General features: G+C 38.6%; 1 protein-coding gene across 2 annotated transcripts; it reads left to right on the forward strand.

Annotated features, from left to right (window-relative positions):
• The first annotated feature begins 8,675 nt into the window (after positions 1-8,675).
• Positions 8,676-116,686, forward strand: PIP4K2A (phosphatidylinositol-5-phosphate 4-kinase type 2 alpha). 2 transcript variants are annotated; one of them, XM_058825542.1, is made up of 10 exons: positions 8,676-8,982; positions 65,816-65,913; positions 67,014-67,110; positions 83,190-83,342; positions 95,062-95,208; positions 97,843-97,881; positions 107,347-107,460; positions 110,955-111,198; positions 112,300-112,403; positions 114,126-116,686. In XM_058825542.1, exons 1-10 carry the CDS (start codon positions 8,842-8,844, stop codon positions 114,204-114,206), a joined length of 1,218 nt encoding a protein of 405 aa, XP_058681525.1. In that variant the 5' UTR covers positions 8,676-8,841; the 3' UTR covers positions 114,207-116,686. The 2 variants fall into 2 exon arrangements, with proteins under 2 accessions (XP_058681525.1, XP_058681530.1); XM_058825547.1 differs by lacking the exon at positions 8,676-8,982 and adding an exon at positions 48,197-48,282 and having other exon boundaries at positions 114,126-116,685.
• The last annotated feature ends 5,210 nt before the right edge of the window (positions 116,687-121,896 follow it).

Here is a 121,896-nt window from a genome sequence, read left to right on the forward strand (position 1 = left end):
AAAATGTTTCCCCTGTGTAGGTGGCCAAATACTGGAAATGTTGGAGATTTCAAAACTGGAATGGATCAAACTGGTCGGCGGTGCAATGGTGACCATGGGATTTCTTTCAATGTAAGTTGGGCAGATGTTTACCTGTTACTTTGTTTTATACTGTATAGATACTATTTAGATACATGGTAGACCTGATTTTCACAAGGTCTACTAGAGCTTCAGAGTCCAGTTATTGTTGTCAGCACTCTGGGTCTTGGTATCTGAGGTTTTTAATGGAGGCATTCAAAATAAAAGAATATTTCTGTAAATTGAGCTTTGAATATACTCTGTATCTTACTTTTCCAAAACTTTCAGGAGAATTTCCAGAGCTGACCTAATTGTTAGCAGTGGAGCATTTCAAGGTCTCCAGCAGAAGAATGCTAGAAAGTCCTAAAGCAACACTGAAAGAATGCACAAGCATAACCTTTTCTCAAAACAAAACCTGCAGTTCCAGGGACAACTGTCCAAATTAGAACATGTGGGAACATGTTCTAATTTGTTTCTAATTTGAACATGTTAGAACTGTAATTCTGTGACAGCTCTTCAGCTATTGTAGTTCCTGTGATTAACCACAGTAAGCACAAAATGCTAAAATGGCAGATGCTAAGGAACCTGTATTTCTGGGCTCTGAATTGAAAATTCTTCCAAAATTTTGAAAATTATATATATAACAGCTAGAGGAAAATGGAACCTACAGTATTTGGGGTTTTCTACAAAATTAGATAAACTGTGCACCAAGCATTTTTTATTAAAGGATGTGCATTTAAAGAATTAAATACTACATCTTGTTTCTCAATCCGTTATGTTTTAAGGGTTATTAAAAGCAGATAGAAGCAGCTTAAAATCTTTTTAATACAATAAATAGCATATTTTGGGGAAAAAAAAAAAAAAGGAAAGCTTTTATACTGGCATGAGAGCAATTAATAGATTTTTCAAAATTACATTTATTACCTGATGTTGAGCAAAACACCTTTCAAGTTGAAGAGTAAACAAGAAAATGTATATACAGAATGTCCTTATTAAGCTAATATTTTATGCCTTTTGTAAAATATAATTATTTTAATAGTGAAGTCTTATAAGTTTGAGGAATTTGCTGGGGGAATAAAAGGTTTATATATTGTATATACTGTCTTCTAACCCCCCAGCTGGAGTAACAATGTACAGGAACAGTTCTGCAATTTCCCACCTGATAAGACCCGATAAAGCAGGAGTTGAATCTCCAGAGTGACACTGGAAAATCTCAGTTACTCTAGAAAGCTACACACAAACAGCTCACGAGGTTGAACTGTAGGCCCTGCGAACCTAAAAAGGGTTAAAAGCCTTTTCTACAGAAAAAGGAAGAGGTTAGCCCTTAAAAACCATATAAGCTGCAAAACCTGGCAGTTGTGGCTTGTTAAACTGCTGGGAGGTGGAACTGGCAGCTGTGCTGCCAAAGTGGGGAAGTCATAAAAGGGAAGCAGAGGGCCCCAGAGGGAGCAGGACAGTTGGGTTTTGCATTTCTCTGCTTTGGAGAATTGACTTTGTTTGAATGAAAATGGACGCTGCTGCTGCTGGATGCCGATCCTAGGGACACTTGGTTTGTTTATGGAGAGCCAAACAAGGTGAAAATCAGCTGTCCTGGCTTCCACTGTTTTTAGGATTGTGAATACAGGATCTGCACCTGGCTGTACTAATTTCCCAGGCCTAGACTGAAGTGGGATGTTATTTCTTCACCCTTAAAAAAACCACAACCAAACAAAAAAGAAAAAGCATCACTTACGTTAATTGCCTGATCTCAATTTGGAGCTGATAATCTCTTTGCAGGGCTTTGGTTTTGTACTGTGCTTCCTGTTGAGGAACAAAAATAAACTGGTTACTGCTTAAAATGAAATGTCAGAATCCTTTTGGCTTAAGAAACTATTACATTTATCTTTGCAAATTAAATTTAACAAAATTGAATTTGTATTTTAAATTTTGTTCCATAGACCACTTGGAATCTTCTGTAATACTATGAAATTCTGTGAATCCTATAGCTCTTAATGGCCCATCTGAAAAGTGCAGGCAATGCTTTCTGCCTGTAAACATATGTATCCAGTAATCATTCCCCCATACAGATTGACTTGTTTTTCTGAATATGGAGCAATTAAGGAGTCTGCATTTTTATTTATCCTTTTATGTTCTACAAATAAAGGAAAGTATTTGTCTTAAAAATATTTGGTCTGGTCTTTTTGTATTTCCAAAAAAAAAAAAATGGTAACGGTTAATAATTTGACATCCTTGTAGGGTTTGTGCTCTTGTAGCATATTAACTGATTTCAGACATTATTTATTTTCATCATCTCTTTAAGACATGCTCTTTCAAAAAAGCAGCAGCATTTCAGAACTACAGGGTAGCTTTAAAGTAACCCAGCTTGGCTTGAAGTGACATGTGCCCAGACCAATTTATGGAGTAATGGAACAATTTATGAGTCTGCCTTAGCTGAAATTAGTTTCTATGGCAGTTGGCCCAGGGAAACTCTGTGAGCCTTCTGTTCTTTGCAGCTGCAGAAAATAATTGTAAAGGGGAATATTACCTTCCAGTAGCTAGGCAAAGCCTCACAAACTATGTGATATCCCTGTCCTTCAAAGTGGAGACCCTAACTCACCAGCAGAAATGCTCTGGGTGACCACTGAGAGAAAAAGCTAGTGATTCATATACTTTTTCATACTGAAATAAAGTAACAAATGAGTTTTATGTTTAAACAACCACGCTAAACAAAACTCTGTGGCAAGCACCAAAAAGAGCTAAACATAGGTTTTAGAAGCAAGCTTTCTAAATCGTGGTTAATCCCAGGCCTTTCTTAAAATGGAAGGTGAGAGCTCGCACTCCTGCTTTAGTTTATTCTAACCATTGATGAAGCCAGTCAAGAACAGCCATTCATTAGCAGAGTCTTGCTAGATTGTTTATGATTCCTCTCTCTCCCTTGTCCACCAGCTTCCAGTTGGGACTATCTTGCACCAAAAAATGGGACAAAGCAGGAATTTTAGTACTAATGGCAGAACAAATGGAGCAGACTGGACAATGCAAAATAAATAGTTTACCCCAAACCTACTTTGTTACATTTTACAAGCCCAGAGGCTCTTCCTTTTGGTCTCCATGGATGCTCCTACATACACACTGTTCTATTAAAGATAGTAAACTACTTCATGAGAGGCAGAGTACATTCTGTGCTTGCAAAAAGATCAGCTTAGTCCACTGGTGGCATCACACCTCTTTAATAAGGTTTCCAAGCATTGTGAGTTTGTTCTGGTTTTGCTCTTTTATTCAGTTCTTGTGGAGCACTAAAGCTTTACATTCAGTTATCAAAAAACTGTTCAAAGTCTCAAACATTAGTATATGTTGGGGATGGATTTCTTTAAATTTGAGTAGGAACTTCCAGTCAGGATTTGACATGCACAGTAACCCAGAGAATTAATCTCCTCCTCCATTTTCCTAAGTGCTTTACATGGGAACCAGATCATGACTAGATTTCTAAGATGCAGCTAAGGACTCATGGAAACTTCAAAAGAGGTTTACTGTCACATCTTGGCCTTTCATTTTTTTTGTTAGTGTCTGGACCATCATCACAACATTTAAGTTAGTTTGTTGACCAGTTATCTGTGAAGTGAAACAAGCAGTGTTGGCAGCAATGCAGCATGAATGCAGTTGTGGAGATATGTGATCCAAGAGATAGAATTCTAGAGTCATTTAGGTTGAAAAATGCCTCTAAGAACTAGTCTAACTATTAACCTAGCACTCCCAAGTCCATCACAAAACCAGGTTCCTAATGGACATGGGCATTACAGGCAACATGGTACCAAGTTCAGTCCTAGCTCTGAAAATTCTGACCCCAAAGGTCGTTCATCTCCCATTTCTGTATAGGCACCGTGAATGCTGACTGCAACATATACTCACCGTGTCATGCTATACAAAATTCTGTGAACGGACTGAAATACAACTTCCATGTCATAACAGGTTGTATGAATAAAACTTCCCTCCCACCTGCACAAAACTGTCCCCAAGGCATAAGAGAACAAAGAAAAGACCTGGATTGTGTGTTTGTTCTCTCTGTGCAGAGCCTGTCTCCAAGGCTTAGCTTACAGCAAGGATTAGGGTACAGTTAGTTAGAATTAGGGTCTAGGGAAGGACAGCCTGCTACTTCAGTTGGAATGGGTTTACAAAGGAGCTTCAGAAAAACACACTGCAGAGAGAATTTGGAAGGGAAAGTGCTTTGGTGTGGGTATTCTTGGGGTGTCCTAGTCTAAGGTTCACCCTGTGGTCATAGGGCTGAGAAAAAGAGAAAGCCTAGGAGAAGGCTAGACAGTTGGAAGAGGCTAGAAGAGGGGTTTCAAAGTGAAGGGTGGGCTGCAAAGAGAAATTGGCTTCAAGAACTTCTTGTTCTGGGCAGTAGCTGAGGGTCATGTCTGAAGCTCAGCCTCTAAGGTTAAAGTCAGGCTTAGGTTGAGAGGGGGAGCCACAAGCTTCTGCTGTAGTGGGACTGTGAAAGAATGAATAACTGGAAGTGTTAGCTGCAAGGAGAATTTCATTCCCAGAAGTTTTCCGTTTGACCTAGCCCAAGGTAAATGTTAGCCCAAGGCTCAGCCTTGGGTTGGGTTTATTGATATGGCTGAGATGGGTTGACCTTGGCTGGATATCAGGTGCCCATCTCAGTCCCCTCCTCAACTGGACAGGGGGAGCCTCCTAGCCAGGTTCAACTTCACTGCCAATTTTATCAATCTTTTCCCCCCAGTGGGGGAATGGGTGCCTGTGGTCAGGTCATCTCACACTGTCTTTGCTGCTCCATTCTCCTTCTTCCTCCCTTGCTCCAATGTGAGGTCCCTCCTACAGGAGACAGTTCCCCATGAACTTCTCCAACATGAGTCACTCCCACAGGCTGTAGTTCACAAACTGCTTTAGCATGGCCCATTTCTGCAGGATGCAAGTCCTTCAGGAGCAGACTGCTCCAGTGTGGGTTGGCATCTTCTCCCAGAAGCCACCCCTATAGACCCCTGCACAACCAAAACCTTGCCATGCAAATCCAATAGAGGCTAGGGTTAAAATTAGGGATGAAAGAAAGAGAAGCCAGAGCTGCAACTGAGAGCTGAGTTAGAAAGGAGGTGGGCTGCTAAGAGAACTTGGCTGGGAGACTCTTTTGGCTTGGGAATTAAAAGGGGGGTGACGGCATTTGATTATGTTTACATCAGGATTAGAGTTAAGGCTGGGAGGAAGAGACAGTCTAGAATTCCAGCAGGAGGAGAGTTAGAGAAGGGCTTTTAAGAGGAAGTCTAAGTTCAAGGAACTTGGCAGGGTTGCCTGGTCTGAGGCCCAGCCTACTTTTAAGGTTGGAGTTACAGCTGAGGTTATTTTTGACAAGAGAGTGTAGTGCTGCAGTTAGAACAGGCCTAGCACATCTGGGGTGCAGGAAGAACTTCATTGCAAGAACTTTTTGTTGTGACTGGTACTCTCCAGACCAATCCTGGTCTGAAGTCCACCATACAGCTTGTGTGAGAGTTAGGGCTGGTGCTGGGAGCAAAGAGAGCCTAGAGCTGCAGATGAAGGGAAGCTGGAGAGCAGCTGATAGTGAAAAGGTTGGGCCACAGGGATAGCTTGCCTGCAAAAGCTTGGTGGTGGAAGCAATGGCTGAGGGGCCTGGTCCAAGGCTCAACATAACTTCTAGGTGTAGGGTGAGGTTTGAGGTGATGTTTGACAGAAGGAAAGAGACAACAGCTGCAGCTGGCTCAGGGCTAGAAAGTGACTGCCCCAGGGAAGTTCTTGCTGCCAGAAGAACTTGGCAGCAAGAACTTCCTGGTGCGGGCACTGGCACCACATCCAAAGCCCAGCATATGGTTTGTTTGAGGCTTAAGGTTAGAGCTATGAGACACAGAGGACCTGGAGCTGCAGCTGGAGTGGAGCTAGAAAGTAGATCTTTTAAAAAAAAGGTGTGGGGTAGAGCAAATGTGTCAAGGAGAATACTTTATTGAGGGCATTGGCTAGGAGTCCTGGTCTGAAGATCTGTTAGTGTTAATGTGGACATTTGGACAGAGAGACCCTAGAGCTGCAGATGGAAGGAGCTTAGAAAGGGAACATGTCAAAGGGTAGATTGTGAGAAGAAAGTGCCTGTGACAACATTTTGGTGTGGTCAATCCCTGGGGACCCTGCATTGTGACTCAGCACAAAATTACATTTTCCCTCAGGGTCAGTGCTACAACTGGGGAAAAGAGAGCCCTGGAGCTCCAGCTGAAGGTGAGTTAAATGAGGTTTGAAAGAGAAGTCTAGGCTGCAAGAAGTAGACTGGGAAAATCTTTACTGTGGGCACTGGCTTGAGGGCCTCAGCCTCTGTTCTGTTTTAAGGGATAGGATTACAATTGAGGGAAAAACATCCCAAGAGGAGTGTAGGCTGCAACTGTAATCAAGTTTTGTCTCTTCAAGTGGCCCCTGTATCGTGGATTCAGTGGAAAACCTGTGCCCTCAGTGGTTCCTACAGGAAAGGCAGGCACAGGCAACCATCTTTGTTTGTGGTACTTGAAATTAAAGAGGACAAATATTTGCCTCAGACTTTGTCATATAGACAGCCCAGGCCCTTGAATTTTTTTTAGATTTTGCTGTAATTGTTATGGCCAAGATCTTTTGTTCTTCTGATAAAATAACTTTCTTTAGTGAGCGCTCATATTTGCAGGGAAGAGCTCTTTAGAATCTATGCCAAGATGACAAAAAAGTCTTCTGGAAAAAAGAGCAACTTCCTTCTTCAGCCTTCCCTATAAAAAACCTACTAAAATGTTTGCTACTTTTATTATTTATAAACCAAAATGCTTCACTATATGGATTTACTCTGGAAAGATGAAGAAAGACACATGTGGCAGATGTCAGTCATGTTGAATTGTGCAGCATTGCACAATGCTCAGATGTCATGTTCTAAGTGTAATGTAAGGGATAAAATGGGTACTGAACTCTTCCAAAAGTCTGACTTCAAATCTATATTTAGGCATATAAGTGACCTGCTTTTATTCAAAGGTGCTGACTACTCAGCTGCTTCCATTGACTGCAGCAGAATATAAGAGATTTTTTTGTTGTTGAACCTATTTTCAAGAACAAAAATTACAGTTTAGACCTTTGTAACTCCTAAGTAATTCTGCTGGGGGGAAGAAAAAAAGGACAGAAAATTAAATACATCTCTGTTTTGTCCTACTCTCCATAAGATGAAGGCAAGGGACCATAAAATAAATCCCAGTAATTGTTGCTATGCAGGAGGAGATGAAACATTACTGCTTTGGATTCCAGCAAGACAGATAACTTTGCTGTTGAGATCACAATGGCAAAAGAGAAATGGAGATGTGCAACACATTTTTAAATTTATGTAAGCCTGTGTTGGGGACCCAGACTCATGTATTGACCTTAGTTGCCCTGAACAACCACCCCTGGGAATACATTCTGCCCAGGACCTCCACTTAAGCTCAGGCAGGGCACAGTTTAGGTCTTTGCCTGAGCTATGTTGTAGGTATACCTGTCTCCAGCTCTGTGTTCTGGTTATACCTTGGACCTCTCTCTTGCTTGCCTGCACCTCTGTTTCTGGCTCTGGATGGACCCTGTGCCTACATTGTGCCCTCCTGGATGGACCTGATTCATCTCCTCAGTTTCTCTGGGACTGCTGATGTGATGTGTGCTCTTGCCAGCACCCTGCCCACTGAGTGTGGGCACATGCCTTGTCTCTGAGGCACTGGGTGCAGTGAGATGACCCTCACTTGTGGTTTGCCCACCTCATGGAGCTGCCCTTCTCTTGCTTCTCCCTAAGGATCTGGTGAAGAATGAAGAGCAATGAACAGCAAGATCTACAGCAGGCAGGTCAGTTTGTATTATACAGAAGCAGACAGACGTATGACTTCTTGTAAAGGCACAGATGTATGCTCTGTGTGACCCGTGGGTACTGACCCCGAACAGTGATGGCAGATGTCATTGTGATGTTCCTCATCATACAGCGGAGCAGAGCGTGTGTGGTGTTTGGTACTTCTGAGCTGGGCAGATGTGCCTTTGCAGGATGTCTCCTGTCACTGACCACATCCTCGGTGGTCATGGAGGCAATCAAGAAACATTCTGCTGGGGGAGTAACAGCACAGTGAGGTTACGGGGGTGCAGTACTCTCGCAGGGGACCGAGCTTTCTGTATTTGCTGCACGGCGGCTGTGAGGAGCCGCTCTGCTCAGGGAGCCGAGCTGGGGCGGCAGCAGCAGGCAAAGCCGTGCCGCAGAGATCCCTCTCGTTCCTACAGATCCCTTCACAGAGAGGGAACTGGAACCCGAGTAACTATCACACAAACGGTACGAAGTTAGGGTGTGAGCGACTGGCTAGCTAAAGAGTAGGGCGAAGGGAGGTTCGGTTTCTCAGAGGACTGGCGACGGGCGTGAGGGCCGGAGGGCAGCGGACCAACACCCCTTATCCCCCCACTCTCCCTGAGGGGCGGGCGGCGCAGACGGGCCCCCGCCTCGCTGCCTGCGGCCGCGCAGGCGCCGCGCGCGGGGCACATGCGCAGTGGGGCGGCAGAGCCGGCGCTCCGCCGTTCCCGCGGGGGCGGGGTGGGCGCGCAGTGCGTGGCGGGCGGGCGGCGGCCGCTCCCCGCGGGGGGGGCGGGGCGGGGCCGGGCCGCCGCGCCGAGCGGGGCCATTTCAGCCGCCAGGCCGGGATGCGCCCGGCGTCCCGCGGCTGCCCGCCCGCCGCCCGCTCGCCCGCGGGGCTGCGGCGCTGATCGCCCTTGCCCTTCTCTCCTGCCCGCCCACCGCTCTGCCCCCCACCAGCCCCTTCCACCTCTGCCGCCGGCAGCGCCATGGCGGCCCCCAGCAGCATCGTGCCCGTCATGGCGAGTAAAACCAAGACCAAGAAAAAGCACTTCGTGGCGCAAAAAGTGAAGTTGTTCCGGGCTAGCGACCCGCTGCTCAGCGTCCTCATGTGGGGGGTCAACCACTCGGTAAGCGCCGCCGTTCGACCCGCACGAGCCCGCCCGCCTCGCCGGGACATCGCACCCGGGGGCTGCGGGGCCGCGGGCGGGACCGGGGCGGGCGCGTCCCGCCGGGAGCCCCCGCCGGCTGCCGCCCCTCGCCCGGCGGGGCCGGCAGCGCGGTACCGAGCGCGGGCTGTGCGGCGCGGAGCGGCTGCGGTGCCCTGCCGGGCGCGGGTGATGCGCGGGGTGCCCGCGGTAGCCCGTGCCCGCCCTTTGGCCCCGCGGTTCCGCTCGGCGGCGGCGGGCGGGAGGTGCCCGGGAGGGGACGGTGCTGCCAGCGCAGCCCGAGCAGCTCCGCTCCTGCCGCCGGCCGCGCGCGGGCGGTGCGTGGATGTGCTGCAGTTGGGAAAAATCCCGGTTCTCGGTGGGAACCGGCCAAGTTCGTCCCGTGTCCGTGCAGTTCGCTTCGGCAAGTGTCCGCTGCCGGTGTGCGCGGGGGAGGGGAAGAGGAAGGGCTTGGTGTGGCAAGGCGGCAGAACTGCACCATTTGCGAAGTGCTCCATCACCCTGCGGGGACGGGCGGCCGGGCTCCGGGAGAACCCCCGGCCGGGCGCTGGTCTGCATTAAAATTAGGAGCCCGATAAAGATGTCACATGGTTTGGGCATTACGAGGTTCAGGTCGCAGCTTTGCATCTTTAAATAGCCACCATGGCAAGTTAAAAGTGTAGAGCCAAACATCGCCAAAAATCGGGTATCAGGGCAGTTGAGCAGAGAGCGTATTCCCTACTGCTGGCGAAGCGGAGCCTGTACGCCTGTGTCAGGTTTGCACGGGTTACGTCTGCTGCTGAGTAACGAGCCTGTAAGAATGTCAGTGTGCAATTTGAGATCAGACTACAAATTTTGAAACGGCCACATGAAACCGACAGAGCAGCCTGTAGTATTACTCACTATTCTTTTTGTTTCCCACACATCCATATCCCGGGAGTTTTTTACCTCTGTGGATGTTTCAGTAGTTTTTGCCCAAAGCCTGGAGTCTGTGCATCAAGACTGAGCTCTGTCAGAGCTGTTTTAAACAGCACAGTGCCTGAAGTGAGGATCATGGGGAAATGCTTTGGCTGTATGTACCAGACAGAGGAGAAGCTTCAGTGAAGTTGAATAGCCTGCTTAAGGTAGCACTGTGAGTCGGTAGGAAATGGTGACAAAGGATTTCAAGTTTTCTGTAGGTCAGTTCTGAGCAGTGACATCCTATGTCACAAACTGATAAGACAGTAGTTATTTATCTACAAAGCAGAAATATCTTTCATTGTGTAAGTGTGTGATACTCTGTTTGCCTGATTTGGGCTTAAATACACACATTTCTTGTGCTCCTTTTGTAGTGGCTAGTGTTATAGAAAATTCCCAAACAGGCCTCTTTAATGAAAGAAAGCAGGCTGGTAATTACAGGGTGAGAGACTTGTACTGAATGGCAGCATGTGCTAGCTGTTCACTGTCTCCCTGAGCAGAGAGGGAGAGGATCACCGATGGAAGCAGAGATCTTCCTGTTGCAGCAGCTCGTTGCTATGTGAGTTCACAGTGGAAATACCACTACTTTAAGAGGAAGGACCTCTTCACTACAAGTAATAACCAAGTATACAGTGACTAATGCAGCACCATATGAGATCCTCACCATCCTGCAATCATGTGCTGTAGTGTGCATAGCTGTCCCCGGTAGAAAATGTAACAAAGTGTGTTGGTTCATGCACAGAAGATGTAAAATTGTGAACTGAAATCCTCTCTTTGAAGAGGCTCAAAAAAAACAGCACCAGCAACACTACAGGCTCAGAGAAAAGAGGCTTCATGTTCGCAGGAAGGTGATGGTTGTAGGTGTGAATATCTGTTGTGTTCTGCAGATGGCATTCCGTTTCCTCATCCCTCTGCAAAATGTAGTCATGAGTAATGCTTGGAGGCCCTGTGGAAGTGAAATCCTGCTGAATGAGAGAACATGGAAAAAAAGTTAATTTGATGTGTCCAAATTAAACATCTCTTCTTGGCCAAGAATGCAGCATTGAAGTGTTGCAGGCTCCTCTGTTAGATGGTTTTCCTGTCATTTTGTAATGCTTCATGTGGCAATGTCCAGCAAATGAAAGTAAGTGTGCAGCATGGTTTAACTCTGTTATCACCGATAAGAGTTTCTCATGGGAGAAATGCAAACAATGTGTGTGGATTAATTAAGAAGAGGAATTAGGAATCCTTAGGTTTCTTAGCAGAATAAACAGAAATCCATAAGCAAAGGCTAGACTAAGAACAGAGCATACATCATAGTTCATTATGGGAGTAATTAAACTTAGAACACAGTAATCATCTGAAAAATTATATTTAAGACTGCCTGTAATGCCTGGCAATTATTGAGACAGTAGAAGTCTCGGTCTTACTAACTGTCTTGTGGAATGAGTATATATACTGAAACAGTGAAGCTGAGATGCAGTTACTATGTTTCTGACATTGCCGCCTGTTTTGGAAGGAAACACTTGGTGAAGATAAAAAAGGAAAAATATTTTGCTGCAGGTTTATTAGCTTTTTAATCTTAGGACTACACTTAATTGTTGAGTTTTGGAGGATTTTCAGAGTTTGAAATTGAATGTGAAGAAGTTAAGAAAAAAACCCCAACAAACTATTGTCTTAACTCTCCTGTCCTAGAAGGAAACATGACTCTAAAGGGAAAACCTAAACATTGATGTCACAAAGCTGAGGGCTGACAGCAGAGGTGTGAATTCTTAATGGGGGGGAAAAAAATTTGCAGAGGCATGTCTGTTACACAAGGGTCTTATCAATTTCCCACACATTCAAGAAACGGTAAGCAACTTGCTGCTGCTGTTTAGGTAGAAGTAGAGATACCTAATGTAAAATCCTGCCTGTAGTACAGTCAAATTCAGTAAACTTCAAAGGGCATGTGAGAGGAGAACACACGAACATTACCCAATGTCTTATGAAGCAAGAAAAAAATGTGTTCACATTCAGAACTGTAAATTCATTTCTCAGTGTTCTGACATATGCTGTAGAATGAAGCTTGCTGCTAAGTGAAAGGGAAAGCAACTGTGTCCCATTTTGTAGATCTGATTATAATACTGATTACTTGTAGCAGCAAAGACTAATTGTCAGTGCTTGGATCTTGCAGGCATCTGCATCATTAACAGTTGATTTTATCTTGGTCTTTTACCCTGTGTCAAAGATAATCTGGCTGTGCTACTGAAATAAATATTTAAACTCAGTGGTTAGTATGACTTACAGCTGTATTTTTAGCTAGCACCATAATTGTATTTAATTTACAACTGATGTGGTAAAAACATTCTTGCCTCTATTATTGTCACTGCTGCTGGATTTCCAATAATGTTAGGAAGGAGGAGAGGGAAGGAAGGTGGTATATAACTTGTTTTCTGTGCCTAAAAATGAAAGCCGCACATTCTGTGTTTTCTGCATCCTCTGATAATCATCCCAGGCACAATGATGGTCTGCTCTCACTAGAATTGGTTGCCTGCTTCTGTTAGGAGCTTTTTAGGAAAGCTGGGAATTTGTAGGCTTAGGTCCTTCAAAACGTCACCCTGAAAGACGGCAGAAAACTAGTACAAGTGGGTTTTTTCTTACTCATTTTGAGGTGAAGAACAGACTGCTGGAGAGCTTGCCTACTGTGTCAACCATTAAATCAAATGTATTTAGGAGAAGAGCATGGCTGCCTAATGAATTTATTGAGCATACTATACAAGCTAAAAAAAAAACCAACCAAAAACAAACCGGCCCCCCCACAACCCCAGCCCCTGGAATCTGTAATCACCATCTATTTCTTGGATGATTACAAGCTGATCCAAAAATTTAACAGTGCCTGACTTCTCAATGGCACTTGCTGCCTAATAAGCAAGTGTGGAGAAACAAGAATACATGGATAAAATTACTTCTCCCCCAGCACTTTGTGGAGTACATCAGAAGGTGTGTACTTTCTGTGGCTGAAGAATTCAACACACAGTGAACTCCATGACCTTCTTCAACTGCTCACATGAGGGTCTGTGAGCTTCATGCTACTGTTGCACTGTTCCTTGTATTCTTGCTTGATACTTTTACAGAAGTGCAACAACACCAGGATAGACTAATGCAAAGAGAGCTGTGGGACTCCAGTCTGTCAGTGTACCTCTTGGGTTCCTTCACCTTAGAGTTAGAAACTGGGAGGGGGGAAAAAAAGCATGACAAGTAAATGCATCTTTCTTCCCCTCTCATGTAGTAAGATATATTTGAGCCCTTTGAGAATGTTTCTGTATCTGCAGAAAGTTAAAAAATGTCTGTTCTAGCCAGTTTTCAGTTTGGGGGTTTTCTCAGCTAGTATACTGATCTTTCCTGTTACAAACTTCCATCCAGACAAACACACAAGTAGCTCACTTATTAATTAATACTTGTCCTTATATTTTAACATGCCACTGGAGAGCTTGTTAGGTTAAGTGGAACATCTTGGTTGTGGCATAAATCACTTTTCTTAGTCCTGACTTACCTAGCATCTCTCCTAGGAACTTTCTGTCCTGACACATGGTACACATAGGAAAATGACACTGAAAAGCTGTTATTGAGTTGTTCTGTGGGAAGATGAAACCTAAGTAATTGAAAACTAGGTGATGCCCTGTGGAATACAACCTCCATGTTTATGATTAATTTTCATTAAAGAAAGGATGAGATTGGTTGACCTAAACAAGCCCATAGCACTTACTCCTGGTGGTGTGCCTTCAGAAGTTACAGGAACTGATAACTTCTGTGTCCATATTTTTAATGTAGTCATAAATGATGATGTGACTGGTGGCACCCTGAGGATATGGAACCATGATATTGACTCATGGCACTGGCTGTCAGTACAGCAGGTTGGTTGGAAACTCTCTTAGGGTGGAGAGGGCTACTCATCACTTGTCAGGTGTGTTCTTACTATTTGTGTTTAATGCAAAACATTACTGCTGCAGCTGTGTTATAAGTGGCTTTTCAAAACTAAGGCAAAGTAAACCTAAAGGTATTAATCAAGATTTTCAACAATGAGTTTGGAAAAAAAGCATATTTTGATTTGTTTAACGAAGGTGTTGTTAGACTGGGAGAAGGCTCTTTCTAAGAAGCCGGAAGAAACAATGTATTAAAAATCATTGATTACATCAGAGCAGATAATAAAGCAATTAAAACTATTTTAAACTAGTCAGTTGGGCACTCAGCCCAGATGTTTGCATATAGAAGGAAGCAGAGCAGGAAGAGCTGTTTATTGAAAACTTGGTTCTTTTTTGGGTGTCAAGCTCTGTGTACTGAAGAAATTAATTTGATACTGCTTTTGCAACTGAGTGGATGGACTAATAAAAATAAATTGTAAATATTGTGGTTAGGTTAAGGATAGTAAACATGCCTCAGTGGAGTACAAATGGGAGTGATATTTCATGTCCTTCTGTAAACTATTGAAAGGGACACATACAATAGCTTCTGTTAAGGATGAGAGTGGGAGAGCTACGAAAGAGCTCTGATAGCAGTTTCAAAACTACTTTCTGTAGTTTCTTCCAATCTACAAGATAAGGTGCTGCAAAGGCTAGGGTCATTTTTTTTCCCCTGTGGGTTTTTGAAACTGAATTTCATTAACCCCAGCAGAAAGGGCTGGACAATGTTCCATGAAGCAAATAGGCAGCGTGAATTGGTTTTGTTGGCTCAACTTAGTTGTCTTATTTGAGTAGCCTGCACCAGATGCCTTAAGAGTCTCTAGGGTATTATTTTTTAATTCCTTGCTCATTAAAGCAGACACTTGCATTATGCCCATTGCCAGGGCCTGGTAGATGTTCATTTTCCTCCTGTAGTTTCAGGGTGGCAAGCTTTGTTTACAATAACTGACTCACCCCATTATTCAGTTCCTGTTCTACAGTCCTGTTTTCTGTTCTTCCTTGAAAACATCTTGTGCCTTAGGAATCTGTACACTGGCTGTACATTGTGCAACCTCATGACAACTTTAGAATAAGGTGAAACTACCCATTATTTACAGGTCTTTGATGTAATCTTGCCAAAACTTAGCACTTGGGAGTTTTGGCTTATGGATATCTTGACTTGTTGAGAGGTTAGTCATCTTAGTTGTTAACTGTGAGGTTTTAAAGGTTTGAAATGGGAGTGAGTGCATATTCATCTCCATACTCCAGTATGAATTCATTATTTTATCTTTACTTCCAAGGCATATTTCTGTGTGTTTCCATTTCTTTTGCTTGGTACCAACTATGCAATATCTAACACAAGTTCTGATTTCCCTTCCTCATTTTTGCTATTGTTAACTCGTGTGTTTGCACTTAGCAAAATAGTTGGAGCAGTCTAAGAAGTGGCTGCCTTGCTGTGGATGGTAATGACTGACAAACCTTGTTAGTGTTCATAGTCTGCATCCTGGTGCATGGTGAAATGGGTTAGCTTTGAATTGTTGAGATAGTGACGTCTTGCATGTGGTTTGCTACGTGGTCATCTGTCTTATGATCTTCCTGTTGAGCCTCTATAATAAGTTAATTAGTTCTGTATTGAGAAATTGCTTAATAAGGGTGTTGTGAAAATAGTTTGAAGTAACTGAATGCTGTAGTGATGGATCTCAAACCAAAAAGAAAACGCTGGCTTTATCTTCAAGGGATGGGGTTGAATAGTTTGCAGTAAAAGTACTTAATGGCCTACACCTGTTAGAGTACTTGATTTTAATCTGGTTTGGTGAACAGCTACCTTGTGTATTGAAGCAAGGTTATCAGTCTAATCCAGCTCTTTAGTGTGTGTTTAAGTTCCCAAGGCAATCCTAACATTCTTAACACAACTGTGAGTATATGCATGATACTTTTAGATTGTAAGACAAAACTGAAAAAAAAAAAAATCCATTCCCTTATGTGCCATTATTAGAAAGCCTGTGGAGCTCCTTGGTGAGATTGAGACTTAAAGAACCACCTTTCAGCTGCTTGAGCTAACTTGTTTAGTCTCACTTTTCCTCATCTCCCTCCTGATATCTTAGTCATATGCTGTCTCACAACTCGGCCATACCTGTGTTTGCATTTTATCAATCTCTGCCATTACTGTCTTCCTGGTTAACAAGTTCAGCCATATCTGCTTTCCTTATTAGTTATTACTCAGCTCCAAAGTGATAATCCAGAAAAATAATACATTTTGAGGGGTTTTTTAGATGGACCATAATTCATTGAAGTTCATGGTCCAGCTATGCAAACAGCTGTGCTAGCACAAAGAATGTGGAGTTGAATGCAAAAACAGAAGGGATGGAGGAAAGTAACTTCCTTGTAAGGAAGTGCCAGTTTAAGCTAGTGTAAGGTTAGACAAACTACAACCTCCATAATAATAAGGCCTGCTAAAGCTGGGGCTGCTGGACTGGTTCCATTCTCTCTGGTGCTGGTCTGATCCTATGGCAGGTTCATTTGGGAGATACACTAACAGAAAAAGAAATACAGAAAAGTGAATGGGGTAGGAGTTGTGTACCACAAAAGGCCATATTTTAAGTGCCAGTCCCAGCTTAAAAAAGGAATTGCCAACACTGCAGGGAGCATAAAGGGAAGAGTCTGATGTATGTATACTTAGAGGTGAGTTTTATAGCAGCTTAAGGACAGTTGGAGGGACTTGTACAGCTTTAGAGTGGGCAGTTTGGCTGACCACTTGTCTCCTGTCTATAGCTCAGTTTCATGTGTAATAACTCAAGTTAAACTGTTGTCCACAGTAAAAAAACCCACTTGAGTAGAGAACTCTCACTGGATTCTGCACTTGTAATGAGGAGACCTTTCTCAACTATTTTAGTCTCTTGAAATAGTGTATTTTGAAAAAGACAAAACTGTCTATATGGCACCCATTGGTTTCTGGTTATCTCTACAGTCTTTGTTTTTAGAACATGGTAAAACCTCTAGCTTCATAACTTGCATATCTAGAGACTGAATGTCTTCAGAAAAGTTGTAATGGTTTCCTAGGGGCTGGAGTTTTGGAGGTTGCTTTTAGAGGTGACTGCCAACATTTGGAAGAACTTCTAAACAATAGTAATTCTTGAGAATCCTACCTTTAAATAGTCTCCTGCAGCCTATCAAGTGTGTGGCTGTAGCAGTCACTGACTTTTTTTTTGGGGGGGGGGTGGGAGGGAGTATTTTGGGGTTTTCTTGGAAAGGGAGAAAAATACCCAGCTTGGTTAGCCAAAGACCAGTTAAAAGAAAGTGGCTTGTTAATAGTTTAACTGTACTGAACTGAAATTGAGAAATGTCTGATTAGCTTCTGGTGCCAAGCCTCAATAAGTATGTTGTTCAGTGTTTTGTAGACCCTTGCTAGATCATGTGGATAACAAAAGCATTTTTGGTATGCCAGGTTATGATGTCAGTGTTGCTGGCTGTGCTTTTTATTTGTTCAGTATGCTTTTCTCTCTCAGAAATGTAAGTTTTCTGTAGTTAGTGTTTATTGGTGTTGTGGTGTGGTGTGACCCTTGTGGGTTGGGTTCTGAGTGATTATAACAAAACTTTCTAGAGGAGTTAAGAGAGAAATAGTTGTTAAAGTTTGTGGTTGTTGGGGCCCTTTACAATGTGCAAATCTCATGTATTATGGTTTCCTGGAGCTGAGCAAAAGTTGGAAGATTGACATAACAAAAGCAAGGTTGCTAATCTCTGAGCTCCTGCTTTGGTATTTCTGACTTTTTGTGTTTTGAGCTAAGCATTAAGCTAGTTTTGGGAGACCAAGTTGCAAAACACCAAAAATTGAGAAAACGGTTGAGTTGAGGAATGGGATATCTATTTTTATTTCTGGAAGAGGAAGGACTTACCAACACATGCTGTCTCAGCTGGCTGTTCAAAAGAGCTGGTTTTCTCTCAGGAAAGACAGCAGTCTCAGACAAGCTGACTTTTCTGCAAAGTCCATTCCAAACCTCCGCAGTCACTGCAAACTTGCAGGTAGAGGACTTAGAAATGACTCACTCAAACTGAAATGTGGTGTCAGATGCTTGACACAGCTTCCTGTGCGGTGCCTTGGGGTTGATGCTAATTAGGGTGTCCCTGCTGCTCTCAGTGTGTGTTCCCCCTGCCCTTAGTACAGAGGAGAATTGAAAAGAAATTTTCTCGTTTAATAATTCTTTTAGGTCCTAAGCAGAATTGTCAGATCATTGCGCTTTCATCTGACTCATGATTTGCTTTGCAGTGTGTGGTATGTTAACCAGCCTTCTCCTGTGATGACACAGTGGACAGGACCAAACAAGAAAAGCTTTCTGGATATTCCTCAGGCTTAAAGGAGACAAGTGGTAAAAGTCATTTACAGAAACAAAACCACAGTGACTTGTTAACAAACCTATGTACCTGCTTGCAGGCAAAAAGCACTGCAACCACTGATTTTGGAACCTCTTGCCCATTCTGTTCCTGATATAGCAGCTTTTCCAGCTGTTATTTTGGGCTTCAGCTGATTCAACAACGCTGCTTTCTCTTTCTACCTATAGCTGCAGGCGCTTGTGGCTGGTTATTTCATTTGAGTGAGCAATGTCCTTCAGGCTATGTTGGCTCAGGGATGTTAATAGGGTTCAGATGTCGGTGAGCTCACAGAATCCTGCACCCCCTGTCGCTCTTTTGCTTGCTCTGTTGCAGAACATCAAAGCAAAACAGTATTGAAATATTGAGTATTTTGACTATTGCTAATGCAATATGCCTTTTTCTTGGTGTGAGTGTGGTGGATTTCTCTTCTTCTCCACAATATCTCCCATCTGTTAAGGTTTTTTTCCCATTTTACAACAGTAACCCAGTGTTGCTATTGGTGCTTTTATTTTTTTTTTGCACTTTCCTCTTCAGACTTTATTTTTGTACTCAATGACTCTATCAGAGAAGTATATTGCAAGTTTCTCCTTTGAAGATGCCATTCCATAGGATATTTTTAATATTCCTGTCTTGTTGAGGAAATCTCCCAGACTTTAGGTCAAGTTTTTCATTTTCCAGTGGGTGACTTGCTGAGGTTCCTGGCTGAATGTGACTTGCTTCACAATCAAAGGTTAAGCACCTAAGAAGTTACTGGAAGAGCCTGAGAGTAGTGATTGCTCCTGCATGATGTGCTGGTCACCTGAAAGATGAAGATTTATTGGGTTCTGATGGGTGATGACTCTTTTACAATGGGCTGCTTCTTGCTCACTGCTCTGGAGCAATGTGCCTGAGGTCTTCTTCAACCCATTATAAATGCCCTTCAAGGTGTAGAGACTCTTTCCTGGAAAGCCATGTTTCTTACTGTTTTACAGTAAGTTGTTAAGCCACCCTTATAGTATTTGACATGTAAAAATGCTTATTTCATCCCTGTGCCTTAAGACTTTGTAGTGTCATGAAAACACTGTTTGATTTTTGTCACTAGATAGAATACTGTTCTTGTGGCAGCACAATGCTGCAAAGTTCAGAAATGAAAAACAGATGAGGGATATAGAAATATGTCTAGCTGGCAGACAGTAATTCATGCTGTTACTATGTGCATATGATTATCTCAGTAGCAAAGCTAAAATTCACTTTAAAACTGCTTCCACAGCTTAAGAGATCCTGTGTGGGGTTTTTATGTACAAGGTGACATTGATTTAAACCATCATATTTTAATGGGTGCAACTTTATGTAGTTGAGCTGGCCAAGATGTCAGGTGGAACCTGGACACAAGGGCATAGACATCAGTGTTCTCAGGTGGTGGAAAGTAACAACTGAAGTAGCTGGCTTGCTTTTATTTGTGTTGCCATGCCCCTTTTGAATTGAAGTCATCATCCAGGAGATCTGTGTCACATACAAGCACATAACTGAGATTTCAGGATTACTTGTTTTTCAGTCAGACTTGTGTGTTGAACAATAGTGGCCTTTTGATAAGCAAAATGGAAAGGAACTTGGATCCTCTGTGTCTTACTGATAGTCTTAAAATATATCTAGCCTATTAATCAAAAAAAAGGAATAAAAAAGCAGCTGAGTGTGAAATGTTCTATGAACGTTTGACTTGCTGGTGAAAGGCTTTGAAATGAGATAATTTGGGGCACACTGATTTCTCTGTATTTAAATAATAAAAACCTAGGCCTTCATTAAAGGAAGAACATAGATTTGGTTGTGTGGAGTTCTCAGGATCAAGTTATATAGCTACTTGTAAAGACAAAGTTTTACTGCAAAGGTTTCCCTGATTTTTGTCACCTGCTATTGCAAACAGGCTCAAATAGTGGTGTGGGCTGGCATGGATCATTTGGATGATGAAATCTAACACTATGGCTTCAAGTAGGTGCAAGAAGCAACTGAGAGCCAAGGTAGTAAAGCATGATCCTTGAGCTACATTTTCTCTGCTACTTATTTACCTTTGCTTCACTAGCTAGCAAGTATGAGCTCAGAATTGGTTTGTCAGATTTGTGCTTGCTGTGTTTTTCCCCTTACTTGAATATAAGTTTTTCACAGAAGTTGCTGTGTTACCTCCCATGCTAGGCAGCTCTGCTGAGGGATACAGAATCTTTCTGGGTACTGTATGTGGAGCCTTGCTCCATGGTTTTGATGCATCCTGCTTTTCCACACCGTGCAATATGGACTAATAGTAGTTGTTGGGGTAGTAGTGTTTGTCTCTCTCCTCAAGTGAGAAATACTCCTTGAGTATGTCAACTACTTGAAATACAATTCTGTGGGCTGTAACCATGTAGGGTACTTAGTTTGTGGAAATGTTCTCTCAGTTGTTGAAGTTTGTTTTGTCCAGGAATGCTAAACTTTGTTACAGCATAGTTGTTGATGTAGTTATGCCATATAGCAATCTCTACAATTTGTGCTAGGCTTCATGACCACTCTTTAAAAAATATGCAGTTTTATTTAAGTTTTCAGATATATCTAATATCTCAGAGCTTGAGGTAGGGTGGATAAAAGGGACCAGACAAACCAGGAGTGAAAATGCTCAGCTTTTGGACTCTTTGCACATAAAATAAACAGTGTGCAGTCAGTCACAGGGCTGCTGCTAAATAACTGAGGGGAGCTTGCAAGTTATAATTTTTTTTTCTTTTTAATGGACTGTCCAAAGGACTGGTATTGTTGAATTTTACTGTATCTTCCAGGACAGATAAGCTGCTTTCCTGCCTAATTAACTTACTGCTTTCTGAAATGTTTCCTAAAGCTTTGAGATCCTGTGCACTTACATGTATTTGCATAAGTAATGCACAAAGGAAAGTGCTCAGGAGAATCTGACTGGGGCTTCTGGTGGAGTTGGCAGCGCTCACTGTTGCACAAGGTACCTGTTTCACAGCTCCCCCAGCGAGCAGACAGCTTTGCAGCCACCTTGGAGGGGCATGGTAAATGGAACAGTGACAGAAGTGCAGTCAAACAAATCCAGCCTGCAGCTCTGCCTTTGGGCCAGTCAAGCTGGCACAGGTCATGGACACAGAAATCTGCTCTTAAAGCATCTGGGGTGACTGATCAGAGAGAGGTGCCCATGCTGTGGATGTCTTAAGTTTTGGAATGGTAATCACCACCAAAAATTAGGATGAAATAACTTGGTTTTGAAGTAATCGTGCACAATTTTTTAAGCTAAACACCAATGAAAACTCCACAACATTGTTAGTCATCTTCAGTTATCCAGGCCATGACGGCAAAATTGTTGCATGACTTTCTGTTGTAAATATGAAATATATCCTGTGTTAGTATAAAAATCTTCTGCCTAAGTGACACTTTCCTTGTCACTTAGCTTCAGCAATATGAAACTGAAGACATTTAATCTTGTTAATTTTCCATGGTGATTTACTAATGAACTATTTCAATTATTTATTGGCTTCCCCCCCACCCCCTTCCAAGGTGTACTTAAGGTCAGGAAGTATGAAATAACCTAACCTGCCACCAGGAATACTGCAGTTTAATACCTTCACTCCTGAAGATTTCCAAAGCTCTAAAGCTGGCATTGCACTTTCACTCTCCACAAGTGGAAGAGGAAGGGTGTTTTGCAGACTAGAGGGGAATTTTGTTTGGGGATTTACGTGGCTTTCAGTTGTCTTTCTCTGATTTCTGGCCAAGTTGTTATATAAAAGCATGGCTTCATGGTGAGTGTGGGCCTCCCTGAAACCTGTCCTTTGCAGGGGTGAGCTCAGCTGCCAGCAGTGTGTGTGTCTGGTCAGCTGGGTCAGCTGCCTGCCTGCTGGAAACTAACTCTGTGTGAAGGCAGGCAGGGGAGAGCAGAAGGGACAGGAATGGGATGCAAGCACTGCTGGGAACAGTGGGCAGGAGGGCACACTGGGAGCTGAGCTGTGTGATGCCTTGCTGCAGAGATAAGGCTGAGCCTTGATCTGTGCCAGCTGTGAACTGGCATAGTTCACATACTTCCTTTTTGGGACTCTGTTGGTTTCTCTCCCTGCATGGAGTGTAGTGATTTTGAAACTTGGAAAGTTTAATGGTGATCCTCAAGAGGAGGAGCAATAGATGAGAAAGTGAAATCTGTCAGCTGCTGCTTGAAGTTACTGCTTCCATAGGCTTTACCAGCAGCCTTATTCTAATAAGCCTCTTTATTCTTGAGCTTGTTGTCCTCTAACAACAGATACCAAGTCTCTTAACACTTAATCAATTTTTGCTTTCTGTGTCAAGAAAAGAAGCACTAAAATCTGACAACTTTGATATTGCCAGTTTCAATATCAGTCTTTTAGGGGAGATGTTTTTAGATGTATGTACAAGAAATGCTAGGCAACTAAAATGCAAAGGAAATGAAAGTGTAATGAAAGTCTCTGGTGTGTGATTTTGTAAAAATCCCTTTGGAATACAGATAGTCCATATCCATGGTAGCTTGTGGTATCTTGGAAGTGCTTCTGCTTGTCCCAGTGGGAGGCACTGACACCAGTTTTAGTCTACAGCTGAACCTAAAAATGAATGTGTTGGACTTCATCCATCACAAAGGTAGTATTCTGTCTTTAATGTTGTAGGTTTTGGAGTAAATGATAAGGAAACCTGAACAAACCTTTCTCCTGCCTCTTTGCCAAGAAATGGAAAAGTCATTCTTCTTTCAGTTAGTCCTCTGATGAGACTCCTTCCTGGCATTATATGAGACTATTGGAAATCTTCACAGAAATTATATCCTTTTTTCCATGCCTAGAGTCTCTTCCTGTCTATTTTTGAATGTACATCATTCCATTGCTGTGTCCCTTCCAGTTTAGGGTTGTGTCTCTAGTAAATCTTTCCCCTGAGAAACAATTTATGCTTACTCTGAATAACCATTTGCCAGATAGGTAAAGCTGTATTAGCTTGCTTGCATCTCTGTGTCCTTAGGGACCCTGACTGTATGCTGGTAGGAGGCTTGGAAGTGATAGCTTGTGGTTCATTTTCGGGTGTTGCTTTGCTTTTACTTTCTTTCAGCAACAGTTGTTGGGTTTTGGTCCTATTCTTCCCCCCACCCCCCACCCCCAACCTTGTAGCTTTGGCCAAACTGTTTTATAGAGAGGAGGAAATATTTTTAGGAAATTGAGCACTTAGTTTCTGGTGGGATCTGACAAGTACTGCAGTCATGGAAAAGGGACAGGCAGAGCTGCCTGGTGGGATGCAGGAGCAATGAGTCTGTCCCCTTGTGATAGGAGCAAACTGTCTTGGTGTCCTGCATCCCACTTTTAACTTCCCATACTGGGAGCACTTGTAGACTCTCACAGCAGTGCCACTCTATGGGTGCCTTGGCAAGCAGGTATAATATCTACATGGGTGAAAAAGGGAGAGAACTCTAATTGTAATTACATATGTTTGTGCAGCCACTGTGCACTGCCATATGTTTTACATGATGCATCTAACAGTTAACTGGCTTACTAAAAAAGACCTTCAGCATCTACTGTTGGTCCAACATACCATTTTAATTTCCCTTTGTTTAGAGACTGACATCTCCTCTCTCTGCTGCTTCAATAAGACGTGCTTCAGATTCAAGTGCTTTCTCTCCTGAGTGACCTATTTGTATTTTCTCCCGTGGTCTTTCTATTAGGCTGTGTCCCAGCAGTGTGAATTGCAGCAGAGCAGCAGTGCTACCTGTGGCTTAAGGTACAGGGATAAATAACTGATCAAGCCCTTCTCAGCTGTGGCTGTGGCTTCAATAAAAGGAGGCTGAGTTCCTACTGCTTAGTTTATGCTGGCTCTAGTATTTGCCTGATGATCCAGTAAATCAATTCAGCTTGCTAAAAGACCAGAGACTAATCTGGCAAAAAGTCTGTGTTTTGGGCTTTTATTTTGTTCTCATTTTTGTTGGGTTCATAGGCTGAATCAACTTGCCTTCTGGTTTTAGGGGTTATTGGTAGAAAGGGGAAAAGGAGGCAAGACTATTCCCACTTGCCAAGTGGCAAATCATGTAATTCAGCTTAGCTGGGAAGCAAAAGGCTGGAAAAACCACAGCCTGAGCTGGTCTTGCTGCTGGCTACTGTCTGGGTAGGTCACCAGCTGAGCTCAACAAAAGGCATGTTGAATGCCAGGGGGTGGGAGGCTGGATCTGGCTGACAAGCTGGGTCACTGCTGTGGAGCTGCACTGGAGAAGGCAGTGAGCACAGTTAGCACTCTGGGGCTGCATTGTATTGTACAGTGGGCTTGGAAGAGTCATTCTGACAATGACTGTTTTCCCTTTCTTATGCTGTTAGGTTCCATACATCAAACCTTGTACCTGGCAGTACTCAGGTGCTTGCACTGATGTGCTTTCAAGAGCAGCTTCTAGTCTGTGTGAGCTGTAATGCACACCCTTTGTGCAAATATTCTAGCTCTTCCTTTAATGATGGCAGACCCTGGTGTGGGCTTGAGGAATTCAGAGTTGAGTTGACCCCATATGCAACATGTGCATCAAATACTTCCAGAGTACTCTGGACCTGCAAGCGAACAAACACCATTGTGCTTTGTGGGTGTTTTCTGCTTCCCTTTCTATCACTATTTCTGCAAGAGCTTTTAGTCATCACTACCTGCCTTGTTTTTTATTTCTTTTCATAACCTGGATGTTCTGGTATCTTACCTAAGTAAAATACTGTACTATATGAAGGTCATTAAAGAGATTTGTGACTGCATGGCAGATGTTCTTGGGAGATATACTTGCCAGATTTCTTGGATTGTGGCCAAACTGACTTCTCATTTTGATATGAAAGACTTTCAGGTATTGTGATTAGTTTTAACACTTCCTCCTCCTTTCAGGATTCTCTGCACAACACTATTGTAAGAGCTATGTATTAGTGCATGCCATGACTAATGAGCAGCAGACGTGAATGAAGCTTTGGAGACGAGCATTTTGATGCCTGTCTCTAACATACTTGTAGACAGCTCTGGTAAATGCTTGAAAGCTTTCACTTTTTTGTCTCAATAGATTAAATTTCATACTTGAATTCAAGTCTTAGATGCTCCTTATGGTTTGTTGATGTTAGGTATCTTTAGTGCCTTTTCTACAGTTCATTTGCAAAATGTACCAGAGTTGCAATTTAGGTGGCCTTAAGAATGTCTGACTGTGTACATCTGTAGCATGCAAGTGTACTGGTGGGGAGGTTGACAGCTACTTTTTATATGTGCCACAAAAGAAAATTGTAAATACTGCACCAAGAGTGGAGAATGGCATATTCGAGTAAATCCTTGTAATTTCAGGGGACTTAAAACACAATCAGTGGTCTTGGCAGATGGCCAAGAGCACAAGCGGCCTCTGGAACTCTTCCAGCTGTTAATGGAGTGTGGGTTCTGATTAAATTTACTGTGGCCACTGAGTCTTGGTCTGCTTGTCTCTGTATGTGTTAATGTACGCTTTTCTAACAATTAATATTTAATTTTAAATCTGTTTTAATACTCAAAAACAGCTTTACAGTATCCTCACAACATAGATCTCTCCTTTATGTTAAGCACAATGAAGACTGAAACTCCAGCAGCATGAGAGAAGCCCTACCATAAAAACTAGCTGTTGTAAAAGCCTTGCAATATTTATGCTGGCAGCCTTGCAGCCTCCCAAGGAACACTGCTGCATTAGTTATGTGAAATCCATTCTATAGTTGACATAATTAACTGATTACAAAAAATAAAATCTAATATAGTAGAATTGTGGCATGGTCAATGGGGTCTTTGACAAGTCTTCAGGGTGGTAGTTTGGACATGAGCCTGCTGGATTGGCTGCTTTTCCATTTTACTGTAGCTGAAAATGTTGCAAAGAACTGGACTCGTAGGGCAGTCCCTTGTACTTCCAGATACATCAGTGAAAGGAAGAATATATTAAAGTAAGATGGCTTTAGGATGAGGTTATTCTTTTAATTTGGAAGAAATGGGAAGTATCTTAAACCAAAACCCCAAAGAGTAAATTCATAGGAATTGCCTGGCTCATGCCAAGACAAGTTCAGTTCTGCAGGAGCACTCCTGCTAAAAGGCTACAAGTGCTTTTTACATCAATACCACCAATAGTTTGAGACATGGGGAAAGTAGATTACTGTAGCATTTGTGAGTGCTGGTATGGTCCTACAGAGTAGGTGGCCATTTATTGGATTAGTTCAGCTCTCTACATAAAAGTGTGTTAGATTTTTATTTTTTTTTACCTTATGAATTTTTCAGGTCAAGGCATCAATCTAATTGAAGTCAGCAGTAAAAGGTGAAGTAATATTTTTCATGGAAAATATCTTAATGCAAGAACTGCATTAGTCTACAAAAATGAATAGCTATTCTTCAATAAAATTATTTTAAAGGATTGTTGATGAGAAACCTTCAAGGAAGGCTGTATCTGTAAGAGAAGCCACCCAGGTGAATTACTTGAGAAACTTTTTAGGTTCTTAATTAAATGATTTTTCTTCCCAGTTAATAATATATCATACTACTGTGATGTAACTGCAGTGATGTTAGATAGGTTTTAGTATATTTGAAATGCCTTTTCTTGCCTTTGGTTTTGTTAAATTCTGTAATATTTGCAATGTTTTAGGGTGCCATTACATGTGATATAGAGGTCTATGAATTTTAAATAAGTACTTTCTGGTTATGAAAAAAAACCAAACTGATTTATTGCTGTATTTCTTTCTCCAGTCTTACTTTTGTTACTTATGCTGGTTAGCTTGCAATTGTTGGAAGTGAACAGATGAAAGTGTGTAGCAAGGCTTCAAAGCTTCTGCTAAACTTCTCAAAATTTAATGAGACTCCAGCAGTACTTAACTGTGTTAAATCTTTAAGCAAGACTCCTTTGTCTTCACTATACATTTTTTTCATGCTGAAGAGGTGAACCAAGACTCTGTAGTAAGGGGAGGCATTATGTGCAGGGTAGTACCTTGATTCTTACAAAAATGGGAATGTTTATTGTGTAGAGGAGCTGGAAAAATTATTTTGAGACTAAGGCTAAATCTAAGGGAGGTGAAACTAGGGAGCTCTTCTGTCCCTCACTGAAAAAAATATAGCTAAGTGACTTGTTAGTTGCTATGATGTGGTGAGCATTAGATACTCCTATTTCAGTGTGTTCTAAAGCAAGTGTTCTACTCTGAAGGAATACTGAATATTGGGAAGTGACTGTCAGTTGGATGTTAAATATGCCAAGTACTAAAATGTTGTTTTAAACACTGTGAAATAATATTTCTGAACCTCCACCTTGTCTTGTGGGTAGATCAAGGTCCTGCCTTTGCAGTCTTGAGCTATAAGGTAAACTGTTTTGAAATGCATTAGTCTCATTCTGAACACCATTATTCTGGAAACTGATGAGAACTGATTCTATAGCTAATGCAAATTTAATGTTGTGGTGTAACTTATAGCTATTCATATCTCTTTTCTATAAGAAGTTACGCACAGTCTGCAGTCTGTGGGTGGAAAATGAACAAAATTAAGCCAGAATAATACTGTTCAGTCTTTGTAGATCTTACAGACTTTTAACTGTTGTTGTTAATTTTGTTTTATAACTTGAATGTAATGTTATAAGTGCATATGAATTACTTATATGGAAAGTGGAGTTATTCCAGTGCTAATATCTTGGAATATGAGTATAAATTGGTGAGCAAATAAAGTTCAGTTACCACTCTGTGTTTTAAACAAAACAAAAAACAATCTGGCAGCGATTTAGGAGAGCCATAAATCTAACTTTATCAAATCCATGCTTCTGTGAGTTTGGGGATTTTTTTTTTTTTTTTTTTGTATTGTACTTCCTGCCCTAGTTTGGTTTTGGTTTTTTAAGGATATTGGAGCCTTACTTGAGTCAATGGAAGTGTCTGCTTTTGTAACTGCACACACCACATGTGATGTGGCCCAGCTGTTCTTATTACACACTTATCACCACACAGCATGTTTCAAACAAATGGTAGGTGAGAACAGACTAATTTGCATTTTTAAAGGAAGATTTAAGTCATTCTAGTCTTTGATACATGTATTTGATGATGTACAAAAGTCCATCTCATTCAAAGAGATGGTATAAAAATAGGGGGAAAAGCCTTCTTAAAAAGAAAGTAACCAGACAGGTCTTAAATCTAAATCTATCAAGGTTACCTAGAGCACAGTGAAGGGGGTGTAGGTACAGTATGGAGATGGACTGTGGAACAGAGTGCCAGTGTGTGCCATCTAGCAGAATTACAAAAGAGCAGAAGAAACTTGGGTAGCATGGAGACAACTGCCTTCAAAACAAACAAACATAAGAGCAGAAGGAATGTTCAAATGTATGAAAATCATGAATCTAGTAATCTAATCTAGAAATGTACTGAGAAGTTTGTGGTTAACAAAAGGCATCAAAACCGATAATGATGCTTTCTTCTTACAGATCAGAAAGGTTCCACTGCCTGTAGGAATTCAGGATGAGGATGTAAATGAAGCATATATAGTAGATACAGCTTTTGCAGGGAAATAAATTACTTGTGTCTTAGTTCAGTGGGGAGGAAATGGAAGGTTTCAATTTTGGAACTTTGTGAGGGATTCCTCAACTGGTGTGTCAGACATGATGGAGGCAGGAGAAGAGTTAGTTGATGTAGCTGATAGCATTATCAGCAGTGCAGCACAAGGACAGGGTGGTATTCACTCTGCTTCTAAATACTCAGAGATGAAATAGCAGAATGCTGCTGATGTGGAAATTCTTTTATAAATCTGCTGTATAGCCAGTGCTATAGAGAATGGCAGGTGGGGTGCCAAAATTTAGGTAAGGGAGACTGTAGCACTTGTAAGGCTCTGGTGCAAGTGTCTGACACAGTTCAGTTAATAATGTTATTTATGCAGCTATCCACTACTTCTGTCCTTGTAGTCTCTGCCTTCTCTTACAATCAATGTGCCTTTTGTAAGGAAACCTGTCTTCTAACTTTATGGAGGCTGATGGAGGGTCATTAGGCATGTGGATAAAAGTGATTTAGGTGTCTCTAGTTTCTGAGTGAATTTTGAGAGGGTCCCGCACTAGCTTTAAAGGGAGTTAATAAGCCATAGCATAATAAGGGATGGTCTTTGTGCTGATAAATAATTCCTTAATTTGTAAAGAAAATAATGTGGAAATAAATGCTTGGCTGTATCAGCAAATTGCTGTAGGAATATAAGACTTTGCTAAATTACTTAAAAGCCCTGGTGACCAGTGGGGAAGAAATCTTGCTGCTGATATCAAATTAATGGGGATAGTAAGGGGGAGGTAGAGCTGAGAAGAACCACAGAGAAAGTAATATGACTGAATTTCCAGTGCTGTTGTTTGCCAGGAGAACAGGGAGCTGCATTGAGGAGAACAGCCCCAGTTTTACATCTAGTGGTGCATGCTAAACTGGCCATAACTGTGCAGGAGCAAGGTCTTAGTGCTGTTACTATTTAGTAGGTACAACAAGCAATTGTCAGTTACCAGAAGAGGAATATTGAGTAGAGTAGAAAAGGTTTCTGTGTTACTGTATAAATCCAGTTTGTAAATCAGCATTTGCAATGCTTTGTATGGTCTCCTTCTGCTAAAAGGTATAGTAGAGCTTAAAGCTCAGTTTAGGGTATGAAGGATGATGAAAAATACCGAAAAGCTTTGGTGTAGATGCTTGACTAAGCAGCAAGAGTTGTCAGGAAGGAGATCTGAAGTATCAAAAGTTATGAGTTAAAGTGGGGACTGGGCAGGAAGTGATTTCTACCTTTTTCCATTAAAGATGTAGAAGTCAGGTTCAAAACCACCAAGTGGTTCTTCATACAGCAAATTTGAGACTTCAGAAGATCAAAGATGAAATAAAGACTGTTGGTTTTTAACAGAAATTGTTGTGATGTACAATAGACTTGCTGTCTACATTGGAAGAGAAGGACTGAATTTTAAACTATCACAGACTTCTACTTTGTCAATGACAAGCTATTGCTGCTCCTCCAGTTCAAAAATAATGTGTATTTTCTGTGTTCATTCTTAAACATAGCACAGTAGCAACTTAACTGGATTCTAATGATTTTACTGTAATGAATTTGAAACCAATCCAAAATAAGGCTACCTTTGTTTTTAATGTTTCTTTTGCTTACTATAAGTCTTTCTTAGCTGATGAGTTGAACTTGGTTATGTTTCATATTTGTTATTAAAATCCAAAGAAAAATTACCACTGTTTGTAGTTGTGATTTGTAGTCGCTTGTACAAGTTTACATGGGAATGCTCTTCTGATCAAGCCTAATGTTCTCTTCCTCAGTTTAAGTTGTAGGAGTTTAATGAATTTTGTTAGACACTATACAAAAAGCTCATCACTGGGAGCAAGGTAGCTGATAATCAAGACCTGTGTTTAGTCTTTGCTTCACCATCTACTCTTGATGCTTTCAGTTGCACATCTGAATAATTGAACAGATGACCCTTCTAAAGGGACAGATGGAGGGAAAGCTCTGCTGAAGAGTTGATTATAAGAAGTAAATCTTGCCCTTGTCCTCAACACACCATGTCAGCTAAAATTAAAGATTGCTTTCTTTATTTAAATCGTGTAGCTGGCAGCTTGGTTAAATAGCTTTTTTAAACAAAGGATTTTTACAGTTGAAGAGTTTCAAAACTTCACCTCACTGCTGCATCATCTAGGAGCAGCAGTGCCTGCTTCCATGACCACTGGTTTCCTTTGGCATATGTGTATTTGTGCTGTGTTAGTTTCACCAGGTACCATTTTTTGTAAGCATAACTAAAATCTGGTCTTGCATGGAGTGATATCATTATTTACTTTTTGTTGAGATATGAGCTGTAATTTTAATTTTTCATACAACTTTTAGGAGATTAATAAAATAGAAAATTTTGAGAGGTGACCTTTTATCAAAGTCTGAGGTTGCCGCTTGTTCTGTTTGAGTCTTAATGAAAAAAATGTAATGATGAAGTGAAAGAGAGGAACTACAATGAGTGGTCAAAGGTGAAAACTATGCAATCTCTTTACAGTGTCTAACAAGAATAGTAAAACTGCTTTGATGCTTTTACTTTGGCTTTAACAGGATCTAAGCAGCTACTAACATGACTTTATGACAAAACATCAAAGCATTAAAGGAAATCAATTAATGACTACTTACCTACTTCTCTACATGATGTGTAGTTAAAGGCTTTCTGTTCAGTGTCCTCTTGTTAATGTGAAAAGGTTTTTTTATTATTCAGATGAATATTGTAATAAAAAAGGCTTTCATATGACAACATGAAATTTAAATGCCTTGTGTGGACTTGCATTTCTGGTGGACTTGCAGTTTCTGGATAGTTTGTGATCAGATTCACTTGCCCACTTATAAAGCAGATCTCATGTGTTCTGTAAGATTATAATTTAAATTGCTTAGACTGAGCTTACAGGAAAAGATGATTTGTAAAAAATTAATACAGCCGATAGTTAGACATAATTTGATATAAAACCTCTTAAATCTTGTTGACATGACTATATGCATCTTGGTTATAAATAATCTTGCATGTATTCTCAGTAGCCTGTCAATCTAATTGTTGTGCCTGATAGAGGCTAAAACTGTACCTAAGTTTTTCTCCATGTGATAGCTTCTCCCTTATTTGTGTTTCTCACTTGTTTTATTTGCAAGTTAAACAGTTGAATCTGCAAGCTCCTCAGCATCAGGCTTCATGGATGTGGACAGCATTGGTTCTGCTCCTTGATGAAGCAGCGTCACAATGTGTTACTGAAATATGCAAAACTGTTCCTGAAAAAATTTCATGGTCCTGAAAAATACTGTCTGCATTGTTGACTTGTAATCTGTAGTTTGATTTAAAGGGTATTTAGAGTGTGTTTTAGAGTCATTTGAGGATATTTAGTGTGTTTTAGGGTCATCAGAGTCTCATCCTTTTGTCTTGGACCTGAATGAATATTCCAAGGCAGTTCTGGTTGTACAACACCTTAGCCTCACACAGGTCTGATGTGTTATGCTGTTAGCTGGTAATGTTTCTGCTCTTTGATGTAAATTGCTGTAAGGCCTCAAAGTATATAAAAGAACTTGGACTGCAGTTCTAACTCCTGTAGTTTACTCATATGCTGATGGCATCTTGTTAGCTCCAGTAACATTAAGTCTTTATAATAATTTCCACACATAGAAGGTTGTTTGTTTTGTTTTCTGTTTGTCTCTATCTCTTGCATCCATGCAGAAAGAAAGAATAAGAAAGTAGAGTCATCTTTAAAAATAGACGTCTGGTCTCAAATTCTAGCAATACCTTTAGAAGATGCTATACTCTTAAAAATCCATAAAGTTACCAATATCTGGTAGAAGTGATACCAGTTCTGTTTTTCTGGTTAGGGACTCCTATCTTGGCAAAGTTGCTCCAGTCATTACTATCATCCCTGAAAAGTGTATTGAATTCCTGTGTTTAATTTAATTCTGCTGCTTTGAAGGAAGAGCAATCTAGTGCAGGTTTATTTATCATAATCAAGAAAAGAGAGTAATTTGTGTGTACAGTCGCATCTGATGTCTTCTCTAGAAGGAAGAAGGAGCAGGAGGCTGAATTTTATTTAACAGTGCTGGATTGAGTAGAATGCACTCACTGGGTGGTAGGAGAAGATACTGTAAGACTGATTCCTCAGCAGAACTGGCCTCAATAAGGAGCAAGTATTTCCGTACTAAGGAAAAATGTTGAGCTTAAAAGTGTAAATGTGTTTTAATTTAAGGAAAAAGAAGGCTGTTCTTGCGTTCTTCAGGATTCCATGTATGTGTTCAGCCATTAGTTACTGGTAATTGTGTGCAGGGGCCAGAGGGGATGTGGAGAAGCACACCTGTTTCAGACTGTTGTGTGTTGAAAACATCTGTTGCAGTGAGTGAGAGAGGTCAAATTAGTCCTGAATTTAATCACACCAACAAATTCTGGCAAAAACTTCAAAACTAAGTTCCTGATATTGAAGCAAGTTATCTTCCTGTCTTTTGTGTCCCTGACACAAGTACGAAGACCTGTGCAATTACAAGGTTTAAGCCTGATGTTATGTCTGCAAATATTCTCAGAAATTTTTTGATAAGTATCAAAATTGAGATTTTGTTGAATTAAAATTTCCCTGAAATGTTTTGCAGCCTGAATTAATCAGTAACAGCTGTCAGTGCCCCCCCCCAGAATTAAAAATAACTCTGCCTTGTTTAGAGGGGAAAAGCAAACAATAGACACATCAAAAACAAAAGGAAATTTAAGAGATTTGTAATGTCTTAAAACTTTCCTGAAGTGCACAGAGTCAGAACCAGGTGAGCTGAGGTGCTGATGTAAAGGAGAATCTCTTCTCTCCAAGGGTGAGCTCTGCCCTCCATGCCACAGACCTGTCAGCACTGTGCCCATTCCATTTCCCAGATGGATGAATGGCTTCTTTCAGTTTTTAGAGAGTGCATTAAATATATTTATAAACATCTAGATTCTGGTGTTCATAATGTAGGGATTTTAAACATATGTCATGGGAAAATACATTAAAAGGTCTCATCTAATCCATCCAGCAGAATGGTGGGGCAGCTCTTTTTAAAGGAGACAAGCAACAAACCACCCACTGCTGCCTTTCTCCTGCCTTTCATTTCCTCCTCCCCCTTTTTACAAAAAAACCCAACTGCCCCCCAATGCCATATTTCTAAAGGGTGATTTGGACAAATCTGACTGATAGCAGATGAAGCTGGAGAGGGGATAATATGGGACTTTTTTTTTTCTTCCTGACATCCTTTCCTCTAAAACTACAACATAGTAGTGTTGTTTTGAGGGTCAGAATTAATCCTGCTCTATCCAGCTGATTATTGAATGCACCAGGCAAAGATGGGCAGAAGCTCAGGCTTTTTCCTGGTGGAGAGACTGAGTTGTAAAAGGTAAAGGAGGCTGTTTGAAAATTAAAAGATTGGTTTTTAAGTAACTGCTCCTTTAAAATTTAGAAGGAGATTGTCCCAGAGTGTAAATTCAGTTCATGTCTCCACTACTTACAAAGCAGTGTCAACTGGCTAGCTCTGTCTAAAAAATGTGAAATGGGAAGAAATTACAAAAATTAAAACTCATTCAGTGGTCGTTTTTAGCTTCAAACTTCTGTGGGTTATATTATATACATGGGCTTCTCAAGCACTTGGACAAGATATTAACTTTGCTCTTATATAGAAACAGCCAGCAGTGATCCTAGAAACTGGAACTTTCTGATAATACTTTTTATAAATTAGCAGGAGTTACTAACTTCAAACCAATGTTGTTGCACCATAACATTCAGTAGTAATGGATTTCTGTATGTAACTTGAGCAAGTAAGGATTTTTATTTATAGTATATGAAGCTACTATGTTTTTTTCTTTAGATCTTTGGATAGTAAACACTTTTTTTTTTCCTTGCTGGGAAAGAAAAGAGTATCTTACTTTTTGAAGACAATAACTCTTTTAACCTATCGTAACTATATAATTTTAGATACCTATCAAGAGATGAATTCACAAAGCAGGTGGTAGGGGTAAGAGCTCATGGCAAAACACCAGTGGAATAAACTGCACCAACAATGGTTTTTGGTTTGCCCAGGATCTGCCATGGGTGTGTTTTGGCAGAAGGTGTATGGTCACTTGATTGCCAGGTCTTCTTCCTAGCAATGGTAACCATCAGCTTTAAAGTGTAGCAGTAGAGTCTGAGCTTTTAATATTAAAGAAATGTTCTTGAACGCATAAATAATCTCATAAAATAATTTTTGAGTAGGAGAATGAAGAATGTGATAAGAGCATAAATATGGCTTATTTTCTCTAATGCATTTATAGTCTCATTTGACATGCATTGGCCATTACTGGAGAAAAATACAGTAAGAACTGAAATTACAGAAAAAGTGATCCCTCTGAGAAGGTGTACCATGGCTTCCCAGTGGGACAACCCATGGTTTGACTGAAGCACAGTAGAAAAGCATTGTTATAAAATCAGATATCTAAGGCTTTATCTAGTTTCCAGTTTAATCAATAAGATTAACTGATCCTAATGGAGTTCTGATTCTCACTCTGTCCATTTGCTGATGGCTTTGGGGACACAAGGGACTTGATTCTCCTCCCAACTCAATGTAAAAATTATTTCTGACACTCCCTTCTCATCCCAGATCTGACTCTGCTGCCAAATGGACTGTCAGCTGCTTTGTCTGGACACAGAGTTTGGACTGAAAAGCAAAGTGTGGTTTGGATGTGTGGTGGCTTTAATTAAAGCAGAGATGTGAAGGTTCATCCCCTGTGGCTCCCATCTCCCTTGGGAAGGTGGGCTCTCCTCCTCAAGCCTAGTGCTCACCACATCTCCCCAGCTAGGAGTTTGTCCTGGTGCTTCAGGAGGTGAAAGGTATGACTGAAGAATAACAATAATAAAACAAGAGCTTTTGTCTAGGGTTTTGAAAATAACTTTACAAGGAGGTGCCAATGAAGGCATCATCTTAATGCCTTTGCACCAATAAGTTACTCGGGCAAGCAGTCATCTCTTACACAATATGGTCAAAATTGCATTTTAAATAGGGGTTTGTGTTTAATTGGTTCAATAGGCAACAATGTCAGTCATTTTCTAAAGCTGAAAGTGGTAGTGCTGTAGTGCTACAGTGGTTGAAATTTTCAAGTATTTTTTTTCAGATTTTAAAGATCTGAATGCTAAACTGGAATAAAACCTCATGTACAGCAAGTACCTTGATTAAAACTTCAGACTGCTAAAATTAGCTTTGTCTGGCAGAGGTCTATTAGTAGGTGTTAAAAGGGTTTTTTTTTTTTATTTAAACTTATTTAGCTTGGTAATTTAAAGTTTGAAGATTTTTCTTTTCTTTTCTTGCTCTACATGTGAATAAAACTGAGGTATAAGAGAGTGAAATATGCTGCCTCCAAAGTCTTGAAAGTGATTAAAAGTAACCAGGTTGGGTAGAAAAGCACAGATAACTTGTAAAAAGCAGCTTTGCTACAGTCACTAGTCAAGACTGTTCAAGCAGTTATCATGGCCTGGTTTCCACTTTAAAGCTATTTTTCAGTAAGCTATAAAAATTCTGAATTAAAAAGCTATTTTATGATAAACAGTTGCTATTTTCTAATATTCTAAAAAGCCAAGGAAGTATTTAGTTTTTCTGTGTTTTCTACAAGTTTACATGTGTGCTTGCACATACCTTACAACTCAGCAAAACATAAAAATAGACTTAATACAGTGGAAAGTATATGTAGTCACTGGTAAATTAAAATAATGGTTAAAGCCCAAGCATTAAGATTAATAGGTATTATATAAATCAAGGGGGTTTTGACATGGGTGGTGCATCCCTTCATGTTATACCCATTCTGTTCCATGCAACAGTAGTCTTCTGTTCTGAAACAAGCTTTTCCTTTGACCTCTTACTGTTTTATTGCTGAACAACAAGCTTCAAGGCTACAAGCGGTTAGTTGTGACATCCCAACCGTGTTTTTCAGCTTGAAATAATGCTAATATACTATTGGGCATCTACATGCAGAGTCAAAAGGAGAAAGAACAAGATATGTTGTGTTTTCTGTAGCAAAACTAGAGCACAGAAAAGCCTGAAGATCTCTTAGAGATCCTTTAAGGATATGTAGGCATGAACTCTGTGGTCATTTGAAAAAATTGTGGAATTGAAGTTTTGTGTAAGAAACATTAAGATTGATCCAAATGCAATATGAATAGAAGTGTGCATAGTAAAGGTCTTAGAAAACTGCAGAAAAAAGGGTTCAGAATGTGGCCCATGTTGATAACCAAGGTCACCATTCCTAGCTGTAGAATGTGAGGGGTGTGCTGTTTTTGTCAAGACCAAAAGGCTCGAAAGAAGGCCCTGAGGATGCTGTATCCTAGCACCAGGAGAGCAGTTATGAAGGAGCAGCATGCCCCATGTGCTCCCCATTCCTCTTAACTGGGAAGGAAAACCTGATAATGGACTGACAACCTGATCTAATGCTCACTGAGGCTGTCGTTTGTGATTTTGAGACAAAGAACTACCTGATATAATCAGTGACTCTTAAAGAATATGGGGAAAAAAGGCCTAAATTTTTTTTTTTTATCACCAGTTGGGGACCCCAAAAATTTTAAGACTAGTTGTTTTCCTTCTGTCAAAACTTGTAGTGAAAACAGCATCTTGGTACTTTGAATTATGTAGGAGTGAGTGAAATCTGAAAGTGTGAAGGTGTAAAATCAACTTGCTTTTTTTTCCTTTATTTTATCCTTCTTGTAGTCCTATACTGGGCTGCATGGTGTGAATTCCCCTGCAATAGCTTTCTGTAAGATAAATATTTAACTTACTGCTATTTTACTTTACTATTTTTGACCTCTGAAGTTGTTAGGGAACTTTAAGTTTGCTAAAAATGGGTTGAAAGATCCCTGGACTTAGAGAAGCAATACAGTATCAGGTATCTTTACCTATAATCCAGTTTTCTGCATGGAGGTAAGTAGATAATACAGGAGGTTAGCTAAGAACTCTGTAGAGTGTCTATTATACATAAAAAGGGAAATAATCGTAAATTTGAGATTCCTTGTCATACTGATTGTATTTACCATGGGGAAGTAGCACCTTCTCTGCCATCATTATCTAGGAATGGGCTATCCTAGTGCTCCTGGTGAATCTCCAACATTTGTCTTGAAGCACTTCTGATGAAAAACTGAGGATAAGAGCACCTAAGTTGCTGCCTGAGTATGTGGGCTCTGAAAGATTTCTGGGGAACAATTTGCAGTAAATCATTGGAGGGCTCTGTGGTGTCCTTCTGCCCTCATAGTTTCAGCCTTACATGAGGCTGCTGGAAGCAGTGAGGAATGCCAAGGGGCATCACAGAGATATGCCAGATGTACTGGCATGTGAAGCTACCACATTAAACTGTGAACCAATTAAAGTGGATACAGGAACTTGCAAAACCTCCAGCTCCAGAGAAATAAAAATGCTCTGACTTGCAGAGGAGAAGAGGTGGTTCTTGATAGACAGTGAGCAAACATTATCTGTGGATCTGCTTTTGCAAGACACTCTATGGCCACACGTAAGGACAGGGATAAAGGAAAGCTGCACCTCATTCTAGGAAATAACCTTTTTTTCTTGCTGAAAGCAAAGACTTAATAGTATTTATTCTGTGAAACCAAAGACATTCGTATTACTGTGTAAGTGTGTAAAGATGGTTTATAAGTGTAGCTAATTATTCATGGCTGATGAACATAGATAATTCTTACTTACCACCACCATGGTCAAGCAATGAGAAGAAAAAGGTAACCCAAAATTCTCCATCAAGACCATCAGCCATTGTTCTCTACCACCCAGTGAAAGTTTCACTTTTCATTTCCTCATGTTAGTAATGCATTTTTATTAAAAAGTCTGAAAGACCACAGGGCTGGTTTATCAACCTGCATCAGGCTCAAGCTGCTCCCCCAGCTGAAGGAGAGTTCCCGCTCTTGCAATGGTTGCCAGTTCCAGGTGTTTGGTGTGCAGGTGAAGCAGGGTTTGTGCTGGTGCTGCAGGAGCACTGCAGCTCAGGTCCTCATGCTGCTGCTCAAGGCAGAGTTTAACCTCTTAACCTCAGGGAAGGATCTGGTACAAAATGCTTAGTCTGGGTGGTGTCTTCACTTGCCATGAAGATTAAGCTGTACATCTTAATCCACAAGTATTAGAACCCAAAGGTGTTTCTGAATAGAAATTTTGCATCTTGACACCAGCAGCAGTCTCTTACTTTCTCAGCCAAGTTTTAATGCAAATTCTTGTCTGTGCAGGGTGGTTCTTATGATGGCATCTGATTCCAAACTGACAGGACTGGATTGTGGGGCTGGGGATGTTCTCTGTCAGTAGAAAAAGTCAGGCTGTACCATGGTTCTGCTAAGGATTGTAATCACTTTACTCTGGAATTTGCCATTTTGGACTGGAGGATTACAGTTCTGTATGGTTGCCATTAAAACATTTCAATCTAATTTTGTTACTGACTGTTCATAATGCATGCCTTTGAGCTATTAAAAGGAATTTGATCTTCACATTTTTGGTACTATTTCAATTAAAATACTATTACTAGACTTTTAAATGCATCATAAATAGCAGCTGTAGCAACTTTATCATGCCTCTCTTTTTAAATGCTTTTTGCAAGTGATGAATGTTTAGAATAACATCTTTTGTGACAGGAAAATAAGAAGAAACACAGCTTACAGACCAACACTTAAATATTTTCACAGCTAAATTAGTCTAGATCCTTCAGTTGCCTCTGTATTGACTGAGAAAAGAGCAAGAACTGGCCAAGCCTGGCAGTGTTTATGCAGCCTCAGAGCACTGTGTGACAATTAATGACACCATGTTCCTCCCGAGATGGGAATGGCTAGTACAGATCCTCCTACAGTGAAAAAACATCCTTGTATAAAGAGGCAATTGATGATTTAATGAAAGAAATCAAACTGACAGTTTCCACTGAAATCTCACTTAAAACCCTAAATATTGAGCCCCCAGAGGAAACAATAATGAGCCAGCTGTAGCATAACCTTTATCAGTAAGTTATTTGGTTTTTAGCATATAGTGCTTTGTTCACAAGTTTTTGTGGAAACTTAAAAACATAGGGAATGTGAAATTCAAAGTAACTTGTAGAGACTTGAAGTCTGATGGAAATGGAATGGAATATCAGTTACTGCTTGCTCAGAGAATTGGATACTGTATTCAGGATAACACATTTCTGAGGTAAATAGCGGGGGCTCCTGCAGTAGGAGTTGGTGCAGCTGTGACAACGTGCAGGGGATTTCAGTGGAGGATTCCAGGTTTGCACTACATGGGATCTCACTCCCTCCTTACTCCTTCAAACACCTCCAGAAAGAAAGAATGAGCTGTTACCAGCCAAGAAACTTGCTGTCAAGACTTTCCTTAATCAAAGAGTCTGTACTCATGTGATGTACCCTAGAGAGCAGGTCAGTTTGCTATCTTGGTAACAGGTTGCATTTATGCTCTCTATCCTAAATGTCTGTTATAATTTAAAAAAGGAATAAAGGGAATGTTAATTGTTCTGATATCTGGCTTTGACTACTTCTGAATTAGACGAATGATAAGGTGTTTTTAATTGGATTTTTTAAAGCATCTTGGAGATTGAGATTGGTTAGTGAGCACCTAAGAAAAACTTGGTGCCTAGCTCTCTTGGCGCTGGAAACAGCACTCAATTTCCACTTTTACTGTTTCCTTAGGATTTAAAAACATTAGCTAAGTGGTATGTCTCAGTAATGATATTTGTGCTGTTTTCTCCTTACTTATGAAGTTTTATCAGTGAAGTGTTTAATAGTTTTTCTTTTTGTGTGAAATCAGGGGGGAAAAAAATCAGTACATTAATCTTTTTTTGTGATGTTTTGCTGACAAAAAATAATGCATGTTGAAAAAGAGGGTGTAAATGACAAAAGATATTGTTCCCTTTACCAGCAGTAGATGTTTTAGGAGTGAATTTGCTTTCTGGAGAAGAACCTCCCTCGGTAGTGGTAGTCTCTGTTTCAGCAGATGTTCATTGTTTAGGACTTGATTACTTACACCTTCCTCACATTTTGAGATACAGCTGGGATAACATGGTGTTTATAATTCACTGCAGCTAGACCTCCGGGGTTTCAAGCCTCTTGTTTTTTTGTTGCTACTGCTGCTCTTCCATACACTTGTATCACTGTAAAAGTTAGTTTCTTCATGTGATACAAATAACCAGCAAAGAGATTTCTTTAGTTACCTGGTTGCAGAACGTAAGTGGAGATTCTAAGGACAAAAGGTGGAATACTGGAGCGTGTGAATGCTGCTGTAAGCTGCTACTGAGCTGTAAACTTTCAAAGAAAATTAGGCAAGGCTTCTGTAACATTCTGCATTTTTCCATGGAAGAGTTTGGAATGTGTGATGGTTTGGTCAAGCACCAGAGCAAACAAAACAGACCTCTGTATGGGCTGAAGGATGTATCAAAAATAACAAGTTCAGTAGTATCAATGAAAAAATTGTACACAAGCACCATCATCCTACTATGAAATATCAAGTCTCATTCCTGTTGTGATATCTCTCTTCTAAATTACATGCACCCTTGTCAGAGAAGCATCTACAGCTGATCTGACAACAAGTGGTTCGCAATTAAATGGATCCTTTGATTTCTGCCGTGCTGTCAGCTGATGATAGTTGGCTTGAAACAGAACAGAGATTCTTGTGGTACTGTGTGATCTCTACAGCTCAGGATTGTGCAGAAGGGAAGAAAAATACTCCTTTTCATTCTGGCATCGTACAGTAGCTGATCAGAGTTGGCATCGTCTGCTTCTCTTAGCCCACGCTCATCTCTGATGCTTTAAAAAAAAGTCACTGCATCCTTAAGGTGATTTCTGGCTACTGTCACTGTCCTTGTCATGATTCACTTTCTTCTTGTACCGAGACAAGCTGTAAGACAGTGGCAAGGCAGGTGACAGTGGTCCTGACTGTTCTAAAACAATCCCAGAAGCTTGCAGTGCCCAGTGGTGTGGGAGTTAATCTCCCAAAACTGCCCTCAGCCTCACAGGAGCTGCACAGGCCCTGCATTTTCTGTGTCATCACTACTGCAGGAGGAAAGGGCATCTTGTCTGTAGTCAGCCCAGCAGTTTGGACAGCAGTGCTTTCTCCTCTGAAATAAAAACAGATCAGACCAATAGCCCATAACTGGAGTGGCAACTGCTGCCTTGAGCTGTTGTGCTTGCAGGGAACTCAGCCAAAGAGATGGGACTGGGGGGAGCTCTGCAAAGCCTGGGATACCAAACTGCAGTGGTGATGGGCTTCAGGAAGGAGTAAAAGAATTTCCTCTCTGTAGAAGAAATTATTCATGTAATGATCAGTCAGCTTCTTACATTTGGTCTGTCTAGTTTCCTTACCAAACAGAAAGTGTGTGAGGGAGTTACAGAAGCTCTTTTTATTATATTTAACACTTACTTGGTAGGACAGGACAAAAACCAGGTCTGCAGTATTTTGTTATATTGCCTGCCTGTTATAAACTGATCTTCAAAATCAATGTATTAAAATCTGTAAGATACAGATTTTCTAGATGTTTGGTTTTCTGTTTATCAGTAATTAAAACTAGTAATTAATTTTATTTCTTCCTTCCTACCACTGAGTTTCTCTGTCCTTCATTTAGGAGAGAGATGCCTTCTACACAGCTCTTGGCTTTTCCTCCTCTTAACCTGTCAGTGTCAGTGGATATTTCCATTAAGTTACTGTTTATCAGGCACTGGTTTGGAAGTGTGCACTGAGTAAAATATAGGCAGAGTACAGACCTGCACTACTTCTTTAATCCTAACCTCTGCAAGGACAGAGGAAGAGTATTTTGTGGTGTGACTTTACTATTCCTATTTCAATTATATCTTTGTCATTTTGAAGTCTTTGGGATAATTACCAAGGCTTGGCATTTGTTCTTTTTTATGAAAAGGTCCTTAAACCTTTAGTTCAATCAGAGCACATGTTTTGCTGCAGCACCCTGTAGTTCTCAAAAGCACAGTAGGGATGAGTAAAAGTCAGGAGTTGGCAGTGTGTGTGCCAGTGTGCTCCAGTACACTTGCACAAGTGAGCTTGTTATCATCTCTGGCAATTCTGGGGGAAAAAAGCTGGTCTTGAGTTCATGCTAGCTTATTCATTGATCTTCCAATAATGTAATGTGATTTGTATAGATAAGAAACTCCTGTTAAAAAGTCAAAACAAGACTGAGACTAGAAGGGCTTGTTAGAATAGTCCACTCTAAAGTTCTTACATCTGTACTGATAAATATTTATCATGAGAACAAAATTGTGGTGTAGTTTCAAGTTCTTGAGTTGGAGGGAGTTCTACTGTTTTTTTTAATGTGCTAAAATAATGAAATAGCAATAGTTGAAGGCAGACTCAACCCTTCTATTTCTGTCCCAGTTCTTTTTACTTTGAGGTTTAACATCAGTGCTTATAGCATCCAGCTCCAAGACCTCTCCTTGCTGGGTAAGGGACTTCTAATGCTGTTACAGACACGCAGAGTGGTGTTACTTGGACTCACCTGTTGCTGCTGCAGGAGCAACAGAGATTCTGTGCTTCCCAGAAGTGCAAGCTTTATAGCTTCAGGGATGGGTTCTGTGCCCTGGGTGAGGCTCTAATGGGCAGGGTTTCACTGTTGTGCAGGTGGGGCCTATTTAAATATACACCTGTGTGAGTTCCTATTGCCCCTGTGTACACCTAGGTAAAACTGCCGGTCTCATAAGGTTGAAATCACTTACATGTGTGTTCTCAGCTTTACTGCTTGCTTTCTTAAGGGCTGCTAGAGAAAACACGAAAATCTTACCTTGTGTTTCCAAATCTTGAAGATGTGCTTTGGATTGACCTATTGGATCTCAGCCACCTGTGGGGCTTTCAATGCATGTTTATGTTTTCAAGTTGGGGCACGGTATTTTTAAACTAAATTTTAAACTTCCAGAAAGATGAGTGCTGTAATCAAATACATAATTTCTCATGAGAATCCCTGATTTAATTGGGTTTTTTCCAGAGAAATAGTGGTAGCTTACTACTGGGAAGTGCTGTTTCACACTGGTTTTAAAGCTCTCCAAATAGGCAGTGAGACATAACAGTTTAAAAAGATGTGATTTTCATAATACTAATAATTTATTATGGCTGCATGTATGTAATACAACGGGAGTTACTACATGAGTTAATATCAGCCAATAAATATGATGGTTCATAAGGATTTTTGTTGTTCAAGAAAGCAAAGGTTATCTAAAGGGGTGAAGTAAAAATCGAGTGAACTGTAGACTCCATGTGAGCACTAAATACCCCTGTTTAAGCAGGCTGTGGAGTGGATTTACTACAAACACTGGTTTTTATTGGGGGTTTGAAATTTTTTTTGTGGTTTTTTTTTTAACATTGGGGAAAAGCATCTGGATTTCTTGGTTAACTGAAGATAACTTGGAATAATCAGATGCTAGAACCTACTGCTAGCTTAGCAATGTAGGCTAATATGAGAAGAATTCGTTTTCTAATTCAGTCTTTGAAAGCTTGGAAAGCTCAACAGACTGCTGGAGCTTCAGAATATATGCTATATCATTTGCTTATTTATATCTGTGGTCCAGCAATTTAGACTGCCACAGTCATGTCCCATTGATCTCCTGGCAATGTCCCCTTCAGTCTGAGGCAAGACACCAGAGGCTTAGATCCAGCTGATAACTTGACACAAATGACTGGAAAGCCTTGATATGGACAGAACTGTCATGGGGTCATGCTGGGCACTGCTCAGGATGAAATACTGTACAACAGTATAATATTTTGCCTAATTTGCTGCTTGCCATGGTGCTGTGTCATCCTGTCCTGCTGTCTTGTGCTGGCTGTGGCACTGATGAGGTGCAATGATGAGCCACCTCAGCAGCTTGACCACTGAAGGGAGAAGGAGGAATCTCTGTAGCTGTTCCTGTGGCTCAGCAAGGGGAGAGGCACGAGATGAGATGCTCTAGAGTGTCAGGCTCTTTGTAGCTCCCCACCAAAAACTGCTTTGACATTAGGATTCATACGAAAAGTGGCTTCCAGGAAAAAAGGAAATACCATTTTGAGGGCTTTTTGCTATTTCTTCTTACTGAGGCTTTACAATTTTTGTTGTTCGGCTTATAGAAAAGCAGTTAAATTTAATTCAGGAAGCAGCTGACTTAGCTCTGCAACTTAGCTCTGCCTTGCAATAACAAGATCGGGGTCAGAAAAGGCTGGGACAAGAATAACACTGATGAACTTGCAGTGCTTTGCTTACAATGCAGAATTGCCATTTTACCCATATTATTATTCAGTCTTTTGTTTCCCTTCCAAATCACTGTGTATGAAAGGCCAGGTAACCTTCTGTTGGTTTGTTTATTTTAGAAACATGCACAACTACAAAGATGCTTGGGCAGGTGATGTGCCCAGAACAACTTGTAATTCCAAAAATAGCTGGTTTATGTTAGCGTCATGCTGATACCTTGGGAGTTGCCTGGATTCTCTTTTTTTTGTTTCTTCCTTCCTACCACTGAGTTTCTCTCTCCTTCATTTAGGAGAGAGATTCCTTCTACACAGCTCTTGGCTTTTCTTCCTCTTAACCCGTCAGTGTCAGTGGATATTTCCATTAAGTTACTGTAGTTCCAATTCTGCAGCCTAGCCCTCATTCTCTTGGATATAGGGAAGACAGGCACTGAGCGTGTGATTCACCTTTTTATTTCAGTGGTTTTAGGAGACTGTTTCACAGACCTCATCCTAGATGATTTTGATCCACAGCCTTTGGGATACAAATTCAAGCAGCAGCTTATAACATGATGTCTGTGCATAATGTTTGGTGTCAGGGGACACCAGGCTGCTACGTACTGGCTGAGACACTCATGGCAGTGGTTATGTCAAAGGCAGAAACACTGAAGGTCCCTTTAGCACTGCTTATCTGTCTGAACACTTAAGGCTCCTGTGAAAGGCACTTCAAATGTCTTGTCTTTAAGGTATCTGTCCTACCTTGGAGATTCCATACAGTACTAGTTGGTCTTGAAGCTGAATATTGCCATCAGCATTCATTCTGTTGTGCAAACAATGGTGGCTTTTTTTTCCTATTCTAGATAAAAGAATTGTTTTGTTCTTTCTGTTTTAGAGGATCTGGCTTGTTTTATCATGAATTCAGTGTTGTGGTATGGCATTTCAGAGAGAGAGGAAAGCTACCCACAAAAAACCTGCTGTGAAACTAGTTTAATCTGTTATGGGTTGTTGTTTTTTTATTGATGACTCGGCAGAAAGCAAAGATTATTTTGAAAGAGACCCTGACATGCATTTATCAAAGACACCATTGAGATGAGTCCCTGTTCCTGACTGCTGAAAAGTGTTTGAAAGGAATCTTTCTTGTGACTGTAAACTTTTATGCACTTCTCATAGTAACTTGACTTGATTATGTCTGCAGTCACAGATTCGTCACACCTGGTCTAAGGCTCCTTGTAGAGCACAGTTTGAGGGAGGGGGAGAAGGAAATGAAGATGCTTGGATTTAAATGCTGCTTTGCCCAAAGGCAGAGATCTTCACTGGAGCTGTAACACTGGGGGGTAAATGGCTACTGTGAACAGAGCATCCTCCTGGGATTGTTCTTGCTGTCAAAAAGCACATCCATCCTGTAATCAGTTAATGATTTGTAATGCATGTAGAAACTGTATTTATGACTTCTATTGTTGTTGCAGTCTTCCTTTTCTGATAAGGCAGATTACTGCTTGTGGAGGTTGAGCATGTTTTGGTTTTTCCAGAAAAAGTGGATATTTTTAGCACAAGCTTTCCAGGGTGCTGGACGTCGCCACATTGCTAAATGGCTCCTCACCAACGTGGCAGCAGGTTTTTCCCTCTGTGCTCTTGGGATAAAGGTGTGTTGCATTTTGTAAGAGCTGATCTAAGGCCTGTCAGCTCTTTCCTGAAGTATAGTTAAGCACCTGCAGTTCATTAACCATTTCTCAATGCTTTGGCTATAACTAAATGTTGTCATTTGGGCAATGACTGATAAGATGAGCATAGTTTGTCCTTGAATTGCAGCACTCTTGGCTTTTAGTAACTTTGATTTCCTACCTTAAAATCTCACAAAATCCAAGTAGATGCAATTACAGGTTAAATAGTGTACCCAGGATTTTATATTTAAAGTGTTTAGGAGTCTTTCTACAGTTGAAAATATGGGCAAATTAGTGCATGAAATAGAAAGATTCCACATGGAAATTACATATGCTAATGGTTATATACTAATCACAAAATTAGACTCACTCCATGTAAGGTGGAAAGTCTGGCCTGGTTAAGACTTCAAAAAAGAGTAAACAATTTTTGGTGGCATAAATGTGTTTGCTACTTGCTCTTTCTAGTCTAGGATTATTTTAACTAATGACTTCCTTTTTTTCCCCTCTTTTCCCTACCTGTACTTTTATTAAAAAACAGTTCATAATCTGTGACTAATTGCAAAATACAACTTAAAAACATAAGAAAAATATTCAGGAAGCATAATATACTTATTTAAAAAGAGAACAGATCTCAAACTAGTTACATGTAAATGATGGATAATTCAGACTTGGAGCCAGGAGAATATTTTCTGTCAATAACACTGCATATTTCATGTTGAAATGTGTTGACAAGACACATGCTTATAAAGTCTCATCAAATCAAGTTTAAGAAACCAAAACTAAGGCTTTGTATTTTTTTTCTTCCTTCCTTCTATTCCCCTCCTCAGCCTGCGGTGAGCATTGCTGATGGTTCAGAGCACTTGCAGAGGTCTGGTTCTTGCAAAAAGAGCAGCTGCTCACAGACCTTCTGCTTGCTGTGTGTGTGCTTTGGGTTTTTTCTCCTAGCACCTTTGCATGTCCCCCTGGCTGTTTGCTTGTGTGTATTTGTGTTCTCTGCGAGGTAAAATGTATTTTGCATAAGAGTCAACAGTCTTTATCCTTGGTCTCCAAAAGTTGTTCATACTACATCAGAGTTCCCAGTAAGTAGGTGCTTTGCAAATATTTGAATAGCAGAGCAGCAAAGGAATGATAAATGAAATCAATCCTCCATGCCTCTACAGTAGCAGATGTCTAGAGCTGTCTAGTCACTCTCAACTCCACTGGGAATTAAAGCACCTCTTTCTCTGCACTAAGGTCATTCTGTCTTATTTCCTGTTTTAAATACTTGACCATAGCCAGATCATTTTGGACCCAGTTTGCTGTTGTCTAGGTCACCATCATGATAAAGCCCAGCTGCACTTACCAACTTGTGCTTCATCTCTTGTTATTTCCATTTTCAGTTGGACTCTGCTTAATTAATAGTTGCAAAATTAATTACTTACAACTTCAATGAGTGCATTGAATCTTTAAGCAGCCTACAGTTTAATCCTTCAATCAATGTAATTTCTATCTGGAGAAGACCAAAGTTTGTTGAAGGATGATAGAGGAAGGAAAGTGAAGCAAGTGAGAAATTATGTGGGTGTTTGCTGTATTTCCTGTACATCAGGAGTTGTTAAAAGATGATTGTGGTTGGATGGGATGAAGAGAGAGGAGGTTAAGAGGCTGTTAACAATTTGGTGTGAACACTTGAGGTGCTCTTGGTCACTGTATAGCTGTGAGCTGGTAACAGGCTCTGGCAGGCTGGATCTTGGATGTGATTTACACGGGTGAATGGGAAGTGTGTCATAGCAACTGGAACAGCAACCATCTGACAGGTAAGGAGATGCTAGCGAGGTGTCGTGGGGGTTGTTTTGGGAGCAGAATGTGTGTTTGGGCTTTTTTTAGTAAAAGCGCACAACTAAACTGCTTTGGAAGTGCCTACACCTCAGCTAGTGAAAGCCAGATTTGCTTTTGGCTTTACTGCTTGCCCGAAGGCATTAATGTAAGCAGAGCACTTAAGCATACTGTTAAAAAGCACTTTGTGGCCAAATTCAGCCTGCTATTCAAATACATTAGTGGCACAAGGAAAGAAGGCAATCTCTAATTCTTATTAAGGTAAAAAGCAAGTTGCATAAACTTCTTTGTTGAAACAATTTATTTAATGTTTTGAATATTGTTTTCCTCTTTATTGCTCAAAATGCTTTCCATATACTTTTAAAGTGTTAACAATGAAGTGGATGTTTTAAGGATAAATTATACTTGTATTTTCCCCTAGGTTCTATAAAACAACAAATCTGCAGTAATTTGTGACTTCAGGAACATCTTTCCTTTAAACACCCTCTTCTCAAAGAATCTACTATAAAAAAATTCAAGTGACTAATTGTATAAAGACGGGATACATGCTATTAAAGAGTCACATAAGCATTTCAATAATTTTACTGCAAATGCATTTCTTATCTCTGAGTAGAGCCTTAAGTCCTCTGGATGTTTTGCTTCCTCCAGAGCACTCATTAAAATAGAGCTAAAATGTCTGGTGTGTGAGATGGTGTCAGGAGCTGAAAGAGAGGTTGTTACAGTGATACTGGTTTTAAAAATTGTTCCTGGTTTTTCAAAAACAAAGAAAATGTGTAGCTGGTGACAGTTTGTGAGTTAGCACTTCTGAAAGGGAAATAGGACAATAGTTGTTTTCATATCACACTCTCCAGCATTTGCTTTATCAGGAGATTCTTTCAATAGCATAATTCATACTTTCTGAAGTTAAAGTTATTCCTGTTTTATGTCACTGACCTTTTATTACTTTTAGGCTGTGAGAGCTGTATATTTTACAGAAAACATGGCTTGTATAGTACCAATAGCCGGTAGTAAACTCATAATTTAATGCTAACTTATGTCCATAGTGGATTTTTATTTTGACTGTAATTTAGAGACATTTCAATAGCAATTAATTCTACCTCAGTTTGAAACCTCTGACTTAAACCTCATCTGCAGAGATTGATTTTTCATGTTCAAACCTTATTAGAAACATCATCAAGCTAATTCTTGGAAGCCCAGACTTCCCAAAATTGAACACAAGTCAGTGGGAGCTGTTTCTGTTGTGCTCTCCTGAAAACCAGGTGAGAAGTACTCTAAAGTGGACACCCAAAAATCTGTGTAAGGTTGGATGTAAAAGACCCAGGTGCACCAGCCATGTTTTCAAAGGGAGTTGGTTTCTGACAAGCAGAGTAGATAGACAAGAGCTGTTGTGTGTTTTTGATTTGTTTGTGAAACTGCACTCCTTCCAAAACAGCTCGTACCAATGTCTCCAGCTCACGTGAGATGAAGTAAGCTATGTTGGCACAGGTGCAATTTTATGCTGGCATAAATTAGGCCTACTTTGTGGTTTTCTGGTGACACTGTCAAGTGCAGAGCTAGCTATAACTGCATTACAACCTGAATAAAACTAATTTCCAGATGGTAAACCAAAATGAAATATGAGAATATGGTATTCTGTATATATGCTTCATGTGGACTAACACTTCAAAAGAAGTAGCTCAAATGCCTTCTTGGTTGGTGCTAGTCCTTAATTCCACCTTACTGTTGAGGAAATTGGGCTGCTTTCCTTGTGGGATTCATCTGAGCTAGTTGTATTTTTTGCCATGTTTTATTTCATGAAGACAACTCTGAGAAATAAAACCTCTGCTTCTTCAGAGAGAGATAAATTGCCTTGATTGTTTGTGAATACCTGTGCAGTGGTTCCTGTAGAGCCCACTTGCACTGCAGGAGGTTCTCAGGAGCCCTTGTGTTGGAGGAAATGGAGGACCTTTTCTCTTAGGCAGTGGGCAGACATGCACAAAACCCTTGTGCTTGCTTTTAGATCTTTCAGTCCTGGGTCGGGTAAGCACAGTCACTGCTGTGGTTAGAGAGATCACAGTACGACAGCATCTGTTTATCCATCATTCAGTATTTGAAAAGATTAGTACAAGGCTATTCTTAGCACTGGCAGATAGATGGTATGTTATTTTAGAATGTGTATTTATGTAGTGTTTTCTTTAATGGTATCTGTGTTAGTATTTGAGGTCACTTGAGCTAGCCAGGCTGTATGAGTCATTTTTATCCGACTGATTTTACACATTGTAGTCCAAAACATTTCTTTTTTTTACCTTTTTTTTTTTCTTTCCTTTTTCTCTTGGGTTTTTTCCCCCTGCATTATGACCTTATAAAAACAAGATATTCCTCATGTTGTGCCAAGTGCAGCTCTGAAAATTGGCTTTACTTGATCTGTCGTGCCTTCTGGGCTTATCTACTGCTAGACAGTAGAGGTGGGAGGGAGACAATACAGGAGCCTGAAGACAGGAAGATGTCCTTACAGTGCTGGCAGCCTTCCTGTGTTTGAAGCCTGCAAAGATGTCTTCAGTCTAAGGGAAACAGAGACAAGAACTGGAAAGATAATCTTCCTAGCCAAAAGTTCAGCAGAGCTTTTGGCCTCACTGCCGTTTGAATTCAAGTTTTAGAGTTTGTGGTATAAAGTTGGTTGGCTGATAAAGATTTTATTGACATAACTGTTTCTGCAAGCCTAGGCAGAGATAGTGTGTGTCGCTATTTGTTGCTTCAAACATTAAAAGGAAAAATTTAACACTAAGTTTGTAGAACTTCAGAAATAATAGAGTAAATGGGTTTTTTCTAATATCTGGCTGTCCAAAAAAGGATATGTTTGTCTTGCATTTGACAAATATGCAAAGTCTCTACAAATCTTTTTATACTGAGAGAGCAAATTTACCTGGGAAAGATGTATAAATATTGGAAATTTGTCATACAGACTTGAATTAAAGAAGAACAATATTTTAAAACAATATTTTTCTTTCAATTTATGTATACTTTTTCAGTCTAGTTGATGTTTAGGCATGGCAGTTCTTAGCCAAGAACTGAGGATTATTGTTTTCTTGACAACTGCTTTGCAATTGTACAATTTCTTACTGTGAGTAGATTAAATTCTGTTTACTTGGGCATTAGAGAAATCTCATCCATTCGGGTTCTAAAAGATAGTATGAGACAAAAAACATGTCAAACAATGCTCTGCTCAAGTGACTCTCAGCAGACTGTAGTGAATTCTAAAGCAGAAGTTTAAATGAAGCTTAAATTGATAAGCAACTGATTGGTATTGATATGTAACTAATTTTAATTCAGTTTTGTATTTGTATTTAATGAAGTCAGTACTATCTAAATAGGAAAGTCAACTGAATGCCAGTCTCCTCTGAAGATTCTTGACAGTGGACTGGCAGGCAAGAGTTTGTTTTTTAAGAGAGATCCTTTTTTAAATCCCTTTGTCAAGCTCCATCTGATAAATTGCAAAGCAATGCACTAAACCAGCATTCTTTTTCCTAAGTTAAATAAAGCAGCCTTAAATGTCCTGGATACACAAACTGGAAAATAAGTTAATCAAACCAAGTTTTATACTTGACATCGTAATATTTTTTTTAAAACAAAGGAAGTATTATCTGAAGACTATAATCAGTTCAACTCACAAAAATGCTTTAAGATTTCAAAACTACATCTCATCTTCCACAACATTTTTTAATTAGGAGACCAGAAAAGGAAAACAAGTCTTTTTTTTGAGTCCCAGTTGGTTTCTCAACTCTGAATGACCTATCTGTTCAACTTTGCTAGCAAAAATGAAGAAAATATTCTGTCTTCACCTGAAAAAATGTTTGTTACCCAAAGTTAGTTTTGCGTTTCAGCAAACTTGGGATTTTTTAAGTACTTAAATGTTGGCAACAAAATCAAATGTCAAAATAGGTTTATGTGCAGGAGGTTAATTTTGCTTACTGTTATTTTTCATTTTGTCATATGTTGTACAAGGTATTGAAGTTAAAATTTCATTTAACTTTTAAAGTACATTTGTGGATTAATTTTTCCTCACTTTGTAATAATCATATCTCAGATTGCAAGCAGTGCTCCCAGCTTGAGGGGCTTTAGCTCATAGTCCAAACACTTTAGGGTAAGGAATTGCAGAAGGAAACATTTCTCTGCTGCCTCCACTTCCTGCAGCCTTGCAGTGAGCAGGTTTGGCAAGTCATCCAAATGAACAAAAATCCTTTTTTCACAGGTTTAGTTTGGGTTCTAGCTCTGGTTTATCACACAACTGACAACACACCCAGGCATGTCAGAAGGGGAAAAATCTTGGTGCAACAGCAGGAAAAAATGGGTCAGATTTGAAATGTTTCTTTTGTGGTGATGGTGGCAACACTGACTGGTTTGAGGCATAGGCCTTTGTGTGTTTTTCTGAGAACACCTGCGGCTCACTGAGCCTGTTTTCTTCTCAAAAGCTTTCTTGTAACTGCACAGAGGTGTTTCTTCTAGATTTCCTGTAAAGTGCCCCAGTATTAACTGAGCATTTTCAGTCGAATTTGCGCAAAATCTTAAATTTCCATAAATAATGGTGGGGTATCAAATACCAGAAATAAAAGCCTGAGCTTACAAGCTTGAAGTAGATACTTTAAATCCATCCTGGGTTTTGTATGTTACCTGATGGATTAAAAGTGACAAGCAGGATGCTTAACTTGGTGCATGTGAACTTCCCTCTGACTCCTTATGGCTTGGAGGGCCAACACATCACACCTGACCCTGCAGCCCCTTCACTTTGCTGCTGCTGTGGAAATCAGTGTCTGTGTTGTCATTAGTGCAGATTACTGTTACTTCTCATTTTACAATGTATTTTACAAAGTATGGCACCTTGTGGTCTGAGTCTTCTTGAGAAAAATGGCAGCGGCTCTTACTGTGAGTTTCTCTTTCAAAAAAAAAATCAAGTATGTTTTTCAGATCTTTAAATGAAAACTAAGGGCAGTATTTCCTTTTTAACGCTGCTTTTCAAAAAATATTTCTTACCCTGAAAATGGGAAAATGAGTCTGTGTGCTCAGAGGAACATGGAGGGCAGGAGGGTGCACATTCCAGATCGCCTGTGCTGCTGCAGTGATGCAAAGCAGCTGTGAGTCCAGTTAACCACCCCCAGTGCTGTGCAGGCTGCCTGCTCCTGCCTCTGGTCCCAAAAATATTGCTTGGTTTGATACCATGTGGCTTCAGCTCTTCAAAAATGCAATGTTGTGCTCACTGTGGGTGCATTATTCAGAACTCTTCAGTTTGCTTTTTTTTTTGTTTTTTTAATTTGCATTGGAGAATTTGCTGTGTTCAGATTAGCATTAATGGTTGAAAATGCATGTTGGCAGCTCAGGGCTTTTTTTATTAAATTATTTGTGTGTATATATAAAATATGTATGTATGTATATTAAATTCTTGCTTAAGGGATAAATTAAATCATTAAATGTTTTTAATTTGGATTTTCACATATGGAAATAATCAAAAAGTAGATTTTCTTTCTCATACTGTTCATTAGCAATACATAACCTGACTCAAATGCCAGTGATGAGAGAGAGTTTCTGTGGGGTGGTTCTGCTCCGAGTCGTGGAAATGTGATTCCTGGGTTCAGGAGAGGAAATGAGTGGCAGCTGATCAAATACTGTCACCAGCCACCTCATCATGGGAAATGCTTTTTGACTGGATTTGGAGCAGTGTTACCATGGCTAGCATAATAGAAACTTGCTGCAGAAAACTTTGTGTCATTACACTTTGGTTTTGTCTTTACAGTTGAAGTGATGTTTTGTTGTTGTCGTGCTTACTGAATAACAAAGTTTGGTCATTTCTGTTTGATCTCCTTTCAGAGGCACTGTGGCACCTGGTACATGTTCAGATTAACAGCACTAAAACCACTGGGGTTACTTTTTATTTATGGGCTATAAAAAGTATAAATAGAAAGCGGATTTGTGTCATCTTTGCCCATTGAATGTGTCCTATTGTCCCCCTAAGCTTATGGAAATCCTCTGATAGCAAAATTCTGACCTGTAAACAGAGGCAAAAGGTTGCACAATTATATTATGTTGCTTTTAAGAAATTATATTTTATTTCATATCAAGGGATAAAGAAGATGCTTGAGTCGTATAATTATCTCAACTCACAGTTTAGTTGAACTAGGAGGGTGACAGGACTTGGGAGACAATGAGCCCCTGGTGGCTCTGCTGCACCCTCCCCTTACACCCTTCTTCTGCAGGGCTGGGAAGGCTTTCTGGGGTTTGGAAATAATGTGCAGTACATGGCCTTCAGCAAAATCAACATTAGAGTTGTTATATCTGGGCAGTTAATATCTCATAAGTAATGATAATAAATTAATGAAATTTTGTATGTGGTATTACTGCCAAAATAAATTTGAGATTCTGTGAGGAGAAAGGATATCCTGAGCAATAGCAAAACCCAACTCCTTATAACCATACCTGGATACTGGTCTTTCCCAAACTCTGAAGGAGTGGCACATAAACTCATTGCTTCAGTAGCCAGAAGCTGCAGAGTTTACATCCAAATAAGTGTGTTTTACTGTCTGTGAGAAGGAGAGGTTAATGCATATTTAGAAACTATATACAGGAGAAGTCAGTGACCACAAGGTGGACAGGAAAGTGCTAAAACAACCTTTAAACAATCCCAGATGTCTGTTCTGAGCTTGCTACTCAGCTCAGGCTCTCTTTGGGTTTCCTTGGGACTTTAAGGCCTTTCATGTCTTCTTCCAGATGTCATGGTGTCTTGACCAGCAAGAGCTTCTGCTATTGCTCTGAGAGCATTTTCTTAAATGAAGCCCATACAGTGGCTTCATGCAGCAAAAACTGTCTGGATGGCATCCTGATATGAAGGAGTGTTTGAGATGGCTTAAAAAATCATTGGCAAGGGTATCAGCAAAAGCCAGATTTATATTAAGTGACACCATGACAAAGTTCATTGGCAAGATTCACTCTACTACTTACAGGACAGAAGGGACAGCGAGGAAAAACAAGCAACAACAAAACCAAACAAAATCCAGACAAAACAGAAATGAACTGTGAACTGTCTAGGGATGTGTGCATTATTGCAGTGAGAGCGAGATAAAAGAGAACACGGCCTAAAACAGCATTTAACAGCACTCAAACTTAACAGTACTTTACTTTTATCTTAAACCAAATAATGACTTAATCATGACAATTTAACAAAGGAATAACGCTTACTAGCATTTAACCTTACTTTATAACTTTGAAGTTATACTTAGCAACTCAGCGAAAGGACAACACTTAGCAGTATTTAAGTAAGGTTAAGTCATATGTCACAAGCTTACTTACAGGCCTATCTTGCTTCAATATCCAGGTATTTAAACATCTAAGAAAGCAGCATTCCTCTCAGATTTGCTGTAGTATATGCACACAGACATAAAGAGTCAGTGCAGGCAAGGCACCTGTGGAAAATTCCTGTTGGAGGGCAGTGAAAGAATTGCTTTGAATGCCCTACATCTCCTGTTGGGTGAAAGGCTGAGCCTCGAGGAGTGGAGGTGTAAGTCCAGGACTCCTGGTTCAACACTCCTCCAAGTCTGGCAAACCATGAGGGTTCTCTGGCTCTGAGAGGCCCCAGTCAGAGGGAGGTCACTGCCCACTGCAACCCAGAAGAGCTCATTTTGGACTACTGTTTATAGGGTTGCAAGAGAGTGGGCTTTAGTCATCATTTGTTTTCAAAACAAATTCATTTGTTTTGAAACTTTTTTTTTGGTCATAATTTGTTTCAGTTTCATCCTGGCCACAGTTTGGGTCAGCACTTTCTTTGAAAGTGTAAGAACAGGAACGTTGTGTCATTCAGGCAAGAAGAATTTTCCAAGGCTGTTCATAAGGGAAACAGGAGCTCGTTAGCCATTCCTGGGAGCAGATAGCCTTTCTGATAAGCTCAAGAGGAGCTGAGCCCAGGTGCTGTTTTCAAGGCTGAAGCCTAATGAGCATTTCTCAGATCACAGTGCAGCCTGACAAGGGTATGGAGGGGAACGCACCACCTCAAATAGTGATAAAACCTGGAAAGCTGATAACCCTCATAGGTGACTACAGACCTGTTAGCCCAGCATCAGGCATTACACTACTTTGAAGTGAAAGACTGTATGGTAAATGCAAGACAAATACAGTGCCACAACCAAGATGCATCAGAGAGGTGAATGGAGGAGTTCTGCTAAACCGAGGAAATGCAATTCTTACCCATTGGACCTCTAGGATAATATTTTGCATGGTGCTTACATGTAAAGTTATTACTTCTCCTGAAGGATGGGAGATTTAGGCTGAGGCTAAAAAAGGTTCGTTTAGCTGCAGGCTAAGACATGCTGGCAGAGCGAGTTCTGTCACTTGTGCTCTCCAATTATTCTGTTGGTCCATGTTACCGGGAGCAACTGCTGCATCACCTTACAGAGCACAGGAATACAGGTGGTGTGACCTTCGTGTACTTCCAGGGTCACTCTTGGTCAGTTAATTAACTTTTTAAATTAGATTTATATAATGCAAATAGCATTGCTGCTGTTTGCAGAAAATTTGCCTCACAGCTCCAGCCTTCACCTAATGCATAGTCAGAAATGGCCAGAAGGAATCATGCTTTAATGTCATCTTTTCACAAGTCAACAGTTTTCTAAATAACGTATTTGTGAGGTTGGAATATGTGAGAGGACATTAAACCCCCTTCACAACTGGTCTTCTTTAATACTGTTGCTACTACTATTACTAATAATAATGTGAAATGCATTACTTTCATTATACCAGTGTAAAAATAGGCAAAAAATTGGCTTTTCTGCATTTGTTATAACTTGTGAAAATTAATGAGGCCCATCTCATGACTTAAATTGTTGCTTCATAGCATTTGTTCTGCATACTTCCTAGGTTGTTTTTCTTAGGCAGGATGCTTTTAAAGCCTTTCTCTTCATTAAGCGGATGAGTATTATAGGCAAAATGGTTCCTTAGGTTTCTGTTCCCATTATACTTTGCCTTTCTGTATTGAAGAGAAGTTTTTCCTATTGATTTTCATTTTTCAATTACAGCATTCAGGTAAAGCTACAACATCTCCCTTTTTGTTCAACTGCATGCTGGAATTTTATGTTTAAATTCATTACCTCATTTTTCTTATTCAGAAATATATACTTGAAAAATATAATCTTAAAAGCTACTATGAGATGAGCATTATTTAATAGAATCCTTTATGTTTGTTTTCTGTTTGGTTGGCAAGTTTGTTTTTTCCCAAGATCTTAGTAACAGGATTCATGGAATATAAGTATAATTTTATTTCATTGTGTTCTTCCTTGTTGAATTTTTCTTCTAGAATCCACAATAAATAGATAATTTAGAGACTTGGCAGAACATTTGTCTGAGTTGTAATTCTGCTTTGTGTATAGAATTGATCTTGTCTTCTTCAAACCTTTCCCGATGCTGTAATAAATACCTGGTGCCTCCTATCATCTTCCTCTTTTTGGTCATTCTTTTGTGAAGCTTTTAGGACAAAGCCAAGTGAGCTAAAAGTTTATCTGTTGCCAGATAAGCATTTTGTTTTTTAATTAGAAAAATACAGACCAGATGGCTATCAGACCTTGTGACAAGTGTGTGTATTTTGAATCACTATGCCAAACAATAATTGAGGATGCCCATTGATATGAAAGATTGTCAAAGTACATCAACCTCCCAGCACAAATTTAAGTTTCAAGCAGATGACTTGATATTTTTGCTCAAAAAATAAAATGTTCTTTTATCAGATTTGTGGGAAGCTAATAGCTTGCAAATTGTTGGCTGAGCTGTGTCCCTTGTCTTGTTGTCTTCTTAACAATTGCATTTGCAAAGAAGGATGAGCTCATGTCTAAAGTGTGCCTCACAACTCATCCAAGTACAAAGAGCTTACAGTCCTTTACAATTTTCTTTTTGGTCTGAGACAGGACTTTCTTCTTGTGTGATGTTTGCTACTGGAAGTGTTTAGCTTGTCAAGAATCTCCACTACAAACAAGTTGTATTTCTATTATTCTGTTTCCCAGTTCATTAATGGGCATTAATGTATTTGTACATATTATGGCATTTGACCTAGCTTTTAGGAGAATGAGGGATTATCATGACAGACATTGTATCTGAGCTGCTTAATTTATTTTTGGCCTTTGATTATTTGGCACATTATGAAGTGTCAGTTTTTGCACTCATTGAAATGTGTAAGGGGATTCATGGGAACTTTAACCAAATCTGTAGAAATGTGACTTAATGCTTGTCTGATAGTGTACAGCAGCTGTTCTGGATATTCTAGACTGTGCAAGTGTCCAAGAAACTTGAAAGATTTAAAAGCTTGCAATCAAAATTGTTGGGAAGGAAATTAAATTTAAGTGCTTTTGTTATAGGTTCTTAAACCCTGTCATTCCAAACTCTCTGATCAGGAGTGATAACCAAGCTATAAAACCCTTTGTCTGGATTTTTGGACCCTGATACTCCAAATTTAAAAGCAAACATGAATGCTTTTTGGAAACCATTTCTTTGCTGTGTTTTAGGACTGTGTTTGGACAATATCCTGTCCAGAGCTTTCTTTGAGTATGTCACAATATCCTGTTTTCCACATGGATGCATGTACTACAGACCTACCCTGCCCAAACAGATCTTTTTCCTGTGGAAAACAGCAGCCAAGAAGTCTCATGAAAGTATCTGAGGTCTGCTGTGAATTTTTTTCTTTTGTTTTTTTTTTAATTCAAAGGCAGATCATAAGACTTAACAAAGGTCTTGCTACTCTTTTTGATAAAATATGGTAGCTGTTGTTGAGCTGTTCATTTTTTAGTATTGCTAAATATGATCCATATTTAATACTCTTGCAGAGTCTTTCAGTTATTCTGTGGTTAGTACTTCAGGAAAAGTATATGTTAAGGCAGTTTGGAATACTCTTGATTCAGTTTGTCATACTTTTCTAATAGTAAATTACTGAATTTTATTGAAAGCCAGAAATCTAATGATAGGCATCACCTGAACTGTAAAAAACACAAAACTGCTCTGGTAATTGTTGGTAGATGTTTTGAGACATGTAAAATTTAGATTCTTTTATGTAGCTGCCTGGCAGCAGGGTGGTTTAAGTTTGATTTTGGGGTTTTTTTACTTTAGAGTTTTTTTCTGTTCATGTACTTTAAATTGCAATGATTCCAAAGACTCAGAAAAAGTTAAATGTGTTACCCTGTTTTTCCTATAATTGCATTATTTAATTTTCATATAATTGCATTAATTTTGGGACATGATTCTGAATAGGTAACTGGATATTCCTTTTATAGAAGACTTCTATGCCCTTTAAAGTCTAACACATTGCAAAATTAAAAAAAAAAAAAAAAAACCTGGATATTTTTTACCTTGCAGGGTAGCAGGGAGAGGTAGGGGAAAGAGATGAATTTTTGTGTGATTGAAATGATGAAAACCTCATTTAAAACATATTAAGGTGTATTTTGCTGAACTGATTTATTTCTCTACAGCAGAACTTAATCTTTTATTTCTCTTGCAAGAATGGGTTTGAGTGTAATTTAAACTGTCAAATGACATTTATCAAATGATGGTTTTGCCCTGTAACAGGCAAATGTCTTCCACAAAATTGATTAGCTGCTGACCTCATCCACCCTTTTCAGACCCTTCAAGGTAGATTTCAAAGAGTTGTAAAATAATCACTTCACTTTGAGTTTATACTTCAGCACAAGGCATTTACTGTCCTGGTAGCAATACCTCAGTGTGTTCCACATCTGGGAAGGAGAGGATGTAAATGCTGCCTGTAGCTCTGCCTGTCACCACTCGGCCTGCTGCTTTAACCTAAACCTCTGCTCCTTACAAAATAGGGGCAGCTTAGCAAAGGGCTTTTTACAGGACAATAGAATGAATAAGTTAAAGAAACTTTCTCTTGTAGGTGCCTGTTCTAGTGAGCAGGAAAAGGCTCTGTTTGGTAAGACCTGCTGGGTGTTCAGTATCAAGAAGGTGCTGGAAGAGACCCTAAATGTGGAATTTTATACTCCAAAGAATTTCCTCTGTTGTCTTCTTGTTCTACAGCCCTGTTTTGTATGAACAATCCACCAGAAGCCCATAGGCTTGCTTTCATAAGCATTAACCTACCAGTAAATGAGTTAACTGTGCTGTTGAGGAAGTCTGTGGCCTGTTCAAAATGGTGACTTTGTGTCTGAACCAAAAAAAGGTTTGATATCTTTTTCTCTTCAGTTTTCTGTGCAAGTTTCTTTGCCAAAGTAGAAGCTGCAATGCAGAAAGTAAAACCCTGAACATAAAAATCTCAGTACTGCTGGTGGTGTTAAAAGTTCAGTTCTATTTTTACATCCCAATAATTTCTTTCTTCTGAAGTCTCCATCACTCCCACTTCTTCCAAAATCAGTGTTTAAGAATGCACAAATTTGTGAAAAATGAGCTTGACTTTCTCCTAGAGTAACAAACCAGCTGAAGCTTGTTTGTCTCAACAGATCAGACTGCTGTGAATTAGCTTTCAGTACAGAAGGAGAGCTGGGAGATAAACAGCTGAAAAGAAGTAGCACTTCCACAACTTGTGCCACATCCAGCATCAGGAGCAGCAGGGATTTTCCTGTTTGTGAAACTGCCAAGAGCTGTAACTGCAATTGAGATGTTTTATCAGGCTGTTCAGTGTGAAAACACCTCATCCCTCCATAGTTTCAGTGAGTCTGGTGGGCTGATATGTTAAAATAAAAGGAAACAGTATATATGCTGTATACTAAAGCTGCAACATTAATTAAAAAAACCGACTCCATAGGGTATGAAGGCTTTAAATAGGAAGAGAGTTTCAAAAGAAACCAGGCATTGCTAAGTAGTCTGAGTGTGATTTGTGGTCTTCTTGGGATTAAATTTTGGATGTTGTACATGGTTTATTTTTTATTTTTTTTAATGGGGTTTTTTTGGTTCGTTGGTTTGCTTGATTTGGGTTTTTAAATGAGTAATACCAGCTGTAATGTGTTACACAGGTTTCTTGCTGTAACATTGTAGCAATGGGCAACAGCTTGTGTCTGTTGGAAAACAGGATTGTTGTTCTGCCTCTTGTAGCTAAACATGCAATATATGCTGTAAATTGCCTTTATTATATGCAGTTTAAATATCTCATTGTCTGCTTTGCATACAAGCAATTTATTGCTGCTTATGTTCTGACAGAAGGAAAACTAATGCTTAATTATGCATTGCCCTAGTAATGCGGTGTTTAGGGTGAATGTATCTGAATTAAATAAGGGCCATTAATAATGCCTAACAATTTATGCTATAGTCATTGCTTGATTTGAAATCATATAAATTAGAGAAGCTTGTTTGAAATGTCACCAATATAAGATGACTTTGTGGGAACACCTCTCTGTGTGCTAATTTCAAAATCATTACCAGCTGAGTCTTACTATTTATTCAATGTCCAGTAGGCTTTTATTATTCCCTTATTTGCAGTTTAATTACAACCTCTGTTATCCTGACAGTGTGAATTCAATGCTAAACCTGCAGGAGCAAAATGAGTTGCAATCAGTAGTTTTTTGCCTGAAAACTTCTTTTTGCTTTGGCCCTCTCTCACCTCCCATGGCCAAGCCACCCCTCTGAGCCACAATTGTTTGCATCCATGTTTAAAGGGGCAATGCCAGTCTAAGACTTTTAACATTCTTCTGTCTTAAAGCTTGTAAGTTGTCTGGAGATGTTTCCAAGTGTCACAACTACCTGTGTTTATACTAATATCACAAAAGATACTGAATGAATTACTTCATGGAGGTTTCTGGGTCACTTGTTAGTATCATGTGTGCGTGAGTTTACAAATGTTGTTAATACACATGAGGTATTTATACATAATATACATGGTTACTGTGCAACTAAAATTTTAGTCATTCATATTTAAAGTAATACATTCTCTAAGGCTATTTTATTGGATTTGAATTCCTCAAAGATGCAGCAAGCATTGTCCCTTTCAAAAAAGGACAAACTGGAGCAAAATTTTGCATTGGCAACAATAATACAAGGCAATTAAAGGATGTAGGTTGCAGGACTAAAAGAATTTTCCTAATATGATGCACATGTATTTATTATAGAGATGCTGTACATGTAGATTCTCAGAAGTAATTCCAGTTAAATGAATATTTGATCCCAAACCTGCAGTCCTCTGTCCAGTGAGCTCTTTTTGTTTCATTTATGCTTTGCAATTATCTCTTGTTTACCTCAATTTCTTGGGCAATTGTTTCTTGGTTATGATTCTATTACATTCAAAAGCACTCCTTTGAGGAAAATGAGTATTTCTTATGTAATTATTACAGCTATTGTTACAGTTTCTGTTGTAATTTGGAATGCTGAACTTTCATCCTCATGCACACATCTCATTTGCTATTGCTAAGGGAGCTCGCTGTATTTAATGAAGAGATGGACATGATACTTGTCCAAGGTATCACATGCATCTTAACACATTTTCTGTTGTGCTGAACTTTCAAACAGAAAAAGAAGCAAAATATTCATCTGAGATAAGTTGGAAGACTCAAAATGTTTTCTTTGCATTTCACATTTAGTGTCTTTTAGATGTGACTGTTTCTTCACACAGTGATGGCAAAGTAGAGAATTGATCCCTCTGACCTTTCCCTTTTCTTTTAGCTTTTCAAGAGCTGTTTGGGGGGGTGTTTTGGATATTGTTTCTTCTCCCTCCCCCCACAATGTGGTTCCAGTTTCCACCAAGATCTAATGACACGAGTGTTCCATTCTCTCTTGTGCACATTTTCCAGTCTGGCCTCATCAAATCTGTCCAGAAATGTCCTATTGCAGAGAGAGCCAGACCTTATACTTCAAAAGGTTTAAGTTAATTAATGGTCTGTGCTGCTGGGATATGCCATTACTCAGCTGGTGTGCTACACCAAAGGTCACTTCTACTGTGTATTCATCACCTGCTTTTTTATTTTCCTGCTCTGCTAGAGAGGAATTCCCCAAAATATTAAAGAAATTACTTTTACTTGCCTCAGATTTGGATGAATCTTAAAAAAAAGGCAACCAACCAACCAAAAAAAAAAAAAAAAGACAAACCAAGACAAAAAGCACTCTGAAAAATTCATCCCCCCTGAAAAGAACAAAACCATCAAACCTGCTGATTGGGGAATGGGGATAGTGTACATTTATATCTTGTAGGGAACATCTTAGGAGAAGTATTTTGGAATTCTTTTTCTTAAAATCAAAAAATCCTGAGAGTATGCACATACAAAGGCTTTTTCATTCCACTGTGTAGGTGATGCTTGCAAAGCCTACAGGCACAAGTAAAACTGTGCCATTACATAGCACAAATTTAAATATTCACAGCATGAAAGCTAATCTGTAGATGTATGCAGAGAAACTTCATATCAGCAAATTAAGAAAGCAAGTACACATAAAAATTTGATCAATGCAGTTTTGATAACCTAAAATGTAATTTTGCAAGCAAACTTTGTTGTAGATAGTTGAGGATTTTTTACAGTATTCAGCAGAAGGTGTTCTTGGGATCATTTTTGTCTGTAGTGTATCTGTGTGTACATTTCTGCTACTCTTCATTCAAGTGTGAAATTTGTTGTGTGATCTGGCAGTCTGAAAGAGATGGTAATTCTGTAAAACAAATTCAGAATTTCATATCTCTATGTAATATATCTACATGTCCCTAGTTTTATTTGGACTGGTTCTGCAGACTCGTGAGCTGCCTTGTGGCTTCAGGGTGAGATTGATGTACAGCAGTATCAGCTTCAGTAAAGAGCCTGTATGTTGGGTGTAGTGATTTTTCAATCAGCATTTTGTTATTTTATATTGTATTTAATGAGGTGTCATCATGATTTATTAGGCTTGTACAGCTGTGTTTTCTAAAATTTATTGGAGTTTCTTCTTTCTCTCCCTTTGGAGTGAGAAAAGAGCATTCTCCCTACAACACCAAGGAGTGGAGCTCTTTGAGCTCATCCCCAACATCTCTCCCTTTCCTTTCCCTGCTCTGCTGAGAGCTGCCATCCTTCTATCAAAAACTTTTCAGGTCTTTCCAAAGAAGCTTTCTTTGCACTTTTCATGTGGGCTTGCAAGATCAGAATGACAAAAATGAGACATAGCAGGGAACATCACTGGGGCTTTAAAGTATTGAAAGGTAAGGAGACCACCTGACTTTCCTGCCAGAAGGAAGGTTTCTTTCTTCTGCTTAAGAGCTAGAGGACTCTTCACTCTTCTCCTGTTTTCTTTAACTTCAGCTCTTCTAAAGGTCATGCTTGCAGGGAGTGCATTTCTTTTTCTCCAGTATTTTTAACCTATAGCTGCTTCAGTGAAGGTTTCTCCAAAAGCCTCTCTTAAGCAGGGTAGCATTTACAGGCAATTAACATCTTCCTAGTTGGAAAACACTGGTGGATGAGCAGAGGAGCACACCTGTGTTGCTACCTCCAGCCCCGGTGTACATTTCCATTCTTATAGAGTGGGACTTTTCTCTAAACCCTGTGGAAAGCTGCTGAGAAAAATGGGCTCTATGTGAGCAAAAAGATTTGACCGGGTAAATTAAGATGCATGACCAGAGTGTAGAGTGCCATAAAAGCATGGATAAAACATATGTCATGGGTATTTGGTGACTGTTGTTATAATGGGTATGTCATTCCTGGTTTGGAAGGACCATTGCAAGCTTAACAATTCTGTCTTGTATTTATCATGTTCTATTTAAACTTAAGTCAAGTAAGGGTACATTAATACATGCAATACCAAAAACGTACCTACAAACTAGGTCATGGTAAAGTTGTCTACATTTTATAATGGAGATGTGGTCAGAAGTAAATTAAAAATATAAATGGAAAATTCCTAATCTGGAGAGTACTGACAATGTTAATTTCAAAGCTAGAGAGAGTAGGTGGTCCACATCAATGTAAGAAAATAAGGAAAACCTTAGGACTTAACGCGCACCTTTATTTCTAAGCCAAAATTTATCTAATTAAATAGTTTGTCTAATGTGAACAATCAAAAAAACCCTGAATACTGTGACTTACAAAAACTCATCTGAGTTTTGCACTACTGTAAGAAACAAACTTCTGCTTATGGAACTGAAAATACATACATTCACATGCATGCAAAATTTCACTTTGCTTTCTACAAACCGTTCAAGACACAGGCATATAAAATTTCTTCATAAGCTGCAGGGGTGAATAGTCATTGGAAATAAAAAGTTGAATTATCTTTGGAAGGCATAACTTGACTGGCAAAATAGGAACAATGTGTTGGTATAGGAAAGGATTTTGGTGGCATTGTCATTGACCTTCCATAAAAAGTACGCTCCAGCTGTGCTTTAAAGCACTTTTTTATTTCTGAAACAAGTCTAAATATGGAATGCTGTTTCTTCTCTTCCAAAGTGTCACTCTTGAGTGAATTTGAGACTGTGTTTGATCTGGAAAGAATAATACTGCTTCTACATTCTTCCATTACCTGCATTTACTCCTTGGATATATACACAGGAAAGAGTAGACTTTCAGGATTAAGACATATATGTAGCATTCTTTGCAAAGACAGCAGCAACTAAATATATTCTGTTTTCTCTAGATCAATGAACTGAGCCATGTTCAAATCCCTGTTATGTTGATGCCAGATGATTTCAAAGCATACTCAAAGATAAAGGTGGACAATCACCTTTTCAACAAGTAAGTACAAGTAACAGTTTTGTGCAGAAGTGGATAGTGGTAGTGATATTTTTATGAAGTACTATGAACTCTGTTATTTTTCAGTGCATGGAACTGAAGTTTTGATGATTAAGTTAATCCTGAGATAAACATAACCGTCTGTGCTGTTCTAAAAAGCAACAGCAAAGGCTGCTGGGTAGAATTTTTTCCTCCATATGGTTTATTATTGCCTTATGAGTACATTAGATACTGAAGGTGATCTTTTCTTGGTGTGATTATTTATGGCTGTATAAGAATTTGTGTATTTTAAAAATATAACTTCATGTGCTCTTTATTAAGTGTTCTATTTGAATAAGAATGAAAATCTAAAGCCTGTATCAAATGTGAATAATGTTCAGCTTTTTATTTTCCATAATACAAAATCATACCCATCATATAGATGTTTCAAAAGCATTATGGTAATTTCCTGTAGTATCTATTGTCTCTTAAAAATAAAATGCCTAATGAACAGTATGTACAGACATACAAAACTGTTAATATTGATGTGTGTATAACGTGAATTTTATTCAAGAATAGAGGTAGAAAAGAAAAATTCTGCTACTTTGGGTCTTCAGCTCAGTGACAAAGGTGAAAATAACTTTTCTATTGTATAAGTCTAAAATGAACACTAGGATATTAAAACTAGTTCTCTATTGATTGAGTGAAATTTTCTTGAAGTTTGGCACTGTTAGTATTTTTTGATGTTGCAGATGGTATAGTAGTTCTTGTAGAATCCAAGATTTCACCTTTGAAGTAAGTTTAGGACAGTGGGAAAGCATTCTTTTCTTCTTTTGAGTCCATGTTTCAGAATTGTCAAAATACAGTTTGTGTTCATTTCATCATTGCTGTAGTTCCTTAGCTATGACATAATGATGTTATAGTAAGCTAATAAACATTCATTAAGCATTGTGGAAAAAAACAAGATAACCCAATCTCAGTGAAAAAAATAAAGCATTAGAAGAGAAATTGTAAGAGGATTGTTATCCTGAGCTTTCTATGAGCAGCTTTGAGACAAAATTCTCAAATTGCTTATTGTATATGCATGAATGAAGTAATGAAGTTGAATTGGTTTTCTCTTTCAGAGAAAACATGCCAAGTCATTTCAAATTTAAAGAATATTGTCCAATGGTTTTCCGGAATCTGAGAGAGAGATTTGGAATTGATGATCAAGACTTTCAGGTAAGTTCACTTTGAAAAAGCCTAGACTGGTGAAATGCACATTTGTGTTTAACCTTTCAGCCTGCCCCAGCTTTCTTCTGATTCCTGCCCTTGTGCCATCTTTAGTCCTCTGTGTTCCTCATTAGAGTGCCTCCATATAAGCCACATTTATTGAAGCTGCAGGGTAAGACTTCTTGCAATAAGGAGGAAAAATAATGTCTGGACACCTCTGGCAAGAGATTCTGTATTCAGCCCAGTGGCTTAGATAACAGTTTCTTCAGTGCTCTGTCTGTATGAGATGTGGTTTCTGAAATGACCACAGCCTTCTTTCTTTTTTTTTTATTTTCCCTCATGCTTTTTTTGGTTACAGGACAGTGACCTATGGCCTGCCAGCTTCATCCTACTTCATCATGTCTCATTTTCCTGACGTTAAGAGGATCTGGAAACAAATTGCTTGTGTAAAGTAGATACAGCAAACCAAGAAATTGCTCTAGATTTGGCAGGGTTGTTCCATGCAGTCAGAGTTTCTTTCTGACTTTGCAGAAGAAAGTCCCTGAACTCTGCTTCAGCCTGATTTGCCAGTTCTCACTGATAGTTCCCTTTTCCATTAACAGTTCCTAATGCACAGCATTTCAGTCACAGGATAATTCCTTCTGCAGTCACACTGCAAGATGTCCTGAACTAAAGAATGCTTGCTGTGTAACTGCTTCCTCTCATACTTTTTTGCTTTTTTAAGCTATTTTGATGTGAGCTACAGTTATATTTATAATGTCACTAAGATATATTAAGAGAATTTTTAAGAAATGGTTTTAAGTAGCTAAACAAATGGTACAAAATGCATTTGTACAATAACACTCCCATTCTTGCCCATGGAGTAAACTGAATGTTGCAGCCAAAATCTATATCTGAGTCCTTCAACAATTCTTTTTACCAATTTGCCCCTTTTCAGGATCAAACAATGTGTTAGAAATGGATAGGTGGTTTAAAATGTGCAGGGGTGTAGACAGAGATTAGGTTATGAATCTCAGTTTACAGCCACTGTAGCCTTGCTAAGACACTTTGCCAGTCAGTGGAGAAGAGGATTGTTGGTTTATTTTGGAGCTGTCATGATCTTTCCATGTTCCGTGATTTTTCATTATCCTGTTTATGAAGAACTGTTTAAAAGGAAATGCACCGAGGCTGAGGCCAGCGGTTTAAATAGATGTATCAAATGGCATTCCTGGTTCAGTTCTGCTCTTGGACCAAGCAGGATCCTACTGCTTGAGAAGTTATTTGATCCCTTTATATGAAGATTTAATTTTTCTTGACAATGAAGGAAGACATGATTGCTCTTAAAATTGTGATGTCAATTCATGCTTGCTGTCTTTAGAGCATTTTGACATTACTAGACAGTGGAAGGTAGAGTTCAGTAAATGGTAGAACACTTGAGATGCTACAATGAGTTAAAACTGGCAAACTTGGCATAATCAAAAATGCTGCATTCCACAGCACTGTGAAATGCACTGCTGTTCTGCAGCAGAAATTCCTGTTGTAACTATGTTATACTACTGTTTGGATTTATTAATGATAACAATGATAAAGCAGTATTAAGTAACTGTCACTGGATAAATTGTCCATATTTTCAGATTAAACCCAAAAATACTTCTTTGTAGCTATGTGTTTTGGTAATGTAAACAATCAAAAACCCAAAATAAGAACATGTAACTACATCCTGGTTTTTGATACAACAAAATTATGTATTAGGAAAAAAAACTCATGGTTTTTAGTATTTAAAGCATATTTAGTGAAAAACAGAAGATAGTTAAAATTAACCTAAGGGAAGATAATTCACTATTGCTTTTTTCCTCTGCCCAAGCAATTTATCACTCTGAATTCTTTTTCTACTGGACTAATCTGATTAAAAAGAAAATAAATTAAATGCTTAAAATATTAATGTATTTTAAACTCAGTTTCAAAATTAAATTTTTTTACAGAACTAAACTTAAAATTTGTCTCCTCATGTGTAAGATAGGGATTATCCCTATTAAAAGTAGAAGTTGCTTTCAATTTAATGTTACAGTCTCTGTGACTTAAAAAGGGAATGTAATATATATACTTTTTTTCAGATAACGTTTATCTCCAAGGAAGTTATTCCAATTATTGTTGGTTAAAATGATTTCTTAGAATCAAACCTGGAACTAAAAAATTGTTTGCAGTGTAAAAGTAAGGGAAAGCTTATGGAAGAAATATTGAGTTACTTTCTTTGATAGTTTTTCTTATATAGTGATTCTCAGGAAGGGAGTCCTGGTCAACTGTGAACAATATCATTCCCATTATTGAGCCAGAAAGGATTGGTTTAGATAAATAAACCAATTACCTTGTTCATTAGTCAGACATCAGTCACAGTCTCAAAGAACATTCATTTTAAATGCCTTTGTTTTCAGAATGTTCTGCTGATATCCTTTATCCTTGATGAGTTGTTCCAGAGGGCAAATAGTCTTTCCTTATGAGTAAGCACTAATAAAACAAAACCTACCTTATGAAAAAAATTGGTAGCATATGTTCTAAGTAGTGGGCTATACTAATTTTAATTCTTTACATTGTGTTTCTCATTTTGTAGTAATTTTGTGGACTGTTTAACACATAGACTTAGTTCACTTAGTGAAATAATATATAGAACTTGTCTTACAGAGATCTCCTTATGTCTCTGAAGAGATATTTAAATCTCACAAAGTACGTGGCTTTTTCCTGCAAGTAGTCTGGACTTAGAAGTCAGAGGAATTCCTTAAGTTGTGTATGGTTCATGCCTTACAGGAAGCCATTTCTAGTAATGGCAATTACAGTTCCTGGAATGAACTCCCTTCCTTGACATGACACAAACCAACTCCCTTTTTTGAGATGTTTTTGGTAATCTGTCCTGCATCTGTCTATATTTCTTAGCTAGTTGGGCATCTCCAAGAGATATTTAGTACTGAACTGGGATTGAAGTTTTGTGGTTTACATGTGAAGTTTACATGTGCAGCTGCTAATACAGTGTGGACTTTTTTGTGCTTAATGATTTATAATGAACAGCAGTGTAGAAAATATAGTATGAAGTTAGTGAAATACTGAGTTTCATTCAAAGATTTCCTATACAAACTTGTTGTGATAAATGAGGTCCTTAATGTAGTTTAAGAAACTTTGTTTTATTAAAAAATTCTAAAACAGTTACTGCATTAAATTAAAAACTGGTCTGGCTGTTTTTTTCTTAAAAGGGGGAACACAACTGCTGATCAGTCAGAATCAAAATTGCATTTGAATGATGAAAAACTTCAAAACCATTTTAACCACGTAGACTAAATTATCAAAGGGAAAGAGACTATTGTTTTGTTTTGTACTGCTGGATGTTACAAGCACATGGTTCTCTGATTGAAGATTACTTTTTAAAGTGTCAATTCCAAATTATTAAGTAATGACAGATTTTGCCTTGATAGGGTAAATGATGTATTTTTGTTAGTGTTTTCTTGTTTAATTGAAAAAGAATCCTTCTACTATTCATGGGAGAATACTTGAGAGCATTAACTGTTTCTAGTAGAACAGAAAATGTGATTAGAAAACAGATATTGAGAAGTCCCTCACTAAGCACTAAATTTTAATTTCTGCATTCCCCCTCAGCTTTAGACACTGCAAAGGCTATTCTACAGAAAGATTTCTACCCCCTCTACCAACTCCCCCACCCTGTTCTCCCCCAATTAATGGGATAGCTGTTTTTCTTTGGGATTGCTTCTCAAGTCATTTGGCATACTTTGTTACCTTAGAAAATCCAAGAGTAGAGTTCTGTTAGAAGAATTAAAGGGTTAGTTTATGTGAACTTCAGAATTATGAGAGATTAACAGGCAGACAGCTCACCTAACAACCCCCAACAATCTGTAGAAAAATAGGATCTACTACTGTTACAAATGCTTCTGCTGCTGTTGCTCTGGGAAGGGAAACTTCTTTTATTGTGCTCCAACACATCTGTTTTTGCTTAAAGCTCTTGCTGAATCCTAAATCTGGGTTCTGCCAGGCAGAAGAGGAAGACTGGGTTCTTGCCCAGTAAAGTGCAATTGCTGATACCAGAGGGCAGCCATGTCCCAGGGTACCTGATGAGCCTTCTGCTGGGGATGAGGGAGGGCACAGCTCACTGCCCTGCACGTTCTGGTACTCAGGGTAGTAGGAGACAGGCTCAGAGCTGACTTTTCCTGTCTGCAGGAGCAGTTTATAGAGATTCTCTGTACAGGACAAAGAATTAATGAAGAACTTTTAGCAGATGGGTCTGTAAGTTCTTTTTCATTTACCTATGCTTGATATTTCTCTGAACATTTTTCCATATAACAGCTTGAAATCCAAAATAATTGAGAATTCCTGCTTTTAAGCAATTTTTCTAATAACAAACCATATGAACTTGTGTCCAACTTTTTCTGATAAAACTGTTAAGGATACTTTTCAGTATCTCCCAGAGCTTTCTGTGCAGAAAGATTTGTAGTCTAGGCTCATAGCAAGGCATCAGGAAAACAATGCAAATTCCAGGCTTGTTTTTTAGATGTCAGCCTTCAATATAATTTTATTTTGAGGTATCTAAACTTCAGATCCTCAATCTCTAAATATTTTTGTTCATTTTACATGACTTATCCAATCCTAAGACATCATCTTAAGAACTTTAAGTACTTTGCAATCCAAGGTGAGATGTTTCTTCACACAAACAAATACTAATCAATGCTCTCAGCTGGTGCTTCTGCGCTTAAATTCATGCTTTTATTTTTTGGCCCTTGGTGTGGGAAAGAACAAGCCACCTCCAGCATCAAACTACACACAGCAAGGTCAGCAGTAGCCATGTTAGAAGTTGGAGCTTATTCCTAAGACAATCTCTTCAATTAATTCCATAAAGTGCTTTAAAAATCATCAAAGCAAGAACTGTCTTGTAAAGAAAATACCAGTGCTAGTCATTTTATTTTAGCATGGTAAGTCTGTCAGTGCCTGAAATGTTCCTGGGCTTGTTTGTTAGATGAGATTCCTATAGCAGAATATGCAGTTTGTGGATCCCAAATGGACATTGACACCAAGACATTGCTGTCACCATTCAGAGCTGCTGACATCTTGTTTGATGTGAGTATAGGCAGTGGTGGTAGTAAAGTGTTGAACCAGCTGTAGTAACAAAACCTCTGCTGTTTGTAGTCTTTCTAGCATGTAAAAAATGAAGTTTTCAATCTAAATCTAATGTTCTAAGATGTAGTGCCTTAAGTGTCAGCCCAAATAATAATTTAGTGATGGTGGGAGTTAACCTTAGTACCTATGGCAACAGAAATTCTAATTTGTGGTTTCTCTCAATTTTCCCTAGAAAACATTTAATTTGCCTTGCTTTTGGCTGTTCCTTGCTAAACTGAGTATCATTCACGACTGGGCATTCAAACTGGAAAATAGTAATTTAGCATGTGCTGGCAACATCAAAAGAACAAACTGATAGGTACTCCTGAGTTCTTAGAGATATTGAAAGGAAGGCATTAAGCCAAGTTTTGCAGGGCTAAAGGGAAAAGGCTTCCAGAAAAAGAGCCGCAACTCTTTCCAAAGCAAGAGCACGCCTTAAGCTGACAGCTCCAAATCCAGATCTATAGTCTCAATAGGATAGCTTGATTTAGGAAAGACTCTCATGGTTTATTCATTAACTCTTATTCAAGGAAGTCAAGAAACCCATCACCTTTCTCCTGGAAGGATAGCTCAATGCAAAAAATAAGTTGTTTGTGTTTCTCTGTCAAAGTTTTTCACATCTTTCTCCATAGTAATCACTCCCTCAATACAATTTTTTATTAATGTTCATAGGTGTTTGGAGTGTGTGCATCTGCATCCAGATCATAGAAGGAGCTCTGTATTTTTGATGGGTGCAGCACATGACCAGTGGTGCCCTGTTTTCATCCTTTGGGGGTGCCATGACACTCACCATAGGCCTTTTGAGAGCCATGCGTATGAGTTGACAAGAAATCATTGTGCAAAATTGTCCATATATCTGGCAAAGGCAGGGGAGGGTACACCCCTGAATGTGCTTGTAGCATGTGACTGGTAGGTCAGGTATGCTTTTCTCCATGTCAGATTCCTTATAGACCTTCCAGTGTCAGAGATCAGTGTTGCCTGGTCATGCTTCTGCAGCAGGACTTCCAGGTAAACACCTGCTTAATGGCAAGAGCAGTGTCACCATACAAAATAGACCCACAAGTCATCCCTACCTGTCCCTGTATGACCACCCAGATATCTCTGGGCTTGGTGCTTCCGTTTTTAAAAAAAGCCTAGTGCTTTGCCTTTCTTCCCTCTACAAGTCACTGACAAAACATTGTCCTGAAAATCAGGACAATAAAACTTGTTTCAAATTACAGCACATCACTTTGGAGCATCTATGTCAGTTGTATGACACTGTCTCTCTGATGTCCTTCTTAATCAGTAATCCTTGTCTAATTTCCATATCCATGATTCCTGAAGTCTTGTAAAAAAATTTTACAAAAGGCTGGGGGAAGCTCCAGGTCTGTTTTGTTGGGGAGCTGTGCCTGGGCCAGAGAGCAGCACTGTGATTGGTGCTGCAGGAGAGCAGCCAGACAGTGTGTGCATCATCCTCCAACAGCCATGAGCCACTGTCAGGCTTTTCCACTGACCTATGATTTCAGTCATCGCAGAGCATCATCTGTGCACTTGTTTTTGCCTATTTGTTCATGCAAAGCTTGCACAGAGGCACTCTTAAATAGTCTGGGATGTCATCTGATTTGTCTTTAGGGTATGTTGAGCTTGTAAAGCTCATTTTAGTTTTCCACAGCTTTTGGATGAGATCACAGCACCAGTAACTGTTGTTTGCCTTTGTCCAGACGTCTTGAAACGGGGAAGATTTAAATCAATGAGAAGCTGTTAAGCCAGTCAGTTTGAAAGATTACTGTTCTTCTAAAGCTCTCTATGCTTTGCCACCAGAATTTTCCTATTGCCCTTTTCCTCTTTCTTAGGAAAAGGTCTGGCTCAATGGCAATTTTTATTAGGATCCCTTTTAAAATTAGTTACACAGTTTTTGTATTACATCCAACACTCAGTTCATGTGTTCAAAGTTTCTAAAATACGATCTTGTCTGCTAAAGTAGCAGTTAGAAAACAATGACATTTACATTAGGCGTGCGAGAGATTAGAATGAGCTAATTAAATTGACCTTTAAATCTCTCCACCCTCTTGGAGACTGGGGCTAATCCTTGGCCTCCCACTGTGGAGATAAAAATTCATGCTGTGAACATTTTAAGCAAAGTGGGTAGAGAAGAAGAGCCTCACCAGCAGTTTGTCTTTGAAGAGGGGAGCAATGCTTTGCCAGTTATAAATATAGCTTGCAGTTATGATGTGAGATGGGGGACAAGTTCTTCCTGTACTTCAGTGGCTTTGCTCCATGTGTTTTCTTCACAAAAATAGTTTCAATTAGATAAAATAGCTCCAAACAAGCTTAACTTGTTACTATTAGAAATAATCAAAGCCTTTCTGGAAATTAGCTTAATTTTGTTGATATCTGATATTGTGTCAGATCATTATTGTTATTGAATTACAATAGGTTGCTATTTTTATTGACCAATGTGTAAGGTAAAAATAAATTTCCAAAGGATAAAGCATTAGAAGAGTTTTGGAGGAGTTGGTGTCTAAGGACTCTTGAGGATTCTTCTTACAAACTATTTGCCGTGATATTTTGTCTTGGACTTTTAAAATGCTAATTATTGCAGAGCTTTAGAATAAAAACAAAAAAATTTATATAAATAATGGATAATTAAATAAAGTCAAAATTTAATTGTCAACAAGCAATTGACATTTCATGTAGTGAAATCTTGCAGAGGATGCAAAATCCGTTCAAATGTTGAAGCAGAATAAAGTCAAAGATTTTGTACAAAACCCACTTTGATCACCTGGCATTCTGAGCCTGTCCAAATGAGATCCTGTTAATATGGTGAGATGAATGCTTATATAATTAAAAAAGGAGTGCAGAACTACAGAGATGAGGGCTTTGTTCAGGGAGGTGGTAGCTCTGAGGGGGAACAAGAGGTCAAAGAGGATGAGAATTTAGTACTAGGAGGACCTTCAGATTAGAAGTAACTGCACCCTGGGGTGGATAAATTAGAAGGCATAAAAAGAAGATCGGAAGTGTTCTAACTTCTTTTTGATATCTGTTTGTTTTATACCTGAAGCTAATACTATATATAGTTTTGATGCTAGTAGTCTTTAAAAAAGGAAGTTGAAATTTGGATGTAGAAAAAATACCAGAAAAGTGTCAAAGGAATTTAAGAACATAGAAAATGCCATTTGGTTGGGAGTGACAGTCTGACCTGCTGCACTTGCAAAAATTAGAGTTAAGAAGTAAGTAGTGTGTGAGTATTTTTAGGTACTTCAGGAATAAATATGAATGACCAGAGAAGAAAATAATTAAAATTCAGAATTAAACTCACCTTTCCAGCAGTGCAAATATTTTCTAAATATTAGAAAAACTGTTGTGGTAGATCTCGGTCTTTTGAAGATAGAAAAAATCAGGACTGCCTTTCTGGAATTTACCTAATCCAAAAGTAGGGATTGGATTAGGAAGTGCTGGGTGAAATGAAATAGCTTCTGATTGAAGCAGTTCTGTTGGATTCTAATTTATGAAATTTTCTTGAAATCTCCAGAAGAAGCTCCTGTGAATGTCAAAGAATTGTAGATCAGCTCCTAAAAACACCTATGGAAAAAATCTTTTACCTTACCTGTTAGATATTTGTTGTAGGGAATAAAACTCTGTGCAGATTGCTAAGGGTTTGGGAAAGGAGAGTGAGTCTATAGTGAAATTAAACAACCTTTTATGTAATTTGCTGAACAATATCCTGGTTTTGGGTGAAATGATGACATGTAATTTGGGTGTACTCATTAACTTTTTTTTCTCAAGAACTCTCTGGGAAGCTAAGTGCTAGTAAATGATGTAGCTTTCAGTAATTTATATTTAAAGCTTTTTCTTTTTTTTTTACTTTTATCATTTTATCGGAAATTAATTATGTGTATGGGACAAATTCTTTGTGATTTGTAGCTTCTCAGCACTGAAGATGTTATGAATATTTCTAGTTGCCTGCTAGTCGATGCAGTATGGATGATTTTTTTTTTATATATTCATTTATGTAAGGGCACTTAAGCTTCCAGACAGTGACTTGTCAGAGGGAAACTATTTGAGAAAGAGGGGAATGTATGGAGAAATTTTTCTAGTAGAGGTATCTGTGAGTTTGGCACGTTAAATGTGTCTTCAGTTGTATAAGTAATTACACAAGTAATTTAGGTCTTTAAATGACCTCATGAAAGTATTCACACTTTAAAAGTACAAAACCTTTTCTTTCTCCTGAGACCAAAAACCAGCAGGCACAAGATTAAAACTTCACAAATGAGAAGTGGATGGGGAATTGGCACACTGAGCAGGAGACTTGCAGGGAGTTGCTAAGTGAAGCTGTTAAGTGGAACAGGGTATGCGTGGCTGACAGATGTTTTAATTGTTACAGAGATCCAAGGCACACTGTGGAAGAGTTGGAGAAGGCTGGGAAAATCTGAAGGGTACAGGGCAGTCTGACCCTTACTGCATTGAATTTTGAGCTCACTAATGCTGTTGTATAAGCAGCTGATTTTTATTAATTTGATGGGGTTAATACCTCCAACGTTGTACAGCTAGAGACATGCTCTGCTGGCTCCTGGCGCAGTAGGGAGGAGCTGTGTCCTAGAAAAGTGATGGTGCAAGGGTTGTTACAGCATCAAACCTGTGTCTCTTGGAGGGTAAGACTGGGGTATTTTTTGTGTCTCTTCATTTTTTAAAGGATATCCTCCCTGTTCTGGCTTTGTGGCTCATAGATCTGTCTGTGCTAAGTGAGGAGTGGCTCATTTCCCATCTGTTCATATTCCACTTAGACTTCCCCTAATTAAGAAGCAGAGCCAGAGGGAATTCAGTCTGGTATTTGCCATGATCTGTCTCTCTGTGTCTCTCCTTTCCCCCTCCCTCAACCCCGTTTATATTTTCCTTTTGGAAAAGGGAAATGCTTATGTTTCATTATTTATTTCCTCCCTAGTCCACTAGAGATGCCTTACTTAAGAAGGAGATATTTCTGCCAGGGACCCCAGTGGGTCTCTCTTAGCTGAATTTCCTCCAGGATTCAAGCAGAGGAAGGGGCCTACAGCTTGCTCTCTTGAGACAGGTTCAATCAACTTTGCTTCCAAGGAATTTGTGAGCAGATGTCTACAGTGCAACTTATCTTTCTTACTTTTTGTACAAGTCATCGCTGAAATTTATCTGTGTGTTCTGGCAAAAGCTGTCTGGATCCCAGAAGCTACCATTTGTATCTCAAAACTGCATTCAACAGTAAGAGAAGAGTCTATACAATGTGACCAAAAGCTGTCTGAACAACAAGGCAGTACAACTCAAATAAATGTGTGGTTTTAGTCTGTCTAATGAGCACAACTGCGTAACTTTCTTATTATTGTCTGCCTTAAGATCTCAAAAACTTGCACAAGATAACCCCCGAGTAAGTTAAAATTGTTAACTTATCTGAATATATATAAAGTCTAACTTAAAAGTGAAATTTGATACCACATGTGGTGTTTCTAATATTTCCTACTAGTTACAGGTTTTCTAATGTCTGTGCTTCAAAGTGGCTTAAGTGTAGGACCTTCTTGGCCATTTAGTGTCTTAAATATTTAAAAAAAAAAAAAAAAAAATTTTTAATGAAGAATCTCTTCAATTCCAAAACATGTCCTGTTAACTTAGTTACTATTAGTGGTGTTAATGATTATAGTGTTAATGTTAGTATTTAGCTCAGTGAGATGCCTGAACAGTCTGAGTCCAACAGGTAAGTTAGCTTCTCCTAGATCAAAAGGGAAAAATCACAGTGGATTTTAAAAGCCATAGAGTTTCCTCTTTGAGGACCCTAAAATCTCCTACTTTGATCCTTTCAGTGAAGCTGTTTCTTGATCTTACTTGTTAATGATGCTTTACCAGTGAAGCCAATTCTTGTTATCGCTCTAAAGATTCCTTGTTATCACCAGGCAACAGTAGATGTGTTTTACTGAAGACTGATTTCTATCTATAAACAAGTATAACTAGTTTAGTTGAGAGATGGAGTATTTTGCAAGGTACCTGGAAAGTTTACCTGAGAAGGAATTTGAATTTTCTCTATTCACAGAAGAGAGAATTAGCCATTGCAAATAGAATCATCTACTGACAAAACTCACCTATGTATTTATCAACACAAGAAAGGGGCAATTACTAGTAATCTGCACAATATGATATAATTAGATTTCTTTTTTCTGCTTTTTAAGCCACACTTATTTAACAAACTTGGGCAAGTATCAAAAGAAAACAGAAAATAGTAATATTAAATGCCTTCTATGTTCTATGTGCTTTTAAAGTTCCAAGTAACTGCATTCTGTACCTGAAAAGTTCATTGTATTGAGAGAGCTATCACAAGAGTGGGGAGTTAGTAAAAATAAAGCCTCAAAGACTTTAATTTAATTAAAGGTTTAAGTAGCGGTTGTTTTTTATTTAAACATGTTTAATGTTTAAACATTTGCTCTTAATTTATTAGTAGACAAAGAATTGTAGAGAGGGCACTTGGGTTATCTGTGCATGTATGGAAAGATGCTGCTTAGCATGAAGTTGGTTGGTTTATTCTGACAAATTAATATGCATGTGGTAAAATGATAGCTATGTGCATTCTTAATTAATCTTGATATAGATAACTACTAATAAAATAACCATCTACTAAAAAATAAATGCATCACTATCTGTAACCCATTAAAGCATTAATAAAAAGTAAAGTGCAGCTAAGTAATTATCCAGAGATGTATTTTCTTGTTAGAAACATTTTTGGTATGATAGTTGTATTTGCAAATTGATTTTCATTATAGTTAGCAATCAGGCAGAATAAATTTTCATTAGCGGAAGAAAAAGCTACTGCTGGAAAAACAGGGATCTGTGTAGATGAAGGCAACCTCAGGCCATTTCCTCTTGTCCTTTTGCTTATTACCTGGGAGAAGAGACTGACTCCCACCGGGCTGCACCCTCCTTCCAGGCAGTTGTTGAGAGTGATAAGGTCACCCCTGAGCTTCCTTTTCTCCAGCTAAACATCCCCAGCTCCCTCAGCTTCTCCTCAGCAGATTTGTGCTCCAGACCCTTCCCCAGCTCCATTGCCCTTCCCTGGACTCTCTCCAGCACCTCAATGTCCTTCTTGTACTGAGGAGCACAGAACTGAACCCAGATTTGAGGTGTGGCCTCACCGGTGCTGAGTGAGGATGATCAGGGGGATGATCTCTGCCCTGGCCCTGCTGCCACTCCATTGCTGAGCCAGGCCAGGATGCCATTGGCCTCTTGGCCACCTGGGCACTCTGTGGCTCATGTTCAGCTGCTGTTGAGCAGCACCCCCAGCACCTTTCCCTCCAGGCATCTTTGCAGCCACTCTGCCCAGGCTGGAGCTGCAGGGGTTGTTGTGAGCCAGGGGCAGGAGCAGGCCCAGGCCCTTGGCCTTGTTGGGCCTCAGAGCTCTGGGCTCTGCCCATCAGCGCAGCCTGTGCAGATCCCCCTGCAGAGCCTTGCTGCCCTCCAGCAGCTCAACACTCCCAGCCAGCTCAGTGTGTCTGCAGGGCCTGAGGGTGCCCCGGATCCCCTCACGTGGATCATTGCTAGAGACATTGAACAGAGCTGTGCCAGCACTGAGCCCTGGGCAGTGCTGCTGGCTGCAATTCCATTCAGCAGCAGCCTCTGGGCCCGGCCGTGCCAACAGCTTCCCACCCATGCAACAGAGCCCCAGCCAAGCCCTGAGCAGCCAGTTCCTGCAGGAGATGCTGTGGGCAGTGGTGGCAAAGGCTTTCCTGAAGTCCAGGTAGGCACATCCACAGCCTTTCACCCATCCACTGAGTGGTCATCTCATCACAGAAAAGGAGATGAGGTCAGGCAAGCAGGACCTGCCTTTCACAAACCTGTGCTGGCTGGGCCTGATCCCCTGGCTGTCCTGTGTGTGCTGTGTGATGACACTCCAGAGGATCTGCTCCATGACCTTCCCTGGCACCAAGGTCAGGCTGACAGACCTGTAGTTCTCTGGATCCTTCTTCTGGATCTTCTTGTAGGTGGGCATCACATTTTCTAATGTCCAGTCAACTAGCATCTCTTTTATACCAAGTACAACCCAGGCCTGTGTTTCACTCAAATATGAAAATCTATTCATGAAGGATATTAAAATACACCTTAAGAGTGCTTGAAACCTTGAGTTCATGTACTTCACATTTTCCTCCTTCTCCTCCTTCACATGTTTAGTGGCTGACCAGCCAATACCCTCTTTTGCAGCTTTTTATAGCTAAACAACTTAAGTCTCCTGCCAGGTTAATTGCTTTCAAGGTTTATATTATATGGATTATATTCTGAAGACTAGAGTTCTGTAGGAAAAATACATTCAGAATTCTGTAGTTACTGCTTTATTGCAATAGTTAACCTCAGAATAATGTACCCTTTTCTGCTGGGAACAATAACAAGTAATTACTCAGTAGCCTTTATTATTACTAACTGAATTATAGCTGAATAACTTAGCAGTAGTTTAATTCATTACATACACTAATGGTTACCCATGTGTTCACTTCTTTTTAAAATTAAAAATAATCATTACATTACATTATATTTTCAATTTGTGATGAAGGCAACTGAATTTGTGCTTCTTTTTTGATCTTAACTTTTATTATCAGCTCTTCATCTTGAACTATTAAATAAAGGCCTGGAAACAAAACTAATTTCTGACTGTAGAGCACAAAGAGTTTCTACCACCACCTCCACAATTCAGTCTGAAAATTAATGGAGTGCTGGTATCAAGTGTAGCATTAAGAAAATTTAATCAGTTTATAATACTTGTTTCCTTGAATAGACTTCAGTACACTAAAACTTTTCAGTAATGGAGTGGTGGGAAATCAATTTCAACAGAAAAAAATCTGAAAACAGGAAAGAAAACTGCTGTAATACTTGAATTCTCCATGATCTCAATACTGTGTGAGGTGATGCTGTATCAGGACATGTATTTGTTGAAATTCACTGTCCAAAAGCCAGTGTAGAGAAGGAGCTGTAGTGGTGTCCCTAAAGCTCTCTTCTGATTAGTCTAGAAAAAATGTTGATTTATAAACCTTAAAGAAGCACCCACATCCTTTTATTCATTACTGAGGAGAGAGCATAATAGAGAAAGGTGTCACTTTTTATCATAGACATCAGTAATTATTCTGGTTCATTGTACAAGCCTAGAAATATATAGAAAGAGGTGCAAAAGATTTATTTCTCCTACATGTCATAATTAAGGTTTTCATTCTAATAAGCCCTTGTAGAGCTGTGTGCTTTTACGTGATTTACTGTTATTCCCACCACTCATGAGTATTTCTGTTGAACTAGGTAACCTTGTGGGAAAATGGTTTTATTTCATGTTAAATTGATTTCAGAAAGCACCCCACAGTTGGGATAAATTAAACAATGCTTGAAGGCCTATTGAAATCAATGAATCTCCAAAATACAAAGACATAATTGTATGTCTTCTTAAACTGGGGCCTATGGTTACCCTAATTTCTTGGTTGGGGTTATTACTTTATAGTAATTACTGACCTTCTGTTACAGGGCTTGAATCTGCATGTCCAGCTCCTGCTGAAGTCCATAGAGCATATAAACAGATTTACCAATGGCTAAAACTTCCAAATAAAACATAAGTCCTACATAAATAAGGTTGTGTGGGTTTTGGTACCTGAATGTGGTAGATGGAGTGTATTGGTAATTACTCTCTCAGAGCATCATTGTTCTTCTAGTGCAAATCTGTTTTGTGACTTAGTTCATGGTCACAACATGAACCACACAAACATTTATTCTGTGACTTGGAGCTGAAATTTTGCTGTTTAGGAATCTGCAATGTTTGCATTTATATATAACTTTTTTTAAAATTATCTTTGAAAGTAAAATGGCTTTTCACCTAGCAGGGAGAAGATTATGCTATGTGAATGTGGAAAGAAGGGAGGTACATTTCAATTTAACAAGAGCTGTTTGTGTAGCATGGTACAATGAGGAAGCATAGCAGGAGCTGGGGTTTTCTACTACAAGTAGGGATATACCAGATGGTTACTGCAAGTTTGTTTCATAAACATAGAAGTGTTCCAGTAGTCTATCATTAACTTGTTTAATCTTTTCAGAATATGTTTGTATTTATGGAAATACACAAGGGGTCCAAAACATCATTGTTTTCTCATGTGTGTTGCTGCTGTTACTACTTTTTTTTTTTAGTGCAATTCAAGTGTATAACAATTGGCATATGTTCTTATTGGTAAAGAAAGATGTTTCCAGGCAAAAAGTTGTTATACTTATTCTAATTTTTTGGGGGGATGTTTTTATAAGTATAAAGAAATCTAACCTAGATACTACTTATTCTCTGAAAAAAGCAGAGGGCATCTCTTTCTTCTGTTGAAGCACCAGTAATTTTAAACTTCGCTCTAAAAATCGTCCTTGATCTCTCTTCTAAATGCTGTGCAGTCATTAACTAATTTTCTCCTCTTGGGATAGTATGGAGGTATTGTACAATGTTATTTGCCTAAATCTAGATATGAAATCATTGGAATAGCCCTGGTACTGGAACTCAGAAATGTAACTGTGATCTTGGTTGTGTACCAGATCACACTGTCTCAGGAGCAAATCCTGCTTATGTTAAGTGAAACTATGACTATGGATGAATTATCTCTTTATGATTATTATGGTGTAATGCAGTGTTCCTTCTGGATTTTAATTGGTGTATGTTTTCTTCCCCAAAGCTGATAATATATGTGTACCAATGTCCAATAAATTCTTATTAAATGTTGAGGATGGGTTTTGAACCACTGATGAGCAATACCTTCCTCCTCAAACATACTTTTCTTCTCATGCTTTTCTTTTTGAAGTGTTTTCTCAAGATAATGTAGTCTGTGAATACGTGCTTTTCAGAATTCATCTTGGTGCAGATGTATTGAAAAATATTTTAAAATAAGTGTAAATTGTTTATATGTGCTCTAAATAAAAGTTAAATACTTCTGTCTGACCTGATGCTTTTTTTGTTTTAAATCAATTGACAGAATTCATTGACAAGAAGCGCACCCCTTGCCAATGATTCCCAAGCACGCAGTGGTGCCCGCTTTCACACATCTTACGACAAAAGATATATCATCAAAACTATAACGAGTGAAGATGTAGCAGAAATGCACAACATACTCAAGAAGTACCATCAGGTAATAAATAAACTCTACTGAGGTGTGGGATGTCTTCTTAAATATTAGAATGCTGATCTTTTTTAGAGGCTTAAAAGTTTTAAATTAATTATTATGGAAAAAGTCACTTCAGACTTTTTCCCTTTTGCATCAGCAATTTACTGTATGTCTGTAATTCACAAGGATGGACTTTTCTAAATACCTGCATTAGCATTTCATAAAAAAGAAATGTCTACATTATAGAGGTAACTTGGAGGCTGTAAGGTCCTTACTAAAAAGGTGGCCTTTCTTTTGGCTGGTGCACTCCCAAGCTTGAAGGTATTTTATTCTGGGCTTGCTTGAAGATGTCGGTGTATAAGTGCTGCAGGTGACCTTCTATTTCTGATCTAGTTAGTGAATGTTCTGTGTTCACAACAGATTTCAAAGATTAAAGTTGTATTATATAAGAAATTAAAAACTGGATATGATTAATGTAAAAGTCCTACTCTTCAAAAAAAATGGTTTTGATAATGAGAATTTTCATACACAACTGTGAAGTTAAAAGTGAGCAGCAGAGATCCCTCCAATCATCCTTGATAGCTGCCATACTGTGCTGATGCATAGTTTGTGTGGCTGACACAGAGGGGAGCAGCACCTGGGAGTTACAAAAGGCTTTATTAAAATTAGTGCTAGATTTCTTAGCCCTACATCTGTTTAAATAAGTTCTAAAGCTACCGAACTCAGGCGAAAGCCTCTAAAAAATCACCTGAAATATGCTACGCAATAGGAAGGGGATTTTGTCCCTCTTTCCACTTCCTTCTCCTTTCTGTGGGTTGGAATTCCAGGTAAAGACTTAAGGACATTTGGGGTTGGGCTTCTTTATTGTTGTTTAGGTGCTTTATTTTTTGTTGTGCAATGTTCTTGTTTGTAGTAGGGTTTTTTTAATACATTACTTTTGTAAAACCGGTTTTAACTTCTGAGGTGGGCAGCCAAAGCATTCTTTCAGGGTACTTGGAACTGAAAATATTGCTAGCCATCTTTGTAAATCTCAAAGGGAGACCTCTGAAGGCCTTCCAAGTCCAGAGTAACTTGGGAAGCCCTCAGGATGTTAGATGTTAGCTCTTTTCTCTCTTCCTGTGATGTTCCTCTGCTTAAACAACACGTAGGACCATCATGTGTTTGTTTTAATATGAATAAGTATTACTATCAAAAATTTTCTTAAGACATTCTCCTAATGACAGTTTTACCACAAAAAAATTTAAAACTAATTTAAATCTAATTGTATTTTGGAGGTTATTTTTATGTGAATTTTCCAATTTAGTTTTTTAGTTTTCATCTGAAAGGGTTTGATCTTTGAAACTGTACAGCAGAATTAAAGTTTTAGTCTGTTTCATATTTGGCATTAGAAGCTAGTATTAATGATACAGATTTTGAGATTTAATCTACCTGAAAAGTCATTTTGCTTTTCCAAACAGTAACTTTGCTTTTCAAGAGTATCAATGAAGACAGTGCTAACATTAATGAATTTAATAATTTGGAATCTTTTTCATTAATGTTTTCTAACATCAGGGTTCATATTAGGCTAGGTTACAAGGAATAATGATCTGAAATTTATCTCTAGCAGGCACCTAATTTCACTTTATATTAGTAAATCTTTCATATAAAATAGTTCTCTCTGATGCCTCCAAGAGATTCATAAAGATACAACTTGTATTTCTTTTTGTCTCAGAATTTGAAAGCACTGTACAAAACTAAATACAGAAGCACTCAAGTACAAAGTAAATTAAAGACAATTTAATAATTGGATTTTTTAATTTAAATAAATTCATTTCAGTATCTTCAGCAATGTACTGAACAAGATCTAAATTAAATCCACTAGCTCTAATGACAGCTGACACAGTGTCCTCTGCTGCTGAATGTTGAATGCTTGGGATCACTAGATACAGCAGCTTGTATCTAACTCCCATTTCTCTAGATGTTTTTCAGGCATGCAAAGGTTATCTTCACTTGCTTTTCAAAGTCTAGCAAACCCCTTGTCCTGGTGGAAAGGTGTTATTATTCCCTTGACCAAGTTGTTCCCCACTGTTTGGCCTTCTGCTAGCAAGCAGTGCAATGCCAGATACCATCCACTGGCACTTCAGCTCATTAGTGGTGCCTGTTGTGGTTTTCATTTGGGCCAGCTTATTGTCTCCCAAATAATTCTGGGCAAGAATAAAGGTGTTAATTAAGATGAGTTAATATTCCTACTTGGGAGTTTGAATGTAAGCATCCTTTTTTTTTAAGAGGGGAGGTTAATAACTTAGATGTGACTTATTCCATTCCAGCTGGAACTGATGCCTGAGGACACTCCAAGACCTGTCTGTTTCACTGGTGTGGATATAACTGTATGGTTCTGTAGGATGGCACAGTTGCAGTGGCATAAGACTTTTCAGATGCTGTGCTGGTACCCTTGTAGAAATCTTTGTCGATAAAACAAGTTCTCATGAGTTCAGTTTTATTTTGGCATACTCTCTTCTGCCAATACAGGAATTGTCAAGTTCCCTCTATTGATTTTCATGCCTTACAGTCTAATATCTTTCTTGATTGTTAATAATTGTACACTAGAGTGCCAAATATGGGATTCTTAGGGAGAAGTCTGCTAGTTAGCTTTTCTCCAGTTTCAGTTCTCTGATTGTCAGCATCACTCATCACATACATGAAAATTCCTGGCCGAGCTGTGTTCCACAGCCCAAGTGGGATTGGGAATGGTTTGGAACTTTTCTAGTGGCATGCACCTGCAGCACACCCTGTGCCAGTCTGCCCTGAGAGCAGGGCTGTTTTTGAAAGATTCAGCCTTCTGAGAAAGGGAGTGTGTATACCCAATAGTACAGGGATCATCCTGGAAAGGACAGCCTTTTTCAGGTGCATGAAGTCTAGGGAAGTGGTTTATGTGAATTTTAGGCTTTTTCTCCCTTGTTCCCCCAAATGAACTGAAGTTAGATCATCTGTCCATTGAGAACTGTGTAAACCCTTATCTTGCACCCTCTTTCAAGTGCCCAAGAAGGCAGTAATTATCTGCCATTTCTTCTGACATAAGTATGAGTGAAATTCATGCCATTTATGACAGACAATCTCTTTCAGGTTTTGTTTTCTCCCCTCTGCAAATTCATTCCAGGTTCCTTTCCCTTTTGAAACTCTGAATGAGTTTCATTTAAACCATAATATTTACTCACCTGTTTCCATATTAAGGCTGATAGAATCATTCTAGACCTTGAAAGCACCTCTGTCTTTCCTTAGGGACCAAACAAGCCTTGTCAAATATTTTCCATGACTGCTTGAACTGCTTGACAATAAATACCAGAGGAGACATCTATCTTGAAACAAAGAATGCTTGAGACAGAGCCATCACAAGGCAGAAGTGTGAGACTCCATGTGTCCTTCATTCACCCAAAGAGTTTTGATCTTGGCATTTGTAAAAAAGCTGTTGTTTTCCTTGCACCTTTTTGAACTACAGAGCTACCAATGAGACATCTAGGAGTTTGTGTGGTTGGCAGAGGAATATAGCACAGCAGCTTTTCCCATGAACCTCCAAAATCTAATTCCAGGTATCAGTTATTTTTTTTGAAAGTCACCAGAGGGTTGATACAGACATGTACACCGCCATTGGCAGATAGAAATGAAGGTTATTTTGTCAGTAACTGGCCATCATGGAAATGCATAGTTCACAAGCCCTTGCAGTTCTGTTAGTCCTTCCTCTCTCCATACGTGTGAAGGTGTAATAACCTGTCTGTTTTTTGGAGCTCAGAGGAGATGAGGTTCTAATTACACAGTCTGTACATGTAGGAGTTTACAAAAGGAGCGTAGCCTGTAGACACTTGTAAGCTTAAAAATCCCAAATCTAGAGTGGTGTTTTTAAATCATCAAAGATGATCTGATCAAAGATAAGTTCCAAGCCCAGGGCTACATGCTAGAAATGTGTAAATAACCGAAAGTGAACTGGGCTTGAAGGAGTGTTAGAAGTTATAGAAACAGCATGTATGTGTATATGTAGTGATTCCAACTTAAAATTGCTGAATTTTAAATAATCTTGACAATTGTAAATTATACTTGCTGTTCAAAATCATGAGTTTTCAAAAATCGTGGGCTTCCAAATTCATTTACCCTATGATGCCTTTTTTTTATGTAGCAGTCAAGCCCACAACCTCAGACAGATGGTGAACACTTCAGTCTAAACACTGACACATTCTGTCAACTCATCAGTTGAGTCTGACACTTTTAGTATTGAGTAGAAACATTAGAGATAATTATTTTCTTTTCCAAAGTTTAAAAAAAAAAAAACCAAAAAGAAAACAAAACAAAAACCACTGAGCAAAACATACCGTTAAGCAAATAGGAGGAATTATACTTTTCACCGTGTTTAAAGCAGCAAAGCATCCTGTGTTTTATGATAAGACTATTAAAGACCATCATGCATGGATCAGCCTTCTATCTATGTTTGAAAGACAAAATGGCCTAGAGCTAGGTTTTGAAGTGTTAGGGCAAATACAAATATATGACCTGCTAGGTTCTTATGTTGTGACTGGCCATTCTAACCAGTTTCTAACTACTGTCATAATTTTTGGTACATAGTTTGAAATACTGCTTTTAGTCACATTTATTGATATTTTGCAATCAGTTTGGACTGCTTGTATTATTGGTATATTGTCAGTTATGACTCGAACTCCTTTCACCACTCTTAAGTGTTACTCAGCTGAATGTCATTTACTTCTCAAATGCAGTAGAACCATTGATATGATCAAAATGGTCAGACTTTCAAGTGTTAGGGAAACTACTGCTGTATGGGCTCATAGATGTAGTTGGACTACTTAAAATTGTGCAAGTTAATCAAATATGTTTATATTAAATAGTATTTGAGAGCAAAATCAAATATTAATTGGAAATAGCTCCAAATCTAGTGCAATCATGTTTTAAACCTAGTCTCCTGACCCCAAGAACGCGGACCAGAAAAATGCTTTTAAAAGCTACTGCTACCTTTGGCATTGTTAAGGAAGAGTTCAGCATAGTCATCTGTGATAACTGTGTTGTCAGAATTTCACCCTGTGTTTAAGGAATGGGTAATACCCTCCTTCCTCCTAAATGAAAACTTTCTGTTTCATCATATATTCAAATTATGTTTATATATACATATACATATACATTTTAAATCTTGTCCTGTGCAAAAAGTTTATGAATTTATATAAAATATCTATTGCAGATATTACTGTATTTGTAGATATTTTCTAAAGTACAAATGTTATTTTCAAGGGCAGAAATCAGTAACAGTTGAGTAAAATTCTGAAGGCAGATTTTATAGTGTCTGAAATGTCAGAATCAAGACATTCTGCCCTTCCCAGTGACATTAACTTGCTTTAAATCTTAAATTGGTGTAAAAAAGGAGTCCTTTGCTCTTTGAAAACAGATGATGGGCAGGTTAGAAATTTTTAAAAATAAAATAAAGCAATTTTAATGTCTCCTTCAAACTCTTTCATTAAAATTACTTCAGAAGGGATGACTTCTCATTGCTTACACCCAAGTAACTTTGGTAGAGAAAAGAGAAGCCATCTCAAAGCAGGTGAACAGGAAAGAATTGTTAGCATACAAACCTTCCAGCATAAAGCTCCTAAAAGGGACCTGAGTGCTGGTTTTCTGTAGGCAGCTGTCCCTGCTGAAGGCACAGTTCTCTTCCCTGCACAGGTAATTGTATGCAGGACTGACACCTATTGCACTGCCTGTCTCCCTGGCAACCAGCAGAAATAGTGGATAGTGGTGAAGGAGAGGGACTGCCCATCTACCAGACACAGCAAACGGTGCAGCCACGGGGAAGTGAATGGGAAGAAAGAATAGAATGAGCAAAAAAAGAGGAAATGACAGGCATAAACAGGCAGAAATAAAAGACAAAACAAAAGCAGGAAAATGCTACCTTAACTGCTGGAGGGGGAAAAATATTAAAGAAAGAAGAAATCAAATTAAAGGGAAGAAAATGTAGGCAATAAGGTGAAAATAGGAGAAATTGCACCAGTAACAGTGTTCAGGGCTACACAGGAATCAAGGAACAGCAGCAGATTGTTGTGTGGAATGTAGGAGAAAAATTAAAATCATAAATAGATAAATATTGAAATAGAGAAACATTATAGTAGGTTAAAAAACCATTTTTGACGAAAACTTGATGACAACATAGACTGGAGAATAGTCCAGAAAACAAAGTGGGGACTGGGTGCCTAGGAATTTGCACTGCTATAGATGGGCTTGTCAAGCTGGAAGGTTGCTGAATCACAGCTACATTAAAGTTTGTGTCATCCTCCCTCCACATCAGTGCCTGCACAGGTTATCAGTGGCTTCCTCCCAACCCCCATCTCTGCTTTTGCTATGTGAGTTTTGTTCATATGTATCACAGAAAAAGGAAAAAGGTAAAAAGGCAAAGCAAGGCAGTATAATGTAATGTTATTTAAACACAAATACGAATGAGGAAAGATATAATTCTGTCCTTGACTCTATATGTCCTCAGATAGTAAGAGGTGAAGATTTCTGGGAGGTTTGCAAAGAAATGCAGTGAAAAAAGCCTTTCAGCAGTTCTGTGTGAGAATCCAGAGGCAGCACAGAACACAGCTTCTGCCCTGTGCTAAGATAACTGACTTAAAGCACCTTTGATCTGAAAAAACAGGTGAGGCAGAAAAAGGAGACATGAGAATGTATGTGTTCTCATCAGTCTGTGTTTCACCTGCCCCCAACAGGCCCACTCTGCTTATAGGTGACCCTAAAAATGGGAAACTCACTAGGGTGGTTGTCAGATGGAATTGCAGAGGGCTGATATGCGAAGGGACCACACAGACTAGAATTGTAACAAAGAAAACCACATTGAAAGTCTTCCCTGAAAGACATTTCATAGGTAAATAACTAGACAAAATGGCAGAATGGTCTTGGCTGCGCTGGCTCTGTTGAGGCCTGGGTTTCACCAGGCAGGTGTTTTCTATTGTTTTTTGTATATATAAGTTATTGATGTTGTGCACAGCACTTCTCAGAAGAGATCAATCCCCACAGTGAGTCAGCTGTAGCAGTATGAGGTATGATGTTCCTGGTAACAGATCTGCAGCCTAGATAATCACGTGTAGTGGTAACATTGAGATTGCACTGCACTCAGAAGTAAAAATAACTGGCCATGTCTGAAACAATGTGACGTGTAAGGCTGTGAATCACAAGGCTTATATATAAAACCTGTATATTTATTGATTACTTCTTTAAATGAAATTATTTTCCTACATGGCTTATTTGAAGAAAACAGCTTTATATGCCTTGAAAGTCTGTAACTTTCTGGTGTATGCTGTAATTTGACTAATTTATCCTTGCAATGTATCACATAAGTACCCAATGCATAATATTCTGTGGAATTATTAGGGTACAGGAAAATGGCAATAAATTGAATATTTATAACTGAGCAAGTTCTTTGTCTTTTTTGGGGGGAATGAATCCACATGTCAGTGCTTGTACACAAAATACAAATGCTTGTACACAAAATTAGTGAAGGGTATTTCTGACTGCAAACAAGAGGATATAAAATAACAAGTTGAGCACAAAAATTACTATCAATGTCTAGGCCTGCACAATGTCTAAAATAGTTTTAAATAATTATGTAACTTGCTCTTCAGTCTCTTTAGTGGAAGTTTCCTGGTGAACATATAGACTTGTCACATAATTCTGCTTGAATTATCAAATGCTTGTCTGGATAGCAAATCATGATACCAATCATGATACCAAAATTTGTGAAAATAATATATAAAGGGGTAAAAGAGAATGAGCATGTTGTGTATTTCTGGATTAATGTTTGCCAAATAGGGCTGTGAGGAATAGGAATGCTGACTTTTCACATAGAATGAAGATAGATATAATTCATGATTTAATCTGCACCAATATCAAATCATTCCACAGATGATCTCCAAGTGGAGAAGGAGAAATGGTAGAAACAGAAATTTTATTCTGTGTTTTTCCAAAAAGAGCCAAAAGTAGTATAACTTCTTTGCCAATTAATGGTATGCATTATGTTATCCTTTTATGTATCTGATACCTTACTAACATTGCCATAGGGAAGCAAGAAGCTAGTTAGATTGGTAAAGTTTTATTCTTACTAAGAATCTTGAAGCTGTATTTATACAAACATTAATGAGAAAATAGACTCATAAAGAATTTCTTACTAATTTTCAACTTGAAGCATGGGGTTCAAGAGAGTTCAGAAATTTCCTTATTTGCAATGTGCTGCACAGCTGATAAAACGTGTCAATATGCTGATGTTACTTTACTGTGTTAATAATAATATTGTCCTCATGCTGTGCACAAACATGAAAATTGTCTGAATTAACAAAAGGAAATTATGGAGTGTTTATTACAACACTCATTTTTAAAAATTATTTTGTTGCTGCATATAGACTTGTAAATGTATTAGCTGAGTATTACAGTTTTATTTAGCAAGTCTGCTTAGCAAAATTGTTTTAATGTTCTTTTTAGAAAAAATTAAAGGAGTGAAGGTCTTTTTCTTTCACTGAAATTTAGCAGTCCTGTTAAGCATGTACTGGCTTATTTTCTAGGCTCACTTTTTTTCCAGCTGTGAGTGGGAAACTTCAGGAAATCATTCCTAAAAAGCACCTTGAGGTGACTAAATTGCTACTTCCTTTATATCAAGATGGACAAATTGAAAATCTGCCAACCACAGTCACCAGTGCAAGTCCTGCTGGACTCCCACCCAAACAGATGACACGTTTTGCCTCCTCTGTGATGCAGATATGGGGGATTGATAGTTGCAAAGGTAGGAAGTTCTAGACCAACCTTGTAGATACTGAAAGCAAGTGGCATTCCTCCCTCTTTCTTTTGTCTCCCCATCAGGATAAGAAATACTGTCATAGGAAACACTGAAACAATTTTAGAGGATTTTCTTTCAATTGCAATGGCATGAGTGTCCAGTCAGCAGCAGATAGGAAACAACTGTGCAGTACCTGGCCTGCTTTGAGAGGGTCTCTTAGAAGTCTGAAAGGGCATGGCCATGTCCCTCTTTATCAAGGGGAGCAATACTAGCAGAGCTTCTCATGTCTTGTGTTCCATGCTGGTAACACTGCCCTTTCAGATGTCTTTGTTTGCACACTAAGATAATGAAACAACAGTGCTGGCAAAGGGCAAGCCCTAACTTACAAACAGGACTGCAGCAACTCTCACTAGTGGCCTTTTTGTCCTTGTTACGTAGTACAGAGCAGTTTGGGAGGGGGCTGTATACTGCTAACCAAGTAATTTATTGTGTGATGTTACAGTGGGCATGGTGCTCATGCTCTGGTAATGGCACTGCCATTTTACAGATGGGTACAATTGGGACCAGAAAGGTTAAAATTGTAGTGTTAGCAGTAGCTAGGGTTGAAGAGACAGTTTTAAGTGTCAGTACTGTGGCTGTCACAGCTGAGAGGAAGGGCACAGGGTTACTAGTCTGTTGCTCAAGATGCCTAGCTGGCATTCCTTCACATGGCACAAACTCTCTGTATTATCTCAGGTAGAGGTTCTGCATCTCAGATGCCCATATGGAAAACTGGAACAATGGTATTTATTTTAATTCAAATTCTGTAATTAAAAGCCATAAGATTAGGAGTGGCTGGGTCTGTTAAAGAGTTGAGTAGCTAGAAGTTCTGTGACACTAAATTCTTGTTGGAAGCTAGATTCATTTTCATCTTGTAGAACATAATCATCTTAAAGTAGAAGTCAGTTAATAAATGTTTTATAGGAACAACCCTTCTTACTTTATAGAAAGCTTTAAAAAGTATTTACTTTTAGAATATATGCCAAGTACTTAACATTTGTTAAAAAATAATCAATATATTTTTGCTAGTATGGATTAGTACTTTTGTGATTGGATCTTCAACAGAAAGGATGGTCAAAATAGGTTGTGTATCCTGTAATGTGTTATAACTGTTTTGTGATGTTGTTAACAGCCCTATGACGCTGAAAATCCTCCAAACTGAGAATTTCAACTTAAAACTTCAGTGTTTTTTAAATACAGAAATCTTCTCAGGTGCAAACTGATCAATCTTTGTGCACTGCTCATGACTGACCTTGCTTTTGTGGCCTTTTATTGCCAAACTTCTATTTATGTTTTGAGGCATACAATCATACTCCTTTCCTAAGTTTCTTATTTGTATTCATTGAGTCTCTGCAGCACATTAAGATAATTTGCCTATTCATAGGCAGCTGGAGCTTAAAAGTGCTTTGCTGTGAAGTGGCACAACTACATTGGTGACTGTGTTCTGTGCTTTAGGGTTTGAACCTCCAGTACAGCTCCAGGGCAGGCAGAAAGCAGAGTTACAGCCCAAAATGTGCCAGCAAGATTTAACAGGGTTTGTCAGTCAGTCAAAATTGGGTTCAACTGACAGTCAACAATTTCTATATTTGTCATTCATTTCCTTTGTTTCTTGGTGGACAGGATTGTTTTCAGGATTCTTAAGTCAGTCTTTATTTTGCCAGTTAAAAGGTCTGTGATATGTGCAGATTCCAGTATAAAGTTAGTGAGAATAATTCATTAAAATTAGCAGAGGAGCCTAAAATTGCAAAATCTCAGGGGTTTCAAGAGCTTTGTTACAGTATTTGTTACCAAATACTACCTGCCTTTGTTAAACAAATGAAATTGCTTATTCAGTTGGCTTGTTTTAAATTCTTCTAAAATCTGTGTTTCTAATAAGTGGGTCACTTTGGCATAAAGGAACAGCAGCTTCAGAATGCAATTAATGTTTAAAAGCTGGCTGTTGGTTAGATTTCATGTTTCCTATGTGGGCCTTGGGTTTTTACATTTTCTCCAAGTTCCTGTTTGAGACTTGGTACTAACAGAAAGAGGAAAGCTGGCAAGTCCTTTCTGGTTTGTATCATTGTGGCTTAACTTTTCCTTGGTTCCACAAAATATATAAGTGAATGTTTCTGAGTAGGATTAATATAGTATGGGCATTTTTATTCTGGGAATAAAAATTCATCCTTCAATAGTTCTCATCATCAGTGTGTGTCTGCTTTTACTGCTTCCTCCAGTGGTCTTTCTAATAGAACAATTACTTGTAAGGCAAATGATTAGATTAAAAAAGGCAGGTTGCAGGTGGCAAATTTTTTCAAGGTTAATAGCCCATTTGTAATGGAGTATTGTGGCCTTAAGGAAATATAAGGATTCATAAATACAGGGAATTTGCACGTCCTCTATTGACCCCAAAATGCAACCACCACATAGGAACTGACAGAAAGTTGGTGATAATAAATAATACCCCTTGCTGGTGACAGCACCATGAGTGTTCATCATAAGCAAATACTGAGAATGAAGACACATACAATTTAAATATGATCTGGGACAACACAGTATGGGTTTACAGCAGTGTGATGTTCAAAAAATATTTGGGTTTTGACATAACTACCAAATATATGCTGTCTGCTTAGGTTTGCTTTTTGTGTTAACATAAAGGTTAAAAGGTCTGTCTAATGGAGTCTCCTCTTTCTAGGAGACTGTCTGGGGAAGTCAAGAGTTATAAGTTCAGTAGTTTATGATTTAAGTTTTAAACACTGGCCTCAAAGCAGAATAACTTCCTCATGATGGGGTTTGCTTTTGCATAATTTTTTGAAAGTTTGTCGCCACACAAATATTACGAAAAAAAAATTTGTTTCTTAGTATTTTATATCTAAAATCTAAATATATATTTATGTGATATATGTCAATCCTAATTTCTGTTTTCTTTTCATTCTGCAGTTTATTGTGGAGTGTCATGGGAATACACTTCTTCCCCAGTTTTTGGGCATGTACCGGCTTACTGTGGATGGAGTTGAAGTATATATGGTTGTTACAAGGAATGTGTTCAGCCATCGTTTATCTGTTTATAGAAAATATGATTTAAAGGTGAGAAATAACTGCTGATTAAATAACTGACAGAGTAGCTGAAAATCTCTACTATAAATGTTAGATTATGCTGATGCTTGAATATTGCTCAGAATTTTAATTAATTTAAAATTGTGTCATGCAAGAGCCTGCGTAACTTATTTCATTCTACACCTAGGTTTAGCAAAACTAAAGGGTGTTTTTATAGACATTATAGAAATTTATCTGTTTTGTGCATTTTTAAGTGCAGCAATTTAGCCAGGTATGTTTGCTAAATGTTGCTAGTAGTTAGAGGTAAAACTCTTCACACTAGTACAATAATAATTCTGCTTCTTACAGGTTTTTATCAACATTATGGAAAGCCACAGTTGATTCTGCAGAGGGCATTTATAAAACAATTAAATAGCATCATTTCAATAAATGCTGCTAACAAAGTACACCACTATGGCCAAAGCTTAATAATTTATCCAATATTTAAAAAAAAAACCTCAAGTGAAAAGGAGAAGAGTCTTTGCAAAACCAAAACATCTGCTTTTATCATAAGATCTGTTTTAGTTTTGTTTCAGAAGTTTTACCTATCATTGTAATTTTGACAGTAGCTAGTATACAGGGCTTACAACGAATACCCAAAATGCAGTCTTAGTCTTTCTACCCAAGGGATGGTATTTTAATTTCCTCTGCAAAGTATCCCCTTAGAAACCTACTTCTTTCTAATATGTTTAATTTCTATGTGCTGAACCACTAAGTGCATCTGCAGGCTTGCTTTAAGATGTTCATTTATCATTCTGTATTAGGAGATTTGTAATGCTGTGTGATGGACCATCCTTTCCTACTGTCAAGTCTCCTTAGCATTGCTTAGATAGTTGACTGAACTTGATTTATAAGAACCGATTTCCAGATTGTCAACAATTTACTTTCTGATGTTCAGTAATATTGGCAGCAGTTGTTAGCAGAGAAAGTTTGTTTTTTTTAATTTGAGAGAACTGTGACTTAGAGCATCATAATGTACAGATGCATTAAAAAGGGCATGAAAGCACAACAGAAAGAAAAAATAATTATATACACTATGTTCTTAACACTGGTGTCAACAGCTCTTTATGTTATTTACCTCTGTGAATGCTTCTGTAGTCTGTTCAGTTTGTCCAGCTGGACAGCATTGCTTTAACTTCTCATGCAATTCAAATTTAACATCAATATCATATTCCTCAAAACAAACTCCTTCACTGAACAGATTTATAGTGACACTGAATTTATTATAAATTACTTTTTCTTTATATTCTTTGCTATGTCATCTGCAGTTGTAGATTCAGAGTCCTTTTTTGTACATTAATATTTTTGACACCAGTTTAGAACTCACTTTGTAGCAGGAGTCTTACCTCTGTAGATACAAGGAAAAAAGACCACAAATTAACATAGGATTTCAAGGGGTTTTTGGCCATGGATGCATTTTGTTAAAATTATTTCAATGTAATTTTTTTACCAAATGTCAAATTTGACATCCTCCCTAATTTTTTCTATTGTGACTCTTTTTTCCTTTTCCTTCAGTTTGGTTTTCACTTGATCTTTTTTCTGGCCTAATAATCTGTTGGAGCACAGAATGCAATATAAAAGATTTCTCCTGAGTAAAGTGAAATGTTAGGCTTTTACCAGGCTTTATTATCAGTTAAGAATAATTCAATGAAGTCCTTGCTTCAGGGCCATACATAATCTGGCCCATATATCTTTTCTCTCCATCACTTCTGAGTTTTCTAAGTTTCTTTCTATAAACAGAATAAAACATGCTATAAAAGGGTGTGGTTGGGGATCCTCACATTCTTTAAGGTATTAGGACTCCACTCCAGCACTTCTTTACCCAATGCTCACCCTTTAACAAACAGCAGAGTTAATTTACCCATCCTTCAATGCCCAGTTACCATATTTGTAGTTATTTCTTGCAGTGCTGTTACGTGATAAACACGTGCTGGGCATTTAAAAGTGTGGTCTTGCTCCAAGAAATTTTTAAGGAAACATATACAGTCTTCTTTTTTGTCAGCTCCAGGTCATTCAGAAAGCACCATATTGCTCACTAGTTTTAATCAAAAAACTAAATTTAAAAAGAAAATCCAAAATGTCTTTGGCAAACACTGTAAGTCCTGTGAATGCACAGTTGGTCTCTTCTCTTTTTACTCCATGTTGCTGTGAGATGCTTTGTTTCTTGTTTGTACTTTATGATCTTTTAAATACTTTTTGTGTTTATATTGTGTGACATCCTTTTCAAATGTGTGTTACAAATGTTCAGACAGTTAGACTGAATAGGCTAGTCCATACCCATACAGCTAAATTGGCACCAAAAAAAAAGATGAGAAGTCTGCCAAGCAAACTGAACTTCCAGCATGGTACACTCAAAATGAGGATGAGAGATGAGGAAAAGCTCCAAGAATTAGGAGGACAATAGAAGTAGAGCATTTTAGGATTTAATCCATCTTTCTTCTCTCATCTTCTTCATATAATTGCAGCAGTTCAGCAGTCCTGGACATTCTACCTACCATATCACCTTTCTTTAAATCATTTCTCAAGTTCAAAAGGATACAGTTCATCCTCTTTTTGACCTGTTATAACATTTTCAAATTAGTTTCTGACATATGCACATTTTTAGATCCATTTTTTCTGTTTCAGGGCTCTACTGTGGCTCGAGAAGCCAGTGACAAAGAAAAGGTATGGTGCATTTCTGTTTCTTTTTCAATTAATTAACCTTCTAGCCAGAGTCAGAACAAACATAACCAGTGCTGTTCTGATCCTTTCCTTTTTTTCTGCCATATTCTTCCCTCTTGAGTTCTACCTTATCCCTCCCTTATCTGTCCTCTATTTCCTGCAGACCTTTGAATATTGGTTTGCAAAGGTGTTGTAATTTCAGAGGTAAGTGAACCAATCCTCTACCTCCTCCTTTTCCTTTTGTCTTCTCTTAGTTTCTTCAGGGCCTGCCTTGTGCTAGGAAAACATCTGAACTATGTTCCCTTCTCTCCTTCTTCATCTTCTTTCTCTTCCTATTTAATATTGAGATTTATGAATACTCAAGTAATGGAAGTAATGGAATTATGTGATGGGACACCCCTTCTAAACTGAGTGCAAGGATGAACCAAACCTTGAATTATAAGAACCCTTGGGTATGTAAAGCTCATACAAATAAGCAAGTGACTGAAGACTTAGATGTACATGTAGCTGTAATGAGAGACAGTCTCCCTCAAATTCTGGGCTGAAACTTTGCTCTAAACAGAAATAGATTGCTTTATTTTTCTTCACCTCCAACTTCAGTTCTTTTGGAAAATTTAATGTTCTCAGTTTTTCTTTGTGGTTTTAGCAAAATAGCCAGATGGCATTTTAGGAGAGGTTTCTCTGGAGATTCTACAGATAATTGGAAGTGTAACATAGTCTCCATCATCTGAGACGTTTTAGATTTCAAATTTGGGCAAGCTCTAACAACCCATGGCCCTTGTTTTCCTAATTTGTTCAAGCACATTCCTCCTGAATTAGCATGAGCTCATTCAATAGTTCTCTTAAGAGACTTCATTTTCTGTTGTTCCCAAATTTCATTCAGATCATTTGTTTTTCTCCTAAGCAGTAGTTTTGCCATACCTGCCTCTCTGAGGCTTCTACAGTTCACACAGCTGCACTAAAGGAGTAAGGGACGTGCAGTAGCTGTCAGTTCTCACTGCATGAAAAACTCTGTGCAGGTTTTTTCACCTTTCCTAAGGCATGATGGAACACTTAAAATTCTTCTGAGCATTAGGCAGTACCACAGCCCCACCTGTGAGCTGCAGTTACCATTGCCAGCAATAGCTCTCTTCTGCTGTACCAGGCCCTCGAGATCATATCTTGAATGCTCTCTTTTCTTTCTTTTGTCATCTGTTTTTGTTCTTGTTTAGTGGCAACTGTAGTGTTTTAAATGTGCAGGAAGTAACCCTTCAGTGTCTTAGAAACAATACCTCATGTCACTGAAAACCTCTGCTGTATTATTAAAATAATCTGATAGAAAGGATGACGACAAATTATTTGGATTGGACTGCTTCAGGTTGCAACATAAATGCTTGGACTAGTAACATAAAAATTTAAAAATATTATGTGTGGTCACTATACAGGATCTGATACTATTCAGATGTTTAGCAAAGTAGTTTTGAGCAATCTCTGGAATATGGCTCATAATAATAGATAGATTAATAATAGTACATGTATATTGTAGTTAATACATTGAGTGAGAACCTTAAAGAAACAGTGCCTTAATTTTGCTCCTTTGTAAGTTCATGGCAGAATTACTATAGAATTTGCTATAGATAAAATGAAACAAATGTGTGTTGTTTTATATAACCGCATAAAACAATTATGCTGTAAATCTAATGTGAAATCATAACTTCCATGAGGCAGATAACAAAAATTCTTATCAACTTCACATCTAGAACTTTTCCTTTGATTGTGAATACTTCTCTGAAAATAATGTATAAAAGCCTTATCCCCCTAATTCTTATTGCGCTATTTTAATGGTGTGATTTCTTGGGGATGGAGCTGCACAAAGGCTATGGATGTTGTCAGCACACAGTCTGAGACTTTGGAAGCAGCTTTCTGTCACTCAGCATTCCCCTCAAAGCCAGTGCAATGCAGCATGGAAGTGACAAGCTTGCATTCAGAAAAAAAGATTGCTAAGAAAGGAAATTATTGGGTAGCCTTCTACATTCATAGAGGGAACATCATTTTAGACTTTGAGACTCTTAGGGATTCAAACAAGGGAGAATTAGTATTTTGTTTATTTCATGGGTTTTGTTTAAGTTCTGGAGTCTGCTGTTTGATTTGAAAGGGCCAGGATACATTTTCCCTGTGCATTGGAGATGTTCAGAAGGTTTGTCATCACTATGATCTGAATCTCCTGCAGTAGGCATGACAACAGATTTACTCACTTAGAGTACTCAAATCTAACACACAGCTTTTAGGTTTAGATAAAAAGGGTGTTGTATATTTATATGAATAGACAAGGGAAGTTTGGTTCTGAAACTCTGAGCAGTGCCAAAAAGCTGCTGTCATGAGAGGTATCTCTGCACATGTGCCACTGATTCCAGGGCCTGAGGACTCTGTTGACCTGAATATGTAGATGATCCATTATTCCTGAGTGGCAAGTGGAGCCCTGTAGCATGGTTTTTTACTTCCATTTTTTTCTTAAATAGATGTCAGTGTTTCAAACTTTTTCTTGTCATCTGTGAAAATCTCAAATCAATCTTAAGATTTGAAAACAACTAGAAAGGTTTGACAAGAAGGGAAGGAGGGAAGGTGTTTTAACAAATTCCCCAAAGAGATTTTGGTATCTCCTATCATAGAACAAATTGCCCATAGGGATTAAACAAAACCAGACAATCTGAAAACCTGAGCTGTGTAGTAAATTATTAGCTAATTTTTAGCCAGATGCAAGCTAAATAATCAATTTATTATTTTTATCTTGAAATGACATTACTATTAATAAATTTCAATTAGTGGCAGTATAATTAGTTATTGTAACTGTATGGCTATTCACATGTGAGAGTAATAAAGGAAGCTTTTGGTACTAAAATGTATGGCTAAATTGTCTGTCAATGTCTGGTTTTTAAATGGGCTTTTAAGTCATTCATATCAAGTTTCAAATTACAACATTCAAGTAATCAAATGGTTTTCAGAATATTAAGCATGATATATTTACTTCTCTTAAAGCTGCAAAAGACAGAAAACAGAAGAGCAAGTCTTTCAGTCACATTCTAATGCAGACTGTAAATAAATTACTTTGTAAAGGCAAATTTGGTGAAATTTCTGTACTTGAATCTTCTTCCTATCAAACTAAAAGTTATTTACTCAATTAATAAAGAAGAGACATTATGCAAAAAGATTTAATGGATAAGAAATCAGAGAAAATAGTATAATTCTTCATTAGCTTAGTAGTGTAAAAGAGATATTACTATTCAAACATGTTTTAAATCAGTTTTTTAGGATGAAAAGTTGCCTGATTGAGAGTGGTACTTTTCCATCCTGTTTGCAGTTTACCTTCTGTTTGACTGTCATCAGCTGTTTAATATCCTAACATATGGATGAGCAGTTCCAAAACTGTCATTTCAATGTTTTGTGATAATCAGTGCAGAAACAAGCACCAATCCCTTAAATTTCACCTTAACACACAATGCTTTTCATTTGTGTTACAAATGATACTTTTAATAATAAAGACATCACTTTCTTGGCAACATGTATCATAACATACAGGTACAGATGCCTTGGATTTTAAAAGAACAGGATGTTTCAACAGTTGTCAAATTCTGACAGCTGCTCCTTTTGACCTTTAGGGCTTTACTACTCTTTTTAAAATTTTTATTATTTTAACAGTGGACATTTTCTATTCATTCTTGGGACAATTTTGCCCTCTCAAGTGAAATGAGGATAATGCAGAACTCCCCAGGCAGTCTAGCTGCTCACAATTATGCCATACTTGCAGTACAAGATCAAATTAGCAGTAACAGCTGAGTCTACTTGCACTGATAAAAGAATCTAAGCTCTTGCTTCTGAGTGAGCAGTTCAGAAAGAAATTTGAAGAAGAAAAATAAATCCTAACTGAACTGGTGCCCACCACATTTCATCTTTCTCAAGCAATTTCAGAGATTATCATGTGTTTTTAAATCAATCTAAAACTGGTTGCATTGCCACCTCTGTAGTATGTGCTGTTTCATAAATCACCATTCATAAGTGCAGTAAAATTATAGTCAATACAATTAAATAAAGGATTTTCTATTCAAGTTTCTTTTGAGAAAAAGATTGCCATAGTTGATAGCTATGTTACATCTAAATTAAATTGTATGCAAAGTACATAGCTGTGATAATTAGATTGGAAGTTATCACTGGATGTTAACTTTGTGTTTAACTTTATATATTACAGCATATAGTAATTAACTGATTTCTGAGAGGAAAGTATAACCTAAGGAAGAGGGGCTTTAGTAGAGGAAGTTAGGAACAAGATCATTCAGTCTTCACTCAGGTTTTTTTACTTTTCGTGTCACTATGTAAAACATTATTTAAGGGAGATCATTCCAACATCTGACCTGTTTTTTCCTGCTGTTTTAGAATTACTAATTTCAGAACATTTTTGTACTTTAATTAGTGATTTCAGTCCACTTTTTGTGCTGATCTCACACAAGAGACTTGTGAAGTGTCTGACACTTATCTGTGAAATAAATCTAAACATTGCAATGTACAGATATTATACTTTTCAAAACATCATACTCCAAAGATAGGGAGAGACATTCAGGGTTTTGATTTCAGCATTTAGCCTTATTGTGACACCAACCCCATTACAGTTTTTCAAAATAAATCACTAGTTTCCCCTTGTATGGTTTTGAGGGGTGGGAGTGTTTTGTTTCATTTTTGTTTAGAAGTCTGCTTTCCATATGTTAAAAGAATTTAAAAAAATAACAGGGGAATTTTGTGTTGCATTTTATATGTTACATGTTCATTTTGCAGCAGGAAGACATTAATGCTAGGGATAATTCTGGATGCATTTCCTTGAGCATTGAAAAGACAGTTTCTATTTTGGTACATGCTTGAGTACTTAACCCTTCTACAGCATCCTGCACAATTCTTTTTTTTCTCCAGAAAATGCTTGTTGTACTGGCTAAAGTCATTCCAGTGTTTACCCTCAAACACTGTTTTGGGGTTACAGCTGTATTTCCACTGCCTTTTACAGACTTGTAAGTTGAGCTGCAGACACTTCATATGGGAGCCCCTGTCTAGGGCAAGGCAATTTGTACAACAAAAGTTGGGATCCAGCTCACAGAACTATTGGAGGCAAGAAACTGAGTAATTCTAAAGGAAGTTATTCTTCCCTCTTGTAGATCTAGTGACTCCAGAGTTTTGATTCAATTCAAAATCACCTGTTCCAAATTATTACAAACTATATTTAGTAGTATAGCCTTTTTTTCCCAAACACTGCCTTCCATATCTGCTGGTGAGCCCAGTACTTTAAAAACGAAGGTGTATGTGGGTAATTTGCTGTTAAAAAAGCCCAGGGTGTGGACCTTCACTCTTGGCAGATGTTTTACATAATTTTCAAAAGTTATAAGTTGTAAGCCAAATTTTTCCATGATTAGCTGCATGAATAATGTGACTTGTGGCTAGTTCCAGAGGAAAAAATAAGGCTGCTATGCAACATTTCTCCTAAAATCTAAATCTTGTCTTTGTTAGATAAGAAATTGCTGCCAAATCATGAGGACAATTAGTCTTTTTTCCTTTTTCAATCACTTATTTGGAAACTTACCTGACCTACAGCTGTTTTATCAAGCTGCTTCCAAAATTGCCAGCATTAATGTTAGCTGTGACCATTATTTTTGTTGTCATGAGGTATGCAAAATCTCTTTGGGGGAAACAAAACTGCTAATATTCATTTCAACTCATTAGGATAGAATGCTGAATTGAGATGTCCTAAGAAATAAATAAAAACTGTTACCATGTTCATAGAAATAAAACTTCACCTGGTTCTTACATTTCAAGGTTTTTTTTTAAACTCAAAACAGTATCAGCTCTTACACTATACTTTTATTTTGAATGAGGCTTTGCACATTCTGTCATCTTAGTTACTAAGAAATCTTTATTGATTTTTTCAGCCTTTCAAAGGCAGTGAAATCTTCCTGCCATTAAAATTCTCTGTGACCATGGCAAACTTTGGAATGCAAACCTGAAGTGTGCTGATAACATGCTTTTTTAATAGATATTTTATATTTGTAAAATCTCTTGTGCCTTTCTTGCATCTTTAAGTAGGAGATTAAAAACAGTGGAGGTGGTTCAGAAAGAAAATCTATTATTAATTTAGTGGAAGTAGTTAGATGCTCATCTCCTGTGCAGCTCTTAAAATATTTAGTTCTTTAATGACAGTAATATGTTCATTATAATGAATTACATTCTAGGAGAATCATTTTCCAACAAGGATTTTGCTTCATTGGAAATATTTGAGACATCATAAAAAATTAACCATATCAATTGTTTCATTAAAGCAAAACCTCAATTTTTTTCAATTCAGATAATACTCTAAACTGCCACAATGTGATTCTATTTGTGTTTATTTCAGCATGTAAGAAATTACATAGTGGGATTTTTCAGCATGAACGAATGTGTTATTAATTCAGCATAACTACAAGAGCCCCTCCTAGTTGAATATTTCATAGGCTTTGGTTCTTAAATTCACAAATCAATTTTAAGACAAATTTCATTTAAAGTGCTACTAGAAGCACTTCTACCAGTGTCTGTCATTAGTAATATGTGGGACTTCACCAGTATCCTGGGACTATTCAGTTTCAAATAAATAAGGAGAATAATATTGCCTAGTACACCAGAAAAAGGGGTTTGTCTAGTAGCACCTAGAAAGAGGGAAGAGAATAGGCTGGGAGGCATCATGCCAATAATGTAGTGAGGGCAACCACTGACACAGGGCTTTTTAGTTTCATTTGCTTAGATGGGATCCACTGCTTTTACTTTGTCCTTCTTCTTCACTTGCTTCAGAACTGCCTTTTAACTTGCATGGTTCTACACTTGCCAAGTCTTTATGGGTATTTGGGTGAATAAAGATTATCTCAGATAAATATTGTCAGAGGGATGATCGTGGTCTGGGGGAACCTGCATCCATGGCAGTGAAGTCTGGCTTTTTGGGAGTGCTGACTCACTGCCCAGAACGTCCTTGGGAGTGCCCCTTGGGTCTTGGCAGGCAAGAACTGCAGCAGATCAGCTTTACTAGTTCACTTCTATTAAAAATAGGTTAGAGACAAGGTTAAAGTGAAGTATGGCACTTGCACAACTGGCTTACCAGCCTTAGCATCTTCCAAAGAAGACGCTGCTTGTAATTTGAGTTTATTTTTGCCACCACAGGACTGTCCTCAGTGGCGAGGCAGCTTCCCCTGGCAGCCCCGCGGTGTGGCTGTGCTGTGCTCTGCGGGCAGCCTGCGGCACAGCCTGGAGGCAAACAAGCATCTCAGCATCTTAACCACAGCACATCCTCCCTCTGTGCTCACCCTCTAGCTTTAAACAGCACTACAGCACTAGCAGGGGGGGGTTCTGTGTTAATGGGTTTGTTTCACTTTAACCTCTGCCTAATTTAATCAATAACTTGGATATACTAGGTGGAAAAATAATCTGGGGGATTTTTTAAAGCGATTTTGCGCTAAAAATAAAGGAAGCTTGGTTTCCTGCATTCTTTTCATTATTGCTTCATCTTAAATTATTTCATCCAAATCTCCTCTCCATTCTTAAGCATCCCACGCGCTGGATTCCATCCTCCAGTGTTGGCAACATCCCTGGATCCACAGTCCTGACTCTGTGCAATTAGCCCTGTCCATGGGACACTCTGCTCAATTGAGTATGGTAGTCTCTACAGCTGTTAGCCTGGAATGCTTATCTGATGTTACCCCTGCTCCTTTTTGTCCTAAACCTCTTACTGAGTAGGCCAGAAAGAACATCATGGTGCACTGTGCAGTCATATTGTGGTAAACAGTTGTGGTAAACAATTCATTGTGAGCTTCAGAAAGCGTCCAGCACTGTTTTTGAGTAAAGCAGGAGAGAACTGCTGAATGACTCTGGGACAGATGAATGGTTCTAGCTCCATCTCAGCAGCTTAGGTGTTTGCTTTGTTGGGTTTTTTTTAAATATAAATAGAGGATCACTATTAGAGGGTATTTTAATGTATCAGAGTGTTCTAAATGCAAGACAATAATAATTCAGTTCAGCCAGACTAGGACCTTTTTTTTTTTTTCAAACTTCATAGATATCGGGATGCTATGAATTTAATAATGGATTTGTAACTGTTACAATGTTACTAATTTCTCAAGTGGTTTTGAGCAGTTATTGGAAGAAAAGGATCATTTTTCTAAACAAAAGTAGCATTGTGGGATCTCAAGCAATTCACAAATTCTAGGTCAAAAAAATTAATTTGGACAGCTGGGGAACTGAATATTTTGGCCACCTCAGTGCACGCAGCCCAACAGCAAAAAAAACTTTTAGCCATTGTGAAGATCTATAAGGACCTCCCAGAGTCTGCTGTGGTGCTCACATTTTAATGCTGTGCTTTCCAAGATATACCTGTTGGGAGTAGAGGAAAGAAGCTCTCAGGTTCTTTTCCTTGCTGTTTCATAGGAAGAAAATAAACTTCATGAAAAATACCATCTCCAGTAAGATTATAAGCAATGTCTGACTAGTTAAACTTATGGAGGACATTCCTGCAGGCTGTTAGCTGCCTTTTATTCCTAGGAGAAGGACTTTCAGATTAAGGGGAAATTGTTTTATTCAGGGTACTCGCTAGTTCTTGACCATTGACAGTTCACAGGAATTGCAGCACCGGTTGTTCTGTAACATTTTCCTTGTAAAGGAAACCTGTTCTTCCATACTATTGGTTAAAGGTGGGGCAGGGAGAAAGGCTGTTCATTGCTCTTAATGGGCCAATTTTTTAAAAGCTCTGATTGCAGGAGTAAGTATTACTTCTAGCTTGCTTGACCAAATGTCCTGAAGGAACTGCTCTTTTGTTTGTCAGTTTGCTGGGGCTTTCTGAGTAGACTTCCAGTCACTGTCCATTAAAAACAGAGCCTGTTTGAGGTGTTGCTAATCACTTCATGAGGGAGTTGAAGATGAAGGTAATCAAGTTGCTCCAACATCAGGATTATTAATTACATGTTGAAGAGGCAGTGGTCTTCTCTGGCATTTGCTGCTTTTAAGCAGAATTTCGTAATTCAATATTCATTTGATGCTTTCCAATGATTATTTGGTATTAGGCACTTGTGAATATTCACAGTGGTTGTGCAAAATGCAATCCTGTCTGATTTCCTCTGTAAGACCTGATGCAGGCCCTTTGTTATGAGGGATTGTTTTAACTTCACTTACTGCCCGTTCCTTTGACAAATGACATCTTGGAAGAAGCTGGATGCAAATCAGTGTTTGGTGTAAATGTGGTATTGAGTGGAGCTTTTTTCCTGGCTGCATTTGCTGCCCAGGTAACACATTCCTTCTAGGCCGTTCCAGGAGGGGTAAGGTGAGCAAAGAGCTCTGTAGGTGCAGTTATGGAGAGCTGTGTGCCATGGAGGCACCGGGCCAGCAGCTTCACTGCACTCCTCTTTATAATTGTGCTCATACAGGAATTTTGGTTTGTTTCAGGCCAAAGAGCTGCCGACGTTCAAAGACAATGATTTTATTAATGATGGCCAAAAGATTCATATTGATGAGAATAACAAAAAGATGTTCCTTGAGAAACTCAAAAAGGATGTTGAGGTAAGAATGTGCCTGTTCAGTTACATGTAATTAAAATGTGTGGCAAATTATGGATATCCCAGGAAATCATACCTGTAATTCATTAATAAAAGCTCTTGTTTATAAAACTGTAAAAACTGACTGTTTTAAATGAAACACAATTTAAACTTTCAGGAGTTGATCACTGCTTTGCTGATGTGATAAATGGCTTGCTGCCATAGCTGGTTGCCATAGTTCCTGCCTTGATGATGTGATGTTAAAACGCTGGTACTGCTTAGTACTTAATGCTTTACAAGCCTAGTGCTTCCCAATGCCCCTGAGAGAGAGGTGAGTATTGTTAGTTGTATTTTACAGGTGGAGCTCCACCAGAGCTAAGGCCAAATGTGAGCTGTAGTCCATAACAGAGGAGGGGCATCTGCCCTGCTCACAGCTGTGCATGCCCTTTTTGTTTCATGTTAGTAATCCAGTTTTAAATAATTCTAAGTATCACAACAGTAGAGTGCTTCGATAATCTAAATACAGTAATTGGATTCTCATTACCCTAATGTAGTCTTTCATATAAATTTGTATTTTACTTGGCTGAATATAGTAAATACTTGAAAGAAAAGTGTTAATGTATGAATTTATTGAAACATTTTCACTGATTTTGTTCAAATAATAAATATCAGACTAACTTGTTCACACAACTTGCCATTAGTTTGCATAATTTAAAATATTTTTCCTAAACACAGTATTTTGCAGCTTTATACTCAAAAATTAAAATCTGTTTTCAAGTAAAAAGACAGATTTGGAAAAGACTTGGTAGCAAAATGTGTCTGTGACTTAATAAGACTTTCAGCTATTTATATCAAAAGAGCTCTGTGAATTGACTTTCCAAATTCTTCAGATTTTATCTCATTAGTTGTACAAAACAAAATACTGTTACTTTAGAATTTACCTAATAATTTGCTTCTGAGGAAATATAATTTCCCGTCATAGTAACAATGGGAAATTTATGGTGGTGAGGATGATGAAAACATAAATACTTTGTGAAATATCAATGTGTGTTTATTTTATATTTAAAATACTGTGCTCCACTGATTTCACAGCTCTAGAGATAAGTTTATTTGGGTTAAAATTTTGTGCTCTTTTAACATGTACTGCTGTTGCTGACTACTGCTTTTACAGCAAGTAGGTTGTAGATAATATCTTAAATGTGTGGAAGGAATGTGTAAGATACTTTCTTACCCTGAAAAGTAGGTTGTGTATGATCTATATCATTTACCAGACTGGGAATATAATGGCAGATTCCAGATTATGACTTGAGAGGTTGGTTTTATGGGTTTGAAGTTTATACAGAGAAATGTTTAATATCCATGTAAACCACTAGTGTGAAGTGATCTGGCTCCTGATTTTGACAATGGCAAGCTATTCTTTAACCTTGCTTTTCTTTTGTTGGTTCTTTTTGCCCTTATTAGATAACAGATAGACACACTTTGTAACCAGTGTGTAAAAGCTCACATTTCACTACAATGAGAAGAAATGCACAAAACTTAGTATATGATTATCTTATCAGACAGTATTTATAGTTAAACATATCATGGGATACCATTCTCAGCTATATAGCTTTATATCTGTTCTTGTTTTTTATTAATCTTTGTTTCAATATTTCTCTCCTAATCAAGTCCTGTGTCCCCTTCCTATGTTCAAACACAAGTCATTACTGCTGTTTTGGTGTTCCCTTGTCTGTTTTCCCATCTCCTTATTCCATTGCAGGTGTCCTGAGCAAAACTACATATTTATTTTCCATTTAAAATCAGATTTCTTTTCCTTGTGCTGATCTCCCTAAGTCATTTTGTTATTAGCAGCAGCACATTTTTTTCCAAGAGCCATTCTCTTCTAATTTGTACTCACTGTTTTTTTCCCAAGAGTCCATTCTCTTTCATACTGTTCTGTATTATTATTAGTAGATTTTTTTTCCCTGTATTTATCAAGTAGTGAATAATATGCCTGGAGTTCTTCCACCCCATTGCCTTTGGCCAGTCTCATTTGTTTGTATTGTATATTGTTGTGTGTTATCTCTTCAAACTTAGATCTCTTCCAGTCTTGTGAGAATCTATTGTTTCATTATATTGAAACAAATTATACTGAAATCTTTAAAAATCAGTTTCTTCTTCTTCTTAAAACCTCCTCTCAATCTCACAGTATTTCTTCCAGCACTTGAATTTACAGTTATCTCCAGCTCATCTCTTTCCTCAGAATCAGATTTTGACAAACTGGAGTTTCTCATTGCCCAGTATTTTACCTTTTCGTCCCTATCACTCTCTCTGTGCCAAAGTCTAGCTCGAATGCCTTCTGTCCTGGTCTGCTCTGACTTCCTTTTTGTAACCACTTAGAGTTTATAAAAACTGTAGCAATTTTTATTTTCAGCCACTTTCTCTGCATACCATAAGCATGGGTTTCACAAGCTTGAAATCACAGTGCTGCTTTTAAGCTGCAGCACAGCTCTGTGCTGCCTGTCCTTTGCCCCCTTGAGCTGTTTACCCCATTTTTCTGCTTTTATACTTTCCTTATTTCCATCCCCCTCTTTCTGCCTTATGCTGTTCTCCTCAACTAAAATTACTCTTTGTTTGTACATATCTCTTTGTACATACTCTTTGTTTGTACATACTCTTTGTTTGAATTTATCTTTCAGTTTCCTAAAATCTCCCATCCTTATTCTTTATTCAAAACCACCCTTTCATTCACATACATGTTTTGCTTTCATGATGTGAATCATGAGCCTGTCACTGTGAAGAGAACACAGCATTATTTCATGTCTTCAGGGTGTGAAACTTCACGGCTTTCCACTGCAAGAATATTTGAACGTTTTTTATGATTCTTTAATAAGACTTAAAAGGGATTAAGAGGTTGGGTTCAGCATCAGATCATAGCATGCTCTACACCTGATAGCACAGAGGCTGCTCTGGACACTGAGCAGTGACAGAGCAGTCCCCACCTCAAGTGCTGTGTGTGGTTTGGACACCCACAACACAAGGCAGTTGTCCAAGGAGGCCAGAGAGGGGGGTGCCACAGCACCAAGCCTGACAGAGTTCAACAAGCATTTGGTCAATATTCTCAGGCACAAGGTGTGACTCTGGGGGATGTTTCTGTACAGCAGGGCCAAGAGTTCACTTGATGGTCATTGGGGGTCACTTCCAACCCAGGCTATTCTATGAATCTAATTGAACTGAAACATGAGTCTGGAGTAACAGTTGTTGGCTTGCAGGCACACTGGTCTTCACTAATCACAGATTTGTTTTCCCTGAGGCTTTTGGAAGAGTGGGCTACAGAATAAGTTTCGGGTAATTTCTGTGCTGCTAATAAATTTTAGTAAAATCAGCCAGCTTTATCTCTTTGCCAGCTTTATCACTTAATCTTCCCTTTGCTCTCTCTCAGAATTGTCTTAGAAGTTATTCTCAATTGGTGACACCTTTTTGTAAGTGGAGCTTATGTTTTTCAGCAATATTGATAGAATGCTTATTATCACTTTCTAGTTCCTTGCTCAGTTAAAACTCATGGACTACAGCTTGCTGGTTGGAATTCATGATGTTGAAAGAGCTGAACAGGAAGAAGTAGAGTGTGAAGAGAATGATGGAGAAGAGGAAGGTGAAAGTGATGGGACCCACCCTATTGGAACCCCTCCAGACAGTCCAGGAAATACACTGAACAGCTCACTGCCTTTGGCGCCAGGGGAGTTTGATCCAGCTATTGATGTTTATGGAATAAAATCCCATGAAAGTAAGCAGTAAGAAATATTTCTATGTTAAGGTGGTTTGATCCTTGCATCAGAATTCTAAAGTCTTCACAAACATGTAAAGGCAAATATAAACTGAAAAACAGGTTGACTATGTGGAAAAGGAAATTTGCTCTTTGGTGGTAGCAGAAAGAAGAAGATTTCCATAATGCTTAGCTGTTCTGGTTCACCAGTTCTTCAGCATTTAATTCATGGGGTTTTCATCCCTTTCAGAAAGTCTAGTAACTATAATTGGTCTTTTCTGGCAGATAACACTGTTAAACACAGTGTAAAAAGAATGAGAAAAGCAGTGTTCCAAGTTATATTTCTTTTTTTTGGCTGCTTTTTGAAAATTTGTGCAGTCATACCCAATTTCTGTGTTGCAACTAAGAAAGTCTTCATAAGGAGTATGTAAGAAGCTTAAAACTGAGTTTAATGTTAGTGTGTAAAATTAAGTATAACTGGGTACCTGTGGCTGTTCAATATAGGAAAGTTACCTTTTCTTTTTGTTTATAAGCATTGACAAAGAGTGGTTTGATTCATAAAGAAAATATGATCTTTAGTTGCACCAAGAGAAGTTTAGGTTAGATGTCAGGAAAAAATTATTCACTGAAAGTGTGATTGGGCACTGGAATTGTCTGCCCAGGGACATGGTGGAGTCACCATCCCTGGACACATTTAAAAAAAGATTGGACATGGCACTCAGTGCCTTGTGTTAGGTCATAGGTTGGACTTGATGATATCAAAGGCCTTTTCCAGCCTAGTTTATTCTGTAATTCTCTGTTGACACAGAAGCATTACCTTTCATATAAAACTTCATAGTTTTTCCACAAAGATTAAATCCATGTTACCTTAACTGAGCCATAATTTCTATTTCTGTATGCTAGCTTTTTGTTTTACACTCCTTTAGGGGATTTTGCATTATATATGAGTTCAGTTAAACTCTGAATTAAGGACAGCTTAAGCTTGTGCTTTTTACACATCTTGATTATGACTGACATTGACCTGTCTTAGCTGCTGATTGAGTTGTACCAAGTCTCCTTTGTTAGAACTCGTTGTTAAGATGTTTAGGAAGTCCTTCTTACTGCCCTGTTTGCTGTTGGCAGATGCTCCCAGGAAGGAGGTGTACTTCATGGCCATTATTGACATTCTTACTCATTATGATGCAAAAAAGAAAGCTGCCCATGCTGCAAAGACAGTAAAGCATGGGGTAAGTATCTGTGTTGGTTTCTTCCTCTTACTCATTTATATTCCTGTTTTTGTTTAGTGCCCTGGTAGGCGAAAATTCAGTAAAGCTAGGAGAGGGGAAATAAATCCTACATTACATACTGAGAGTGGAACTCCTTTTTCAGCTGTGTGCCCAGCTTTCTCACCCACAGAGAACTCTAGTGAGATGCTTTTTAAGACTGTCCTAAATTTGTGAGATTTGCACCTTATTCTTGCAAACAAAGCTGTTCACCACTCTATGAAAGCTGTCATGAATCTAATTTCAGATGCAGGGCCCTAGTGATGGTTTCATTGTTTGGTACAGCCTGCTGAAAGTTACTTCTTCAACATATAACATGGCTCACTCTAGAAGACTTCTTCAGAAAAAAAAGTGCAATTTACAAAATCAGGCATGAAAATTTCATTTACATTTAAATACTCAGAGACTGTTCAGTGAAGGCTTCTGCTTGACTGCCATTATTTAATTTTGACTGAAATTACTGCTTAGCAGCAGACACCGAAGAACCATGGTGAAACAGCCCAGTCTTCCAGATTTATGATTTATGTCTACTGTTATCACTCCTGTGGTGTTTAACATTCAAATTTCATAAACTTCTTAAAAAGAGCATATTCATTCATGAGGCTTAAATCCCTCCTGTGTCTAAGTGTCTAAAGGGTCAGGGCATTGTGAGAAATTTTAGGCAAAGGGCTCTGGGCTTTTTAGTTACAGTAGAGAATGATATGACCTGCAAAGGCCTGTAGGAGGTATTTTTTTGTCTCTCTAAAGCAATGCTTTCATTACTCTCTGCTTTCTGGGCAGCTGAAGGTTGATGCAGATCATATGCAGCCATTATCTGGCAATTATTACTGAACTTTGAAAGTAGCAGACTTTAAAAATTCACACTTCTGGCTTAAATAACAGATAGAAATATTTTGTGAGCAACAGCTATGATTATTGAAGCTGATTGTGCTTAGAACTTACTGCAGAACTTCATTACTTTCATACATTCATTTTGTTTAATTCTCTGTCTTCATCCTGAGCCACATGACACTGAAGTTAATTCATTAATTGCATGCATGCAACTTGTCTCTTTTCTAAAACAGGAAAAATATAAATAAAAACGTGGGTAAGGCTCTGAAAAACTCAAATAAAAATATTAATGAAATCATTACTTCATTGAAATAACAATTGTATGGCTTATTCAGTGAGACCAGATTTAAATGCATAAACATTGAAAAAGTGTTACTCTTACCATGTATTTCAAACGAGGCTGTGTAGCATTCAGATAACAATATGTGTTACACAACTGTTGACATGCCAGGTGTAAGGATGGCAATTCAGTCTTCTCTGTGTGAAGGCACTGCTGCTCTAGGGACCAGAATCTGCTGGTGAATCAGTGGGTAGCATGGCTAATGTGCTGTAAAAATTCATATAGAAGACTGAAGTACAATGAAAGTAAAGAGAAGCATGGAAAGTAAAAAGAAAATTTTTCAGAAATGGATGATAGCTGTCACAGGGATGAGCACTGATTATCAGTGTCCTGCTGTGAAGCCTAAAAAGGCACCAGTGAGATTCTGCTTGTGGGTCACAATTTACAGTTTGCATTTCTAGTCTCTGGTTCTAGAAAACTGAAACATGAAATTTATTAACATTTTCAATGACAAAAACATCAACTAAAACACTGGTTCTTCCTTCTTTCTTCTGTTATCCCAATTCTCTGTATAGGCTGGTGCAGAAATTTCAACTGTTAATCCAGAACAGTATTCAAAGCGCTTCTTGGACTTTATTGCCAACATCTTGACGTAACCTATCATGTTACATAGGACAGACACGAGACCTGGGGACAGCAGCAATGGCTACATTGTAGGGAAAAAAAGGAACTCAGAGAAGCACTCATCTTACAGAAAGCAACCCCGTTGTTTACATCTGCTGGCAAAGATGACTGAAGTGGGGTGGAGTACTCGCTTTAACAGCTGCCTGATATTCCCAGCATAGTTCTAGCTATTTCTGACTCTTTTGTGTGTGCAAAAAAAATTTAAAATAATTTAAATAAATAGAACAGCTTACTCAGAGTGCACTGTGACAGTAATACTCTGATGCTACCAGCTGAAATGGAATAAATGAGCAAAGAGGTGTGGGGTGGGGGTGGGGAAGAGTAAATGCATGTTAAATCTACAATATTGATATCAAACTGTAAACTGTGGATCAGTTTATATTTTGAAAAAAGATACATGACAGTATTCTTCATGATGATGGTGATGGTGATAATAATGAAGACCTTACTGCGAATGTTACACCCTGCACACTGGCACTCCTTAAACACACAGCTGCAACAGCCCTTGGTGCCGGAGGCTTTTCCCATTTGGTTCCTAGCAGTTGGGTTTTGTCCTTTTCTTTCCTCCCTCTCTTTTTTGTCTTCTTTTTCAGCACATTGCATCAGGAAGTTCAGCCTCTCAGACATCTGAGAGCTGGCATCTCTTACCTTACAAAGAGCTAACATCATTCATGCTATGTGTACATTTTTGCTATAGTAAACTTACATTAAGGGAAAACTTTGCTATTTCTCTTTGTTACCTGAAGTTTTCATTTGTTTTATATTCTTGCAATATAGGAACTAATAATGTTACAAGTGTAAAAGTAGCTTATCTGAAGAAGTGCATAGTTTTGGGCAATAGTAGCTCCATCTTCTACCCATCCTGAAAGATGTGCACACTGATAGAAATTCCATTCCCTTGTAATATACTGGGAATTTGAAGTTTAAATGCTTATGTTGTACTGTTGAAATAGCAGTATTTTATTATAGATTATCCCTTGAAAAATGAACCCTGAATTTTACTGTTTACATTATTAGGAAAGCAGGGATATTTCTGAATTTCAGAGCCGTGTACAATATAAGACTTTTGAGTTTACATGTAAAGTTATTTTGCAGTACAAATGAAGTAATGTTTGTCATCTTCCAAGAGGTAATATGCAGTAGTGTACTAAAGTGAATGTCTCGCTCACCTCCATGATAGACTCTTTTACAATAAAATGAGAAAGGATATTCTGGAGGGATTTTTCCCAAGGTTGTCTTTCAGCATCAAAATGACCTGTCCTACCATTTACTCAATTTTGATTGTATAGTACATTGCCTGAAACTGTGCTGATCATGTTTAACTTGTTTAAAATTTTTAAACAACATTGTATTCCTTCTCCTCTTGTATTTTTCCCTGAAAGACTCCATGCTTGAAAGAGACAAATTTACATATGCTTAAAAGTTTATCTACTTATACACTATACACTGTGCTAAAGCTGTGCCTTTAAAATTTCTTTATTGAAATTGTTAGATTTTGTAGGCAACATAAGAGAAGTCAAACCTCCCTCTCATCATTTCTAACTGGGATCAGGAGTGCCAGCATGCCTTCTCCATAACCAGTGTCAGTGCTGCTCAGCCTGCAACTCTGCATAACCTGTGTTGTGGTTCCCTTCAGAGGAGCCCCTGCAACAGCAGCCCCTTAATTACACTTCCAGTGGCCAAAGGCAATACTATCCCTGTTGCTGTGTACTAATTTTTCTTCCTTTCCCCAATCATTCCCACAGGGATTTTTGTTACATTTGACTTAGTGATGTCTGCAGCACTGTAATGTATGTGTATACTTTTGTATTGTATGTATTTAAATACGTTGGTACTGTGGCTTGATTTTTTTTTTTTTCTCCTCTCCCTAAACACCCTGGTTGTCTATGTTCTCACCCAAGTTTCGTTTTCTGAAGCTTCTGAAGGTATGAGGCCACAGGGAGACCCTGGAATAAAAACAAGGTACTCAGAGTACATATTTAATTACGGCCAACGAGTGTACATTTTAGACCATTTTAAACATTTACAGCAAAGCATTCTTTTTGTCTGTGTAGCATTTTTGTCACTCACTCTTGTTGATAAACTGTTTATTTGGACAGGGCAAGGAAGACTCATTATTGTGTATGTTAGTGCTTAGATTACACTCCAAACATGAGCAAGGCTTTATAAAATAAAGCATTTTGATGACTCACTAGGTAAATCCTTTGTTCTTGTGTTTCACCTATGGTTTTCATTGCTTACAGATGAATTTTGGATGTTAAATGCCTGTATCACAAAGGAAAAAAAGTAAGACAAAATTTAAACTTGAGATTTTTCACTAGATTTTAACATGCTTCTTCTATGCTTACTTTAAGGGGCTTGCAACATTTACTCTCTGGGGTTTTGGGCTGAGACTGGCTCTGAGAACAAATACTGAGGTTTGTAATTGGCAAATCTGTGGTCTAAATCCTAGTATTAATAACAAAACAGCAAGATCATCCATGATAGTTAATTGATAGAAGGATTGGCAGAACTTTTTTAGCTGTGATCTTATACTAAACCAATCATTTTAAAAATATTTGGGAATAAGTCCAAACTTTCATGGGAAGGAGGGAGGGATTTCTATTCTCGAATTTCAAGACACTGATTGTTGGGGCTTTCAGTGCATGATACAGCTTGTGCTACACATTGTGGGCAAGTGACAGAAAAGTGTCTTTTTGTCTTTGTTCTGACTTAACTTTTAATTATTTTAATACATTTGTCACTTCCTGTTTTTTTCAGTTTATTGCACAGATGTAGCACAACAATATTTTCAGCAGTATTACGTGTAAAATACATGTCTGAATTCATGATAAAGTAGATATACCCCAAAGACAAGGGGCTGAGGAGCTGTTCTATTAAAAGTAGGTGAAACGATAGAGACTGGAGAGATTCAGCTTCTTAATTACTCACTTAATGATGTCTCTGGTAATTTAAGGTTGCACTTCACACAGCTGCTGCAGCTGCTGAGAGTTTGGAGTGAGCATGGTGCCCAAGGAATGCTGCTCAGATTACTGGACCATTAGCCACGGTGGGCAGCAAGCAGCTGCAGGACCCTGCCTTTGGCACAAGTGTGTACATGGCAATGTGTAAGGAAATGTTATCTTTCCTTAAGGCAGTGATGATATTCCACATAGGAGATGCAGCTGGCTTGTCACTGCAAGGACTGCAACAAAATAAATAATTAAATTTAAAGTTCTTGAACAATAATTTTCTATGTTAACTATATAACCTAAATGTATAATCTGTATTTCCTGCTCCCTCCCTTGTGCACACTTCTTTTCCAAAGTAATACTAGTTAGCAAGTCCCTGCATCAAGTGGGACCATTGCATTCTCATGCAAAGCCTGCCTTTATCCAGTATCTGCTCTCTATATGTGCTGTCCTTTTGGTCTCCCTCTAATTCTTGTATTTAATGGGGGAAAAAATACAAGAATAGAGAGCAGTTAACTTACAGGAGAAATCTGTTTCGTCTCTGTCTGCCCTGATTCCTCTATGGCAGGAGCTGTTTCTGGCAGTCAGCACATCCCTTACAATGCCAAGTGACAAAGGCCTTGTGTGTGAGATTAAATAATTTAAAAATTGCTTTATTAAAACTGTTAAAAAACAGGTCTGGAGAGGACTTGAAAAGTTGATAATAGTCAGTCCCAGAGCAGTTCAGCTGTAAATAAACATTGGTGAGAATGGGGTTTATCTTTTCCAGGGAGCTACTTCCATGACTTCCCTGTGCTTTCTCTTCCCATGCCTCACTAGCTCTATCATTACAAAGATTTTTTTTCTAAAATCTTACCTGACTACATTACTATGCTTTAAGCTCATTAATATTTGTTCTATCTACAGAGGACTCTAAGAACAGTTTATTCTCTTCCTCTTCCAGTTTCTCTTAATGTGATCCTGCCTCTGTGTACTGAACAATGCAAATATTAGCTTTTGCACATTTTAAATTGAATATTCACTCTCTTATTTAACAAAATTATCAGAATGGTTTGAGCAAGGCAGAATGGCCTATTCCATTTTCTGTAATGCCTAATTAAAAAAAAAAAAAAGTTAAAATGGTGCTTCTTGAATTTCTGATTTGAGAATTTCATAGTCATTCATTTACCATCTACTAAAAAAAATTTGTCATAATTGCTGTGTGCACAAAGTGCAGTTTCAAAATGAGCACAGCTAATCCTTGGCTGTAATTGTGGCTATAACTGCAATAAAACGCTTCTTTTCCTTTTTCCCAAATTAAGCAATATCACAATCTTAGTTTTTTCTCATCGCATTCCCTTTTCACAGCTTCCTGTCTCATCTCCATTAGTGATAATCAAATAAAATAATTATTTGGCCATAAGTATTAAGGTACAAAAAATACTTCTTGCAAGGCAGCATAAATTCATTCTTACCCAGTACTCTGAATATTTTTAGGCATTTTAGTTATTCCCCATATGCTTCAAGTTCATAAAATGCTTCTACTTTGTTTCAACTCAATCTGATTCATTCATAGTGACTCATTTTATTTAGCAATGTGTTTCCTATTGGAATAAATGGTGTTTGTGTAAGAACCTTGTGTTTTGAAGAGGTTTAGCACTTCCACACAAGCCTGGAAGGTAATTTAACTCATTACATTTCTGGTGTTTCACCTTGCCCAAGGCCAAAGCACTCTACTTTCTTTTCAGTTTTATGTATTTTTAAGTGGATGCATAAAGCTATTTTGTTACAAGAATCTCTCAGTCACTCTAATGTTTAGAGAGCATGTGTCCTCCCAAGGCAGAGGGAAGGGCTCTTCCCTCTTGCAGTGGCTGGGCTGGCAGCAATTCTGGTTTGTCTTCCATCACCTGAGGATAACAGGGTCACGTTTGAATCAGTTTAAGAGAAAGTCCTCTGTTCCTGAGATGTGCCTGTTTATCCCAGCACCTTGGATTCAAGTGATACAAAAAGAATCCTTTCTGCCAAAGAGGTCTGATTAATTAGTGCCTACTTCAGCCAGGCATGTTATCCTAAATTGAACTTTACACTCTGGTCAGGTCCCCATCTTCTTTCAACCTGTGGAATTGCATAACAAAACCAAGTAAGTCTTAGATAGAAATTTATTTGTACATCAGCTGCACCAGAGACTTTGTATTTAAGATATTAAAATATCAAACTGTACTGTGCAATGCTGATCATCTCTTCATAGGGTAGACTGGAAAGAATCTGCTTTTAGTTAAGCAGTGATAGGCATGCTCACCTGCTTGGTACTGCTCTGTAGCTTCAGTCAGCCAAGATCTGTGTGGCAGGAATTGCAGTGTTTGACCTGATTACACTGTGAAGGGCTCTGGCTCAGAGGTTTGCAAGTTGTGTTTCCCATGCCACAGGCTGCAGCATCTCTGTGCTGGGCTGCTCTGTCACCCCAGCATGCAGGAGAGTGGGTGGCACTGAGTCAGTGGAAGGAGAGAAAGCTCAGTGTGTTTGTGGCCTTGAAACTGCACCCAGCAGTACAATGATGCTTTTGGAGGTCCTGGTCTGGAGGGAGGAAAACGTGTTTTCTGTACAACACACTCACTGGTCACAGCCAGCACAACTTCATGAGAGGAAAGTCCTGCTTATCCAACCTGGTTTCCTTTTGTGACAAGGTAACCCATGGGGCTGATCAAGGGGAACCAGTTGATGTAATGGGATTTTTGGATTTCAGTTTAGCTTTCAATGCTGTCTCTCACAGAGCCCTTCTGCACAAGATGTCCAGCTCACAGCTGGATGAACACATTCTGTGATGGGTGAGCAGCTGGCTCATGGCTCAGGCACAAAGGGTTACAGAGCATGGAGTGACATCAGACTGGTGATCTGTCACTAGGGGGGTTCCACAGATTGCAGTAACGAGGGTTTAGGGTAAGAGGAGAGCACAAACTAAAAAACCTTTTCTGAAGTGGCAAGGAAGAGACAGTATTGAGGCTGGTAAAGAAATAAAGCTGAGAATAAGAAACAAAATACAAAGAAGCAGCCCTGGGTTTGGTATTATCTGCTTCTGCTCTGGGGTCAGGGAGGACAGTCCCTTATGGGAGCAGAGAAAAATCTCAGACCATAAAGATTATGATGCAAAAGGAAAGGCATAAATTACTATGTTGACAACACCATAAAAGCATTTTACAATAATTACCTTCTCACCTGAAATAATGGGAACAGTGCTGTGGTGTAAGGTTGGAAGTAGAGCAGTAGAGCGAATCAGAGAGAACTGATCAGCCTAGAGAGCAAATGATAGCGACCCTAAAAAAAACCCCTAAACCCACAGCATATTTAAAAGCAATGCAGTAAAAGGTTCAAGGAGATACCCCTGTAAAACATAATTAAACTTCTGGACTTGGGTCATATTATAGTATGGTGATAAAGAAAAGACTGAGCAGGAAGATGGCTACATGGAACATTTCCATCATCCAAATAAGCTCTTTCTGTGACCCAAACCAGGCTGTGGAAATGCTTTTTTTGGAGGGGATGTTCTTTGGACAGAAACATTTCCTCGTGCCCTGTGTAGCTGCATCTCCCCCCATTTTAACTCAGCCCCTCCATCAGACACAGCCCCACAAACACTTTGTGGCTTCCTTTAGAGTGCTGAGTTGTCTGGCCTGACACAATTGTTTTCATGGGCACGTTTGGGCAAGGGAGAGCAGACAGAGGAGAGGAACAGTCTTAAGATGAGAAGATGGGTTTGAAAAGGCTGTCATTCTCTTAAGGTCCACTGGGAAGCAGCTCTTCCTTCTCACGTATTGGGAGTTAGTTTTGAACTCTCAGTTCAGCCTTTAAGGTAGCAAACAGGGCTCTGACTTGCCTGCTCGGGGAAGGTGCATCATGTGTCTCATCAATTCATTGGATGATGCTGCAGTGGAAGAGCAGATCACAGCTCATACCCTAGAAGTCATCTAGTCTGATATATACAGAGCAACTGAAGGCTCGTGCTTTAAATGTGTGGTTATTCTGAAAAATTAGAATACAAATGTTTTAAATTAAAAAATGCTTTCCTGAAATGGGGTTCTGTACTTAAAAACATCCAGAGAAGAGTTGCTGTCATATATTTTCTTGTGCTGGTGAACAGGGCTCATAATCCAGACCCTCTCCAAATGCACAGTGGACCACTGAGCAACTGTACATTTACTACCAAGATTATTACTGAAACAGGATTTGTTGGATTCTTGAGACAAACATGGCTTCACAGAGGAGAAAGAATTTACAGAACTAATCAAATTCCATTACATTCTCAAACAAAAAAGCTTTTTCAAACAAAGAAACAAAGCAGGTTGCACCCTAGTAAGAGGAAGTGTACATCTGTAATTCAGAGCAAGAGGCTGGGAAACATTACACAGTGAACCGTGGCTGACCACAGATACCCAGAAGGTGAAGGCTGAAGATGATCTTCAAACAGCCAAGCTTTATGCTGTTAAATGCTTTATAGATCAAAATTATCAGCTTGAATTAATCCATGCTTTATAGGCAGACAGTGTGAAGAATGCAGCTGGGACATAATAGGATCAGAGGAACCGAAGTCAGGGAGTAAATGAGTGGCACAAGCTGTGAGCAGAACAGAAACCCTGCTGGGACCCTGCTCAGAGAGAATTGTGCTTGCTGGGGCTCGTGGGCACCAGAGCAGGTGTAGCTTTTGCAAGGCAGCCCCAGCCCACACAAACACAGAGGC

The sequence above is a fragment of the Ammospiza caudacuta genome, chromosome 1 (genome assembly GCF_027887145.1).
Source record: "Ammospiza caudacuta isolate bAmmCau1 chromosome 1, bAmmCau1.pri, whole genome shotgun sequence".
Lineage (NCBI taxonomy): Eukaryota > Metazoa > Chordata > Aves > Passeriformes > Passerellidae > Ammospiza > Ammospiza caudacuta.

What these genes read in the sequence shown, in the direction of transcription:
- PIP4K2A (XM_058825542.1), top strand. Translation starts at nt 8,842, where the DNA reads ATGGCGGCCCCCAGCAGCATCGTGCCCGTCATGGCGAGTAAAACCAAG. An exon ending in ATAGAAAATATGATTTAAAG is followed by an intron (nt 95,209 to 97,842) that starts GTGAGAAATAAC and finishes TTTCTGTTTCAG; the next exon opens with GGCTCTACTGTGGCTCGAGA. An exon ending in CAAAGACAGTAAAGCATGGG is followed by an intron (nt 112,404 to 114,125) that starts GTAAGTATCTGT and finishes TTCTCTGTATAG; the next exon opens with GCTGGTGCAGAAATTTCAAC.